General features: G+C 41.3%; 4 protein-coding genes across 10 annotated transcripts; 2 read left to right on the top strand and 2 right to left on the bottom strand.

The window, feature by feature from the left end:
• The first annotated feature begins 560 nt into the window (after nt 1-560).
• Nucleotides 561-22,090, top strand: LOC145439753 (gonadotropin-releasing hormone receptor-like). Of its 2 annotated transcripts, XM_080317375.1 has the most exons (10): nt 561-1,514; nt 2,430-2,627; nt 8,111-8,267; nt 9,881-10,005; nt 12,168-12,287; nt 15,278-15,421; nt 15,482-15,611; nt 18,287-18,415; nt 18,500-18,589; nt 21,609-22,090. In XM_080317375.1, the coding sequence occupies exons 1-10, from the start codon at nt 1,236-1,238 to the stop codon at nt 21,641-21,643; spliced, it is 1,407 nt and encodes a 468-aa protein (XP_080173501.1). In that variant the 5' UTR covers nt 561-1,235; the 3' UTR covers nt 21,644-22,090. The 2 variants fall into 2 exon arrangements, with proteins under 2 accessions (XP_080173501.1, XP_080173500.1); XM_080317374.1 differs by having other exon boundaries at nt 568-1,514; nt 18,287-18,589.
• A 1,259-nt stretch (nt 22,091-23,349) lies between these two features.
• On the top strand, nt 23,350-28,828 carry LOC145439734 (EF-hand calcium-binding domain-containing protein 6-like). Its single transcript, XM_080317339.1, has 2 exons — nt 23,350-26,004; nt 27,802-28,828. Exons 1-2 carry the CDS (start codon nt 23,593-23,595, stop codon nt 28,117-28,119), a joined length of 2,730 nt encoding a protein of 909 aa, XP_080173465.1. The 5' UTR covers nt 23,350-23,592; the 3' UTR covers nt 28,120-28,828.
• Nucleotides 28,829-32,446: 3,618 nt separating this feature from the next.
• LOC145439723 (electroneutral sodium bicarbonate exchanger 1-like) lies at nt 32,447-64,688 on the bottom strand. Of its 4 annotated transcripts, XM_080317303.1 has the most exons (27): nt 64,368-64,680; nt 63,146-63,217; nt 56,180-56,252; nt 55,504-55,810; nt 54,305-54,465; nt 54,073-54,249; nt 52,455-52,573; nt 50,686-50,809; nt 50,118-50,236; nt 49,893-50,042; nt 46,801-46,898; nt 45,768-45,942; nt 45,571-45,704; nt 45,434-45,507; nt 44,380-44,480; nt 44,064-44,134; nt 42,341-42,459; nt 42,167-42,273; nt 40,703-40,855; nt 38,827-38,940; nt 38,599-38,760; nt 38,066-38,378; nt 37,818-38,002; nt 37,266-37,412; nt 36,228-36,313; nt 36,058-36,165; nt 32,447-33,606 (listed from the first exon to the last, which is right to left on the bottom strand). In XM_080317303.1, the coding sequence occupies exons 1-27, from the start codon at nt 64,533-64,535 to the stop codon at nt 33,450-33,452; spliced, it is 3,774 nt and encodes a 1,257-aa protein (XP_080173429.1). In that variant the 5' UTR covers nt 64,536-64,680; the 3' UTR covers nt 32,447-33,449. The 4 variants fall into 4 exon arrangements, with proteins under 4 accessions (XP_080173429.1, XP_080173427.1, XP_080173428.1 ...); XM_080317301.1 differs by having other exon boundaries at nt 37,818-38,378; nt 64,368-64,688; XM_080317302.1 differs by lacking the exons at nt 63,146-63,217; nt 64,368-64,680 and adding an exon at nt 59,318-60,432 and having other exon boundaries at nt 37,818-38,378.
• Nucleotides 64,689-72,790: 8,102 nt separating this feature from the next.
• Nucleotides 72,791-101,864, bottom strand: LOC145439752 (voltage-dependent L-type calcium channel subunit beta-2-like). Of its 3 annotated transcripts, XM_080317371.1 has the most exons (14): nt 101,507-101,657; nt 99,046-99,116; nt 97,796-97,915; nt 90,479-90,598; nt 87,976-88,098; nt 87,774-87,872; nt 87,025-87,130; nt 85,210-85,270; nt 85,000-85,153; nt 80,866-81,034; nt 79,811-79,962; nt 79,557-79,652; nt 78,303-78,470; nt 72,791-73,367 (listed from the first exon to the last, which is right to left on the bottom strand). In XM_080317371.1, exons 3-14 carry the CDS (start codon nt 97,904-97,906, stop codon nt 73,275-73,277), a joined length of 1,452 nt encoding a protein of 483 aa, XP_080173497.1. In that variant the 5' UTR covers nt 97,907-97,915; nt 99,046-99,116; nt 101,507-101,657; the 3' UTR covers nt 72,791-73,274. The 3 variants fall into 3 exon arrangements, with proteins under 3 accessions (XP_080173497.1, XP_080173496.1, XP_080173498.1); XM_080317370.1 differs by lacking the exon at nt 99,046-99,116 and having other exon boundaries at nt 101,507-101,864; XM_080317372.1 differs by lacking the exons at nt 97,796-97,915; nt 99,046-99,116; nt 101,507-101,657 and adding an exon at nt 91,204-92,214.
• Nucleotides 101,865-102,239: the final 375 nt, after the last annotated feature.

Below are 102,239 nucleotides of genomic sequence, written 5' to 3'. Positions count from 1 at the left end.
TGACGCTACTATCTCCATATTTTTATTTTTTCCACAAACCCCTACAAAACGTCTCTAAAGAGCAATATGTTTGTATGAGCAGGTTATTGGAAAATTGGCAATGAAAATGAGTTTGAACACTACCATAGTCCATGTCAGACGATTAATACGATGATATGAGTCATGAGGTTTTAGCAGTTGTGGTGCGAAACTGCCTCATGCTTTCTCAAATTGAAAAATAAAATAAAAATCAGGTTATCAACCATTTTAAAAATTTAGAGGCCTCGCGGACCCCCTGAAATTGCTTCGCGGACCCCTAGGGGTCCGCGGACCCCCGGTTGAGAACCACTGATCTAGAGGTTGCAATGCAGGCCTCTGTTTCGAGGTGAAGTCCGTGGCAGCTAGCTTCAATATAGCGATTAAATTTATCTCATCAACGTATAGTATTGTCCAATATACATTGGCAATGACACGCAGACCGCACGGAATAGATAATATGGAGTGTGGCATATTAATATGCATACACTGTACGTACGACGTATACTTCGCACAGCTCCGGAGACAAAAATATAGGCACTGCACTGCACAAGATGAGCGTTTGAGTCGATGCATATCCGAGAAGGGTTTGCCTTTACGGCGGACTCGACAATTCTCGAACAGGCTGCGTGGTGATTTGCTTCGTCATTATGTTTACTGTTTTGAGAGTTAATTCGTGACGTTCTTATTCAAATGAATACAGTAGCCGCGTGTTACCACACGCACATCGAAGGACGGATCTGCATTGCGCAGTCTTTGTTTCTCCCTGTTTCGCCAGGTTGAGCGTAGCAAAATTAAAGGTCGCCTCTCCAACCAGTTTGCATGTTTCAGATTATGCCTGAAGTACCCTTTGCTGCGCGCCGCTACCCTATGTCGTAATAGTAATTTGTCAAAGGTTGAGAGAGCAACTTGCTGCAATCACCGTTTCTCTTTAGCTGCGCGAAGTATCGCAGAAACACAGGGACAGTGTCGATACGAATTTATTTGACGTCGAGGGGTGGTCATAATCCCATCGGCGGGCGTGTAATTACATTTTGCAAGTCTTCAAGACAGTGGATGGCGTATGTATAGTGAGCGAGGCGCAGAGTTTGATTATATGCGAAAGTAAAATTCATATATGCATAGAGCAATGATTGTTGAACCGATGATATTAGAACCGATCCTTTACCATTTCACAGTACTTATTTATATCTATTATAATCTACGCTGCAGCATGGGTGATGCAAAATAGCGCAGCGCAACCAATTTACGTGGATATGTCCACGACTCCATTATATTCCCCGTCGTTCTATGGAAATATTTCGGAAGAATACTTGGACGACAAGAAATGCCAATGGAACGCATTGAACACCTGCATAGCAACATTATTACTGTTCACTTTCATGCTGAATGTACTTGCGGCTTTTGTATTATTTCGAGTCCCACTGACAACGGTACGGGGGAAAAGCAATCCAGTATATTTTTGCATAAGAGTATTGAACATATGCGATATTCTTCAGGTACGTAAATATCACAAAGCTTTCCTCTTCCAGTTGAACAATTTGATTCCTTACGTCACGGAACGGGGTGCCGCATTGACCACCTTGACGCCTGATAATAATTTTATCACGGGACAATATAATGTCCCACAATGTCATGGGAAAATCGCGGGGTTTGGCACATGTATGAACTACAGGTCCTAATTTCTTCGCAGTAAATTCAAGGGAAATCAGCATCATTATCCGTGTGAATGTTCATTGCATTGAGCATTTAAATTGCAGCAGCGACTAATCAACGACCTTAATCGATAAACAATGTCGAGTTATTCCAGAAGGTCGTAATGCGTGCAGCAAGACCGCGTCTCCCTATTGACCCAGAAATGTAAGATGCCTGTCATGTAGGCTACTCTCTGTTATTCGCCCTATTATGTGATCGTATGAAAATATGTCACGTATGAACCACATGTAAAACTAAAGGCAAGTTTAATAAGCATTGTGTTGGTGAATACACGGTCGCAATCAAAGTATACAATACATGGCTTTTTGGACATCCTTTTCTAAGGTTTGAGCTGACAATGAGCGGTATAATCTATAAATGGATCGGTTTTAGATTTGATTGCGTGGCGCTTCTTATGATATGAAGTGGTTTGCTGCATCAGCAGTAGCAGCACCGTTTTGTGCGCGCTTGCGCCTGCCGATTATTATCTGTCTCGGTAGGGGTTACGTTGATTGATGATAACCGTACTGATGGACACATTTGATTCAGAGGTGCCATTATGACATTATGGAAATTTATCATTGAGTGTAGGTCTGGCAAGGGGCATGTTCAATTGCTTATTCATTGGACAGACATAACACAGATAGCAATCTATAGTACTACAGATATTTGTAATAAGCTTCATCCATACTTTAACGTTCAACTTGTTATCTTGACAGGCTGCGCTCCTATCAATCATGCCCGCATTCGCGACAGACGATTGTCAATGGATAGGCGGTCAAGCATCCTGCAACATAATGGGATTTATCGCCCTATTTTTCCTACTTGTTTCACCTCTTATTACCATATTGATGGCTTTTGATCGCGTGATCGCTCTGTATTTCCCGTTCAAGTATCGCAGTCAACTTGGACTTAAGGTAATGGTTGCATAATGTATATGAGCTTTGCAACGTAACTTGTATTGTAAAACAAATCGCTGGTGACCAGCAGTTGCCAATACGTAGTTTTCGGTGTGACTGATCATAGTGATCAAGCTCTCGTGATTCTTCGGTTACATCGACCGCGCTATCCCGTGTTTTGTAACTGTAGTCAAGATTCTAGAAGCAGCCGATCTGTAACGATTTATATCTGCTTCATCTCGTATAGCTGGTTATTGCTATTGTACGCGATAATCTGGTGAAGCGCCGGTCCGAGTCATATATTATGCATATATGATAGCGTACTAATGAATCGGGTGATTCTGTTGGATAACCAGGCATTATGGGTTCGTTGCTGCGAAATTGACTTAAGATATGACGTGTTGCCTTGTTAATTCTGCCCTAGTGCAAGCTCTGTCGAAGCTCTGTCGCCTGTAAAAGATCAAGAATGTCGAAAATGTCGCTAAAAACGCTAGTAGAGAGATTTCAAAAATTATCGCAAATATCACTCGTGGATGCAATGATTGTTGTAAGACGCCGTCATATCAATTTTAAGCTTGTGCCATGCGTTGACAGGAATTACGCGGAACGCGTGCAATGGTCAATATGGCCGTCACGAATTCATGTACTGCGTGTTTTGAGTGGTTAGCTGGGTAACAAAAAACAATGAATCGTAACGGAAAATGTGAATCACTGTTTGCTGCAGTACGCAGCGTATTCTTGGTGATGGGTTTGCGAAACCGGGCGGGTGTATAATGCTTGTACGATGTACGTACATTTTCTCGGATCTGGGACCCGAATTGCTTGACTTACGACAGCCAATCGTTATTTAGCGCGCACGTAATTCCATGTTAGAGAACCGGAATCCCGATTGCACCTTGCATGTTGTCCTTCACGGAATATGCGAATGTAACTTCGCCGTATTGATATGCCTCTGTTTCAGTGCCAAGTTTTTTTCTGTCTGTGATATCCTAAGGTGTCCTGGAGTAAGTTAACATAGTAAAAATAGTAAGACATAGCTGTAGGGGTGCCTGCGTATAATGAGTTAAATATATCTAAAGCTCATTATAATACACAATAGAAACCCGTAAAAAGATCGCTCTATACAGGTTGGGTGAATCGTATTCATTTTGGTAATAGGCCTACTCTAAAGCAGAATTGGGGCCGATACTAACTGATATTGTTAAGTGTTTTAAAGGCAGCATTTGTGTAAATTTGAAGCATAAGGCTTACCCATAAAACCCGACCAGAGACCACCAGTAATAAAATCAGGTTCTTCCCCATCATTCTTGTGTCTACCTACAATGACGTGTTTGAAATATTATCGACACGGTTATTTCGAAAAATAAGGGCGTGTTTTCGGCGAGGAATAATGATGGAATTTCGATGAATTTCGCCTTCGCCGTCTACACAAAGGAAATTTGTAATAGATTTTGCGATGTAGTGGGTAGAACCGTCAATGTCGATTCAGGCTAATGGGAAATTGTTACTTTTATAAGATAAGGGAGCCAATTAAACGATAAAAATCGAATAGCTTGAAAACCCTGATTGTAAATTGGAATTGTTGAGATAACAAAGCGATTACCCGCTTTACATGACATGTTCGACAATTTGCCAGAGCAGAGCAGCGATATTATGAACCCAACGTCTGAGGTCGAGCAAATTGCCTCGCCTATGCACTCAGAGCCAGCGAACCTCCATTAACCACTAGGAATATACCGATCGATGAATTGCTGAAATTCGAGACCCGTTGATTGCGCGTGTATCCGTTTTGCCAGAAGTGGCGCAGCCGCTCTCCATCTCAAGCTGTGAAGAAAGCAATACCTCGTCTACTGACGGTATTTCAATGATACTGTCAGTAAACAACCTTTTAGGCGGGGTGTAAATCACGATACGGAGTGTCCAACCAATCTGTGCATTCTTAAATTACCTCACCAACTTTCTCACCTTCATGGATGTTATAAACGTGCGCATTTCTCTTGTTAAATTAATATAAACCATATACTACTTTTAATCTTCCGAAAGAAGAAGTTCAGTATGATTATAGGAATTTTGATAATGTGAATTCCAACATTGCGTGTCGGTAGTCAAACAATAGCTATCGCATTCTCGCATTATTTATTTTTCATAACAGCCCGAGCGCGTGACAATGCTTGAGTCGGATTGAGTTCAATATTCGACTTTCATAAAATTGATTTAAGATTCTGACACGAGAAGGACTTGCTTACTGCCCACGATCCCATCATGTATCATACTCTACGCCGGTGACTCTCGTAATCTAATTTCGTGTAATTATTACCCAAACTTCCGTCATAAACTTCGTGGGATGCAAAGATTAGTGGATCATGGTAATTTTCAGGAGCGGGCAAGGGTAGAAGTAAACATCCTCTGGGAAAAAACATTGAGCTAAGCTGACGTCGAGTTGTGACGTATCTGAAACGGTCACATCAAAAACTAAATCCGTATTCAGAGCTGGCTCCACTGTCATCATAAACGATTCTTGCCAAAAGATTTAGTTTAAATTCGAGCCAACCAGGAATTAAATCCAGTATCATATCATGCTTTGCGGATTATTAGCTCTGACATATCTCGAAGCATACAATATGACAAGGCTCATGTTAAAGTCTGCCAGCTGCAGAGGGGATTGCTGAATAATTTGCGCGTCAGTTCGCGAAGCGTGTCAGTAGCTTGGAACTTAGCTGTTTTGGTTTTACACCAGGATCCCATCCGAAAAAGTAAATAATATATGGCCCGTAAGACTTGGTTTTTGTCGTTGCTTGATGTCCATCGTGCTTCAAAATCTGCGGACATATTCTTTATGACTCGTGATCCGCCCACTTTTATAGCACGGCCTACTTCCACTCCCGTCCTAATTCGTAAAACAAGTCAATCAGTGCTCGCGATTACTATATGCCTCATCGTATATATCACCCATAAAAGATGAACGGGCACGTCGAAAAAGAAAGCCGAAAGCTGAAATTCAAAGAAGGTTTAGAGCACTAAATATTTGTATACTGGAGTTAGGAGTAAACCCGTCCTTTTAGATTTTGCCGAACATGTCGCCGAGATTAAGGATATTAATTATGGCAAAAACACGAAACACTAGGTCAAGGGAGGGAGAAACTTCAAGCTTCGCTTAACATCAAGTCTATTTGAGCTGCACACTGCTCGGAAGGCAACGACCGCGACAAATCTTTGTGCTATGCGATATACGTTTCAGTGCAGTGGTTCTCGAACTGGGGGGGGGGGCGTGAAATCATCTGAAGAGGGGCGAAGCCGAAGGTAAATGATTTTTTTTCGTGCTCCGCGCGATTTACCAAGAGATTATGGTAATATGGTTATGGCTCTGTGTATTGTCCAACTTTGATATTTCAGAATTCTCTCATCATCAGCCATAACCTTACATGTCATCAAATATTTTGTGATATCATGATAGGGGGTGTCGAAATTTTTCACTATCATAAAGAGAAGCGTGCCTAAAAAAGTTTGAGAACCACTGTTTTAGTGACTTAATAGAAGAACGTGGATAGGGGTTTAAATAGAGTTTAAAATGTATCATGTTTTACATTGTTTCGAGTCATGACGATTGATAATTTTTTAATTAACCGCCACTTTCTTATTTCCTAACATCAACAGATTCACTGAGCAGCATTAATAACAATGTAATTTAGAAATAATGTTTAAATACGCTGGAAAACATAGCAAAAATTTTTCACTCGGCCCGCCAACTTATTTTCTACTTGTCATTAGGCCCGCGGAGGAAAATAATTGCCCACCCCTGATCAAGAACCTTAAAATCCATCCCTCATGCAGGAATTCTACAGTTGACTTCGGTCGGACTCGAGCCAGTAACCCAGTAATCCACTAAACGCCACACGATCGCCTAAATATGCTGTAAAACCTTGTTCAAGGGGCTGTCCGCCTTTAACGAAGGGGCGATAACTGTTGGATGGCATTTGTCTTTTACAACAGCAGTTATCGGTGGAATAATCTCTGTGGTGCGATTACTATTCCCTTGTATCTGCGGTCGAATCATGCAACATTTGGGGCAATTTGACTAATTGCATCAGAGAACGTGTTCCCAGCTGAATTGGGATCAAGTCACTACCTTCGAGTCACAAGTCATTTCGAGTCATTGCACATTTTGACTCGAGTCAAGTCAAGTCAATCGATTTTTGAAGGTGACTCGAGTCAAGTCGAGTCAAGTCAAGTCAAGTCACGAGTCAAGTCACAATTCAAGTCAAGTTGCCTTTTCGAAGTATGAGGCATGATTGAGTGGTCAACTGGTCATTGATTTTGAACCGATGAACAAATATAGAGTTAAATATACACGCAAGAAAGCCCTGTATCGCTCACATATACGTAGAACTGTTAAACTACGTAAGTAATTGCATAGCATCATAGTTTATAGCTCCCAGCCAAAATAGAGAATTGATAAAAGAGAAACGAATTGATAAGATGCAGTACATTAGCCACTTACATATTTATATGATACAATTCAAGCCTGCGCCAATAGTTGAGGAGTATATAAACTATATTCGAATTCCATTTAAATAAAACAGAAGGTTTGGTGAAGGTAAGAACAGAGAACAAAAATACATATTTTACTACTAAATTACTTTACTGCTGGTTTACGACAATGACAACAACGTAAGCTGTAAGCTTCAATCACTTCGATTGTGGTCAATTTATTTGTAACAGAACAATGGAGGCTCAGTAAAACGCACGATCATTGAGCGATTTTTATCGACACCGATTACTTGATGTCTTGAAATTGACTCGTGAATTTTGCTCCGAGTCACGAGTCAATTCACATTTCTGAAGCACCGAGTCAAGTCGAGTCAAGTCAAGTCAAGTCATTTCTGCAAAGTGACTCGAATCAAGTCAAATCACGCAAAAAAGGTGACTCGAGTCATCCCAACGCTGGTTCCCAGATATATAATTTTTAAAATGGTATAGTCACACTAGATTCGTTCGCTGACTTGAGCAACTTACCACATGAATTCATGTGGCACCCATTATCATATATTCTTTATTGTGACTATTGAAGTCAAGATATATTCGCAATTCGTTGCTGTGCAGTAGGGTTGTTCAAAAATAACTTTTTTCCCGTATTCCAGCCATTCACTAATTAAATTGTCACGTTACCCTAAAAAAAAAACGCCGCGCACCAAATTTGGTTCAATTCTAACAAGTATAAGCCGCCGCAGAGCCAATTAAAATTTTTAATTTATTAAGTTGGAATTGAAAAAAAAAATTTCACATTTTTCTGTCAACCCCATGAAATTGTTGAGTTGTATTAAAAAACGATGCAAAACAAATCTGACTCAATTCCAATTAGTAGAAGTGGAGTTATTTGAGTTTTTCGTTGATAATTCTCGGATTATCCTTGATTGTGTGACCGGCTTACTCAATTATGAGCGTGCTGTGATTTTAAAATTGTCAATACACCGCGTTTCAATCCAACCCCGTTCGCGTTTCAGATGCTCAAAATCGTTCTTCCGTCCTCTTGTGTCTTCGTCATGTTCATCACACTGCTTCCGATGGTGGATATCGGGGAATATCATGTCGTGAAAGGCCGCAGGTTTTGCTTGCTCGACACGGTGCACCAAAGATACAGCGACGCGAACCTGACCGGAGGTAAACGTTATAATCTATTGGCAATCATGGGATATGGCCGTCATGGGAATGTCCGCAACTTTCGGAGGTCCGAATGATTTGCGTTGTCTTCTCTGGTGCATTACGTGAAACCTATATTTTTGCAAAATCGACAGATTGCACGTTATTGTGACGGAGCCGCTATCTTGCCTCGCAGTGTCTTGCGTTGACTCACTAATCGGTTGTCTAAATCTTCATGAAAATTTTAGTGCAGCCATTCTGTTGGCATAGAGATGAGAAATATACCTTTATATTTCAAATCGAATTCAATTGTAACTTACAAATCGATTTAGATTGGATTTCTTTATTATTCCTGCGGTGTACCGTGCCACGTCATAGAGATATTGTCAATTGTCGTCATCCATTATTGAAACTTAATTTGCAAAAGCTGTCAATTTTGAAGCAAGGAAATTCCTGAAAGACGAACAGTGATAGCTGATGACAACTAGCATGCTAGTACTTTTGCTAGCAATTTTGATGATAAACTCGGTAACTTCTCCTCGATGTATTTCCGCCTTGTCCTAATGTCATATCACAAGTGCAATGTCATGCACAGGCAATTAACCAAATGCTCATGTATACGCAAGCTTAACATAACCGGAATTTAACGAATCGCCGAATGCGCTCTTTTAGCGATCAGTTCTGCGACATCACATTCAGCGTGTTCGTTCGTTACTCTTATATGTACTGTGATGTAAAATAAGTTCACAAATGCCATTCTACCGACATGGATCATGATAAACTGCTGAAAAGCGGCCTTCGAGTCGCATAATTCGCGCGTTTGCTAAACCAATTGACTTGCTTGCGTTGGGTTGGACCTATCATGTTTAAAATGGGACAAGAGCCTAGGGTAATGACTTTTCATGGCATTACTCTGAATATCTCTCTCTGGATTTGACCTATAAACTCGGTATCGCCACGACAACTACTCAGTTGCACATACCACTAACACTAACGAGCTGATGTTGGTGACGTCATTGCTAAAGAACAAACTAAAAACAATAACAACATGTTTTTAACAAGAGCCATGTTTTAAACATGTTTCTTTTAAATTGATTTTTGGTTTCAATGCAACCCCAGACGAAACCATAAGTTTGACTTTATGATTTGTAATGTTGGCCCGCCCTCTAGTTGTGAGAAAGAATACTTTAATATCGCGATCAAAATCACTCGTGTTGTAATCGTTAAACAAACATAATCAACAGCAACAATTGCACATACTCTCACAAGGACTCCTCACTCTTTATGCGGCGTAGTTGGTAAATACATCACCATCGACAAAAGAGACCAGGGATCAAGTCTCGGAAGTAGCAGGTTTCGAAGTGTCGAAGATTCGTTACATTACTGGATTATGTAGGCCATGAACCCCGATGATTGTCGTAGTGCAGTTCAATAACTATATCTTCCTTCTTAAATGACCCACTGTCCTCAGTAACCGGCCGTGGTCAAGTGGTCATGAACTATATCCATTATGACTGAGGATTTCACTCCCCGTTTGTTAGCCATACCAAACCTCAAATATCGAACCGCGGTCGCTAAGACATCTGAAATCGGTATTTGATAGAAGAGGTAGCGTCTGCAATTTCTATTTTTAGGTGATCCCAAAGACCGGGCCTACGCCATCGCCGTGCACGTAATATTTTTAATCGCACTTATTTTCATGCTGTCTTGCACTGCCGCCATACAATGGAAACTACATTTCATGCCGTTCTCCAAAAAGGTGAGTGACGTCATGTTGTCGCTTTGCAAAGGGTTCATTGTTACTACGTTAGCCAGACCTTGGGCGTTAACGTATGGTAAACAGCGTGTTTTGAGGATGTCAATGGTTTCGCATCCGGTGCGTACTTTCCGCTGTAGCAACAGACAGGGTTAGTGAACCGTAACGTGTAACTACATTGTCTTTTTACGTAGACTTGCAAAGACGAAACTTGGCAGCAAGTCATTCAGCAATTTCCTAGGAACTTTAGACCGTATATTGGCGACATTCGATTGACCACCATCGCATGTTTTGCGGCCAGATATGTGTCTGTTTGATAAATTAATATATACTAAATACCTATTGGATTTTTTCTTCTTAAATCTGGTGTGCGGGTTTGTGTGTTTAGATAGATGAATACCGTCTTGTGTCTAAGAACGATGCTTGTGCAATCGAGATTTCCGTTCGCAAAGCGCTACATCATTCCGCGGAGGCGTGTAGGAGATCGTACATCACCGCCTGCCTATGGTGTGTGCTGTGTAGTCGGATGCACAATGCGCATTAATGTAAAACACATGGCTCCACACAGGCTTGAGCCGTTAATCCGAGATCCACGACATTGATCTTTGACCGAACGCCCGCGCGCATTATATTTCTTGAGTAGTTGTGGTTTCGATGACTTACAGCAGATGCCGACAACCTTTGTAGCTCGGGTGCCCCGGATGAAAAAAAACTTGAGGGAAGGCGGGCCGCGTGTATACGCTGACCAAGTGACCATGTGTGAATGCAGATCGATCCGGGAGCGATAGAGGTTATGGGTACTCCGTACTGAGATGCATTCGCATTTCTGCATCCAATGGTGTACTACCCAATATTCTCGCCCATTCAATCTGCTCGGCTCACAGTGCTGGGATTTTAGTCACATCCGAAAGGTGTCAAATGCTCCGCGCGCGAATCGATTCCAGACGGAGAATAATGCTGCAGGGGAAATCGGCAAGCGCCGGGATAATGCGTTTCTGTTAACGTAACTTGGCGTTTTTGGCGGTCTGTCGAATGTTCATATCCGCTAGGGAAATTGCGTAATAATATTCAAAAGTCGAGTCAAACGATTATAGTGGCAAGTTCGTCGAGTCGATGCAAAACTCTTCGTAACGTGTTTGTGTAACAAGCGACAGTCATTGTTTATCGAGTGGGATGATGTCGGCGTTTTCCGCCGGCCTATATTCAAATTTTGATAGTTCATTCCTGAGAAAACTATAGGTGTTCCTGGCTTCATATTATTACTGACGCAACATTTCTATTTGTTACTTTGTTCCTAACTTGTCACTTTTACCACGGCGTTATTGTGAATTCATAATCGTCCGTTATTGTCACGGCTTAGTGAATGTACCGTAGAACTTTTAGCATTATTCTGGCTTCTGTATTGCACACATGCATACAGGAAGATAATTGATGAAAGGTTTATCTTGTTCAACGTAAATTTAGATAACGTTACATGGAGTATACTCAGTATAGTATTATTATAGCCTCGTCGGGTTACGAATTACGAAGTTACGGCCGTAGCTTCGGTATAGTGTGTGTGTGTGTGTTTTCGATTTCGAGTGTTAGTTAAACTGACTATGCATTAGCTCATTAGGGCGTATGTTTTCGTGATTTTTATGATTGCATAACATGTTACGTTTGGTTGTTGTTTCGAGTAAGAATGAAAACTATCGCCATTGCGCTGTCCGCTGTGCAGTTATTGACTAATATAATTACGAAACGTTTTCATGAAGTAAGCGACCGATTCACAACTTTATTTCTTCGCTGCAGAAAGATTGTCTTAATTGTTTAAGTAACATACTAAACTCCCCTGTTCAGGAGTCGAATAAGTTCAAGTACAGCTCCGTTACGAAATCAAGTCCAAGTGCGATATGAATATAATCCTCTAGAGGGCGCTCTTGAATCCACTGCATTTCGATTTTCGAGTCGATCAGTTTGAATTCTACATTTACTGCTTGCAATGACATCACGCCGTTGTTTATTTCGAACAATACGTCAATATTGAACTGCAGGATACAGGAAATCAATTCACGCATGTTTCAACAGCAATACTCGCCCTACGATGGCCGCAATTATCACATTAATGACCATTGTACAATGGTTAAATATAGTTACTTTATTTCACTCGGCCTATTTTGATTCAGCCGAGCGAAATCACCATGTCGCAAGCAAGGCAAAAGTTTACTTCACGGAGAACACGCAACGCAACGTCTACTGCAGTTATCGTATGCGGGATATTTATCTGCTGCTACATGCCCTATGTGGTAAGACCTGTTTTGCCTTGGCAAGTGTCATCACGCTGCGTCGCTTTCGAAAATAGTAGACATTTGCTTGGGACGCTTGACGGAGTGAAGCTCATCAATGCAACGTACTTTACTTGTTTTGGTGACGTAATAGTGGGAACATATTAAAAGTGCGTAAACCCGAATGTTATTACACAATGTTCTATGCCTGTGACACGCTGTGCGCCGGTTACGCATAGTAGTAGTATTTTGGATCAGGTCCACTTGACCATGAATTCGAGGAACTTTTGGGGAAGGATCATCTGGCAATAGCAAGGTTCAAATATTTCTAACTTTTCGCAAGCTCTTGCGACACGATACAAGATGAAATATTACGAGTTTCTAGCAACTCCGGCAAGCATCAAGAAATGGCGTATCAGCGCAATTATAATTCATGCTATATTGTCACAAGCCTAGCGGGCATCCGACCTTACTCACAATGTAGACGTGAACTGGCCTATTGCCAAATATTGAGTTTTACTAGACCAGCAACGATATTTTGAAATCCATAGTCAGTAACGAAATACTTCAACATTTTTTCGGAGTACTCCAATATGCTAAGCATACTTCACGATGTAGTAAGTAGGGATGGTGTGAACGTGAGGTTCACGTTCGCGTTCTGTGTGTGAACCTAGGAAATTTAGAGGTTCACCTTCACAAACGAACCTTGCTAGGTTCTGCGCTGTGAACCTTTTTCATATATTACAATTTTCACTTCATTATAACATATTTGGTTGAAATTTATTGCATTTCCACTGCGGGCCACTCTATGCATCGCGCTGGCAGCATAAAAAATCAACACTAAACAAGCATGCACCTTGACAATCTCAAAAATTTTACTTGCTTTGTTACAAAAGTTTGCTCGAAATATCCAGCTTTCCGTTTGTGAATATTTAGGGACTCTCTGCTATGAGCTTGACCCGCAATCACATAAGATCAAGAGCGAAATAACCTACATGTAGGTAATATTGGTTATTCAACCAACCAATGAAATTGATATCGTTGTCTGATGTACGGGGTCGATCTTGATTTCATATGTTTATTCTATCATAAAAACCAAATCCGTGCGATTGGGATGTTGGCTACTGCTGTATAACTTGTTGAAGGGGTAATATCGGTAGCAAGTACAGAAACCCGTTTCACACTCTGCTTAAAATCCACGTAGCAACACTCAGACACCGAATACATTGCCCGGTCTGGCCTGGACCGTTACGGCGTAAGCTTATATTCCCTTCCAAGTCCTCGTCGAAATTGTTGGCAAATTTACGGAAGATAAGGATTTTATGGGATTACGATATCAGTTTATTGTCCAAGTTTATAGATTTGGCGATGTTTAAAATGTTAATATGTACTTCAGTATTGTAGCATTATGTCATGGTCCGATTCGTCGATAGGTATCGTGCACCTTAATATAGGCTATCACTTCACTGAAATGCAGGGTTAGAATTAGCAATATGAGGTCATGAGGTTCACGTTCGCGTTCATACAGAACCTTTCAAAAAGGTTCGCGTTCACACGAACCTGAACCTTTCAGAGGTTCACGCCATCCTAAGTAGCCTACATACTCACGTAGATAGGCTACTTTAACACTTAGATTTAGTTGAACAGAATTTTTTTGGGTAGTATTGCATCACTTATACGAGTTACATTGTCATGACAACTGAGCGAAATAGCTCTGGGATCATCTGTATTCAATATGTTTCGAAAAGTATTGTCATTGGTCAATAGCCAGTTTTGTGTTGGCCGCGATGACTCATCTTTCAATTTTGAAAGTAGCAACCTATTGGCTACTCTTATTATGCAATGCCTCGACCGAGTCTACCTTTAGAAATCTCTACTTGAGTACTTTTGAGACCTCTCACTTTTTACTTCACTAGAGCAAAAACTACTCACTTTTAAAAACACTCAACTAGAACTAGGACTGGAACTGACGACATTTAAAAATCCACAAACACGACTAGACTCAATTCAGAAGCAACTCATTGATTTTCATTGTATCGGCTTTTCAAAATTTCAAATTTCTTGTTTGAAATGGCAGGGGTTCCGACCCCTAAACGCACCCCTGGCTACGACACTGTAAGTACTGACGACTCTGAGCTAGCAATGGCTGCAAGAGCAATACACACAACAGAAAACAGGTATCAAAATTCTCGCCAAACGGCGACACGTGTCTTATTGTTATTAGGCAACTAAATAGGAATAAGAGGTACTAAATAGGAATAAGAGGTTTGTATTCTTGTCCTTGACGTTTTTCGGGATATACTCCAATTCAAGCAGCCCAACCTAGATATATTTCAAATGCGCAACGAGAACTAACTAAACATACTGTGTTAGTTGTATTAAACGTGTTAGTTGACCGTCAATTCAATCCACTTCGATTTATTGCTAAAAACTTCATCATTTCAATACACCACAAGACTGCGATACAATGAAAGATAGGAAGGTGTCGAAACGACTTCGAGTAGTATTCGAAATCAGACACCCACCTGGCCTCGGAGATGTAAAGAAGGAGGCATGCACACTGAATAAAAAGTAAAAGAAGATGACATACAAGGTGGCATGTGTCGGAAGGCGAGATCGCCATGTCAGGTCGTGTGCCCGGTAAACTATAGAGGGCTAGTATTCATTCAGTAGAAATGCTCGATGACTGTCGGACAGCCGGTAAGATACTGTTCCACAAATCAGGTCCGGCATATTTGATAGAGCGATGATCGTTTTTGTCTATCATATGGTAGTTGAACGACGTGGACGCGCGTGTGTCGTACTTATGTACTTTTGATGCCGAGGTAAAGAAGTTATTGGAGTTTTCAGGCATCAGTGGCCGCAGTGGAACTGGTACATAAACTTGGCAATTTATAATTTCTGCATATCTTTTATGTTCAGGACACCTAATCCTTTAAGCAGTGATTTGTTGGACACACATCCCGGTCCCTTTTTGTACAAGTCTGGCTCCCAACAATTCCTTGTTTCAGATAAGGGTCATCTACGAAGCGAGCACGTCACAAAAATCCTCGTCCGTCATCACCTGGATCACTTTCGGACTGTCGTTCGTTCAGTCCATGTTGAACCCCGTCGTCTGTATCGTCACCAACACGAGATACCGGAAAGAACTGCAGGTGACTCACCACCGGGCTTTGGTCAAGCCTACGCAACATGAAGCATCTATCTTTCGACAGGCTCTCATTAAGAACATCAAAGTCGCGGAGACCGAGTACTCCTCTGAGAGCGGGATGTTTTCGAGCATACACAAGCGGACGCTGTCTTTCACGGGTTTCCGCCGGAATTTGTCCAGTAGGACGAGTAAAAGTGAGTGAAAGTGATGAGGGATTAGTATCGGCTCGGATAGGCTTTCCTGAGCTTGAACATGAACTCGAACTTCAGTTTAAACAACTTTGCGAGCTTGTTGAAACGGGAGATCGGGACCCTTCTTGTAACGATTCATCATGGCTATCTCTTGAACATTAGTTTAAACTAGGGCGGCGATGCTATATTTATATCGGCCCCAGGCCCAGGTGATTTAACTTGAAATTAGGTCCAAGGGTTCTCCAAACGGAGGAGTTGTTCAAAGGGTTGTTCAAATGGATGAACCCCGAGAGCTCCTGACAACTATTCGTCGTGGATAACACAGCATCGGTTTAAACTCGAGTTCAAGTGGCAGTGGCTCGATGCTGTATTTCAACCAGTTCTCATCCGGTTGGGTATTTGAAAATCGGTTCACATCTGTCTCTACATGTGTTCGAACTTGAACTTGAGTTTAAACAACCTTCCCAACTTGCTTAAGCGGCAGATCATCGTGATTCTGACACTGGTAAGTACAGGCCGTGGACTAGACATTGAGGGCGAATCTTGTCCAGTCCATACGGCGATATTCGTAGGTCTCGGCGGCCCAAACATTGGCTGACAAGCAGTGGATAGTTTGTTAGTCTATCTATCATTAAGGTACCGACGTGAGATGATGTTCCGTGAACCTTTTTTTTTCATCGTGCCTGTGTTGTAATTTCGGCGAAAAGTGTGAAGGATATCATCAGTACATTTTTCTTCCTTCATTTCGGTAATGGTCAGGGTTGCTGGTCGCGCGGTGTTTAAACTTGCGATTGCATCTATTTATTGCGTGCATAAATAGTGTATCAAATGTAATTTTTAATACATCTAGGAACGGTAGGTAATTTTGTACCAGGCGTAACTGTGTATATGCATATAGTTGCATACTATTCACTCCAGCAATTGCAAAGGGGGATTATGTAATCCAATTATCGCCAGATCTAGTCACCCGGTACTTAAATCGTTAATGCGTTAATAGCCTACGCGTGCGATAGATCAGCACGGCGCACCTGAATCCGAATTATACAACTTCCTCTTCACGAGACATTAGTATTGCAGCAGAGAAGGCGCTGCAATGATTTGCTGGATTCATTCAAAGGAACTTGCATATTACTCTCAATACCGAATCTTTCTTGGATTTTAGACATTGTTAAGTCCGGATCCGGAGTAGAAGTTGTGTAAAGTTTATCGGTTACCGGTGTCAAACGTCACTCTATTATGTCAGCGACCGTGAATTTTGGCGTGGAACTTTAACCAATATGGAACCAATAGGGATAATTACATTATGTGTCAATGTCTCTCAAACAGTTTAGGTACTGAGCCATCGCATGTCCTAGTGTAAAATTATCTCTCCGATTCGTCGACTGCAAAACGGTTGCTTGTTGATAGTTATGATTATGAATCACATTTAACTGCTTTAAAAGACGTGGACACAGCAGCTATGATTTAATCGGGAATCGAGCGAAGCTTACGCATCTTCCTTTCTTGCTGCCTCTTCGCTGTTAACACATAACCCACTTAACGTTGCTTCAAAGTGGTTCAATATTCCTATGTCTCTTGTAAACACAACTTAGCGGCGGCGCTATTGTTTTTGTGTGTCATTTGTCATTCCTCGATATATATAACTGTAGCAGTTTTCGCCATTGTGCGTCGCTCGCTAAGCGCAACCCCAGGATCACTCGATAAAAACGATACACGGCCCGGCCGTGTTCTTAATAATAGAGATAGCTTTCAGTAAATAACGTCGTGTTTATATAGCACACAACTCTCGAACATCCACTCCATCTTGAAGCTATTCAGAGAGGCCGATGTTTCGTCGCGCTGCAGGTCGTGTTGTGTTGAAATGGCCATTGTTGGAAATATATTTGTTACGGAGGTCAACGGACAGCCATGCGAATGTTGACAGACATATTGCACAATCTCATTTTCAAGGGTAATGTCTCGAATGCGTTCGGGTGTTAGGCTTCATTATGGTCGGAACTCTATAGCACTATCTTTATTTTCAACGAAATACTATTAAATACTCTTCTAAACGAACTGATTCTTTGTAAACATATATGCATAGGTATAGTCAGTAACGAAGTACTCAGTAGGTTTTACAACTCGCACGATTTACTCAAATATTTTTCGACTAATTCCACTTCTTCTTGAACAGTTTGTACCATTATACGCAAAACTACTTACCCCTTTTTCATTTATTAAAGAAAAAACAGTTTTGGCGTGTGCTTTCACAACGTTTTTGTGCGGAATTGACTTACTACCGGGGCGGAATTGCCCCTGCATCATGGTAACAGAATTATTTTAAAGCATTGCGCCCATTTGTAGCGTCGTTAGTCATTTTGGGTTAGTCGCTAAGATGCACTTTGCAGTTTCGGAATTAGAAACCTCCTAGTAACTTCTAAAAGCATGCGACCCATCGACCAAATATACTTTAAGTAGTTTTGACGTGTATTGTAAATCGTTATTTATACTTTTCAGTGAGAGGAAATATACGAAATTACTTCTAGTTCTACTTGAGTAGCAACGTTGACTGATTTGGCCGCATATGGCAATCTGTACTGTTAGATACATAGTCGGGGTGTAGTAAATATTGAGGTGGTGATAAGCCCGTATGTCATCGCTACCTGGAACACCATTGTTAAATTGACTTCTCGATTCAGGCAGTCGCAATTCGAGCAAACGAGGCAAGCAACCCGAACCCCAGACCGCCACGCCCCAATCGCCGGTATCGCCACGGTCACCGATATCACCTCACCCGTACATAAACCCCAACGGTTCGGAGGAGCAGTGTAAGTTCCTGCTGGAGGCTCCAAAGTACGCCACGCTGGGCGTAACGCGCACGAAAAACTGTGACATCAAGTCGCTTTACACAGCCACTTCGAGCACGTGTCCGCGGGAAGGGTTCCGCCAGTTTCGGCTGTTTTCGATGTCGGACAGCGGGTCGCCGAAACTCTCAAACGGAGGTAAGCGTGTGATTATTGTGTGTGCTTTCAGGATTGTAACCCAGTCACAAGGTTCCGAGTCGCAACTCACAAGTCGATCTCACTTTTCTAGTTTTGACTCGAGTCATATTCAATTCACCACCGAGTCAAGTCCGAGTCCAAGTCAGTGAGTACAGGGTCGAGTCCGAGTCATAGTGTTTTGGCTCGAGTCCGAGTCAAGTCATTATGTTCACTGTTCAGTTTTGAGTTCAATCCGGTTCAACCCACTTTTTTCAACTCGGCCCGAGTGATATAGAATGACTCGCTTTCATGATATCGTAGTTTTCCTCAGTCCTAACAGTTTCTGGCCCTATTTCCAAATATTAGGACTGATAGAGGATACACCAAAAATGCGGTGACTTTGCTATTCTTCGAAATTAAGATGAAATGTCTATCTTGGCCGTCCTAGTCTCGAGTCATATGACCTGGTTCGAGTCACGCAAACTGACTCGAGTACAAGTCGAGTGAACACACAAATTGACTCGAATCGAGTCGAGTCATTTTACGCATTTGAAAAAAATGACTCGAGTCCAGTCGCGTCACCAAAAAAATCGTGACTAGAGTCAGTTTTTAGGCATACTTACTTTCAGCACTTCGTACTTTTAAAAGTAGAAAGCAGTTTCGGGATAAACTTGCATCGCTTTTGTGTGTGGAATAGTCACAAGAGCCGAGTGAAATAGCCCTCCCAGTAACTTCTGAATATATATATTTTCGAAGATTGTACCTGTTTGTAGCATCGTTAGTCATTTTGCGTTGGTCGCACCTGGCAATTCCTAAAGTGACCGCCACCGGTCACTGCCAAAAGTGTGGGAACCTACGAACAAATCAACTTTTCAAAACTACTTGATTGATTACCTTGCAGACCTTCCATTTCTGTTTCCACTTGAAGTAGTTAAGACACTTCTGGTAATCACTTCCGTACTTCTGCTTTTAAAATTGAGTAGAAATTTACTACTACTTGGGTACTAACCAGGCCGTGTTATTTTTGGCATATGCCAAAACTGCCAAAAATACCTTATTTTTGGCATTTTTCGATTTTTAATTTTGGCAGTTTTGGCATCGTCCTCTAAATAGATAGTTTCAGCCTCGAATTAGTCACAAAAACGCTTTATTTGGGCTAGTTTGTCAAAAGACACCACAAAATGTGCAGCATCCACGTATAATCAGTGCCGACAAACAATAAGAAGAATAAAATACCTAACGATTTCATAGGTTAATAATATCAAACGAAACCACAAAATATGCAGTATCCATCGGAATCGGTGCCAATAATAAGCAAAAAAAGAAAGAAAAGCCTAACAAACACGCTCAACAGCTGATTGTTACAGATGTTGAATAGACTTAAATCGTTTGCACTGTAACAGTGCTTCCAAACTCAGGTCAGCTAAGTTTCTCCTAAATTCATTTCTCGCCCAGCGAATCTGGGAAATATCGGCTTCAACAGTATATAGCCATTGAGGGAAAGAATGTTGCCAGTCATCCACAAAAGGTTTTCTGAGCTTCGAAATCTTTGGAGGGCCGAACCGGCTTCCATGCATCATGAAAAGAGATCACTTTGCCAGTGCCATCGATCTAATCGCGGAAAGAATTTTCTTCCCGATACTTTCCCAGTTTTCTGTGTTGTCTCTCAACAAATTCTATTTAGTAGCCCGACTATCATTTCTCCTTCAGTCTACCGATAGATTTTCGGAGGACTTTTGTCACTTCAGGTGGCTTTAATATTACCAACTCGCATGGAAGAGTCCTAGGAAGGTTAGCTTGTTTGAGAACATTGGCGCAACAAGACTGTCTGGCAAAACGAGACTATGAGGCTCAGAAATAGCCAGACAGTTTGTTGCGTCACAATGTTCAACTCGATCACAATGCAAAAATCGTGGTTGATTTTGGGGGTTCCAGTTCCATGAGCAGAATATAATTTATATTTTAATAATCAGTACTGCGGCAGCTTCTCATTGATACCCGTTTTATCGAATTTAGCGCTCGACAAGCCGGTCAAAAATGGTCGAAAAATTGCCTTTGGACAAATGGAAAGTATGACGTAAACCAAATGCAGTCAACCATTCAATCTCGCTGTACCCACACCATTTAGGACGCCATGCTTTCACCCCTAATGGATGGGCTGGGCCCATATTAAGAAACCTGCCTTTCACAAACGCTCTTCTCGCTTGTAACGCGGTCCTGTTAACACAACACCATGAATGAAATACACTATTTGGCAGACCGTGTTATTTTTGGCATATGCCAAAAATTGCTTATTTTTGGCATTTTCAAATTTTTATTTTTGGCAGTTTTGGCATCTGGCTGCTGAAATGCCAAAAATAACACGGCCTGGGTACTAACGCTGACTAGTTTTATTCCTTGTGCCTACTTGGATTACATTTCTTATATTTTCTCATATTGTTTTATTATGTTTTGATACACTTATGGGTGAATTGATATTACTCAGCGTGCCTGAACCGCGCCCACCGCCCATGCACGTATACGTAGTATACTCTAGTATACTCTAGTCCAGCGACAGCAAATACTTTCGATGTATAATTCATTCATTCATCATTGGTTTATTACCAAATTTATCAGTTCAATACATCACAAAAATGCGATACAATGAAAAGATAGGAAGGTGTCGAAGCGACTTGGAGTAGTCTATCGAATCCGATACCCACCTTAGCCTAGGCGATGTAAAGAGGAGGCATGCACAATTGCACAGTTGTACACTGAATGAAAAGTAAAGAAGATAGGCAATCAGCCCCATACTTCCAACAATGAGGTTACTTTGTTCTTTTTGTCAAGTCGAATTCATAGAATTCGAATTATGATGACATTTATCTGTAGCGTTGCGTGATAATTCACCGCTATCGTGAGGGTGTCTTACTGCAGGATGTGCAGGCTATTGTTATGCCCAGTCCTGCTCTCAACCGAATGTACGAGGCACAATTTCATCGTTAATAACTATCCTTCAGTCGCGTATATATTCTAACAACGCCCGCATATCAAATTTCAGACGACAGCGACCAAATTGGGAAGACGAAAATGTAACTTGGATGGCGAATATCAGTTATATACACAGTACTCATGGAAAGAGGTTGTGTTCAAGCAGATATGTAATTGGATCCTATGTGAAGCAAACGAACCAGTATCGCGACAGAACGCACACGTCCCAAGATGCCGAAACATGTGTTCGCTTCGATGAACTACTTCAGCAGCATGGACGATCGCGGCGAAAGCAACCTTGCGAATTTGTCACTGTGGCATTCATATATGTATGGTATACATTGTATATGTATTCGTACTTTAACATGTTAATTACCGAGTTATTGCTATGCTTTCTTTTGTCCAAGTGCGGCGTGCAGAATGATGCTTGCTTGCATGAACGGCATTTTACCGAAAGTTCAAAAGTGTGATCTATACGGAAAGAGTGAGTTATTTTGATCGCGCTCACGTTGTATGAAGGAATGCCCATTAAATTAAACGTACTGCATTTGAGCGCTGTTAGTCCGTTGATGGGCAAGGGAAAATCTATAGTCAGATAGTTTCTAGAGGCGATTCTCGACGTTATGGCAGAGATGGATAGTTATATAGAGAAGACCCACAGTCAGTCTCGTATGGATTAGCTGCTACGTCATGCCTCAAACGATGCATCAAAAATATTCCAAATCCCTTGGCGGTTTTCCATCTCGCCATGACTCCGATTACTGCAGTGCGCGCTTGATTTAGAGGACGGACAGACGATAGGGTGATTGATACCCCTGTCCTTGCGTAGAGTTACTGAGTTTACCACGACAGACATCCACATGAAACTTTGATACGAATCATTCCAGGGTCGATTGTGCAATTACCATCGTGAAGTACATCCTAGAGTCCTAGACAGAATTTAGAGAGCACCTGCACAGCTTCTGACTAGAAACTCCCGTCCACGCAACTTAGAGATGGAGAGTGTGACCTTTGGTAATAGGCAATGGGCATGTTTCGTTCAATTCAACGAGACAATAGTTTATGATGTGATGTTTGGTTCGTCAATAAGGATTTGCAGATGATAAAGAATTACACTGGGCAGGCCATGGACAGGGGATATATCTTAATTTCTATCACACCCCGGTTTATCAAGCGATTGTATATGGGTTTCCGCAAACACGCCGGAATTTCGCTGTTCAAGTGCCTCTTAAAATTGTGTCACTTTTATTGATACGCTCGTTATGCCTCGCCAGTAGAGTGCTACTCTGACGCAAAGTACTGTAAAATTTCCAATTCACAAACTTTTGAGTATAATTCCTGATCAATTGTTTCAGGTATAAGCGACATATTATCCGATCGTGATGTTTACTGGGGGTAAACCGTAAAAGAAATACACCTACAGTTAGTATAAAATCATTATTTTTTTAGATTTAGATTTTTGGATGTTGATTGCAAATGAAAAATTTTCAGGAATATTTAATGCGTAGCGAACCGGGCACGCGCGAATCTGAGTAGTGTAGTAGAACTGTAGGTCAGGGCTATACTTTTGTTCCTAAATATCGACTGCCACGTGTTAAATAAATCGTAGGGATGCGCGGTTGACGTGATAATTTAGCACCGCATTCGCACAATCGTATGAATTAACCAACGAATTCCATACTACGGTATCAATAGGTTTGTGATTGATATCGATTCACAACATATTGAATGTAGGCTGAGTTGAGTACTACAATTGAAGTGTGTCGAGAGCTAACAAAGCGCGTCAACCAGTACCGAAGATGCGAGATATCCGCCAAACGTGAGAGCAAGATTTGTTTCAATGGGATAATACAAATAAAGGTTGCGCTCGACCATAGAGACAAGACGCTCGTCGCTATGGGCGACTAGAGCACGTATAGGCTCAAGAAAGAGTATCAACTATTGCGCTATTTCTACGTGCGATCTACACAGTTGCCGAAAGCCAGTAATCAGCGGAGGTATCGCGGTGTCCATTCGTAGTTTTACGATAACTGTACCTGCTGAGCACTGCCGTTATGTCTCAGGTCGCATCTAGCCGGAATGGCCACGTTGGTCAATTGCCCAAGATTGAACACCCACTGTCAAGATTAGGAAACCCAGAAAATATTGCTGTGCGTGGAGTGAGTAGGGACGGAATTAGATCAGCAAATGCAGTGGAACAAGAAGTCTTGCCGCATCGTAGCTCAAGCCATAAGAACGCGCGCGGCAGCGCCGTACGTTCGTCGCAGAAGCAAGTTACTGCGTCTGTACCTTTGGACACAATACCGGAAGGCGTGAAAGTTCAAGAAGCTTCTGACCAAACCAAGCCAAGATTGCCAGTGTTCGGTTCCAATAGAAACTTCAGTCGTGCTGATTCAAGGGCAAGCAATGCCAGTCGGTACAGTACATTATCCAGGCCATCAACACAAACCCGTCTTGAAATCGATGAATTGGAGAATATTCTCAAAGAAAAATTTCAATCGGGTGGATTTTTCCAGGTTAGACAAATGTTCAAGAACAATGATCCTGAAGGTAGAGGAAACGTGACCACCGAGGCGTTACTGCATATACTCACTTCGATCCTTGGTAGAATGGTTACACCCAAACAATATCACCTGTTACTTATGCGTTTACATCTCGAAGAAAGAACCATAATTAGGTTTGATGAATTCTACAGCCATTTCCGAGAGAGCGTGTCGTCGGAATACCCTCGTTGGCTGGACCCCATTGCTAGAAAACAAGTAGACCGAGCTCAAATGTCCGCTGCGCAAGTTCACGCCCAACTGAGAGAACATGCGAAGCAGAGATTCCTAGATCTCGCTGACTTGGTACCTCAGCTAAATCCGGGCGGCTCTGCGAATATCGTGAAACCGGAGTTTCAGAACACGTTGAACAAACTCGGATTTTTCATGGATGAGCACGAATTTGAAAAGCTGTGGAAGAAATATGACGTCGATAACTTAGGAGTGATCAAGGCACCGCGCCTGCTGACGAAGTTAGGAATAGAATTTCGAGAAAGGTCCACGCCGCCAGAAAAGGGTATGGTTGATGTTGATAAGGTCGAAAATAGGCACGTTGGATACGGCGTGTCTCCAGCTCCCAGCGGTCGATCGATACCGAGAAGCGAGCTGGACAGAAAGATCTCCATCAGCATCGAGAAGTGGTTGAAAGATAAGTTCCGCGAAGGCTTCAAGCTGATGAGAGCGGAGTTCAGAAAATGCGATCCCGGCAAATCCGGCAAAGTCACGCGTGACGAGTTCAGGCGCGTGCTCGCCCAGTTTGACTTGTACCTGCGGGAAGATTCGGCTTTGAACATGCTTCTGGCGAGATGTGGGTTGCCGGAGAGGGGGGATATAAATTACGATGTGTTCTTGACGAAATTTCAAGACCGCAGCGACGAAGGTATCCCACACGCTATCTTATCGAATCCGAAACACCGTTTCAACAAAGATCCCCGCGCTTCCTCACCGAAATCCACAGTCACGGCGGTCGAATCCAAGCTGATGACGCTATTCCAATCAAATTTCCTGGCGCTGTTAGGAATGTTTCACAAAATCGACAAGCACCATCAAGACATCGTGTCGCAACAAGAATTCCGCGCCGCTATCGAGAGCAGGTTTCAAATCGACATGAGCGATACGGAATTCGAGACCTTCATGGAGAACGTGCCTTTAGACAAGGAAGGCAATGTCCGATATCCGGATTTTATGGCTCAATTCGACGCGCGCCGCGGGGCGCCTAGTCTGTGGGGCGACAGATCGGTAGCGCCAAGGAACGTGGCAGATAAAGACCAAATGAGAACGACTGAGGAACTACACGAAATCATACGAGACTTCGTCAAAAACGACATGAATCGTCTGGAAACTGAATTCAGACGTCTGGACGAGTACAACTCCGGCAAACTGACGCAGGAAATGATGTATCTCCTGATGAATAACATGAACGTTCCCAGCCGTCTCACAAGAGGCGAAATAAGACGACTCTGGGACACCTACATCATCAACAAGAACCGCACTTTCACGTTCTCCGAGCTGGTACGCTTCTACGGGTATTCACTCAAATCTGCGGCTTTCCCGAACGCGAAAATATCACCGCCCAGACGCGGCGACAATGATTTAATGATGCGCTCTCGGAAGCTAAACTGCGACGCCGATATGCTGGAAGATAACTTACGGGCTAAAGTGGACTACATGTGGGAAGACCTGCGGCGCGAGTTCATCGACATGGATCCGTATCACACTGGCTTCGTGTCGCGCGAAGAATTTCGCGATTTGCTGATAGAGTTGTGCGTTCACCTGACCAATCACGAAGCGCAGCTGCTGTGCGATCGATTTGACACGAACAGGGACGGAAGGGTGTCGTACGTGGACTTTTTGAAGCCGTTCGCCATGAGGAGGCAGATTTGGAAGGAGGGGAATAACATGCTGTCGGTTATGACGCATCCTCAGGTGAGATTTATGCGTGGATTACTTGACTTTCTAACCCAAAAATTGACCCTCACCCAAACTCAAACCCCAACCCAATAGCTCCAACCTTATCCCACAAGCTCAAATGTTGCCTGCTCAAGTGTCTTATGCTCAACATGTCCGCTGACCCTATTGTGAAAATATACCTGGATGGGCAAAATCGAGTACCTGATTATTTCGATTCTGAATCACGATTTCGCTTCGAGTCGAGTATTCGAGTATCACTCCTTATGACGTCACGCACGAATGTACTATGTCAAAGTTCAAATATGTACCTTTTATGCCACCACAAAGAAAATAATGCCTGTTATCCGTCACATCAAAAATACTTTATATTATTTTTTCGACCACACCGATTTCATTGCACTTCTTGACAATGTTGTGCGATGATCATGACTTCGGAAATGTGTTATTTCCAGTAACGTTCGCAGCTTTGTACTATGTCGCGTATGCTGCGACACGGTCAATCAAGGTTTCAAGGCTTTCCCTGTGGAAAACAGTATCAAAAATATAATCTCGTTAGTAAACCAACTGTCAGTTGCGAGGAGCGTATAATTTCAGTACTCGAAAAAAATCGCCTTTTACTATTCGACTAGAATCATTACATTTGATACTCGATTCAGATTCGAGTACTCGAATCATTGTGCCCGGCCCTATTCGCAACCGATACGATTTTCTTCGCGCTGAGCTTGCAATACTCAATACGTATTACACGATTTGAATGCATAAGTGCACATTGCTTTCCATTAAGTCTTCTACAAACCGACTAATCTTACAAGGTAACGTAATGGCCGGAATTCATTAAGGCCTCTTGATGAAGTATTATTAAGTCTTTGCGTGGCTATTGACCGTACCGGGCCTGTTTGATTAACAATATCCCCTTGAGTGTGATTGCCGCGACTCGAAAGTAAATACGCTGCCTTTATAGCCTTCGTTTAGCCCACAGCACGTTTCGTCTGGGCGGGAAACCCTTTGTTAAACGTTATTCTCCATAATGATTTATGTGGTAGGTGTTGAATGTTGATGTCTGTGAGAAGAGCATCACGTGACATACTGACAACCAAAGTAAACGCTAAACTCGGACAATAGCGTCTCAGATGATTTTCGACATTTCTTGACGTTGTTTGAATTGAATATACTTTGCGTGCAGAATGTTGTATTGGAAAGTTGTAGTTCTTAAATTACTGTAACTACTTTCGTTACGGCGCGGCCTTGTGAATTGTAACACAATGTGATGCAACGGTGAGATTTACTTATGGATTACTTGCGTGATGTCACAATAATCATCTGCAAAAGCTAAACTACCACCATTGTTGAGACAAAGAAGCTCGCGCCATAAGATAACTTTTTATGTTGACAGTATATCTTAAACCAACGTAATATTACACTGCCGATCGATTACGTACTGAGATTTTACCGATGCCTCTATTGAATATAAATATAATTACACAATAGGGCTTGATATCAATCTGTTACACTCTGCTAGAACGGATGAACAGTTGAACACACTTGAACCCCATATCGATCTATTTTCGACTAAGAGCTCGAGAACCCACTATGCAGTTCGCTTTTACATCTCAGGTATCTACGATGACGCTGACATAGAGATAAGATATGAGTGATAAGCGTTGCTGTTTTTCGACAATAAACGAACATGTGACAGATCCATAGCAATCACGGATTAAAAACCCTATGCACAATTGATAAGAAAGTGAACGTACATTTAGATATGCCTCTGTTGATACATAAAAGACTCAATTATCTCGCTATTATTTTCAGGCCGAGCTACCGAACGCCGCCATCTCCGGAAAACCGGTAGGCGGACTAGTCGACGTCACCACAAAGCTGCGAAGCCAACTGGCCGGCGACTGGCGGACGCTGCGTCGCGCCTTCAAAAAGATGGACGTCTCGTCCGACGGCATGCTGACGCTGCCGGAATTCCGCAGCGTGCTCAAGCTATGCAATGTGATTCTGGATGAGGATGAGGTGTACCACGTTCTATCGCAATACGACAAAGACTTGCAGGGGAAGGTCGACTACAAGAAATTCATGACCGACGCCACCGGGCGGGCCGAGTCGAGGAAGTCAAACGCTTGAGTCCTTTTTTACCAACGAAAACTGTCTGTACAAACGTAGAGGCATTATACTCTGGTAGCAGAGGTACAGACGCGATTTGCGAATGCGACAATCTGGGACGAATCAAGCATACTATTTGCCTTGTTAACAGAGGTGGTCAGTAACGAAGTACTTTTACGATGTGGGTTTTGGCTACTCGAGCTACTTATAGACTACTTCACTTTTACTTGAACAGTTTGTTCGCAAAACTTTACTTGCTTTTCACGACTTGGATTTTGAAAAATATAAAATAGTTTTGGGATAAGTTTTCTTATGAGTGAAATTGTCATAAGGTCCGCGTGAAATAGCCCCTGTGTCACGTTACCTTAATATACTTTCCTTGATTCTAGCTAGTAGCAGCACTGACTGCTTTGACCACCTTTTTTTGATTGTGACAGCAGTAATGCATGTTGTGATTTTGTACCCTTACCTAATTTGTATCTCGTATATTTTGAATTTTCGAAACTCGTTTGTATGCCTGCGATAAAGTTTACCTAAAGCTCGTTTTCACGCCGTGTCTATTGATGTTAAGGAGGTTCTATTTATAAAACCGTCGGTCGTTTTACCTATTCGTGGATTATTTTACTTGACAGTATTTCACTATGCTTTTGTTCCGATCGAAATAGCTGAACTATTATGTAATTGTCTGTAGCGGATATTTGATGACTGAAATATACGGAATCTGAGATGATCTGACTGGATTTTACCGTTTAGGATTTTTGAGACTTGGCGACTGTAGATGAGGTTTCGGATTCGAGAGCGCTAGCGCGCTAGTGCGGGCCGGATCGACAAATTCTCTGGCCGGATTCTCAAAATGACCGAGAGATTATTAGAAAAACTTCGATACTAATCATCTACGAGTACCTTTATCTAGTAAACTACAAAAACAATAGATCATACGGAGTGGGTTTAGGTTATATATTGAGTATCGCAACAAGAGAAACATGACAATAAAAACTCACAGGTTTGTAATGTGCACAAGTTTGTATTGGCGGAAACTGGCACGTATATGGTTGGTTGCTCACTAATAGCTTCTTTAGCGATACTGACCATATAAAATAGTACGAATCCTGCTCCGATCCTACTCCGGCCGTATCAGAAAATTGAATCCGGCCACGGACAAAACTGAAAAAAAATCCGGCCGGATATCCAGTCCGGCTCCGGTCCATGCTCAACTGTATCGCGTGCTATGTCACAGATAATTGTTAAATGCTAGCCTACAAATTGAAAGTAAACACTGTGAATGGCACAATATAGACTTTACACACAATATATCATATTTTGATAGAGCCGAACATTTATATGACACGGAAGACAGTATTGTAAAATGTTTTTGTCGTCAGCCTTCTCGTGCGTGGAAAATACTGCAGAAGAGCTTGGATCAGCTGCTCGGCCGAACCGATACAAGATGAAATCCAATCAGTGATTTTCGATCGTATAATAACAAGATTCGTTCCTTTATTTTATCAAAATTAACATTTCATAACACTACAATATTGGGATACAAATGATATACGGTGAAGTCATAAACACACACCTTGGCCAAGCTGTGGCGCGTGCTTGTAATACAAGGCGTCAAGGCGTCCAATAGCCATATATTCGGTACGAATTACAAGAAAATGCATCGTTCTTTCAAGTATGACGGGATGGGCCACGACGGCGGAACAGTATTTCGCCAACAATCTGACAATCTGACAATCGTCGTGCGTGCACGTGTACAGTGTAGAGATTCAAGTCAAAATTCACAATCAGATTCTACTGAGAAAAATACTCGTCAACGTTCAGTACTACCGGTCCACGATCTGGCCTATCGACAAGGCCAGTGGTTCTCAACTCTTTCGATCTCGCGGCACCCTATCAAAGGAGAAGATAGTTCGCGGCACCAAATAGCACTTCGAGTACCCCGAGTCGCGTGTAGCGTTGTCGTACATTGTACCGCTGCAACACAATGAGTCGCGGGTTCGAGGTCGACTCCAGAATCAATCCAAAGTGTTTAAGATTATCTAGGCTCCTCCTCGCCATTCAATCTGCATAAGAGGCGTCTTACAAAAAGTTTGGAGCGAAAGTGGGCCGTGTTACAAGTTGGCAACTCAAGAATCATAGCGAGCAATATCGTTCTGGTGTAAAATGTCCAATTGTCCATATAGATGTCGAAGATTTGGCAAGATCTTGACTAAGAGACACAGAAGAAGGTCATCATCCTGCGTAATATCTTACCTTACGCGTAAGATCGTCGAAGCGAGAAGACTTGCATTTTCGGCATTTACCATGTACTCAACCCAAATGAATTGATATCTTGGTAAATTTGGGGTATCGGGCTCATCAAACGCCTTGAAATCCTAATTAACGATTGCACCGTGTGTTAATTGATTAGAGAGAAGCAGACATGGCGGCACCTGTATGGCAATGCTGTTCTCAAATCCACATTATCTTCGTCATTATCGACCATAAATGGCTTTGAAGGGACATTGCTGTCGTTAAATACATTCATTAAAAACGATCTATTCCTTGTATATGTCGAATTGTGGATAAATGGGCGAATAATGTATCGGTTCAGCAATCCGGCCCGCCAAGTACCTAATTTTCCTATATTCGGTCCGCCGACTGGAGAAGTTGCCCGCCCCTGGTATAGCGCGTTCCGTAGCGACGGAGGTTTAGCTGCGATTCTCCGCCCCTACGTCGCTGTGCTCACAGCGTCTTTACAAAAAAGTCCAGAGAAAGACCAGATCAAGGACCAATCCAAGGAAGAGAAAGAAAAGAGCGAGGAAGCCTAAAATAAGAAAGATCTAACACTAGCATTAGGCCGAGATGGATGCCAGATTGAGAGACCGTACTTGGTCGTCTCGACATCTGTTCATTGCATCGCATTGTCGCTTACATGTGTGTCTTGACTTGAGCGGGTAAAAATAATAAAACCACCGATTATGCCACACTCGGAGATATAGAAGCCCCAATTTTTCGTATACCTGGACCTTGCTTATCACATTTTCTCGCGGCATCCCTGAACACTGAACAACAAAATATGCCGCTTCACCAGAGATGCCCCTGGGATATTTCGGAAAAACCCAGAATTGGAGGCGAAATAAACCCAGATCCTATATTTCACTCAAAAGACACGAGATAGCTGTGAAAATGGAGCCTGATAGTCGTCGAATACACTCATACAGTCATTGAAGCCTTTGATATTGAATTTTCAACAGTTCATAATACACATTTTGCTTGGTTAACACTGCGAATCGTACAAAAAACATGTTGTTTTCCTCTCGACACATCGCAATGAAACAATTGGGGCGCAGCGTGAATACTTAATAGTGTACCGGTACTAATCATATCATCGCGCTGCGAAAGTTCAATACAATGCCATCCATTCCCTATTTCTAAGGAAGATTTCATGTATTTTCAGAGACCTGAACAGATTGAAAGTAGCTTCCGATTGATTAATCCTACGACAATCACTTTTATTTGGAGTAATCACAGACATACCAATGTATAGTGGAAATGAATAACTGCCAAATCATGAAATTCGGGGTTAGGGTTAGGGACTTAGGGTTAGGGTTCGAATGTGCTGATAAGCAATGCCTCCTATTAACTTGCTAGAGGTGTCCATTGTCCAACTACTATTAACTTGCTAGGGGTGTCCAACTAACTCTCTCTCTCTCTCTCTCTCTCTCTCTGAGTCTCCCTGTTGGAACTATAAATATACTCAGATAAAAATAGGGTTACATTAGTCGGATGATCACCTGGTCTGTTCATGTGCTTGTGCATACCATACAGTTACATGACATTTCTCGATACATGCCTAATTGTTCACCAAGTGCCGGGTTCGCTACTGGCAATCGTCCTATACGAACATGACTTTCTGCGACCTGGAAGTTACGATTCAATGAAGCTCCCTCGCATCAAGCCGAAGCCTCTCATTTTAGTAGTGAAATAGATTTTCAACACTCTGTCGTTACAATAACAGCAAAATCCATCGACAATGGCGAACTCAAACGTGCATTTTACGATATTGCGACCATACTAATCCTAATCTAATAATTAATTTTCGAGCGTAAAACTGACCTGGCGAACTGGATGTTGAAAAAAAAACAGATTTCAAGGATAAAAACCCAGAAACCCAGATGATGCTCAAAAAACCCAGATCTGGGTGGAAAAACCCAGGAGTGGCATCTCTGCGCTTCACACCTGTTGAGAACTACTGGACTAGGCCTTGCATATATGTTAGCGAAGCTTTACCCCCACCTAACGACAATACCGATGTCAGTCATTTTCCCCTGGAAACACGCGAACGTCGTTAGGACAACAGCCATTACTGCCAGACTTTTATAGTGTATTAGTAGCTCATCAATAAAAGCAGCGATTGAAAAAATTATTCATCATCATCATCACCGATCTACTCTTCCACCAATTCATCCATTCCATATTTTGAAAAATCGCAATTGCGACATATCCAGAACACTCACTATGAGCATGAAAAGTGCGCACACGTAAAAAGCTCAGAAACATCACTGTAAGGCTGATGATAACGAGGCTATAACGGAATAAAAGTGAAAGATAGACAGCATAAGTTCAAAAGTACCGCGGGTTTAGTCATAATTGATTACTTTGGCAATAAAGAATCGTCGTCAGAAGTGCAGCACAACGCAGAAGTCACGAGATTGATAAATACAGCGATACAGAGCATTTGTATTGAGATTCGAGGCTAGCTTTGTAACAACATGAACTTTAAAATAGTAAAGAGGCAAAATCGTATTCGCGGAATTGACGGAATGCATAGCACTATGCATAGTATGTCAACAGTCAATGCCTACATTTACATGCAATATCAACGCACAGCCTGGTCACGGAAGATAGTGACTTTCCGAACATAGTTGCCACGAAAGTTGACACAGCCAGGGGATTTGGTTTTGACGAAGTGCAATCAACGGATTGAAAGCTCACGGTGCTCTCTAAATGCATCTTAACACGTTCTATTTGTCGACACTGAAAGATCTTAACTATACATTTGGGATTTACATACTGCGCACGACTTAAATATACCAGCGGACTCTTGTACTGTGTCAGTGTTAGAAGACAAAACGTGTGGTACGAATCATGTGCTGATCTCAACAGTGGTCCGTGGACAATTGGACATATTAGCATGCGACACAATAGCAAGCGATACTTGAGCATGCGACACTTGAGCATAGCGACTTTTGGTCATGGCGACTCGTGGGCATGTAGACATATCAGCACAGGGACATATTAACATGTGGACATATTAGCATGGGGACACATGACTATAGGGACACACTAGCATCGATACACGTTTTTCATTGTGTCGCATCCTCATATGTCGGGCAACCGATCTCAACAGTGGTGTGTTTGTTCTTTTCACCGTTGGCGAGGCTTGTTCCGTTCGGACGTTCTTGGGCGTTGTTGTTCTTGTTGTTGGCACCGTTAGTAGCACCGGAATTCGTTCGGACGGACCTGTGTAAAGTGATTAATTCATTGCTGTTGGCGATGGGTTCGTACTGGAGTTGTTGTTGTTGTTGTTGTTGTTTACTAAACACAAAGATGTGGCGCTTATCGCCTGACGGCCTTTTGCACCACGGTCAGAGACATAATGTAAACGACACAAGGTCGTATGAAATAATAACGGATATCAGAATAGAGCATAAACGATCAAATAACAGAATAGCCTTAAGACTCTGAAGTTACAAAAAGCGGTTACACGATAAAACAAATTCAACAACATATGGAATTATACGAGAATCAATCAGTAAATCAGTAATACAAAAATTATCTTTCAATTGCGCACGTTTATCGATAAGAAATTTCCGATGAAAATCATATCTTGGACAACTAATTATAAAATGATCCACGGATTCTCAATAACGACAGTAACTACAAAAAGGGGAATCAATCATTCCAGTATTAAACAAATGGTTATTCAGACGACAGTAGCCGGACTGTGGACGAAAAACAATACTTTCTACTAGGTGAACCACCCTCATATGGTGTAAACTCCACCACTTAGAGACAAAGCGTTCCTGTCGGCCTATTGTTTCGTGACTGCCACTGGACGCGTACACATTAGGCAACTTTTGCTCTCAAAATCGGAACAGGCATTAGAACCCGAGGTGGAATGGGGCAGTGTGCAACTGCACATGTGATACCATCTGAAGGTTGACGTTGCAGCCTGTTTTAAAACCCACAACTGGTACAAACAGATACTAATTACTCGAGAGTCATTCGGCCCGAAAGCTTTTTCCAAAGTCGAGCCAGCTCGAACCCATTATTCAAACGCGGGAGTGCGAAGTCGTACCATATATAATAGACGTATTCCGAAACTGTATCGTCAAATTACAGAGACATGAATTCGCATTTGAAATCTGGATTTCTTCTAGAATTGACTACAAACGTTTCGGAGCATAGTCATCATGGATTCTTTTATCCGAATATATACTAATCGACGTGTGAACAGTGCCAAAGCCATTCGTATACGGATTACCAGCAGTATTTGTGATTAGCCGTGGATTTGCAAGGCGCTAACGCGGGTTCTAATGCATAACCCCGCCGGCAGCCACGCTCTGATTCCAAAGCGGAATCGAATATTTGCAGGATCATCTCCCGCCCTAGGCGTCGCGCGATGCGGTTTGCCGTCGACAGATATTTAAATATAAGATACAATCGCATTTTACTTGTGAACCTGCTGCATAAGCCGAACCGTGGAATTGAGTTCAAAGATACTGATCGTGCGACACCGCATGTCCGTTAAGAATTCTCGAGCAGATGTTGTTCTACATACGTTAATGAAGCACGTACGCGCATATCTCAGACCGCACGTGACTGATTGGTAGTGCCTTACGCCCAATCGTACGTGACGCCCGCATCGCAGGAAACTCTTTCATTATGACTGATAAAAGATGTCTCGAATGACTTAAAATCGCGATTTGCAGCGCTGTGGAGATTATGTGGCCTCTATTCCGGTATATCCGCTATCGACTTTTAGAATGTAGGGATATCTGAGACTGAATGGCTAAGAAAAAGCGGTCGCTACTTAACGAAAAGTAATCAACTATCTGTCGACCAGTAGCACGGCCCACTTCAAGGCTTTTTTAAGAACCCGCTTACGCGGATCGAATGAGAGGAGCCGAGAAAAACCCCAACACTTTATAAGGCAGGGGTTCCCAAACGGTGGGGAATTCAATGGTTTCTGGTGGGGAAAAGACGCATTTGGTGAACATTATATATATAGTATAGTCTACATATTTACGGAGACATACGTGCAATTACCGTTACCAGTTAACTGCTCTGGAATGTATGTATCGAAAATTATATTGCGTGTTGTGTACAAAAACTCATTTCAACTCCGGATAACCAATGATGGCGTCACAAACGCATCCAGCACGACCAGTATGACGTAAAATAACGCTTTCGCTAAATTTTGAGGGCTACCGGTAGCGGTTCACAATACAGTATACGTTTTATGTTGCAGTTTTAGGCGATTGTCTTGCGTAATGGTAATGACAAAAGTTTTGGGTGGTGGGGAATGAAGGCTCGGAATAAATCTGAAGTGGGGAATGAAGACAAAAAGGTTGGGAACCAATGTTATAAGGGATCATGGAGACGACCTCGGTCGGATTCGAAACCGCAACCTATTGGTGTTTAATATCAGCATTATAACATCGCGACATATCTTGCCACACAATCGAGAAGGTACAAGATATATCTAGGGTCATTTGTTGAAGGAACATTGCTTGATTTTGGGTGCTAGACTGGTGAGTTTAAATAATAATTATACATAGTTATATCCATCCAAGGTGGCTATGCTTTAAAATTGAGGCATTCACGATGATGAACGCTTCCTGCGATTGAATAATCTTTACAGATCGCTTGCTGATGCCTAGAGAATTGCAATGTTACCATTGTACCGACCTTTGTCTCAAGTCCGCCCCGGAACCAAGCTCATTTTGGACGATCGTTTTCCATATCGCAGTCTGAGCCATCTCGTTTGATATGTTGATACTTGTCGGTTCATCAGGACTAGGTTCGAAAAATGTCGTTATAGTAAACAATATATACAACTGGTGGTAAGTTCTACACACCTGTATTGAATCTCGGAGACTGGAATTTTCAAAACCTTACCATCCTGCAAAGGCACGTTGACGGTACCTTGTCCTGATATAGGAACCTGAAAAGTGGGTGGTGGTTAACACGTGGTTAAAGTTACTCAAGTAGAAGTAATGCCGTTTGTTCTCAATTACAAGTAGAAAAGAGATTTCCAAGACACGTCAATACTAATTGAGGCAGAAGTAGATTATGAAAGGCCCGAAAAGCACTCAAAGACAGTTGTTCTGAAAAGTAGATGTGGTCGAGGTGTCGCATATACCCTTAGTAGTGCATTGGAGGTGGGCTATAAGTGTCGAAATTGCAAGACGCATCTTTGACACAACTCAGGATGACTAATGGTATTACAAATAGAGTCATTTTGGAAAACATATACTGTTACCATGATGTAGGGGCTCTTCCGCTCATTTAATCTGACGACTTCACTCACAAAAGAGATATAAATCAACCCCAAAACTACTTCCTACGCCAAAAAAAATCCAAGGTCTATAGAGAAAGTAGTATTGCGTCATTGACTGTTGACTATGGGTTACAATGTTCTCTTCTATGAGGATTTGTCCTCTTCTTGTCGATTCTTTAGTCAACACCGCAAAAGTAACGTAAAAAGCGGGTAATTCGGGATTCGAATTGGTATATTCAAAATCACTAGTTTTCTTTTCCGGTGCTAGAGCTTTCAGAATTTTTGAAAATCGTCATCTTTTTCATGTCTCAAAATATGGTAACCCTAGTGTTAACAAGAAGTGGCAATGATCCGAAAACAGAGCCACTTTATCAACTCGCGCAAGCCTATGAAACCTCTCTCATTGGGAAAACATACTATACGTCGACTCGGAAAACTGTAAATAACGAGAAGTTATTAAGTAAATTACCAGATATGACGAATTACAAGTAGAAGAGGCGGAAAATTAGATTTACTTTAGTAAAAGCTGTAAGTAGATGAGCACTATTTAAGTATCATTTGAAAAAATGGTAATAGTTTGCTATATTTGGCCCCAAATCCCATCGGGATTTCGTACCAGTTCGTTGTCACGGCGTTTCTTTTTGTTTTTGTCCTCTTTCTTCTTCTTGGCGGATTCCGGCATGATGTCGTCCAGCCAGAAGAGATCCTCTTGCGTGAAGATTCCGAAGTCAAAGAGCTTTCGAACGCCCACAAGCGCTGCCACCTGGAAAATGTTTCGTCACAACGATTTCGTCAACGCATCACAAAAACACAAGCTTTCAGTCAATGGCATGCTTGAATGAACTTAAGGTTGATTCTCTTCGAACACCTTTATTGGTGGATAACTCAGTCCCACCATTGAAGATCTACTCTACACCTATGGGTTGAATTGCGAGTGGATATCTTACGAAAATCACAAAATCCACCCACATTTCCGAACTACTTTTCAAAATCCAAAAACTGTTCAGATAACAGTGGGAGTAAAATATGACCCCATGAGTAAGTGGTGCAATTAGTCAAAACCGACTTGAAACCTACAAAAAAGTAGATGGTACTTCTTTACTGACCGCTTTTGGGTGAAGACCAGTCAAAATTTAAAGGAAGAGGTTTAATAAAAATCATATCTCACCATCATAGGAAAAACGATAGAGACTGGTTTAGTCGACTTGATAACCCACAGTATCGCCAGTCCGAGCGCTTGAAAGAACGTAAAAAGGTAAACCTTTGGCAGCGGTACGTGCCGGAGATATACGAAATCCGGTTGATGTTTCGGAGGCATCAAAAACAATAGACACCTGTCGATGAACTGCACGCCTGCAGTACAAAATAAGCGATGATATTGCGTGCACAAAGTTAATGCAAATGTCATCTGTATACCTCTCAAAGAGGAAACGCCCATATACAGAAACACGCCGTACAAGACTGGCATGGGAATGTACGCTAATATCGGGGTCATGAAGATGGACACTCCGATGAGAAGGAAGATCATAATTCCGGTAACTCTCTGTTCGCGGACCCCTAAATACTGCGGGACCTCGCCGGGGGCTGACGTTTCCGATTCCATTTTCAGGGAGTTGACGTGGGTGATGCTGAGTACAGTAGCGGCGACGAACCAGGGTAAGCCGAGCACGGAACAGATTATCATCATCACCGCGACTATCAGGAGATCCAAATGATAGCCGGCTCCTTTCTGCGAAGAGAAAGTTGTATTTTCACAATTTAGGTTAGTTATCGCGTATCAGTCAACGCAGAAAAATCATAAGCGGAAATAACAAAAATCATAAGCGGAAAAAGATGAAGAGTATGAACTACGGGATTCAAGGGTGTTTCGACACTGCCCTATCCCAAAGTGCTATGAGTGTGATCCCACCATAGCATGGATTCGAAACACCGTTATTCACGGACTGTACCTTCAACTTATTCTCCTTCCTATTGACAATAACCGCCGTGATTTGCTGATCCATGAATATCAATATCGTGCAGAGAAGCGCGGGCAATATTGCCAGAGGTATCGTCCACCATTCGTTATTACCAAGGGGCGAAATCACCCAACCTCTGTCATCGCGAGTAGGCTGTAATGAAAAATTAGGTTTGAAAAGATATACGGCCGCTAAAACTCCGTTTGTTTTGATACGTACTCGGAAAGTACCAGGTACAGTCAGCTTTGGCGTGTCCAATCTCATTAGAATGTCGAACAGGACCATCAAGAAGATGGCGATCGTTACTGCAAAATCGCTTATGATCGACCGAACCTATAAAAAAATATCAATTGATATAACATTATATGTATTCAAATCAATTTTCTATAAATAGTCATTAGAAATGATCAGTAACGAAATACTTTTACTTTTTCGGGTATACCTGCTTGTATTTCTCATCGTGGTAATGTTTCTGGACTAGTTCCACTCCTACCTACAGATTCCAGTGTTTTTAGGCAAACCAGGCCTAGAAGTAGAAGCAGAAGTAGAATTTCCAAGTAAGTCAAAGGTATTTATTCTAGCTCTAGTTTTGCCAAAAATCTCAAAACTGTACTAGTAGAAGTAGAAGAAGAAGTAGAAAACCTCTAAAATCATAATCATGAGAGTAAGTGTTGCCAGTAGGCAAAACCAACTTGAGTCTAGTGCAAAACAGTAGACTTAATTCATTACTGACCACCTCTGTGGACAACACAATATCAGAATATATTATGGTCAATCATACTGTCATAAACTTGTAATGGTTCAGCAAGAAGACGCGGTGAGTTACATACGAGTTTGCGTATGGTCGGAAACATTCATCCCCAGATTCAATTATACGCCATAATGGAGTTGGCGCAGCCATTCAAGTTATGATGTCACCTCTTTGACCTCGCGTAAAACTTCAAAACAAAAGTAGCGGACCGGTGAGCCTTCAATAACCAAAATTAACCCTAAATGTATAATTACGACATATGCATGCAACTCAAATGTATAATTGGAAACCACATTTAATGCTGCCTTTTTGATAGTAGATATTAATACATGGTTCGATTATAGGATTGCATTTAATACAAACATGTTTAAAACATTGCCCTTGTTTAAAACATATTTTTATTGTTTTTGTTTTGATCATGTTTTAGCCATGACGTCACGAATGTGTAATTGTAAAGTTACCGTGGATTGACGTTGACAATTGAAAATATAGGGAAATTATACCTTTGAATACGAAAAGGGGTTCCGACCACTGTCATAAACAGACAAAAAATATCTTTAACCACGACTACATCGTTATGCAGCATTTTTACGGTCGGCGGTCATCATCATCAGAACACCCATTCCGTACCGGTGTCCTATATCTACCGGCTATAAATGTAGAACCGACGAATATTTCGAGAGTTTCCAGTCACCTCACATCGTTTTACGTCGGGTTGCAAATATTGGGTGCAAATCGTCCGTAGGATTATACTACATGTTTTTAGAAAGTATTTAAATAAATATGGGATGATTTTACAACATTTAAAAATAAATATTTTTTTTATAAAAGGCATTTCTTTAAAACGCCATTTGTTATGGACCACCATTGGTTGTGATTGTTTAGTATCCATGGAAAAATTGCGACTTTGCTGTTCGCTATAGCCTCTATTATTATGTCACGTGTCGGGAACTCGGGATCTAACGAAGTTTGTTTAAAAGTCTTCTTAGCCTTCTCATATAACTTGTCCTAAACGAATTGTAGTCCACTTTTAAATATTGTTTCGTAGAACGCTTGCACTCCTATTACGTACGCCCAAAACAGACCATGAACTTTCTACTACGGAACCATACAGAAAAATAGGCCCAAACTTCAAAATCAATTAAAAATGCAATGTTGCATTTCTCTAATAAATGGACAAGCGTCCAACTTCTTGCATTTTGAACATGAGATGTAAAAATCCAATACATTCATCGGACCGGCAGAAAATCTGCCACGGACCGGCGGTTGAGAACCACGGACCTATACTATACTCGTCTATATTATAGAAATGCAACGCAAACTTTATCAACACAATAAACCCACCTTTGACGGAAAGAAATTGGAGGTCTTGATAGCTTTCAATGCCCACGATATCACGAAAGTCCCGAAGAACAGAATTACGGACATGAGCATCACGTCAGGCGTATAATCACAAGAATCGCCGTCCATTTGTCCACAATGCATCGTCAAGCATTCCTGTAATAGTGTCAGCTCCGATCAGGTGTCTCGCGAGACTTTTAATGATAGATATCCAATTGAACAAGGGTTGCATTTGAAACAAAAATCAAAATAAAACATGTCTTTTATTGTTTTCTGTTTTGTTCGTTTTTCAATTTTGACGTCATAGTGGATTGAGATTGACAATTGAAAATGTAAATATAGCATCTTTGACGAAATGTCTACGTACTATAGCTGTTGAACGGACTATTTTGAGGGTTCCAACCATCCCATATCGTATACGTCGCCTGTATCGGGTAATAATCGTCTGTAGGCACATATAACGTGTTTTTCGGAAAGTATTTACACAATTATGGCATAATTATGCAACATGTTTTAAACAAAGTGTTTTAAACAACCACTTGTTTTAAATGCAACACTAATTTGAACCAGCCCGCACGGTGCTCGAAGCGGAATGATATTATGTCGGTATGATCGTGTCCCTTTATTTATACACGAATTCCATTCGCTTGAGCATACACAGTTACACAGTTACACACTGTAAGAGCGTGTATTTCGCCAATTTTCACCAAAGCGGATGGTGGAAATCCGATAAACTAGACTTTCTGGCACAACACTTTGCTTTCAAACCCATTTCACTGGATGATTACGAGTCATATACACCAATTCTTATACAGACATATCCCAGGGGTGGAGTGAGTTCCGTTTTCGTGTATCACGCTAAGAAGGCGCAAAAAGGGACACAATTACACATAATCCGCTTCAACCAGGGGATGTAATTACAGTTTACGGTTTAAGACTGCCGAAACTGTGCGTTATTGTTCAATTGTATTCATATCCCGCGCCGTTTCCTGCCAAATTTTCTTCGACGTCCATGTATCAACGCACCCGTGAACATGAACACCCTACGCGGTTTATCAACGACATTCGAAACAATAAATTACTACGAAACCGCATTAACTCTCTCTCTCTCTCATGTCTTCTTGGTGGTCGTGGGTTCAATCCCAGGCCGGGTCTGACCAAAGACCTGATTAGTAAAATATGGTATCCGTGGCTTCCTGGCTTGCCGCTCAGCATTTCTGGGATAGCATGGAGTGGAGGTAAGGTGCAAGACATAGAAAGCCGTACAGGCCTTTTCCATTCGATATGTACATCATGTACTCATGGTATGCATGGTATGCATCAGGGATATATAGTTCTATATATCCCTGGTATGCATATGCAGATCGTGTGTATGTCTATCATGAATCGGTGTATATACCGCAAAAACATAAAGGACAAAATAGACTACGTCCTATTCTTATTCCTATACAAGCGTCAGTAACTAACCGTTTTGTTCAGCATCGTCCAATTAACGGAATCCACACCCGATACGTTATACACCGCCCCGTCGTAAGCGCACGCATACGATTCATTACCGGTGCGATACAGCTTCCCTGATTACACACCCAGAATTCAAAGTCTGGACGACAGCGGTGTGACCGCGAACAAGCAAGCGTTTACCTCCGTCGTCTTTGTGGTGTGACTCGAGTGCGAGCTCTTTCGATTCTTGCCGTATGCTACCGTAGTCAAGGCCGTCGCTGATGTTCAACGCCGACAAGTTTGGCGGCAAGCAACCGCAACTGGAAATGAACACACACGGTTTTATGACCGACGTGTATAAAATGGGTTTTGGCGGGAAGAGACATATTACGTCTCTACGATGAAATGGCATTATAGCAGATGTGGTCACTGACCTCTAGTCCGATTATCCACCCGACAATGAAAAACTAGGAAAGGGTTGAATGTGCATGTGTTTGTGTATGTATGGTACGTACAGATCTGGATGGATTTTGCACCATGTCTGTTCATTGATGAAACTATGTCCCTATTGTATAACGCGACACAATCTAAGTAAGAGTTTAAGAACAATGAACATGCAGACAGTTTTCAATTGCAAGTTAATGGAATTTGTAATATTGCATATCGAGCTAAATGCAGCCTGGGTCGCGCGTGGCGGCTACATGATGTAGCAACGAAGTACTTCTACTTTTTCAGAGCACTCAAGTAAATTTGTCTACTCGCCCTAATTACTCAAGATACTTGATTTTGCATTGGACAGTTTTACGGCAATCCTACCTTTCAACTTCGTGAAGTAGAATATAGTTTTTGGGTATGTTTGCATCACCTTTATGAGTGAAATTGTCACAGCAATTGTGAGACGTTGCCCTTTTATCACGGTAACTCAGGGATTCCCGAACTAGGTGTCGCGACCCCAACGGGGTCGTTTGTCTATTCTCTGGGGCCGCGGGAACGAAAATTAAATACCAATTACTATTAGAAGGATGTCAATTAAGCGGGTGCTATCGGCGGCTCATTTTTCAACATATAAGGAAAAAATAATGCGGAAAACAAGGTATTAGATCAGTCGAAGTGTCATTTAAAGCGCCACCTACCATAACGCAAGGTTGGTGCCTGGTCATTATAGTATGAAGATTAAAGTGTCGGGAGCATAGAAGCAACGTCGACGGTTATATTTCCTTCCAGGTAATTTACAAGTGACCGGCAGTGCTATAATACACAGGACATACGTAATCATCACGTAAATAAACACGTAATGATCAGCATGTCAAATTGAGAGGTGTGGTAGCAAAAGATTTTCAAATCGAAATTTGGGGTCGCAGCAATAAAAAGGTTGAACCCCTGCGGGGTAAATGAATATATTTTCGAACATTGCACGTATTTGTAGCGTCATTAGTGGTTATGCGAACAATGGACTCTCTTTAGGGCGAAAACAATTTTCGCACCATTAAGTTTACTTTATCTCCGACACTTACGACGTTCTTTTCGTCGTTTAATGCCGCTATCCTGGAATCGTCAACCATTTTTACATCGTTGTCCAAAATACGACTTTCATCGTAGATTTCTCATCGATAAACGTGCCCAATTACAAGTGAATTTTTGTAAGTCTAACTTCCTCGGTGACCTTTCCTTGCTCCTTACGTTGTGGAATTTATATGATCGCGTAATCGCCACTTTTGGCGTGAGTGTGTATATTCAAGTCTGAACTTTGATCATTATTTCATGTCTTGTCTTCGTCTTATGCAGTGTGCAGTGTGCAATCTTATTGACTGTGATGCGAAAGGCCAAAAGGCGACAGGCGCCAAATGCTTTTATTGAATAGAACAACAACAACAATAATCTCTAACATAATTTGTTGAAAGTACAAAATTTTCCATGCACTCACTCGTAGAAGGTAATACGGTCCGGTTCCCAGCCATGCCAGATCTTGTACCCATCGGCGACGTGCATTAATTTCTGCGCAGAAGTATATACAAATATCAGTATCAGACAAGCGTTTAAACCCGCGTTGCAGGACTTGCAGCACAACCGAAATTGACGTTGCAGGGTAGCACCTAGACTTCTCACGGCCACTCAAGCCTATAACCATGCTGTATTGCAGGAATTAGCCTAATTGAACGACTGTGGTAGGGCCTTGCGTGAATATTATGAATAACATGCAAATACTAGCTGCGAAATACAATACGCAACGATATCCGTACCTTAAATGCTTCAAAGATGAATATCAGAGATATCAGGGCGGAAAACGATTCTTCCGTGTACCGCGTGATGTATTGAACCAAGCTGCTTGCGTCTGTCGCGACTGCGGATTGGAAGAAAGACAAAAGGTCAAATCTTCGTCAAAAGTTTATTGGTCTTTGTCGACCTCGAATTGGAGAGCTGCATATGGTTCAAACGAATAGTAATTCCGTCCGCGTTCGGCCCAAACCTTTAAAACCACTCTGGCTCTGGATCCATGCTCCAAACTAACAATGGGCATGCAATTTGCAGGCGATGATGAAATTGGGTCGAGGTATAACATAGGACCCGGATGGTCATAACTAGGGCTGGGCACAATGATTCGAGTACTCGAATTTGAATCGAGCATTCATTTTAATGATTCGAGTCGAATAGTAAAGTCGATTTTTTCGAGTAATGACATTATACGCTCCTCGCAACTAAAGTTAATTAACTAACGAGAATTATAGTTTTGATATTATTTTCCACTGAGGAAGCCTTGAAACCTTGATTGGCCGTGTCGCAGCGTACGAGACATAGTACAAAACTACGAACGTTACTGGAAATGACGTATTTAAGAAGTCGTGATCATCCCGCAACATTGTCAAGAAGTGCAATGAAATCGGTAGGTTCGAAAAAATACCAAAGTATGTTTAATGTGACGGATAACAGGCATTATGTTATTTGTGGTGGCATAAAGGAACATATTTGAACTTTGATACAGTATATTTTGTTGTGACGTCATAATGTGTGATAGTCGACTTGAAGCGTAATGCGTGATTCACAATCGAATCACTCAGGTACTCGATTTTGCCCAGCCCTATAGACTCATAACAACCCGCACTGGATGACTAAAGGTAATCGCAATTTGATTTTGGCCACTGTGATATCACAATGAGAGTGAAGTCACAATGAACCTTTTAGATATGCACGATATTGAAAGAATATATGATTTCATGTGATGTCGATTTCTTGAAAGTTCCATTCGAATTCTACATTATGATATCTGAGACTACAGAAACAAATTGGTATATTTACCCAACGCAATGCAGAACAGTCCGGTCCATACACCAACCCACCATCTAATAGGCAAATATTCGATACCAGAGGAGCTAAAATTGAATTGTTGACATGAGTATCTGCCAAGCGCGCAAAACAACATCAAACACACTAACCGACATATGTCAAACATGATTGTTTCGAACACGAGAATAGGCCCTGTACTACCGATGATAGTCAGCGGCTGCCCGGAGAACATGTGATACACAGAACCGGCCAGCGCGCCGCCGAAAATAGATTCGATTGCGCTCTGCGAATAAACAGCCACCCATATTATCATGAACTTTATTTTGCAAGTATGCATTTCTCTCACGATAGAATTCTCCGTCGCATCTCCGAGCAACCCGCCAAACGTAACAATAGGTGTCAGGATGGCAAAGTAAAGGAAGATGGTGGACGCCAGGCATTGCACGCTCAGACAGTCTCGGAAGTCAGAGGCGAAGAAGGGTACTTTGCGTTTGATATCTGCGATGAGCCCGCCAAATAGTCTGTGCGAATACAAGGATAAATGAGATATAATATATTGATATTCCAAATGCAGATCATAAACGTAGCATATCGTACCATCTTTGCATAAATTATACGACAACAGTCAACTCAAATTATAAAATAAATCATCTCACACTTTAGACTGGACATCATGTTATTATTTCTATCAGTCAGCGGGAAGCCTGGCATTGCATGCTATCAACTAGTGCGCTGTACTCTGGTATGTAACTTGACACTTCAACTCTGGGTGGGTGTCACATATGCATTAGTGAGGCGTGTTCTGTTTGTTTTTGATGAAGTTCATGTCCGAAAAGGCTGATTCACAACGATAAGTTAAACCAAACACGCTTGCAACCATCATAGCTGCTGCGCAGTGCGCATACACCACTGTACTTTTCCGTGTCAGCAAGGCACCAAAAGTGCGGTGCAGCCTGGTGGGCTTTGAGGTGGAGGTCATTTTGCAGTGTTACAATTTCAATCTCCAACTGTTCAGCATCCAGACATAACAGATTTAATTATGCCGGACAGCAGCAATGATTACAGAAAGTTAGAAACATGGTACTAAACTGTGTTGAGTGTAAGAGAAACAAGCTGTGTCAAAAGATGCAATACGTAATGGGCATGTAGATACAGATACTGAAAATCTCCTAGTACTTCACGGCTATCTGCTACCGAATAGTGTAATGTTGTTTACTACTTTGGCATTGTCCTCTACGTCGAGCTACCATAATGCTAATATCGGAATCGGTGCATAATTTTATGACGGAATATGCGTATCATCGATTGTCCTGTAGCAATCATGTCAGAGATTCGGATTTCAGACCGTTTCGTTATACATTGTCGGTAAATATTTCTACCTTCCCGTTCGCTGTAATTCAGGACCGAGACCGTGACCCGCTTCCAACTTTTGATATCCGCTCGGTTTGTCGTCTTTCTGAGGCTGCAGACGAGGCATCTACGGAAATAGAGAGGCATAAATACAATCAATACCGGCCATGATGCTGTAAAAGCAATTGACTTGGTGCTTGTTTGCGTGACCTCGTCAGTCGTTGACAATTTGATCATAGTGTCCTATATGGTGTCGACACAAGCAAATCGCACGGTTCAATGAAATTGTATCACGTCACAGTTTCCATTTCCATTTTGCTACAGGCAATTTGACGGTGATTTTTGACCGGCTTGCCGAGCATTAAATTTGATGAATCGGGTATCAATCGAAAGCTGACTCCGCACTGATTACGAAAATATAAATTTTATTCCGCTCGCGGCCCTGGAACCCCCACAATCAGCCCCCAATTATTCGTTGTCGAGTAGATTGGCAGTGTGACGCAACAATGCTGTCTGGCGAAACGAGAGACTAGCTCAAGAGCAAGGATGCGGCCGAGCGGCGAGAGTGGGATCAGCTGACGTCGCGGCAATAGCGATGTGCAAACGCGCCACAGAGAAACGCTGCGCTGTTGATACTTTTTCTATGCGTTTCGGTACAAGCGAGCACACACCAGCCTTTCCTTGACTTGTAAGGGTAGAACAGAATGTATTAGGGCCCTACCAATTTTCGCGCAATATCCTTCAGCTGATAAAGATATGTAGGCTACGTCTAAGTAGTCTACATTGGATATGTCATATTATTATCATATCGATTGCCTTAGCCCGCTTGTTGCGTAGGGCTCCAGAGATGCGTGGCGCTGTTGATACTTTTTCTATGCGCTTCGCTAAAAGCGAGCACACACCAGCCTTTCCTTGACTTGTAATGGTAGAACTGGGTCCACGGAATGTATTTGGTCCCTACCAATTTTCGCGCAATCCTTCAGCTGTTAGAGATATTTCTAGTAAGAAAAATATACTTTCAAGTAATAAGATTCACTCAAGACAGCAAATTTAGATAATGTAAATATATCATATTGTAGTAATACAACTACAGTGTTGAGTTTTCACTCTAGTCCCCATAAGCACCACGTCGGTGACCTTGCCAAATTCCGAGAAGGCGAGAAAGTGCAAACTTTGTTGGGCCGAATGGACAATGGACATTCAGTTATTCACAGATTCGAAAAAAATACTGCAAATCCGTTTTACGTAAGTTACATTGAGAATATATATACAGGCTACAGAATGAATATATTTCAAATATCTGTGATACCACTGTATTACTTTTGACGCAAAAGGTCCCCGGCATTCAAAAAAACCATTTGATGATTGAAAAATGCTAAACCAAATTCCAACGTCAATGTTTATAGTGATATCAGATATATTCCAGTGAAAAACAAAGGTATGAATTTGGTGGTAACATTTTGGAATCATTTGGTAGGTATGGCCCGCAAGCTTTCTAGTAACGGATTGAATCCGGACAGCGATACCAGTTTAATTCGACACTCCTGCTGTTAAACTTTATTCAACAATCAACATTTTACCTGCTGCATTCGCGGACCAAGTCCTACCCATACGGATCAAATAAAAGCTTGTAATGTATGCTCATGCTCAATGCTCCTTGCTCACACTTAACCATAAAAGCGACTATAGAAAGTATCGACACCCGCCATCAACAGCGCGACGTGTCTCTGGAGCCCTACGCAACAAGCGGGCTAAGGCAATCGATATGATAATAATCTGACATATCCGATGTAGACTACTTAGACGTAGCCTACATATCTTTATCAGCTGAAGGATATTGCGCGAAAATTGGTAGGGCCCTAATATAATACATTCTGTGGACCCAGTTCTACCCTTACAAGTCAAGGAAAGGCTGGTGTGTGCTCGCTTGTACCGAAACGCATAGAAAAAGTATCAACAGCGCGTTTGCACATCGCTATTGCCGCGACGTCAGCTGATCCCACTCTCGCCGCTCGGCCGCATCCTTGCTCTTGAGCTAGTCTCTCGTTTCGCCAGACAGCATTGTTGCGTCACACTGCCAATCTACTCGACAATGAATAATTGGGGGCTGATTGTGGGGGTTCCAGGGCCGCGAGCGGAATAAAATTTATATTTTCGTAATCAGTGCGGAGTCAGCTTTCGATTGATACCCGATTCATCAAATTTAATGCTCGGCAAGCCGGTCAAAAATCACCGTCAAATTGCCTGTAGCCAAATGGAAACTGTGACGTGATACAATTTCATTGAACCGTGCGATTTGCTTGTGTCGACACCATATAGGACACTATGATTTGATTATCGCTCGCCTACGCACTACGCACGGATATGCCGTTGTGTGTTTTACCATCACCGGGCAAAGGTACGATAAGTAGTTGACACCAGCTCTACAAGAACTGATAGAATCCTAGGCTACACTTCTTGTAGTTGTTGTTTAGTATATTTGTGTTGTTTCGATATATGTTAGACCAGGCGGATGGTTTTATTACGATTCCTGAGCTTCCCACCTAAAGCGCGGCTCCCTTTCGTTCGACCTAGGCTTTTGTAAGTCACCGCTTAAGGGTACCTAATGTGTGAATAAACCTCCACTATTTAGTACTAACATCAGGGGTCGTCCAATAGGTCGGGAGCTACACCTAAAAGTAACTCTAATTTAGTTTAATCGGCATTCAGATAACATCCATATCAACACATACAGTCCGAGTTTTTGCAAAGGTCTGTGATTCCGAATTCCAATGTTTCATTCCAATTCTGTTCAATTGTTACACCGAACACACATTTTAGTTGCGGACATTGATTTATAACGCCCGATATTCATGATATTTAGTCTGGGTCTTGATATAGCTGTTGTCACCGATTCCGCAAGAACAATAGTTTCGGATCCATATTCAACACTTTGGACTTTGCAATGAATTTGAAGTTGTTTATTACTTGTATACGCGTGAGCTCCATAAACTATTTTTCGAAGAGGATTACCGCGGACCCACAGATTGCAAGTCCTCATCCTCACGCAAAAGACCATTGAGAATCCATGCAAAGTTAAAACTCACTACGCGATCAGCGCTACAATCCCAAAACACTATACCTGACTCTTTGGCAAGTCTTGCGGTGGCTCGATTCGAATCTTTGAATCCCATTCGCCGGGCGGAAGCACCGTCACCTGGTCTAAGAACTCGTCAATGCCCGCGAGGAGATCTTTCCTCGTTTTGGCTTTGTACGCGACATCGTGAAAGACCTTCAAACAAAAAAGTGCAGGATGTTCCCAAAGCTGATTCTTAGCAGTGAGTAGCGTGTCTGAACGTCAACCCACTTCGTCAGACATCAGTGTAGCGATAGACCTCCCGATCTCGTGGAATTTTTTGCGGTTTCCTTGCGGGCCCAATAACAGAAATAGGAAGCGTGTGGGAATAGGCACTTCGGTTATACCCTCTGCAAAGAAAAATCACGTTTATATGCAGAGTTGGTCTGTCAAGAAGTACGTCTGCTTTTTAGTAGTACTGAAGTAGATTGTGCCTATACAAACTACTTATACTCATGTGGCTATGATTTGGACGGAACTTCGTGAGCAGTGATCAACAAATACAAAGTTATGTCTGATAAAGTATTAACTGGTAATATTACATTCATAGTCGCACAAAAGACACACATATGAACTTTTCAATTGCTCCCAATGTCAAATTGAGTGCATCGAAACCTTGACTCAGTCATGTATATTTGGTTTTTCCAAGCCATATATTACAACTATATCACATCTTTTAATATATAATACATCTGGGAATGTAACCTGAACCGCACTTCTAAATAAGTTTGAGAGCCATGTTACATTCAACAATGACGTAACACAAACTGAATTGGAGTGCTAAAGGCAAAAGTCGCACCTAAATGTAGGCTATGGTGAAGTCTCACGAACGCGATCAGCGGCCTGTCGAGAAAACCCGCTTCCCCGACCAATACGTTTGAAGCTTCAGCTCCGGCCGGGATCTTTTTCATAAAATAAGGCATCTGAAAAACGTATGGCATAAGGTGAGAACTATGCGGTAACATTGTCCAAATGAAGAAACAAAACTGACTAGTGGATGTTGTTCATTAATAGAATCCATCACCTCGATATTCAATACAGACTAATTAAAGTTTTGTATCACGGTATGTTGCGTGTTTCGTTCAGTACCAAATTGTAATCAATTAAACAGGGACAAGTATGACACAACTATTGTCATTGACATCTGATTATGTGGTTGCATCGTAAAGCGTGAATGAGAAGTTCGTACGACAGCAGCTAGTAATTTCACTCAAATTAACGCCGAAATACAAATCGCGGACAGCGACGGAATCATACTATAACATCTACAAAGTGGAATTACCGTTATCCACTTATGACAATACGTTTGATAACAGTGATTAAAACTATGATACCAGGACAACATAAATGATATGTTTCTATTCTCAATTCAATGACGCTACAGGTAAACCGTGCGGGCGTGCGTAGGGCGATGATACGATGTATAAATTAAGTTTAAAAAAATGCTATCGCTTGCTGAATAACACCTATTCACCAGAGATTTTATACAGCAAAGTCTAAACAGCATGCACTGGTATTAGTTCAATAAAAACAGAGTAGCCTCCATTCAAAAACGCTTCACCCCGCTACGATTCAGTAAACTATTTTTTGAATTCACAGATATTATCGAAATAAAGACAGATTGTGGTACATTTTAGAACATAGTGGGCGTAAAAAGTTGCACCCAGACTTGTAAGATGTTGTTGCTATATGTTATCTACGTAATTTATAGTGTTCCGTTCTCCGTGATTAGGAGTGTCGACTAACTCTGAGTATCTGAGTAAAAATTTAAGAGGTTACATCTGCTTCTACCTGAGTACTAACGACAACTACACCGATCACCTCTGTCCACACGGTTGGGTAATTACTAGGGCAAGTTTTTGCAACTTTTGCAACTTTTTTTACAGCTTCCGGCAGCTTCCTAAATACTCGGAAGTTATGTAGAAAGGTATTTCATGCTGTTTGGAGGATTCTTATATTGCAACTTTTCTCCATTTTTTTCACGCAACTTTTTGTAACTTTTTCTATTTTTCATGAAACTTAGTTCGATTTTTCATCCAATTGTTTGCAACTTTTTTCGATTTTTCATGCAGCTAACCTTTTCCTGGAAATATTTGGCACTATATGTAAATAAATCGCTTGATTTATTTCACTGTCGTTTAAATTTGAGGTCCTTTCTGATTTGACGTACATTCAGGCTAGACCGCCGAAAATTATATTTTCACTGGGTCAATTTTTTCAGGGTATTGATTTTGTTGATGTCGCAAACACTGTGTTTTGCTACAGTGCCTTGGATACGGATCGATTCGAGTGTCTCATACCCTAATAATTTCAAGGAACTTGTCCGCAAATGCAACTTTTTAGTGCAACTTTGTGAAAAATAAATGCAGCTTTTGTGAAAAATAAATGCAACTTTCCACGGATTCGACCTCAACAAAACTTGCCCAAGTAATTATATAATATAGGCTCTCTGATATCAATCCCAGCTCAGCGGGTTCAGATGGCTCCGAGGGTTTGAGACAAACACGCCGTATTTAGGAATGAACATTGCGGCGACATCAATGGATGATAAATTACATGTTTGTATACCTTCTTATCCTTCTTATCTCCCTCCACAGTCGGACTGGACGGGCTGACCTCAATTGCAGATTGACCTCCGTTGAATGAGGTCGTCCTTCTTTGACGAAAAGACGAAGTACTGCTGAAACCTGCGAACGAATACGAAATGGAATATAATGATATAATAATCCGCATCGCGTACACCCATTGCATTTAGGAGTGCATCATCGACTGATGCAAAGGCGGTCGTTTGCGAAATTTCCCGCGCTTACACCGAGCATGCCAGTAGGTTGCCTTCATACTTGCGTAGCTTACTCAAATTCATATTTGAAACATTTATGAAGTCACGATAGTGTAATTTTTCCCGTATAGAAGTAATTCAGAGTATAGGTAGATTTGTATAGCTTTTCTGCGTGAAATTACTATATCGCATCTGCGTGCAATGATTCCACTTGCATCTGTAACGCGGTTGGCCGATTCATGCAAGTCGGAGAGTTGCTTTTTCGTAATTTGAAGTGGTGCAGCCGACTATAACTAACAAATTCAAATGTATCGGACGCATTCGAAGCCATCTCTCATGGTATAGTTGCGGAGATACTTTACAACCTTTCATTACCAAAGTATAGTATTCCAATGCACGGATAGATGTGGCCTGCTCAGTAACGATGCATATACTCCTACTTTTTGTCAGTACTCAAGTAGGCTTTGTCTCTTCGCAATTTTTACTCCAGCGGATATGATATTACACTAATTCCACTTCGGCATGACAGATTATTAAGTAAAACTACTTACCTTTTTACCTTTTATATATTATAAAGTTGAAAGCTTCAAGATAGGTTTGCATCTCTTTGACGGAGTGGAAAAGCCCCGTATCATGGGAATTGACTATATTTTCGAAACTTACACCCTATTTGCATTTTTGTTAGTTCTTTGGAGTTGGCCGCGATTATGCGTCTTTCAATTTCAATAGCCACCTTCGGCTACCAAAAGCATACGACTCCTCTACCAAGTCTACTTTCTGAAACTATACTTAAGTAATTTTGAGAACTCTCACTCTCTACTTCTATTTGAAGTATTTCTGGCATATCTTAGCAATTATTATGTTGTGGTATCATTAACAGCTGCAATGCCAATGGATGGCGGATTCGAGTTTGACAGAGGTCGACTCCATAATTCCTACCTAAGTGTTGGAGGTTTATCTAGACCCCTCCTCGCCATCTCATCCGTGCAAGCGGTGTCTTATAAAAAGCCTAGAAGTGGGCCGTGCTACAGCTCGGCAGCTACGGACTAAAAATGAAGAAAACTGACTTGGTGTAAATGACCATAGTAGTCGACAAACACCATGAATACCACAGAACAACAACAGCAACTACGATGGTCATTTACACCGGGACGATAGTTTATTCGGATCAGATGGCGACCAGCAGCCTAGATAAACCTTCAACACCTGGGAAGGGATTCTGTAGTCGACCTCGATTGGACTATGTCTGCTTGAAATTGCGTAGAAATGTATGGCATTAATTCTACATACTTGACTACCAATACTGACTACTTCGACCTACTCTGTGCACTGGTTTTCGAATACTTGGCCGTGAATATATTTTTACGAACATACTTCCAATTCCATCGGTCTTAGCACGCAGTATACCTGCTGACGACTCCTTTTTGTTGATCATATTGGCGACGGATTTCACCGGGTTCAAACTTCCGTTTCGTCTTTCGCTCTGATGCTCGTGACCGCTCAGAAGGGTGTACTTGATTTTGTCCCTCAATTCATCATCATAAGGGAGCTGCCCTTGAGATACCAGCATGTCGAGCACCATATCTGAAGAAACGACATTCACGCATGCGTGCGGCAATTCAAAATGATTACAAATTACCCGCTATCTGTTCCAAGCTATTTGCCTCCATGTCGAGCTGCACAATGCCATTCATTAGGCAGGAGCGGAGCTCGAACAGGCTGTGCAGGCTGAGGGTTGCGACGTGTGGTTTGCTCCAGCGGTCACCGCCTTCTTCCACGCATTCCTCGAACTTAATCCATCTGTAAAGAGAATTTGGCCTGGTGGTAAACGGGTGGTCTATGGTGGGAGTCTGGCATATATTGCAGTATGCAAAGGAATTAGCTATTGGCTCCTCATCGCGACCACTGGAAGTTCTCACAAAAAGCTTATAACCAACGCAGAAATAGACAGTGCTACAAGTTGGAAGAGCCGGCATATATTGTCTTGACCTATAAGCAGGGTTGGCATACTGTCCATATATATTTGTTCATTTTTGGAGGGTGATGTCTTATAAATACTACATTGTAAATATGTATAATATTCGTCCGTATTTTTATTTGTGTCCTTATTTGTTCTTATTGCCAGTGGTCAGAACAGGTCACGAACGAGGGTTTTTACCTACGTCATAAGGCGATGAGGGAGTGATTAGGACAGGGCGGAAGTGCTAACCTTTTTTCATTGTATGTATGCTTGTATACACAACTCTATCCCCAATAGGCCGTAATTACGTCTGCGCGACAGTGATGACCTAATATTTTTTAGTCATCAGTTTCCCAAATTTCGCGGTAAGGCTACTCAGAAGTTGGAGGTCCCTAATATTCAATACGTTGATGGCAACTCTGCCTATATGCATAGTCTGCACTACTACCATACATTATATGACAAAATCACAAAAATAGATCGATTGTGTAGACTACAACGTATGAGATATCAGCAGCTGTATATTAACGTATAATCTACCATGAATTGACATTGTCATAAGCTCCTAAAACGATTAAATGTAAGAAAAATTCCGTAAGTGCGACCACCCTGTAGGGTGGTGAAGAAAGAACGACTTTATCGGAATCGCGAGAGGTAGTTTTGATGCAACGGACATTTTTCGTCAGTCGGGACTACTACGTAATATTTATTCACTACGTCACAATGGATTCTTGACTCCCAACACTGTTTAAAAATTTTGACCCATTTTCCAATTTTAAAGTCCCCCTCTAATTTTCAACATGGCTACACTCTGGAAGCAATATGATATGATATGGTATGATGGATCATTATCATATGGAGAACTATGGACGACGTACCGGGCCGTTTCTTTCCAAAACGGTTCTCCATTTTCTCCCAGATGGAGCTCTTCCAGTTCCGTAAAAAGTTTGGGCAAAGTGCCGTCGCACTGGAGCGCGTCCGACGCGACCCCGTCGTTTTCCCCGCCCAAAAGAAATTGGACCTGTTGATGGGGAGGTAGAACCTCCTTCTCTGGTTCTTTAGGCTGCCGAATAGACCTCCTCTCGGAGGGCTTGTGATGCTTCCTGTGGTGTTTGCTTCTCTTGCTTGACCGTTCGTTGTACCACATCGGCAAGTGCATCCCAGGGGCGGTACTTCGATGTCGAGCTGCAGAAAAGCAAAATAGTCTTATCCCATTATACTCCGAAGGTTGCAGTCGATAATTAATGACAACGTGACTAATATGTTCAGTTCATAATTTATGGCACCGGAACCTATGTCGCGACAATCATGGTGATCCGCTTTGCGAAATGCGCTAATCCCTCCAGTTCGAGACAGGCCTATCACCTGTTGAATTCTTTCATCTTACCCGATTTGGATCTTCCAATCCAAACGCGAGTCTCATATGAACCAAGTCTATCCTATACTCTTATCGAACGAATAGATGGCCAAATTGAGCAATGATCGTAGGCTTACGCTTTACTTTTGAAGGCGGCGACTGAGGCATATGCTTAAATTATCCAATAAGTTACTTACATGCGGCATCGTTGATGTATGCTTGTGAGCTTTTTTTCTGATCGAGAATAGGCTGCGTTTCTTGGTCAATTTTCTGGATTCAAAGATTTGCGCATTACTTTGATACTAGCGAATGGAAGTTAAGGCTCCGCAAATGGAACTGTGGAGCATGCTACCGCAAATGACGTTGCTTTCGATTGCAATAAGCGAGACCTTTTGTTTACACTAAACCTAATTTCGTGACAAGTAGCTCGTCGAAGAATGTGCTGCCGAACGCGACATCAACTAGGTCTATATTTAATTCATGCTTCGACGAAAAATCGTCTGTCCATTCATCCTCAGCTCAATCATCATGCCTTATTGCAATCGCTTCACGTAAAATACGTGTGGGACATTGAAATTCCAATACGCACGGTACGTATAATACAAAAGCAGACGGTGCAAGACACGACGATGATGATACAAATTTTCGGGGATTTCTGGAGCGTGATTTGTGATGTCGCAGCGCTTTCAGACTATAGCAGTCTGCTGCATTGCGTTGCTAACATTACGGGTCAAGAGGGCTAGCATTGAAATACAGAATACGGAATGCCTCCGAACCACGATCTCATTCGCATTTGATACATAACAGCTCACACAAAAGGAACGGTCGGATAAATTTTTGCATAGCCGGTACTATCCCATTCTTTTGCGCACCACTGACATGTGATTGGCAATCTCAAGAGTGCCCAGCACGTAATAACATCATACCGAGTATCACGGCAATAAAATCCTTTGAAAGAGAAGAAAAACAACTGCCCTGGTAGTAGTCGGTCACAGTACTGGTCATTCTTAATTTTGTGTTTACAAATGTTCATTTCGCCGCGATAAATATAAGACATATCCATTGTTATATAATAAGCAGTCGTGTTTAAATAATTACGAATGAGTAATATGATGAAATCAGCGATCTGACATCAACTCTCATCGGGTATCGAACCACACCAAGTCAAAAGAGTTCGAATAACACAAAGATGCTCATTAGCCATAGGCTACTGTAAAACGAGATTCCATGTAGGTGCCCATTCGAATTTGGATTCATGATATGTCATGTCGTACGTGAGAATACAAACGGTTTCAAGAAAAATAACGTATAGGTAAACCATTTTGACATTCAGTCCCGAGGTTAGTAAACAAGCATATGCGGTAACGATAACCCATAACACCTCTCTGCGACTATCCCGGATCGCAGACATTATTGCAGGCTAACTGCGTTGGTATGCTATACGATTATAATCGGATTTGGAATAAAATTAGCTATCAACAAAAGAGGAACCACGTGTAATTCCGTCGATTGACGAATGTAACATTTATATATTCAGCATTTATTCATCGTTTTGTGACTTCATGCGATCTTAATATGATTCAATGGAAACAAGTGTTCACATTCTGGCCAGTAGAACTAGGTCAGCGCTACAAATAAATATCGAGAGCTGAAAAGTACGACGGGACGTATCTACAGGAACACAATTAAAACGGCTACTTCAATATCCCTTGTGACAGTGTGTGGTGTGGGCTCATGCTATAGTTTGGCGTAGTAGCATTTTATTTTTCTATATTCAAATCAGACATCATACAGAGCTTGTTATTGCTGGAAGCGTTGGCTAGCAGCCGTGTAAATAGCACATCTGCGATTTCAATGTTTCAGACATGGTAAACACGTTCATCAATTGGTTAGCACTTTCCGAGAGACATTAAAGCTTGAATTTCATCAGAAATCACTCTTCACAAACAGCTCTTACCGCAAGAACTCTCACCAATAATTACCGGCGCAAAAATCAACAGCGTTGAAGCGCCGAAATACTGGCAAGTTGTTCGCTGACAATTCGCACGGAAAACAGTTTATAGATATGACAAAAATGCGCGCTTCGGGGCACAGCCACAAAAGACAAATGTTATTCCTGGTTGCCTGGGAATTGAAACTTTCTAACAATCGTACCACGCATGATGCCAATACCCTCAAAAAGCAGACTTCGAAAAGTTTCCAAATTAAGCAATGTATGCACTGGTATAATACCGAAAGTTTTAATTTACCGTGTACATCGTCGATAGCAGGTGGTCCGAAAAATGTTCGGGATCCATTCTGACGCCTCTGCCGTGCAATACAACCTGACTATAACTAACCTGCGATTTCCTATCTGTACAGATCAATACATAGAATATGCAATGCAGTGTGACTGCTGCTAATCACCGAAGACCTCAATCAAATATGCATTATCGATGACGTGGTTTACGACAGGATGACGCCGTAAATACCTCCTGGATTTTGTAGAAAGTCAATTGTCCTCAATTGCAGTAACAAGCATCTGAAGTCGCATAAATAATGTAGTGCGTAAATACATAAGACGCGTAACTACCTATAACACCTTGGAATATTGGAAGGCGTTTACTGAATCAAATAACTACGCCGACACCTCCAGGCTGCATTTTTTCGTTATACCCAAGTCGGACATGATCTTGCGGCTTCTTAATCTGTCGCAGATTGACGGAGTCGGTTGTGCGACGTTAATTCTCAACTTATGAATAGCTCGCTCTCGGTGCGAGTAACAACTGACTTGGTGTTGGCAGGATGCATTGATGTGTTCCTGTTTTATATTTCTTCCCTAATTAACGATGCTAAAGGTAGCATCTGTCGGAAATAATATTATTGTGGATCAATGAAAGTAATCACGGTGATAAAGTTGTGCCGTAGCCAGAACTGCTAAATAACTCTACCGGAAGCAAATAACTTGAATACATGAAACGCATTATCAACTGTAGCAGACAATAATGTCATTGAATCGTCTGCTAAAATAGAACCTTTGTCTGCATAGAACCCTCATGTCACTGCAATTTCGTGAGCTCTTCAAATTGATTCATTATCGAGTCGAGGCGATAATGAGACCGCCAATATATACATCATATACGTCAGAAGAAACATGCCATTGTTTGTGAGTTACAAATTTATGGTTTAAATGCACAATTCCTGACGAAGTAACAGTCTGGTATGGTACATATGTGTGCAGATGAGTGTAATTTTCAGCGTCTAAATGACGTCAGAATGATTTTACATCGCGGTCGTCCGAAATTGACGGGAGAGCGTACCTTTGCCTGGTACCCGTGACTTTACGCTTTACCAACCTGTGCTTTTGCGCGTGGCGACCATGGAGGGTCCAACAATGTCGAATTCGGTGAAATGAAAGGTGTTTCCTCATCCGCTACTGGGTGAAAATCCTCAAAATCGAAATTGGGCTTTTCTTGTCCATAACTGGACCCGCCGTTTGCTACGATAGTACCATTTCCGTTCTCAAGATTCGGTACGAGCCGGTCCAAGTCGTCCATCTCAAAGCTGGCTGGCAAAATCCTTTCCGATCGTCAGAGCAACGACTTCCGAAAAGCGGACGGAATCTAGTTTTGTCCTCGTTATAAATATGTAAGGTCAAGGTGACCTTCGACTACAAAACGTCAGACGCATTAACAATCGCCAATTATCTTTTATTATAGTCAGAAACGGGTTATGGCGTGACCTTTGCGATTCAGGCTAAACTAACAAAAACGTGTCATTTCTGACCGTTTTCAAGGTGATATATCAGCTAAATCCAGATTGATTTCCCACATCTCCGATAACCCAAAGCTTTTGAGAAAAAGACCGGCCTGCACATCCTGACAATCATTCATTGCTTGCATACAAATGACGGATCGCAGCGATATAACACGCTCCAGTTGCACGCGTCTGCGACCGCCTTTGGATATAGGTTATGTAACACCGTTCGAGTGGAACTTCCGTATAAAAACGTCGGTGAGACTCCATGAGAAAAACTGCACCCGTGCTGTAGTATGTTTTTGCTAATGCACGCCATGACTACCCTAGCCTAAAGCAATGCGATCGATTTTATCAACAATATGAACGCTCAAGAATGCCTTCAAGTTCATTCATTTACACAAATATGAGTAATATCTCGAGACCTCCATAACAGGATTGGCCAACGCCACGTAGATTGTTATGAACGAAAGGTCTCGTCTTTTCGAACAGCGTCGAAGGTTGGCGTATAGGTCACGAAACATTTCGTTTGTGTAAAATAATGTTTTACACATTGCACTGGGAGTCTAGATTGACTTAAATCAGCAGCCTGGTATCCTGGGAATGTAAATACTGTAGATATAAAATAATATCGACTCATCCATGATGGGTAGGAATACAACGATATACCGGCCATATTATCACAACGCATGAAATTCGGGCTAAGCATCATTATGGCATGTAGATTACGTGTTGAGATATAAAGCGTCACAGTTTCCGTTTTATGGAATTAGAAACCTGATACCAGCCAGAATATGTTTCTTCACTTCTGTTTGAAATCCGAATCCAAAGTACGGCTGACCACCATTCGAGGATCAATGAAGGATGTGTTATTGAAAATTAGCCAAAAGTTTCTTGACGTAGTATAGTATTCGACGTTTTTATTGCAATGGAGTGCTCTTAAGGGTTGCAAAAGGCAATGAGTCAAATCGAATTGGAAATTGGCTGTATTAGAAAAATATCGGATTTTATGTTCGGTATGAATCCGGAGTTTTCGCACACCGCCTGTTATAGGCAATACCCTCCATACATCATCTCATGTTACGTAACACCTAGCCGTTCATGCGTCTGCTGTAACTTGATCACTGAGCAGCTGATTCTTCACGGTACGGGTCATTTCACTTGAACCCTATGTCGAATCGCTAGCTTATTCAAGGGTAAAATATCGAAAATCCCACCACCGCCAGGCGCTAGGGCGCAACCTCGCATTCATTCTTAGGATGTATTGATACAAATAGTAAAACACATGTCGTCGTGTGGTTACGAAACAATTTTTGAATCTACATTAGTGCATAACCCAATGCAGTGAGCGAATTCGTTCGTTGGCGTTAAATCCAATCCAGCGAACCTTGTTCTTATTTGTGACATGCAATTGTAATCACTACCACTGCGATAGCATTCACGTAGGCTTAACGATGCAATGATGTACGTCGGGGCTTACAAAACTGGCGATTACAGAGAAACATGAGTCTGCCAAGTAAAGACAACACCTTCACAGCACCTACGAGCTGTTGGTATATTAGCCGTTGGGATGGGGGGGGGGGCAGAAAACGGCTCCGGACGACAAATACCTTTAGAAAGCTCTGATATGCTTCATGACTCAAGACCACTGTATATTGATATTCTTATCATATATCAGGCAGACATATATTATAATAACTGCCGACTGCAAACCGGCAGATGCTATATAGCTAACTCGTGTCTGGATTAGAAATCTACGGATTATGCCAGTGTCAAATTTTCATTATTAATCTTGATACGAACTCAAATTTGGACATCATATTCACTGAATATCGAATTTCAGGGACGTAGCCTACTCTCTTTACCCACATGCGATAAATTCAATAAACCTCCTTCACATCGTGCCGCAGCGGTCACGTCTTCACGACCATCTTCATCCAAGTGTTGGAATTCAGTGTTTTTGAAGTGACATGTAAGGAGATTATGGCTTTAGATTGATACTGATCATGAATCAATGCGATTTCTTGCAATTCATCACTGTACTTATTACCTAGGGCGGTGCTTGTTTCTCTAGAGATAAATGATGTTTTTCACTAACCGATACGGACAAAGAAGTTCCAAGAGGACGATATCGTGAATTGTGATTAATAAATATCTACAATGATACGAGAAATGAAAGCCAGGAAAGAATGTGTTTTTGGGATGATACAACTGCGAAAATGCGGTCAAATAGGTACCGTGCTAAATTTCAGATCCGTGTGACCCGACACCAACATGACCTCGGGCGTGGACAAGAGACTTATTGAAGATCATCTATCCAAACACAATGATTCACGTCAGCTTATCAGCCTGATCTTTTCATTAGGAGAATACAGTGGGAACCGATATGTCAAATAATACTATATTATATCGACCTTGTGTGTAATTCATGTGATATATGATGCTAATATTGTCAATGGAGTAGAGAGTACGACACGCACACAATCAACGCTGTCGCGGACAACTGCGACTCTGTCGTTATCTGAACCAGTCGTAAATAACGAACGAATCCACAACCTATGACATGTGAACGGAAAGCATGCACCATTGCACCTATATTTATGGAATCGTAAACTGCGATATATTGGCGATGGATACTCCGCAGGATATGATAGAGGTTTAGTTCCCGGCCACGTACGTCGTACGTACTTGTGCAGAATGTGCAGTATATACAGTAGTTTATACACTTCAATGAAAGTTGATACCAGGCTATAATGGGAGAACCGTAATGTCGGTGATGGCAAATCCAACTAATGGCATTTTAAGACCAAATTTCTGCATTTCGTTTAATGGAATATGCCTAAACCCATTGATTTCGACTGCGTGCGTTGGGTGAGTCGCGTATGTGAGTAGGAACGTTTCTGTTACTGCTTCAGACACATCGTTGTCTGCTGCATATAGGAATTTAGCAATGGGCAATTGGGCATATATACACTGCAGAGGCAAAAGTATTGCATTCTCGAGAGAGTAGTCGTCCTTATAGTCTTTTGAACTGTGTTAGCCGTTTACTACGAGCATCAAAGCGTAGATTAGTCCAAAAGGTCGGAGACAGGCGATTTATCTAGATATATATCCTGCAGATTTATCGTTGGGTTAATCAGGTTATTTCTCGTAGACTACTCTTCACAATAAATTTCATCCTTTGCATGGAACGATATCATTCTTTGTTATAGCAGTCTAACATAAGACCTCAGGCATTCGATCATAAAACACACAGAACGCCATCGTCCGCCAACTTGTTTATGCAACCTACATTGTGATGACGTAACAGCCCTGATTGCAATGATAAACGGAAAACTTGTACAAGTTAACACGGTAATGTTATGCAGTACAAGTGATTTCAAAATGTTTGAAGAGTGCTTGCGACAAAACTGAATTGGGACACTTACCCAAGGTGAAGATGGAGATTGTTCGTCCTCGTCGGTCGATCCCGTGTACCGAGACTCTTCCAATACTCGCGCCTGACAAGAGTTTATGAAAATTGATGAAGACAAATACTATAAATGGAAAGTGCTACAGTGTGATTCGTTCAATTATAATTTCATCATTTCAAAACACCCGCAAGGTTGCGATACAGTGATAAGATAGTACTACCTGTCTGTTATTCGTGCGTTAGTGAACAGTAACTATTTACGTTTGGTTTGAAGAATGTGATATTGTCGTGTGAGAACTTTTAAAATGCGGCCGCAATGTGTCTTTACGGCGTGTTAGTATCATGGATGAGAAATTTCGTCTTGAAATTGTTAGAGCAGGCCTACCATTTGTTTAAAAAAACATGTATATTAATACGAATATAATGGGAATGCGTAAATGTCGTAGGCCTACAATCCAATAAGAAGTGCCAATTTTGAAATGCTGCACAATAATGTTATTTCAAGGTACATGAATCTGCAAGTGCAGCCATCTTTATCCGCCGTAGGGTACGTAGCAGTAGATTACGCCCCATGGGCTGCGAGCGAGAGCAAAATAACACCTAAATGTGCATACTGCATATGTTAGTGTGTACTGTACTGTACTTGGCAAAGAATAAGAGCTATTTGAAAAAAGAACTAATATCATGAAACTCGTTCTTGGGGGTAAAAACCTCAGTTTAAATATTACCAAAGACGATGTGGTATTACTTAATATATATATATAATATATAATATATCATAATGTATACTTAAAACTTAACACAGCGTTGTGAACCAACCACGGCATGCTTTCACTGTGTAAAGCTTCGATGAGATACACAATCGCCAAGCGTACTTCAGTATAAAGTCTGTATTTGGAATAACAGTGCACACAACAAAATAGCAGGACAGTGATAATCCATAAATCCGACAACCGGATAACCAGCACGTAGCGAAATATATCGGACTTTGTGTGACGCATAAAGATTGTTACGCAAAAAATGCTGGTGCTTGGATGGAAGACGGTAAGGTTGAGAGAACAAACAAGCAACCGACCGGAACGACAATAGCTAAGGATACGAAAGCCTTGTCCAGGCCACCAAAACAAAAAGTAGCATGCGTAAAATATCCTACAATAGCGATGGTATTTACGAATGTGCAGTTCCACTTATTGTCATAGATTTACATATTTAGTTGTAGTTAGGATTGCTACTCTTACTTTTCGCGGATCCATATCATCAGCGATGTAGCCTTTATTTACCGCCCCCTTCTTAGACCGCCGTTTGCCAATACTTGGTTTGTTTTCACGATTCCTGGCGTACTGGGAAACCTGAGGTACCTCCGCCTCATCATCATCAATATACCACTTGTTAGATCCCATAAACATGACTACAGAGCGTATTTCAGTCCACGATGAACTTTATAGGCAGTTTTACCATGAGATACTATAGCGAGATACTAGCCGCCAGGTATGTGACAGAGAGCGCCCATCGCATGCGATGTCAGCGCGAACGACACCTCGCGTTTAGGATGTCTAGTATATAAATAATAATGAATGGGTTGGGATTGGAGATAATTTCATTGAGAGGTAACTTGAGCTCTGAGTAAGGGCCGTTACGAGCAATTGAAATCGCGGGCTTTGTACACAAATTGTTTTGGCTAATCACAACAGATTAATATGAATTGCGGGGGTTTGACCTGGCACCACTACAGCTCCGTTAAATCGAGGGATTCGGATATAGCTACTTGTGTATGTCAACACTCATCATTATGGTCAGGATTCCCAGCTTGAATCATATTTCGGCGTATGGAATTGATATGATAACATTGTCCACTAAGGAACTTGACCGTATATATCAAATTACTTTCCTGCTTTATGTAGGCTACACGACGACAGAATTGCCTAACTTTAAAAATATAATCATGTTCACCGTTTTATGTGAACAATTATTATGAATATGACGTTTCCATTTCGCACGAAATCATGCCATAAATATATCTCCATAAAATACCAACGACCGCGACTATAGCAGTTTCAAAGACAGACGTTGACTAGTCGAATGCCTTGTACAACTATACTACATTTTCACCGTGCGCAACTAGAAATAGAACTACGCACTTTTCAAGACTTGCAACTAGAACTAGAGCTAGAGCTAACATCCTTAAAAAATTATCTATCAACTGAAACACAACTGACTAGATTCAATCCTGAAGCGACTTATTAGTTTTTCTTTTATCGGATTCTGATCGGCTTTCCACATTAACATATCAGTACTAGTTTGAAATGGGAGAGGTTTCGACCCCAAAACCCACCGCGTTGCTACCGCAACTGTTAGTCGTGATGACTCTGATCTAGCAATGGCTGTAAGAATACCAATAAGCAACAGAACACCGTTATCACGATTCATGCCAAACGGCGACGGGTTATTTTCTAGTTGTTCGGTAAGTAAATTTTGTTATAATGCGTAACTAGAACTAGAACTACTCAGTTTTCAAAATCTATAACTATAGAACCAGAACTACTCATTGAACACTGAACAGTTATTAGTTGACCTTCAACCTAACTAGATCGGTAATTTGTACAGGTCTGAGTCGAAGGGTCCGTTGCAATTGCACGAATTAACAGCGCGTTTGCAAGGTCATGTTTATGTATATAGTCAAAGCAGCGAGTTCTATGGTCGGTAATACTGTAAATGCACATTCATAATTATCATAATTGCGGGTGCTTTTCAAATTCTAATTACTTGTTAATTACTATTTAGAAGTCCATTCTCATTGGAGCTGCTTCCGGCTAGCTGTTCATTTATTTCAGTCGTATGTAATCGGCCAAATGTATGGTATAATACAGCGAGACGTTAGCTTGTGCGATATAAAAATCGGACACCGTTCTATATATAAGTGCCACATGTTGAAATGCAAGAAAAGGATTTTCAGTAAACGACTATAGGGCAATTTTCATTGTTTTTATGGATGATAAAATATTTAAGATATTTCCTGGACGAAGACAAGCAAATTTTACATCCTTATATTAGGCTTGAAGTCGCGTAGTTCTTTTCGGGTCCGGCCTCGACTGGGAAAATATTTTGGGCACTCGACTAACGTTGTTCTTTTGCACGCCGACCGCCATTTAATCATCCGTATCTCATCCCCTCCCAGAATAGTCCATGCGTTCATATGTCAATATATAGCTAAACGTTTGGTGGTGCAATCCCGCGACGGACAGACTACTCAGTTTGGAAGCATATATTCGTGTACGAACTCTATTGGGCATATCTATGTATAATTTATGTGATATTTTGGGTGCCTAAATTCACGGTAGTACGGATGACTGTAGAGTTAGAGTCGAAGATTTAGTAAATGTGCTTCTCGGAATTGGAGTTGCAGTCTACAAAACAAAATTTGGCTTGCATTTACTCCTGATTCCGACTCCCACTACTACAAAATCAAGCCAAATGCTCTCAAATGTCACAAAATAGTAATAGTTGTAAAGAAAATTATATAGTAGGCCTACGAGGTAGGCTAATTATAGTAAATTCGAGATTAGTTTGCCCCACATAAACACTAACCATATAGTTTTCAGTGTTACTTACTATAGTGTCATTATGAAAAATTTAACATAGGCTAGAAACTTGACATCCTGAGTTGGTCAGTAACGAAGTACTTATGCTTTTTCGAAGTACTCAAGTAGTTTTCCTCTACTTCTGGTACTTACTCAAGTTGATAGAATTTTCGCTACTTCTACTTCTACTTTGTGGTATTTTGTGATCTACTTACTTACTTTCGCTATTTTCAGTTTGTCAGGTGGAAGTAGTGTAGCCCTTCAATTAGAAAGAGAAGCTGGGGAATTCCCGGGCTGTTTTCATAGTGTTCTAACTTTCAGTTTCACGAAATTTTAAGTCGAACACAAAATTTCCGTCGCACTTCGCACAAAGTAGATATGGAGTTACAAATATGTTTTCACGAAAGTGAATATTATTTAGGTAACAGGTTGTGTGGCCCCTTTCGCACCGCATTGTCGCCCATACGACATATTTCATCACAGTAAATATGGCCAATCATAACGTTTGAAACTACCGTTTCGCATTCTAGCATTTACCCATCATATCTTATTCTAGCAGCCCATGCCGTGTCATAATCTGGAAAAGTGGGCTCTGACTGTCTTGACTCAAGACTCTTGAGCGTTAGACCTGTTTTAGCAGACCACTGTTAAAATTGACTCGACAATGGACACGAAATACATTTTCCGCTTTTCTTAACTAGTATTGGTAATTCTCGTTCAATTCGCAGGATCATTCTTGTCTGGAGAACATATAGGGGATATGTGGTACCGCTGAGACACTGGGACCGAAAATACTTGAAAAATTCTCTGTGATAATCCCATGATTACAGTACGCGACTTTATCTACAATGACATGCTGGTAAAATCTTTATACACATGCAAAAAAACTTCGACCTGCGTGAGTTATGGGGTCTGTGACAAATGATTTACGTTTTAGGGGGTGCAAAGTAAAATTGGATCGACATATACATTTTTCTATATCACCTTCCAGACCAACAAACCCGCAATAATTTTTGATGTGAATTATAGGGCTTGTATCAGGGTATATAATGGCACATATTTTACGAATCAATACCATCCTCGAGTGGACTATTTTCAATTCAATCACAATATTTATAGGGTGGGGGACCTATGGTAGGGGAGACCGGGGACAAATGTAACTAGGGGCAAATGTAACAATCGACCTCCCCGCTAGTAGGGTGGACAAATCGCCTTGATATTTTGTGTGCGCATGCGGTAGTTATCTCTCCTAACATATCTGAAGTTACGTTGAGATACGACGCGAAACCCCGAAATAATTTGAAAAAAACGAAGACACTCGAGTAAATATTTTCTGATCTGGTATAATTTGTTCAGACGAATAATACCTCAAGTGGTCACGACGTAATATATGTAGCTGGAACAACGTTACCACAGTCTAACCTGATGATAGAAAAACTAGGACTTTCATCGCCGGAAAGGTACCATACTGAGACACTAATCATGGTCGAGCGTGTCAGGGGCAATTGTAACACTCTGTTACTTTTGCCACGTTACAATATCTTTTCAATGCTGAATATCTTTGTCCATATGTTGGTATAACCATTTATATACTGCAGATTAATCTTGCAACAGCCAGAAGTTCAATACCAGAACAGATAATACCTGGCCATACCAATTCTAACATGATCATCTGTCGTAACGGCCATACAGCAGTGGTGCGAGATAGTGTAATGGTTATGCGTCCGGCTTCTCGAGCGGTAGGTCGTGGGTTCGATCCCCGGCCGGGTCATACCAAAGACTCGAAAAATGGCATCCGCAGCTATCCTGCTAGGCGCTCAGCAATAGCATGGAGGAGAAAAAAAAAATACGGGGGCGCAGACTAGATGACCTCATGGGGCCGTATCGCAACTCCGTCGCCAAAGCATCTCGATGGTGCAGGCGAGAAATAATATCATATCTCTCTCTGATGTGAATCTTAGGGTTCGGTCATTTCCGTCATTCTACCACCCTTTCTCGTGTTGATCGACTTTTGGTGTGTCTACCCAAGAACTTGCGCATGACTGAATCCTTATCCCCTGACTTTGAGCAAGTCCCATTTACATTTTGTCATTTGTTGTGAACAATTTAGTCAGGTCTGTTTCGCGCCTTCGCAGATGACCCAATGCCCAACCCATTGTGCACGCTGAATAACAGCACCTTGGTAGAAGATGCCTAATATGTGTAGGGAGATTATGGAATGAATGTGGTTCTTGTACACTTTGAGCTCATGAAGAATGCACGAAGGGTGATATTGTATTCAAATGCCAAAATGCTATGGGGCGTAGCCTGGAAGCGTTCAAACTTCTATTTCTTTAGTTGAATGCAATAATACAAGTTGTGTTCTCGTTTTCGCTGTTCATTTTGTTTCTGTTATAATTGCCCCGCGTGGGTGGTACAATTGCCCATGGGTACGGGGCGATTGTAACATTTGAGCGGCAATTTTCGCGACCCAAAATTTCCATGATTGAGTGTTGATTGAGTTCCATTTTAGTTTTTATATAAACTATCGAGTTGTTGGCTTCTTTATATAAAACTTTGGAAATGAAATTTCTATGAGAACAACACGTAATGTTTGAAAATCCAAAAAGTGTTACAATTGTCCCCGGTCTCCCCTACCATATCCTGTCGTGTGCCTTTGGACCAACCGGGTGGGGACCGATGATACGTTCGAGCAACAAATTTTAAACGTTAATAAATATTTTTTGAAAAGGCGGATATTCATGTAAATGTCCGCGATAGGAGGAGCTTGTATCGAAGTGTTGAGACAGCAAAAGATCTGCAATTTTCCGCTGAAGATTTGAGGGCCAGAGGTCATTTTGCAATTTTTGATCCATCGGTACCACATCTCCACAGAAATATATCTTTATGTTGAAAAACTCTCTGCAGATACGATTTATTTCATAATGCGAGAGCGACGTGCTTATTATGGTCATCAGCAACATCATTTCAGGGTTTGGGTTCGTGATTTACACACAAGTAGGCTACTACACAACAGTAATCGCGAGAGTAGTCAACGTCGATACCAAAATATAAGTGGAAGTAACGCCATAAATTTCTATCGACGTAGAAGTAGAATTAGCGATTCACAAGTATACCTAAGTAAAAAGTACGTATTCTAGGCCAAGTTTTGCCCAAAAAAATGAAAACGGTCAAGTAGAAGTAGAAATAATGTAGAAGAATAACCACTTGACGAACTAGTGTGAGTAGGCCTATGCAAAATCTACGTGAAGTAGTTCGAAAAGTACAAGTACATCGTTACTGACCTCCTCGATACACAAGTGTTTTAAAACCTAGAAATCTGACAGCTCTCTCCCAGAACGACAGTGAGGTCGAATCGTCGGTTTCCTCGTCTTAGATGAGAAGTCCCAACGCGGCCTTCCCCAAGACCACTTCTAGCAAGTTTAGCTTGGTCAGCACTACGATCGGGGTTGTCACTATTTGCCGGTTGGCGCCATGATGTCATATCTGATATCGAATACCGTGGTAGCGTTATTTTTCTGTATTGTCATTAAGGCTGTGTGTTTGTCATGGATGTCGGTTGGATGAAAGTACAAGCCTCTCTCTACTTCAGTCAATTCAAGCCAATGATTAAGAAAGAGGCCTTGACAGAATATTGACATCAGTATCAGTTCTGGATGTAACTATTTGCGAGTGTGATGCGTGCGATAAAGTTGTATAATGTAGATCTAGCAGTTCTGACCTCCTCACTAACCTATAGTGAGGCGGTCAGCACTGCTAGATCTACATTCTACATTCTACAACTTTATCGCACGCATCACACTCGCAAGTCATAAACTAACCTCCGTAGGTTAGTTATCTATAGCCTCACGCGACACGCAGTCAGCCAGTCACCCCCCTAAAAGTTGGCTTATGCCCCCTAGCGGGTGTGCCATTGCCACTGATGAAGTCGATTCCTATTTCGTACGTTTTGATAAGAAGCCGAGGGCATCTGTACTCTGTAGGTAGATGCAATTGACCTTATGTGGCTGAATTAAACATTTATAACTTATCAAAGATTTCGTGTATTATCAATCGATAAGTTTGTAATGTATATATTATTTTTAGTGGACCGAGATTGATTTTTTCTCTGTGATTAACTAGCTCAGTGCAGTTCCATCGGTTGGCGCTCTCCAGCAAACTCACCGAACTGCAAGCAAAAAGAAAAATAGTACAACTGAACTCGAGAGTCATATGTACGCTGCTGGTTTCTGCGCTGTATTTTGATATGTATCCTGACTTGCCCGTGTGTTAATTATTGTTATTATTATTCTTTATTAATATTTGTGGTATTCTGACATCTCTGAAATCACAATGTGTATTCATATTCATATTGCTTATATATTTCAGGTTGATAAGTCGGTATTGATGGAGCGCATGTTCCAGTGGGAATTATCAAGTTGGCAGTTGGATTTATAGAATACTGCTTCGATCGTTGGATTCTACCAGCGACCATCTGTAGACATTGGAATTTTAGAATGTATTACCAAGAGGTCTATGAAGAACCAATCGTCCCGATTTTTATCGAGCATGAGAAAGAAGTTCAAGCTTACTACAGCCGCATTGATGAGTTGGCGACGAATCCTCAAGCGTACATAAACAACCAGTCAGGTACCCCATACCAGGTGCCAAATCAATATCCACCTTCCAATTATCCACAGAACTACGGTAATACTCCAGGCATGATGCCGCAACCATATCCGCCTGCCACAAATTCTTATAACCCCAACCCCAACACATATCCAAATTCACAGTATGGATACGCTTCACCGTACCCTAATCCTGTACCGTGTGCACAATATGGTTATCCCTACCCAGGGGGACAGTACAACACTGGCTATCAACCATATCCAACCGCACAGCCTCAAATGCCGTCAGCACCTAGCAGCGCTCCTTGGCCAAATCAATCGTACGGCACGGCTAATTTTGGGTATCCAAACTATGGACATACAATGCCAAATAATACACCTCCATACAACGACAATTCATCGTATCACGGTTGGAGTGATGTCCTATCCCTGAATGACTGGTCATATGAAAATCGAGGTGGTTCTCACTCCCAACCAGAGATGCCAAATAAAAATTACGCCTACGAAGACACAATCGCTGCCTCGCAAGCTCCTAAACATTTTCAAGAGAACTTGGAGAACTACCGTACTATTGGCATCGGTTGGAATATATAACTGTTGTCTATAATATATTACCACTGCACAACCTCTGCGACACTGAGTATCTTTTTAATGATTGCACTTATCTATGAATCGAAGCAACCTGGCACGTGTGCACATTCTTTTGCAGTCTTTAACAACCGGTGTATAGTCTGTTTGACAATCGGTTAATTTTAGTCGTGATTGAACGAACCGTTGGAGGTGGTGCTTTTGCAAAATATATGTTATTTATATAATATATGTTTAATCGTACTGCACCGTTCACTACAATATCACTAGTCTATTGTGTACTAATTCCAACACGGTGTGATGTTTTTACTATTTTTTCATTTTGACGGCACTATGTGAGACTTATACTGGTGTATGCATGCATTGCTAGTATAAATTTTATCCATGTCCTCAAATTGGGTATTGGCAAATCAAAGAAATCCTCAATAAAATGCTTGATCACATGGGAGGATAGTAGTCAGTTGGACAGCTAGAGAATTTCCAGCGTTTCCCACTTTATTTAGATTAAGAGCTAGAGCTGAACTTGTATCATCTCGGAGATTGGATTAAATCCCCATTGGAAAGACAACAGAAATTCTCACAAGCAGTAAAAAATGCAGATGTTATGTACTCCAAGCTTGGCTTGTTTTGAACTATACCAATCTACTGTAACATTCAAGAAAACTATGAAATTGGGTTCCGATTGAAATTAGAGGTTATAAATACGATATAAGTGTACCTTAACGGTTGATGTGATCAGATACTTTTTTACCACCCCTACCTTGTAATAGCTGCTGCTTTCCTTTAACAAGATTGCAGCACTCGACCAATAATCTACCATCCCACTATTCAAACCATAATCCGCCACTGAGGGTCTGCCACAGTCTTCCAATGAATCACACAACTCCATAATATGAATTCTTTCCATGTTGCGAGATGTGTGGGTAAACAATAAAATTTGAAGCTTTCAATCGAGAGATAACATGATTAATTCCAGTACCAGCAGACGGAAAGAAAGTACTGCAATACAGACGACTCGAAAGCCGTCCAGAAGTAGGAGAAAAACACCGAATACAGATAGGCTACCACGTAGGTAAAGACTATCCACAAGTAATAACAATCATGCAATATACAGTACTGATAATTTTCATCTATGAAATAATATATATTTCTCGGAAAAATAAAACTGGATGCTACGATCTAACACCGCATCCGGCACAGTACAAGCAAGTGTTTGTGGGCGATGAGATGCCGTTCCAAACGTCAGAGCGGCAGCGGAATACAGTACGTCCCATCCAGGCTGATTGGCAGAATCTGGATAAGCGGGCGCTTGAAATATTTGCACATCGAAAGTAGCAGCTCCATAAAACTTCTGTCAGCGGCTGAGGTATTGTCATTTAGCATCGGCTTCACTGTTGTGCTGCCCAGATCCACGACGCCCAGTACGAAAGCTCAGATTACGTTTCAATGACGTCAAAACATGAACCTGAATACAAGAAAAGAGGCGTTCGGTGAAAGAATTAGGCAGGGTTGTAATGACTCGAGTCATGACTCGACTCGAGTCACGATTTTCGGATGACTCGAGTCGAGTCATTTCCGTATTTTGAGAAAATGACTCGAGTCGAGTCATCCGAAAATCGTGACTCGAGTCTGACTGAGTATTTACAGTGGGCACTAGGGTTGTCCAAAATTTGAAAAATTTCGAAAATGCTGCGTTGTAATGTCTTATTCTATAGATTATTGATTAAAAACATCAACAAGCCTGAAAGAAGCTCTCAGGAACGTCGTTAAGATTTCTTACAAAGCGTTTGAAAGTAGCCGTCTGCATGTGGGCGGGGAATCGATGAAGTGGGCGGGCAATCACGAACCTAGAATTTTGATTGGTTGGAACCTGTAATAATAAGCTACTGATTGGCTGAAATACTGATTTTGTGATCATTGCTGGTCACGATTTCGTTCTACTCTGTTGTGTTGGTTTGCAGCCATTTCTGTTCGTGGCATTGGCGATATGGTAAATTGACGTTGTTAATGCTGCCATCGACAACAGCATAACGATCCAGTAATATATTTTCTACCTGAACACTGTGTATAACAGTTTTGTTACTTCTTGCACAGGAGCTTGGCCAATTAAGATAAGAATGAACTAGATGCATGCATCGTGCTACCTTCGAGCCTTCTAAAACATACCAGTTGACAACGACTGTAACTCATAAATTGCAAACCAGTAGTCAATTTCTCCTTATGGCTTGTTATGGTAAGTCGACGTCTCTCTCTAAAACGAACGCATATTACACTTTTTATTCAAGATTTAACAAAGGCAAAAATGCTATTTACAAAAGGCATCATTAAAAAGTATATCGCAGGGTCAGTGTTGCAGATCACTGGCCTTTGATAAGAGTAGACTTCCTGCTGTCTCCAAAAATCTTCCTATGCTGTTCCACAGCTTGAAGCAAACTGTCTCTTTGCTGTTCATTGTCAGTCAAGATTGCAGCATAGTCTGTGCTTAGCTTGACACCTCTTTCTGCGGCATCATTAACGACTTTGACAGAACTAACGTAGCAATTCATTTTATTGAATGAATCTGAAAAGTGCCAATCATCAACCGGTTGACGCAGCCAATCCCCAGAGCATTCAAAAACTTCAAATATGTACCACGACTGGGGCCCAATAAGGTCAGACAACGTACTGTCCTTGTTGATCTGTATAGTTGCATTCAATGAGGGTGGGCCCCTTCTGAAACTGGAAGTTCGCTCTACTTGCAGGAGCGCCTTTGCCATATTTTCCCGGGTTTCCTTGCTTTCCGTCGGTGAAAACAAGGCGTATACAGCGGTTTCCTCAACAATATACCAGTCGTGCTTCAAAAGCTTTCGTGAAGCAGCTGTGGAAACTTGCTCATCATATTCCTTATAACTCAACATGTGCTGAACGAATCTCAAGTCATTACCAGCTGCATCACGACCAATGCTTGAATCCACCCACGCAGGGATATAAAAGAGAACCAAAAATAAATTGAAGCGGCGCAGCAGTTCAACTTCTTCAGATTTGTAATCTAATTGGTCGGCCCACATGAACATCTTTTGAGCATACAGAATTGTACCCATCCATCTCGCATGGTGTGCTGCACCAGGTTTGTGATGACGTATATCTTCATCTGCACCGAGAAGAGCAAGAGCATTAGTCACACATTGCTTGTAGTCATCCCGTGTGAAAAAATCTTTTCTGTTCAACAGTAGCTTGAACTTATCAACTATCATTGCAGCTCGTTCAGCAAAACATAGAGGAATAGTCAGAGTCTTGAATTGCTGTTCCCTGTCAAGACTGCTCCAGTTCCTTTTAAGGTGGGCAAACCATGCATTCTCTGGTCCAGTTGTGGCCTTTCCAAATAAAGATTTCCAAACGTCTTTCACTACCAGCTCATACACATGGTGCCGACATGCATGGTAGAACACCTTCCTTCCTAGAAGGTCTTCAAGAATCTTTGCCGCACCCTTCTTCCAGCCGCTGTTGCTTGCTGTAGTGTCAAAAACCAAAGCTGTTACAGCATCTTTTATATTCCAACTTTCAATTATGTTGAAAGTGGTTTCTGCTTGCGTCTGACCTGCAGCATTTTGCATCTTTTGAATGCCAAGTAGTTTTCCTTCTGAGTATTGAGGATGACAAGATAGGACAATTGACAGAGCCTCATACCGATTTCCTAATCTATCCTCTGTGAGCTTTCCATCCCAATGAATAGCAACATGTTGAGGTTTATTTTCTGCAAATTTTTCTGAAATATCCTTGGAAATTTCAAGACGATTTGTTTCCCTGGCTCTCTTTGTCGAAGATCTTGACAGAGAGAACATTGCTATGTCACCGCCACAAGCCGTAATAAATGCTCCGATCAGCATTGTTGCCTTGTTGTCTGTTATTTGCAATCGATCCAGAGCTTGGGACACATGGGTATTATTCATAATATTTTTAGGTGCCATCAGCTTAATGGCTGTCGAGGTGCCAAGACCAACATCAGCATCATAATCAGAACTTGAACTCAAACTATCACCCTCTTTTGAAGATGAAGAAGATGCTAAAACAACATAGTCATCACTTGAGTCATGTTGAATGTTTTTAACAGTTCTATCCGCCATGGTTGCTGTTTTCTTTTCGATGTCTTTAGCGAGAATCTTGTCTCTTCCCAACATTATGCATTTGCGAGATTGCTGTTGATCTTCATAGAATGCAATGTCTTCGAGCTTTCTATCATGTGATAGATAAATGTCATTTTGTATTATTGCTATCGCATCTGTACTTCCAATATCCCACAACTTGTCCAAATCTTCCGTGAATTTTTTCCTCTTACCCTTGGGATCACTTTCCCGTTTCATGGTCGCCTTCAGAAAAATATATTTTTTGTTCAGTTTTTCAAGTAATTTCACCGCATTTCCTTTAAGTATTGTGGCAATTCTCGCCATTTGCCACACTGTCATGACATCATGAACCACCACATTACATAGCTCACGAGTAGGGGTTGACTGAGGGCAATGGTCTTTCAGATGCAGAAAGTAACTCATTACTTCTCGCAAGGTTGGTAATCTCGAGCCACAGATGTAATCGCAAGCATATCCGACCAAGTAATGCTCAGATCGAGATCTTGTTCTTCTCTGTGGCAAGTGCACAGTCTTGCGCCGTTTTGCCTCTGCCATGACAGTAATATTTTTGCCTTCTATCATAAATTACAGCTACGCCTAAAACATTTAAGTAACAAGTGTTACATTACGACTATTAACTCACCAACCCACAATGCCCTTGTACATAACCACAACCACTACTAACAAAATCGACCTCATCAGAACAGAAAATGCTGCTGCAACTAAAACATTGAGTAAGGAACAAGTGTTGCATTACAACTATTGATGCATCAACCCACAATGCGCTTTACAAATTCCCGTCTCTACTAACAGACTCGACCTCCGCAAAACAGAAACTACTGCTACAACTGATACATTCGAAGAACCACTGTTACATTACTACTATTGACTCATCAAACCACAACACGCTTTTACAGTATTACAGCCGTCACCAACAGACTCAGCAGCAGCAAAACCTACTCCTTCTGTCAAACACGGTGAAGCACCCAAATCAGAGCTGACAGCCGCCGTCATCATTGAAGCATAACCGATTACCCAATCAAGAATCGTGGTTTCGTCATTGCCCGCCTAGTTGCAATTTCGCCGTCGGTGGCCCGCCCACTCTTTGGCAGCTACTTTCAAACGCTTTGTAAGAAATCTTAACGACGTTCCTGAGAGCTTCTTTCAGGCTTGTTGATGTTTTTAATCAATAATCTATAGAATAAGACATTACAACGCAGCATTTTCGAAATTTTTCAAATTTTGGACAACCCTAGTGGGCACCACTACAATAAATAATTAAAGAATTGATCACCGTAAATACTATTTTATTCATAATCCAAATTTTTCAACCGCAATAACTCCGCTTCCACTGGTTGGAATTGAACCAAATTTGGTGAACATCCTTTCTATGGACAACCTATCACTTTCATGGGGTGAACAGAACATTTTCAAATTTTTTGTCATTCAATTTCATATAATAAATAGAAACTTTCTTCTCCTGTAGCAATGTGGCTACTGGTTGGAATTGAACCAAATTTGGTGTGTAGGCTTAAATTAGGTAACCTAACTATTTCAACAAGTAGCCAGTACGATTTGAGAAAAAAAGTCATTTTTGAAAACCCTGATGAACACTACTTCTAACCACCAAGCAGGCTGACTGATGTAAACCGGTGTATTTACCAGAGGTCACTAATGATACCATGTAGGACAGGGATACTCAATTCTTTTTAACAGAGTTTGAGAAAAGTTTGAAATTTGCACACGTCCGCTATAACTCTCAATGAAATATTGTACAGCCATACAAGTGTACTGTATACTGTAAACGAAATACGGCAGAGCGGTATTAGCAAAAGCAGTGAGCGCAATGTCTTTATTGTCCAGTTAGTCATATAAACGATATGGATGGAGTGTTGTTGAAAGATCAAGTAAATACTGAGGCATGAAGGTCCGCATCCAACACTGCAGTGTCCAGCACCATGGTCTGACAGTTCAGTAGCCACCTAGAAGCACCAATTCCATATAATGGAGCCAATATGAAAAGCTTCCAAATATCAACATTGAGAATTAGATTGGAATAACCAGGAATAGAATACTTACCTGTCTACTTATTCAAGAATTGCTACTTCTACTCATACTTGAGTAGACATTTACAACACTATTTCCAGATCTACTCGAGTACCAGTGGTGACTTATTTGACCACATATGCTCAAGACTCGATAAAATCACCAGGATACTCAATTTTGCACAGCCCAAGCATTGCACCGGTCAACAACAGTACACCGTAAGGAAGCCACACCACTCAAACACTCATCACCTGCAGATGAGTTGAAGGATGAGACGAGGTATTAGCGCTCCTCGCTAACGCTGCGTTGTTGTACATATCGGAGGGGTGCGTCGCCCGCCAGTAAGCTTCCAGGTATTCGGCCAAGTGTTCGCATGCGTCATCCAGCTTGTTTTCATCGAGCATGACGTCGAAAAGGTCCTGAAAACAAACGTCACCCGTTAGCCACAGTTCAAGATCTCGTATACCAACAGCCGGAGGTGGTCAGCAACGAAGTACTTCTACGTTTAAATTTTGCTTAGTTGTCTTTCTTACTTAAGTGGTTATTGACTAGTATATTCAATTATTCATATTGAATGAAATGAACCTGGATATTTTCGGCTGACACTCGTCAGCGGTAATCGTCAGCAACTAGTAGAGAATGGAAAAGAACATTGTGTATCAACAGTCGTATCACAAAATATGACATCACCAGCACGAAATTTCAAATACGAGATGCGTTTAAAGAGTTCGTGTACCATCTAAAATAGTAGGCCTACATTGAACGCTTTCGTATTCAACATTTCGTGCTGGTGACGTCATATTTTGTGACACGATTTTTGATATATGATGTTCTTTTCCATCTTCAACTAGTTGCCGACAATTACCCCTGAAGAGTGTCAGCCGAAAACACTCGGGTTCATTTCAATATGAATATACTATTCAATTGTTTAGTGAAATTGTGCACCTCCAAGAAGCTCTTCAAGTAGTTATGTTGTTAGACTACTCCGTCTTCTTCTTGAACATTTGTCGGGTAAAACTACTAAATTTTTGTTTTGGGATAAGTTTCCATCACAAGAACATTAACTGATCAATATATTTTCGAAAATTGTGCATATTTATAGTGTTGCCGGTCCAATTTTGATTTGGAAAACTAGGAAGTACCTTTGGGATAAGTTTGCGCTACTTTTACGAGCGAAATTGTCAAAATAGATAATACCTTTATGTAGTGCTATTTATCATTTGGCCATAGCCGAGAAGATGCAGTAGCCACCTTCGATCAACCGCTAACACCATGCGAACCCTCGGCCGCATCTGCGTTTGTAAACAGCTTCAGTACTTTCAGAGCTCTTATTTTCTACTTGCGCTATAAGCAGCTTTGAGACGTCTTTGAAACCGCAACTTTTACTAGTAATGGTAAAAAACTTGTGTCATTGCCGCCGACCAGCCTGCCTCGACTATCGGACACCATGCTAACTAAGGCAGCGTGAAAAATATGCCTACGACGGAAGTAAGTGGAAACCAAACCTGGCTTGTTTGCGCCAGTTTTTCGGCGGTCACGACCTGGAGGTTGAGCTGCTTCATTTGAGACTTCCCTCTCGATTTGATGAGTCGTTGCAGGACCTGCAGTAGACGTGACGTCACACAATACAGTTCTCTTATAGTATTTTCAGGAAAATTTGACTTTGAAATCAGAGCATAGAAACATTGCACATAGGATTACCAGCATTGGCTGTAATTAGTCTAACTGCCCAAGTCTGCAGCGATGCGAGATTCGTTACCTTCGGCGAACCGATCTTGATGTACACCATTATCGGGGCTAGCGACGTTTTCAACAACTGGGTCGGGTTATTGATCGTGTCCGCGTCCAGAACGACGAGCTGCAGCGATCTCGCCAGATCGAATATTCTCTCGACTTCGCTTTGCACCTCGGCTAAACGAATAGTAGCCCGGTATAATTGCGGAATGAGAGGCGGTCCCAATTATGAAAACAGACTATTTCTTCGTGGTTTACGTGGTAAAATCAAGGTGACGAGGCAAACGGCTCGTAAGTTCACAAAGTGAGCAGTTTTTATGTAAACGAACACTTAATGTGATAAACAATAGAGGTGTTCAGTAACCAAGTACTACTTTTGATAGTAGGTTTTGCCCACTTGCACTGCCCAAGTGGTATATTAGTCTACTTTCACTTACCAGGTTTTAATGCAAAACCCCTTGTTACACTTTGGATTTTGTAAACTAGAAAGTATTTTTGGGATATGCTTGCATCACTTGAGGGAAATTGTCATGCCAACTGAGTTGAAGAGCCTGTATCACGGTAAATGAATATATTTTTGAAAATTACACCCGTTTGTGATGTCATCGGGCATTTTGCAAGATTACGAAAGTTACACCCTTCAATTTCGAAAGTGGGGTGGCGTGGCCACCTCCATTAACTGCTGAAAGTATGTGGCTCATCGACCAAATAAACATTTCAGTTCTTCAATTTATTTGAAATTGCTACTTGTACTTGGTAATCATCTAGAAACTTCTATTCGAGTAGTAACTCTGACTAATTTGACCACCTTTGTGTAACGGTAGGATATTTGGATAATGACCCGTTCAGAGAAGTCAAATTGACTCAAAATACTGAGTTTTCCGCGGTAGCAATAAGGGTGACATGGTGAGCTGACTAGATACGTCATATTCAAATCAGACTCACTTAAAATCATAAAAAGTATATCATCAACAGTTCAATTATGCAGTTTAGCGCCGACGGTAATCCGGCATCAATACATTTTACAAAACTGAAACCATGCTCGTCAACGGCCGAATTACGTTCGACATCCTCTCTCACCGAGGCTACTTCTCGTGTTGGACTTCTCAATCGCGGCTCTCTTCATCGGATTGTTGAGCACGGACCGCTTGGCCAGCGCAATGTCCGCAGAGACTCTTGTGATCACCATTCGGCCTTCGAATCTCCGTTTCAGGAAGTCGAGTATTGCTTTTTGCATCATGTCCGTCACCTGACATGAAAAAAAGTAGCACTTGACGGCCCCCAATCTTAATCTTAACATACCCCTATTCTAACCCAAACACATCGCTACATGCATAGCAAGTGTCGAGTGCCACCAAGGGTCGTATATCACAATTTATGCTCATATTCCTCGAAACATTCAGTTTCAAATTGATCAATACAATATGCACCGTTTATGTCAGGGGTCGCCAACTCAAAACGGGTCGCGCGCCAGTTTTCAAATTTCGTAGCGACCGCGGGCCGCATGAATTCAATATCGATATAAAGTGGGCAACCACATTTCACAGCTCTACGTCAGTACAACGCTGTGCTACCTAACATATGTGATGGGTATAATGACTACAAAAAAGTAATATTTTATTACAAGAATAAAACAAAGGATCACTGTCATCAATTTCATTTTATTTTGAACTCCGAGCTGTGCACGATACCTGGATACCACGATACTTGAAGCTTAATTTTGTGGGGAAGCCCTAATCCAGTAGTTCTCAAACCTTTTTAGACACGCACCCCTGATACTGAAAACTTTCGGGCCCCCCTTATCGTCATATCACAAAATGCTTCCATAATGCTAGCTATCACAACGGATAGTTTGATGGCATGGAAGGTTACGAGTGTTGATAAGAGAATTCTATAATATGAATTCCGGATTATCCACAGAGCAATAACTATACCTATGAATTCGAGGTAAATCATGCCCCGCGCGAAAAAAATTTCAGTTGACCGCAGTTCCGCGCCCCCATAAGGGGGGCAACGCCCTCAGTTTTAGAACCACTGGCCTACGCCGTTTTCTAAGCGTCTCGGTATTGGCAGTGTTTGGGCCATTGCACGTCAATTTCAGCACTTCAAAATGTTTTCTTAGCTTTCTTCCGAAATCTCAAATCATGTCACGGGCCGCAAAATATGACCTCCCGGGCCGCGTGTTGGTGACCCCTGGTTAATTTGAAGTATGTTGCGAAGATTACAACAAAAAAATTCACAACAAGACAGCAGCAACCCAACAACCAATTCGACCTCTTTCTCCGAGGGTCACTCGCAATCTGCCGATATTAACGACTTATCAACCTAAACTATTCAAACTAATCCACAAGCAACTTTTTTTACAACTTCCGGCAGCTTCCTAAATACTTAGAAGTTATGTGGTGTGGCATTTTAAGCTGTTTGGAGGAATCTTACAATGCAATTTTTTGCAACTTTTCTTCATTTTTTCGTGCAACTTTTTGCAGCTTCTTCGGTTTTTCATGCAACTTTTTGCAGGTGATTTTGATTTTTTTGCAACCAAGTTTAAATGCAAGCACAGGCCCTGCTTGATATGATATGTAAACTATGCTGGATACTATGCACTATGCAGCATTGTCTGTGTTTACCTTTACAGCCCTTTTCTGCGCGATTATTAAGGAATTTGACATATCATATCCAGCATATTATGTGCTTACTTTTACGCCTCTTTTCTGCGTCATCATCAAGGACTCTGACAACACTTGCAAGTGAATACAGTTTGATGCAAGCATCTGACAAGTGCCAAGCATAACCCGCTGATTCAGCCGACCCTTAGAGCTTTCAAAACTTCAACTATGTACTACAACCTGAGGCCAATGAGATCACACAAACTATAGTGTCATTGTTAAGCTTTATCTTTGTATTCAATAATGATATATTATTTCTGAAACTAGGAATCCGTCGCCACTTGCATAAGCGCCTATGCTTTCCCTCGTTGAAAACAAGGCATATAGGCTACGGCGGTTTCTTTCACAATAAAGCAGTCATGCTTTAGACGTTTTTGTGAAGCAGCTGTTGTCTGTTCATCATGTATTTCGTACCTCAACATACCCTTAATCAATCCTAAATCATTATATGTCAACCTATATACAATACGCTTTCAGAATCGCCGCCAGTAGTAGACTCCTTGTTCACCTAATCAGCAAGCTGCTGCTGATGTGGTCATTGAAGCATAGCCGATTATCCAATCAAGAGCCGTGGATTCTTGATTACTAGTCTTCTCGCCGTTCTATGGTCGGTGGCACGCCCATTCTTCGGCAGCTACTTTCAAACGCTTTGCACGAAATGTTAACGGCCTTTCTGTGAGCTTCTTTCAGGCTCAGTGTCGTTTTTTATCAATAATCTATCGAATAAGACATTACAACCGAGGATCTGTGAGATTTTCCAAATTATGGACAACCCTATTGTCCGTGTACATATGAACTTAAAACCGAACTAGGCTTCCTGTAACAGCACTGCTCTACACAATCTTGCCAAACAGTGACACATAGCCAGACTAAAGGGAGGTTTAACCCCTGGTTCGATTTCTGGTTTTAGATCTTGCTAATCACAAGATGGGTTTTGGACAAACAACATGGACAAATCACAATGCATCTGTGCCCAATCGCATACCCGCATAAAGGCAAGTATTCATCACACAAGTTTTACAAAATAGGTTGGAATGCCGCTATGGCGTACACAGCATGAATCCTTTCTTGCTTTTAAAACTACCTAGGTGGCAGATCATTTGTAATTACAAATCAATCAGCCTTAAAATGAGTCACTCACAGGCGCAATCGAGCTATAAATGAATCAATAACATTGTCTGAAAGGCATCATCGTAAAACTTCACTTGAAACAAGACAAGAGCGGAGACATATCACCTATGGAGACATATCACCTATTCGCGTCAAAACCAGTCGACACCGGCACAAACGGCTTCGCTAAACGCCCAGATGAATTGGAAATGCTAAATTTGTACTTCTAATCAATACAGCATAGCAACCAACGCCATTCGCATAATGCACAGAACATGTGCCACAAAATATACAGAACACTGGTCGAATGTGCTATTCCTGCTATACATAATATATTAGTATCAGAGGCGGTCAAGCAGTCATCATTGGTATTCAAGTTGAAGAAAAAGCAATGGCCTTAAATTCTACTCAGGTACAAGAAGTACCAGTACCCGGCAGCAATTTCGAAGTCAGTAAGAGGTATATATAATTGTAGGCTGTTACGTTGAAATGGAAATAGTCTACGACAGTGGTTCTCAAACCGGAAACACTTCAAAACAAATGTTGCGGACCGGCGAACCTTCAAAAATCAAAATTGACCCTACATTTAATTACGACAAATGTAAGCAACTCATATATGATATTGGAAACTGCCTTTCTGATATTAGATATGTATATGTGGTTCTATTGAGGTTTCTGTAAGGCGAAGCTCATGTTTTATTTCTCTAATTATGGACAATCGTCCACCATCTTTCAATCTCGAATTGAGATGAAAAATTCTAATGTATTTGCTGGACCGGCAGGAAACTTGCCACGGACCGGCAGTTGAGAACCACTGGTCTAAAATTATAACCACTTAAGCGAGAAGTTGAAAGCTACCGGTACTTGTATCACTTGTAAAATTAGAGATACTTTGTTACTGACCACATCTGAGCAAATCCGTCTTGACCACTCCGAAAAAAGTAGCACTACACTACATTTTACATGACTTACGGACCCTCACCAAATCAACACAAAACAATACGATGGATTTTACAGTGTCAATGTAACAGGTGTAGCTGATTTTTTCAACATGCTTGGGTCGGTTGCGTTTTTGACAACGAAATCCTTATATCGTGAGTCACATTTAACCCCCGAAAACGCTGATCTCGGCCGTCATATGGTGATCAACCTAATATATTGGCGATGAAGAGCAGAATAGGCAGATACTTTTTACCGCTACGGGTAATATTATCTATACCCTTTATACATCTGATTCACGAACGGTGCTTGCGAAATAGCTACCAACTAGTGTTTTGAAAAATCAGGGTGCAGTTATTTTGTAGACGTTCTCGGAATGCTTGTTCCGATTTACCTGTGGAACGAATGCCAGCGAGAGAACAGCACAGATTTCAATGCAGACCCGGTGCGGTTTTTTGCCGAAATAAACGGTTGAAACGCCAAAAAAGCGTGAGCGTACCTCAAATCCTTTCAGCGATGGTCCGCACAGCACGACGGGCCTGGTCGAAGGCACCACCTCGTACGGCAGATACAAGTCGGGCTTTTTGAAAAAAGCCTTTTTCTTTCCGTCCTTGCCTAGCGCAGCAGACGGCGACGATGCCGAAGTCTTCGGGCTGCGACACAATCGAATTCAAACAAAAGTTGAGAGAACATAACAGCACACACTCACCTCTGCGACACGCCTTCCGAATCGCATTCGTCGACGCCGTTTGTATCCATGTCGCACGCGACTGCAATAAATCAATACACTACGGATTAACAAAGTTTCGACGAAATGCCAAATTCGATGAGACGAGGGACAGTGTTGGGCGTGCCTAGACGCCGCCTTTTCACAACCAATCAAACCTCCAAGCCATCAGCGCAGCTTCTGATAACGCACACGCTAAACTTATTACTATCCAGCAGCAGGGCTCGACACTATGATTCAAGTAGAACAGAATTCCTTTTTTCTCCAGCACCCCATTTTAGAAATTTCCATGATCTGGCATCCCCGATACTTCAAGGGTTGTGCTTAGGACGATGAAGTATTGGTCGAAGTCCGGTCCGGTCTTGCTGGGTTTGGACTTGACTATGGGAAATATTTCACGCTTGGGCCAGATAACCAATAAATTAATTAACTATCTAATCATTGTATGTATTATTTACGGGATCAAATCAAGCTTGTTATATCAAGCGTCATGTACCTCATACCTATTGAGTTTGAGCGCAATGTACACCCCCCGGACTCCAACTATTCCACTGGCGACGCGGTGAAGTAGCATTGGGTTTTGTTGTATTACTTTATGCGATTATAGTGAGCCAACTGAAAATATCGTATAGGCTTATACTGTATGATTGAATTTAGTTCGGTCATACTTTACCATGCGTATTGTAGCTATTCTAAACAAGGCAACCCATATTATTCACCATACATGCAAGGTTGAGGGTGACAACACTGATCAGAATGATTGTTTATAGTATGAGAGGGAAAATACTGACAATTTCATTTCATAGCTCTCCAATAAAAGAATATTTAGTTTATCAATTTCGCAAGAAGGCTTAAAACTGAAAAAGTGGTGTATGGCCACTTGCACAGATTTCGACATGCAGGGTGCTGCAAGATACAATAGGCCTACCTGTTGTTTGAACACCACTATCTAGCTGTACAAGACCGACATGTTATACAAATTATGAAAACCACTGCATTTTTCAAAACGGAATGCATACATTTTCGCTATATTACGAGCGAGGCGCAACAAAAAATTTGCAGATTTGAGAAATTTTGTTAAATGATAACGAGAACTAGAGGATGTATAGAGCTATAGTTCTACTATATATCCAAATGAGAACTACTATATCATCTATGCTGCTACGATGTTCTGGGTATTGAAATTTTAGGTCTCTGTTTACCAAGAACTTATGTAACAACAGTGAAAATTATCGTTGAGCTAATTTCTTCCTAAAGTGGAAGTAGGGAATAGTGAAACCATGATGGCACGTATTAGTGGTTTTCAACCAAGGTTTTTTCTTGCCATTTTTGTGTGTGTGTACACGTACAGGTACAGTAATCAGCTTCCCAGATAGGCCACAAGCAGGTTTAAGCAAAGGCCCTAACTATTTTTAGATGTCATCTTACAAAATTCAGAGGTTAGTCGCGACATTTCGAAAAAAGGTTGACAACCACTGTTTCAGAGCATATTAGCATAAAGCACGTTATTGAACACAGCAGTTCTGTGCAGACTCCCTGCATTTTCACAAAGCGCAATGTAATAAGTGTGATCAAAACACTAAATTATCTATTCAAATCATTCATATGACTACTGCTACAACATCATCATGAGAGGTAGCCTACTCGAATACTCGAAACCAAATACTCGAGTCAGAATTGACTCACTGGGGTACTGTACAAATTTTGCCCTACTACACTTCCGTTCATAATCCAATTCGAGTCGCGGAAATTACAACAAAAACATGTATTCTTTCTGGTTTGAATTCAAAAACATACCTGAAGACGGCGGCGTGGATCGTCGCGACTGGCTTGCGTTCTCTCCCAGGCTTGACGTCGACGTGCCGCCCGACTTCGACATATAAAATTTGTTGTATCTGGAATTCTGTAAGTGGGATGTTGGTAAGACTAGGTAGCCTGAACAACAAAGGCGGATAAAGCAGCCATATTCTGTGGCCCACCGTACTAAAATATATAAGCGACATTGTAAATTTCTACTAGAGTTGAAGTCAAAGTAACGTTTTCTGAATAGGATAAAAAGTTGAGTACCTTCTAGCTTAGCCCAAAAAACTGAAAACTGTCAATTACAAGTAGAAGTAGTATAAAACTATAAGCACTCTTGTACTTCGTTGTTAAACTCTGTTGAACGTTGAATATACATCGAAAGCTTTTTCAGCGTCTATGTATTGCTATATATATGTATTGCTGCTGCTTGAGACCAGGACTGTGTAACCACTGAGCTACTGTGGCTGTTATCACGTTACTGATGAATAAAAGACAAGATCGCAATACTTGCGTACGCAGAAGAATTTTTCTGTTTCTAATAATTGCGGAACGGATCTTTCCTGGCATCAAGCTCGCTATTCGGCGACAGCCTATAATTCGTGCATAGTCCTAGACTCCTAGTAACCAGCAGAGGTTAATCCCCTAATGCCTTGGCATTGAAAAAGAGCAAACACCAATAGACCTATTCATACAAAGCTCGAAAGCCTTAAACTACAAATCTAAAAGGTGTTGAAATATTTTACCTGATTACGAATTTGATCTAGCTTCGCGGGAGAAGGAATAAATCCAACTCCGCAGCCTTCTTTCACCGGCCGTCCTATCCACCATTCATTGTTGTATCGCTGGAATATGAAAGTTTGAAAATTGAATGTCCGCGGGAATTTATGACACGCGCCCATATAAACGAGATCTAAAGCTGCCGGAAGAACAAACTCGCAATGTTACCTCCTTTATGTGAAGGAAGTCCTTTGCTTCGAAAGACACGCCATGACCTTGTACGGGCGAGTCGTCATCGTCTGAGCAATTGTAAGAGACGTTTGTCCTGACAGCAAACGCGACTGACTTAGTCTTAAAAGAGACACAAATACTCAGAAATGACAAGAAATGAAAGATGAACAGTACTTGTAAATTTGGGGAGGGGTGTGTGACATGTTGAAATACTTACCTGGGCCAATGGTAGTCAACCGCCGGGCCGTGGACCGGTGCCAGTTCCAATCATCTTTACTGCCAGCCCACCAAATATCAATTGCAAAATGAAAGTAGGACAATTGTCCATTAGAGAAACCAATGTCAAATTTTATATCGATTCAAAAAATTAGAAAATATTTTTCTGCATTGTAATATTGAGCTAATGTGCATTGGACTTGCCGCGCAGTAAATCTGCAAGTGTTCTACCAAATTTAAGAAGCCTGCAGCTCATTGAAGACTAGTTATACATGAAAATTAGGAAGGCATTATGATAGAGGATAGCGAACAGCAAAGTCGCAACTCTTCCAAAAGAAATCTAATAACAAAATCAAATTTGTGATTTTCAACAGGAATTCGCCTTACGGAAACCTTGGTACCACCACGTATAGGCTAACACATGAAATATCATTTAAGAAAAGCTTACAATATTTGCTTCCAAGCTGTGTACCTTGTCGCAATTGCATTGCTTTAATTGAAATTTTAAAAAGTTTACCGGCGTGTAAATGATGTTTTGAAATTTTACAGTCCCGACTCCAAGCTGAAAAGGTAAAGAACCGTTTACCTAAACTACGACTACTAAAATACCGAAGTCAGGACAACTTTCTGCCGAAATTTAGAACTAAATCTGCAATCAATTTGCTAGCACTCACAAAAGTTTTTTGTCCAAGTGTCTGTTTGCAGTAGAGGAGAGAAGCACACCCTCGACACAGATTCACTACTAATGCTGAGCACTGAAGTAATAATTGTAGTCAGAAAAATCATCTCTGAAACAGTTAGCGTGAAGAAATATCAAAGGGGTCTTACACGAGGCCTTACAATCTTGGCGATGATTGATCAAAATGAAATTACTACGACACTGCCGCCGTCATGTCTTTGTTGCACTGACGCAAGCTGTTCTAAATAAAGCACGCACAGTCGTACACGAGCCACCCAAATTTAGAAAAACCTTCAAGCTTGTTAAATGAACAGGACAACTCAAAGGCGATTAACAAAACAGAAGGTACACACACATTTCAAGGTACCAATTCAGTGCTCGATACATCATGTGAAAAAATCAGTCTAAGCAGATATTTTTAACACAACGAGAGAGACAGATAATGTGATGATATTCCTATCGTCAAGTCGACCCTTCTATCATTAAATTACAAGCGGTATTTTCTTTGAAACTGTGGCTGCCCAGTCCAGGCAAAACTTCGTGCACAATTGCTCATTCGACACTATTGTATTCATAATACTAAATACTATCATATTTGAGAGTGCAACAAATTGTACGACAATTTATTATTGATAGGTCTACTAGAATTTTCTCCGAAAGCATCGATTTGTGAGTATATAGACCTAACCTGAAGTAGCAGTGAATCGGGAACAGATGAGTTCGTATACAAGGAAATCATTTGAAAAACTAATTAATTGGACCTGGAACTGGTCTACAAAACAAAACCACGTGAGCACGTACGTAAAGTCTTTTGGCGTTACATCGATATTGAATGTGCGTTATCAGATCCATGAATGCCCCACATCAGAATTTAGGGTTGCCAGTGAACTCGGCATTGGAAATGTAATAATACTATTGTTATCATGAAATCAATGCTTAAATATTGTATTAACAAATTCGGAAATGGATATTTCACTGAAAGAAAGTGTGAATTTAAGCATATGACACTTGATGAATTCAACATTTGGCACTTGGTGTGTAGGCCTATGTATTAATGTATTTGGGTTGGGGTTTAGGTCAATATTAGGGGTTAGGTTGGGTCCAGTGGTTATGTTAGGTTTACAGTTAGGCGTTATGGTAGGCAAGGTTAAGGTAAGGATTACCTAGGAGCGGCCAAGTGCCGAATTCATCAAGTAGGCCTACTAAATTAACTGGTAATCGAATTAAGACCAAATTGTTACAATGAGTAAGTGAGTGATCCATAGCTTGATATTGGACGCCACTCAACCGAATTACATACAACACAACAAAATCACTTCGGTTGTACTGCTATTCCGTTACATAGCCATGATAGCATGCCTTTACAAGGAACACTGCAGTCACAGGATTACAGATCAAACAATTTGGAGATTTATATCGGGTGGCATGTTCATTGTTCATGACCTCTAAAATGTGGGAAGCTATAGAAAACACGAAGTACTATAGCCTACATTACAGTTTCTATCTGTCTATCATGTCACCAATCATCAGCACCAACGTTAAGTAGTATGCACGAGCTACAGTACGCACGTTTTGAAATTTATATTTCGTATGGCATAAAAATACCTTTGCACTCTCCAAATGAGCAAGCGCGATGCGTTCACTCTCCTTTCTTAACGCCTCTTTATCTTCTTCGAGGGATATATCCGAATCCGAAGGGCGGCTATTGTAGGAGTCGGCGGATCCCTGTCAAATATTATCCGCCATTACTTGGAGCTGAGCCACAAGGCGTAGATCTACTTTTCGCAATGCCACAATTTTAAGTAAAGCTTGGAGAGAACATGGTAAAAAAGATTCGAATATGAAAAAGTAACATTGTACCCTAGTCCTACATTTAAAATAGAGATTCTCACTGTCAAAAAAGCAGGATAAATTATTTACTCAGCAACAAATGGTCAAGATTAAACAAGATACCACAATCAGCAAATCAATATCCTCATTTTCTATGTAGTCGATCCAAAAATAACCGATTGGATACACATCATTCACTGGCATTCAGAATAATATTGTGCAATGAATAAGTATGAACATAACCATCCAAGTTGATGGAATGAAGGATACCGTTGATTATCACCATCATTGATAACGATATCGTATATCATATTCTGAAACTGAGACTTATCTGGCATTCTAGGCTATTCTGCTAATATAGAGATGTAAGATCGAAAATGGTCTTTCGAATAAAATTTGTCACCATTTATATCCGCTAAGAACCGAGTGATCCTACAAGGCAGATCAAGTAATTTGTAAGCAAGCTCCTGAGAAACAGTGTCTCTTCTAGATCAACTTACAAATCTACGGCTGTGGCTTTTGAAACTGGTACGTGTTGGTAGAGTTTGCACTTTCCGTTCTATCATAGCTCCATCCACAAACACTCGTAGGCTCGACACATTAACGAAATGCCACCCCGACTTCTACATTTAAGCCAGCTGTTCATATTGGTCAATACTCATGGGAATCGCGGGTGTCATGAAGAAACGTGTGGTTAAAGCTATAGGACATGGCTAAGTTGACTCACCACAGCTAACAAAATAGGCTTAGGATAAATAGTGTAATAAAATATTTGCAAAATTTTCATAGCTGGTGCCGGAAGGCTTTATTTGCCGTATAAGTAAACTCTGAACAGGCTTTTTGTCGTTTAAGTAAACTGTGACCGAAACATGTCTTGATAACCAGGATGAAAGCAGAATTCCTAGTGCCGTTACCGCACCATACCAGTCATTAAAAAGATCTAGCAGGCCAAAATGTCGCCTGTCAGAGTGTCAGTGCCAGATTACAAGTTACTGTATGACAAATTATTGAAAGCGAAACATAAAAAACTAAAAAAATATGATATATGCGCACGATACCTGACAACACTTTCCAGCGACTAAAGAGTCGATATTGTGGTTAGCTAGAAAAGGTATTTGCTGGAAAACTATCTCCTGACAAAGCTTGATCTTGTGGATAAGGCCCAAGTCGGTTTCTACGCGCCTCGTCTTGGCGGTGGCTGGGCCATGGTAAGTCAAGGCAATATGACCAATTGACCATTGACCATTCATATCAGATAATTATTTCTCCATGGAATGCCATTATCATCACTGAAGCAGTATCAGCTGGTGAGGGATAGTGATGTTGGGAGCTCCTCAAATACATCGAATGGTTCAAACTAAGCTGTTAGGACTGTTAGCCATTCCTTGTCTCATGATATCTCAGATAACATTACACAAAACCACTGTCATAAAACTGTAAGTACATCTCTATAACTTGGACAATTGGACATATTGAAACGCTCCTCAAGGCTGCAATTGAGAAGATACACACTAGGGCTCTTCAAAAATGACTTTTTTTCTCCAATCGCACCTGCTACTTGATAAAATTGTTAGGTTACCTAATTTAAGCCTACACACCAAATTTGGTTCAATTCCAACCAGTAGCCTCTTTGCTACAAGAAAAGAAAGTTTCTATTTATTATATAAAAATAAGTAACAAAAAATTTGAAAATTTTCTGTTCACCCCATGAAAGTGTTAGGTTGTCTATAGAAACGATGTTCACCAAATTTGGTTCAATTCCAACCAGTGGAAGCAGAGTTATCGTCGTCGAAAAATTCGGATTATGAATAAAATAGTATTTACGCTGACCAATTCTTTAATTATCATTTATTATAGTGGACGTGGTGCCCACTGTAAATACTATTTTATTCAAACCCAAATTTTTCGACGGCAATAACTCCGCTTGTACTGGTTGGAATTCAACCAAATTTGGTGAACATCGTTTCTATAGACAACCTAACACTTTCATGGGGTGAACAGAAAATTTTCAAATTTTTTGTTATTTATTTTTATATAATAAATAGAAACTTTCTTCTTCTGTAGCAATGCGGCTACTGGTTGGAATTGAACCAAATTTGGTGTGTAGGCTTAAATTAGGTAACCTAACAATTTTATCAAGTAGCCAGTGCGATTTGAGAAAAAAAGTCATTTTTGAAGAGCCCTAATACACACCTCATCCCTTGGCTGCAGTCTTTATGTTACATCATCCATATAAAAGTGTATCAAATCCTGTTCAAGTTTATGAACAGTTCTTACTTAGTGGTGATGGTAAAATTCAGTTTCTTTCTCTGGGAATGTGAATTAATATTGGTTTACTAATGCTGGTTTCAATATCTGCTGCTACGTAATCTGTTATCGCGCTGTTACTTATATAATGTTATGTTAGTAACAACAAGGTAAGCGCTGAAAAAGCAAGTGCGCCAACTACAGCGAAAACCAATGATAAACCACAGCCGCGCAAATACGCCTGTATGAAAATGTCTCAAAATCGCTCGCCCCATCGTAATCCTATTACAAGGCCGATAGCGGCGATTACAATAATTGCTATCAGTTCATGAACTCGAACCTATCTCATTCGCGGTGCGTTGACGCGAAATGAATTCGCTAACAAGAAGCTAATGCACATACAATTGTATCAGTGCAGTAGAGTGAAGACCTCGCCTACGATCACGCTCAACGACTCAGATTACCAACCAACGGTTATGCGCCGAAAACCCTACGAACCCGCAGTCGATTAATTAATCGAATTATAATAACGGTACATTAGACTCATTTGGAATCAACTATATCCGCGGCAAAACACGAGGCAGCCTACTAAAATGCTTGTGATTATCAGCCCGTGAAAGCTACTAGACAACGAAACAATAATACCGTCATTAATGCTTTCATTCAGCGGTTTTAATACTTTTAATCCGCTGATCCCAGTTCGTTTGAGCATCGAAAAGCAAGGCCACGCGAGGCTATTGTATTTGTAACAGCCTATTCAAGGCTTTCCGATCAAAGGCTTGTTTTCAAATTGGACGTGGCAAACACACAAAAATCTTTCAAAAGAAAAGCAGTGTCTGTCAGGTTTCGGCGACGATGTTGAATCGAGTCATTCGCGGCACTGGAGTGGCATCGTGCATTTCACATACGATCGCGCACGCGATACGCAACAAGCTACGCTTTTCTATATTCATTTATTCGCGATGAGCGCAACAATAAACACCGCCAGCATCACCCGATGACAGGTATCATCGCTAAGAAGCAAAGTCCCGCATCGAATATACAAATCACACTTTCCGATGGCGAACGTTTCAAGCAAACAAGCTACCCTACGATAGCCTGGTTTATCGGGAGCCTAATTATAGTGAGTGGCTATGACTGACGGCAGCCATTTCGCCGACACGGACACAATCGCGGAATGTAATTTCGAAATCAGTGAAGTTAAATCGTCGCTATCGCCTTTAGTGGACCTCTACCTGCAATACAATCTACATTAATAATTTCGCGGTCAACCTGATTTCAAATGAACAATAGCCGCGTGACATGTAAGCGATTGCACATTTGCACAATCACATACCGGTATTACATTTGAATTAGATCGCGTAAATTGTGAGACACGAACGCCTTATAGACGCAAAATAACAATTTTAGTTTGCTATTCTGCTTATGATTGCAGTTTTGCAAGGACGTAGGCGACAAATGCGGGGAACGAAAGAACGCGTTTCTGGGACATCATTTCATGCGTACGCGTGCTCGGCCTGAGCTATGGCCGGTTGGTAAACTCATACAAGGCGTACGCAGCGGCGGGACAAGAGACGATATTGTTTCTTTACATGCCATGTTTTGGTACTGTGATGACATACGCACTGATCAGTGATCAGTGACACAATGAATTTGTTGTACGTTTTTTTGCCGCTTCAAATAGCCATTTCGGTATGAAAAATATTGCGCCACGATGCACCAGCGACGGAATTTCGCTACCGGAACCTCGTTGCTGCCTCAAATTGCCATTCTGGCGTGATAAATGTGACAAGTGCAGAGTAAGATCTATCACGCTTGGTTAGAGTCAGGCGACACGTAAAAAAGCCGCCAATTCCGCGCGCCACGCGTTAAATTAACCGCGAAAAGTCGGGCGTCGCGCGACTTGAACAGTCACCCCCTCAAGGTCGCCCGATTCTTATTCGCGGGCAATATCCACTATACGCAGGCGCCGCGCGCTTCCGTCGACTCTATTCATTATTGATGACGGAACATGGCCGGTGGCGTGCATGTTTGTATTCTTGCGTCGGATCATTCATTACTCGCTGTTTTCCGCAATTTCGTTGCCATAAATAATGCCGATTGCGCGCTGGAGACAATTGTAACGCGGACGGAACGCGCACGCGCGCGCGCCCGGAAAAATCTACAATGCGGTCGCCGTAAAGTAGGGCAAATCGTGAACCCGCCTCGGCGCGCCAGTGCCACTCCTGGGAGAGAGAAAGTCTCAAATTACTAGGGCTGGGCACAATGATTCGAGTACTCGAATCTGAATCGAGTATTAATTTTAATGATTCGAGTCGAGTAGTAAAAGACGATTTTTTCGAGTACTGAAATTGCACGCTCCTCGCAACTGAAAGTTAATGAACCAGCGAGAATTACATTTTGATAATATTTTCCACTGAGGAAGCCTTGAAACCTTGATTGGCTGTGTCGTAGCATGATAGACATAGTACAAAGCTACGCACGTTACTGGAAATAACACATTTCCGAAGTCATGATCGTTCCACGACATTGTCAAGAAGTGCAATGAAGTCGGTATGGTCGAAAACATACCGAAGTATCATTAATGTGACGGGTAACAGGCATTATGTTCTTCTCGGTGGCATAAAAGGTACATCTTTGAACTTTGACATAGTACATTCTGTTGTGACGTCATAATGGGTGATACTCGAATACTCGACTCGACTCGAAGCATTTTACGTGATTCAGAATCGAATCACTCAGGTACTCGATTTTGCCCATCCCTACAAATTACACCATTTGTTATGCCCGACCCGGAATTAGCACTTAGTAGCTTGGCCAGGGGCTCTTCAACATTTTCGGTGGCGGGGACCCTAAAATCTCAGAAACCGATCGCACGAAAGTGTCTTCACTTTGAGGTTCAATATTGATTTTAGGCAATTCGATACCCAACAAGCTACCAAACGACTAAAAAACGGTCATCACATCAAGTTTAACTACATTTAGGAAATTTCATGTCTAAGATAAGCTAACTAATGACTAACCCTTACATAGTGAGAGTCCCACTAGCGGCGTCATCGCCAAAGGCTAACTTGGTTTTTGTAGTTTCATGGTGATGTGCTTCAACATTGTCCTATCTTTCACGGACCCCTAAAACTAGTTTGTCGACACCTGTACCAGCTAGGCCTATATAGGGGTTTTGGCTGTGGCTTCACCTTGAAAACCTGGAAATGATAGCTTATGCTAGGCTAATCTTAAATGGCCTTTGCCTGTGGCTCATCCTAAAAACGATGATATTGCGAGGTATCATAAACCATGCTCTCTCGACATCGGAAGACAAGATATAACACTACACTGGCACAACTTTTTTACCTTGCCAGACATTATATTGAAATTCAAGCATTGCTATAAACCAGGCAATATACGGCCCCTGCTATATGTGGATAAATGGGCAATCCGGCCCGACAAGTACTTAATTTACCTATATCCAGCCTGACCACCGCCCGCCCCTGCTATAAACTATACTATATCAAACTCCTCTAGTAGCTCCGACACAAACCTAGAGGAGTCTAGCTGTAGTGTAAAATTCAATCTGACATCCAGATTGACAGGGATGTGTTCAAGGGGGTTTCAAAAGGTCGCCAATTTGGCCTTTCAAACAACAAATGTCTGCAGTCCCAATAACACTGCAATTGCTTTATTATCTAACCAGACAGGTACATTTTGGTTGTTGTTTTCAGTTCTGGTGATGTCATAATCATCCACATTAAACTACAGTTAATTTCCACTGGACGCACCCCATACTACAGACCAATTACGGTTAGCCAAATCTAAGTTAAAATCAATTCATCTCCAATCAGGCTTAGTGCCCTGAATTCATTCCATTGCGCATTGCTAGTTTATATCGATACCTTTCTCCATGATGTTACAATACATCAAACTCAAGGAAGTTAATTTTCTCTTTGTGAATTATTTATCGCACAATATTATTATCGACAAAATGTTTGGTGTCTTCGAGTGACCAGCTTGCACTGCAAGTGTTCGCAAGATTGTGTCAATGGAAAATTTTTCTTTCATTACTAGTGATAGTGATTAAATCTATACAGATAAACTCGTTCGCATGAGTATATATTATGTCAGTCTGATTATCTGTATAGGCCTATCTATATCTGTGAATCTGTAATCCAACATTTATTCATCAATTTCAAAATACGACCATCATGGTGACACAAAAACCTTTAAAGACCATTCATGTTCTGCTCAAGTGCTCTAGGTATGTCACACACCCTGTTATGTTCTAAATCAATATTATCAATTTCAAAATAGGACCCTTATGGCCATACAGGAACATTAAAATATCATCGGTCTTGTTCTCGTCGAAGCACGCAAACTGCACTGGCATGTTTCAAATCAATATTATCAATCATATTACCTGCTAGTATATATTAATCAGCCTGGCTTTCAAAATAGAGCTCAAACATTTAAAATTGCTTAGCAAATTACGAAGGATTTCTACACCGCTGACGGGCTCAATCAAGTGCTCATAACTACTATTTTATGACTTGGACTCACAGCTCAAATCAAGTCTGGTGATGGATACCTATCGATACATCTTAGAGAGCATCTGACTACCATTCACTTTACACCAATTAGCACAGGGTTAAAGTAACCTGGCTCTAGCATAAAAACAGTTGATTCTAAGAAGTAAAACCTCTTTTTGAGTCATTAAGTACAGTCATTTATATTTGACACAGGGGTAATCACGGTACAATGCTGAACAAATATGGAATGAGACAGACAAAATGCAACATCAATAGTTTATTGTAGAACAACAGTAATATTTAATCGAGTGTGCTGACTACTGACCTGTCTTAGAAGGCTTTGTCTTCTTGCAGAAGAGCCGGTGGCGAGCGGCGAAGTTGAAGCAGGAAAGTTGGAACTGTGCATCATATTCCGCCTCGAATTTCCTCCCTGCATATCATTGTTCTGGAATGAATCACAGTATTTATATTTAACCGCAAAGAAAAGAGAGCGCAATGTTCCGCACTTATGGAAGCCCGTATACCAAAATCGAGAACGTAAATGCCATGCAAAATCACCCTTTCGCAGATTTGAAACTGTAATAAAAGCCTTTGAATTCAGTGGATTACGATGCAAGCGGAAGAATCAAACAAGATCTACAAGTCCACGCAGTCCCAAGGGTCACAATAACCCTCATCCTAATCAATGCCACCGAGTGAGAATGCATTCAAACTATATTACGGGCCGACAGTGAGGAGAAGAGTTTCTGAAAATTTGCTGGACCATGAAATCACTCTCCGAATCTAGTAAGCCCACAAAATTTCCGAAATGCTGCAAAATCACCTAGGGAAAGATTTGAGATTACGTTACTATTAGGTCAGTTGATATCAGCAGGAGAATGGGAACTTCGGATTTCAGGTTTACTGAGCTTACCTAACATGGGAATTATAAAAGAGCAAATATATATTGAAAATCCTCATCATGAAAATATCAAGTGAATGATGAGACATTTGCAGGTGCAAAACTTTATATCGTCAACTTTTTTCGTATTCAACTGCACAATTTCAAGGACAATTCTCAACAAACAGAATGAGTCAACTTAATTTAAAATTCCAAAAACATCAAGTTACCTTCCTTCCTGGTTAGTGGTCAACTATTACTTAGTTAGCATAATTTGCTATATCATAATGGGTGGTCTGAATTAATGCTTTTGCCGAGTATTTGTCATAAACGGAAAGTGGTGAAAAGGAAAATTTTTGAGGTCAACTATAAGAGCATACGAGTTTGTAATAGAGATTTAATCGACAAATGAGATTAATCATGTTGTCACTTATTTTCGAAATGACAAGGCACTTGAAAAGCAGTGTTATTAATATTAACGGCAACTGCTGGAATTGCTTTTTAGACTTACGTAGCAATTAGGAAAAATCGCAAAAGCAGAAAATGAAGTCTATAAGCTAACAAACATGAAATGAAATCAAACTGATGAGATTATTCGAATTCCCAAGCAAGAACTGATGTCGATTGCAAATTATGTAATCGAATTGAATGTCGGCTAAATTGAGTCTCATGCAAAATGGCACTGAAGCACTAACTTGACAATTGAGATTCAAACAATCTCAACGTTGATAGGCCATCATCATCGCGGGATATACGGCACTGGTAGCTAAATAAAACAGCTTGATATCAAGATAAATTGATGCCATTGCCATGTAATGAGCATCGTAAGTCATAAGTAGGACGATTTTCTTTAACATGTCAAAATAAGTCAAAATTGTAGCTTAGGTCAGAAAATTGTCAAAATTGTTTAGCATACAAAGTCAAAATTTTGTTGCAACCTGCATTTCGTTTTATTGTAGATCTTTGCATTTGCACTGTCGATGAATATGTCATTTGAGATTTTACATCTTGTAGTCTACTTTATATAGGCTTACTGTTGTATAAGGCCCATTGTGAATCATAAATGGTTAAATTAAACAAATAGGTTGACATGGTGCTATGCTCAACGTACAGCAATATCCTAACTGAAGCAAGGCTGCGTGGCATAGGCGCCGAACCTGGGTATGCAGGTATGCCAGGCATACCTAGACATTTTTTTAGGTATGCGGCATACCTAGAATTCGGTTTAGCATGTATCGGCATGAACCTCGATTCTGTTATTAAGATCAAATCGCAATGTATTTCCGTTAACGACATTACCTGCTGATGCTTATGTGAGCGAGGTAACCCGTTGCGCGCGACCAATTAGCGAGAAGCGTGTTGCCAATTAGAGAGATTCGTCTGTGCAAAATGTAAGGCTACGCGCGATTTCCCGCTGAGATGATCGCGAAATTATGTCATTGATTGCCGTGCGCTCGGCAATCATCGCTTGCCTGATTTATCGCGTCTCCAACAAGCCTAGTTTCACTGGCTTGAAGAATCACATCTGCAATAGGCCCGGTGCGCACAATACCATTGCTAGCCTGCACTATCGCATCTGCATTGGCGCGCACGATATAATCGCTTGCCTTCACAATCGCATGTGCAACAGTCCTGGTACGAAAGATATCGTCGCTGGCCAATTATCGCGTTTCGGGCCTTGCATGCGTTGTCTCCTCTCTCTTGATGGCTTGGAGACGATGCCGTTAGGTGTAGGCTGATTAGCGATAGTGATTAAAGAGTGACATCGCCAAACTGAATGACATCGAATGTCCGCAGACATGTGCGATTCTGCGTTCATCGGTGCATGCGTAATTGGATTCGGCTAGTACTTAAACATAACCATCAGAAGATGTGTGTCAAGGCTTGAGTTGTAAAAGACCAGAAAGGTTTGAACAACCTGAAATCGATGTCAATATAGAACAGATTCCATAACAACTCGGACATTTTGCCTTTCGCAAATCGTCGCCAAGGTTACGTAATACGCGTTGATAAGCGGCGTATTTAATTGCTCGCGAGCGATCAGGAACTCGCCAATTGACAGCACTTCCGGACTCGTTGACAAGCTTACGCGCAAGTTCGTTAACACGAGGAGATTGTATAATCGGCATTTACGCATGCACTTTACCCTAATGAATCGATGCTATATTAACGCGAATTATCAATTCCGTCACATTATCACGTCATTCCTTTGTGACGCCATCGAACCCGCATACCTAAGGAAAATTAGCGTTAGGCGCCTATGCTGCGTGGCCATTGGTTCTTATATCAAGAAGCCCATGATGAAAAATTGTGATGTAGACAATATTGTCAGAATGAAGCAACACGGTGTTTCACCAGCAGTGTACGAATGACTTCGGTGTTGCCAGCCAACAACCGCTGCTGTTGAACGTTCTTTCTATATTCTTGGCAAGCTACTTAGTAAGGACAGACACTTTCTACCCGAGAATGTAGGAAAGTGTCTTTCGTTGTACTACAACAAATTTTAATTATTTCTATCATAATGCTTGATGCAACTACTGGCATTCTTCAAGGGTTCAGATTTCGTTAAAACAAAGTTTTTTCGTTTAAAAATTTGTCAGTTTTTAAATCAAAAAAGGGTTTCAGACCAAACTATTTCGTAACGGCAGCCAGTTCCAACCAGAAATGAAGATAGGTAGTAGGCTACAATTATACCATTATTTGAGAAAACACCTAATTTGCATACATGAGGTCAAAATTTAGTCCAAATGAAGTGTTTCAAGGTCAACAAATGTCAAAATTTTGACTTTTAGGTCAAAATTTTCCGTTTTTAGGTAAAAAAACTGCCCTAGTCATAAGACACGACTCTTGTGGACGATAATACGTACATCTTATCGATAGTGATAGTCCAAGTTATTTTTCCATCAGTAACGGGACAGAAACCATACATTGGTCCACAACTGAAAAACGAGATCTAATTATTGAATGCTGTGACTGTGAGCATCGATCCCAGGAGTCAATAAATTGTACCGCAATATTTAAAGATCGAGTTGACATTCTGCGAGAGTAACCGCGAAAGTCATCATGGTAAGTGACATTTAAGCAGGTCTCCATAAATGCAGGAATCTAGAGAAAGACGATGATTACTGAGAACACACTGGAAGATTGTCATCTTACCCTTTTATTCATGACATCTAGTTCAATTTCAGTGCGACCTTGCTGCATATAATTAGTCATCCCAGTAGAATCCCAATCTTGCAAGACCATGACACTGCGATAGCTACATTCTATGTAGTACCACTATCATATCAAGCCATCTGCATAAAATGGTGTGGTTGGTAATGTTAAGAACATGGGTTAGCGTGTTGCATAATGCATGTATGTAACAAATTTCCATGCACAAATTCAGACATTTTCGATTTCAATAATGAAATATTAAATTTTTATTATCAACAACGTGTTATTCTCCAATCTCTATGTTCTTACCTAGAGATCTTAAATCTCATATGATTAGCAATATTAGGTATATGCATTCTCAAATATTTACTCACATCTGATTCCCTAATTAATTATGGTACAGGCCCCGGGTGGGCAGACCTGCTTCATGCGCGAGCCGCATATCAAAACTCTTAGCTATAAAAGAGCCACAAACAAAAATACAAATTTATAACATCACAATGAAATGCAGGCTATCGAATTAAGTTTCTTATTGTGTGGTGATACGGTGCGTCTCCACCTGGGCTGCAAGGTGTTTGTAATCAGGCTGGTACGACTTTTAATCAGTGCGGAGCAGTTCCTTAAGTACTAACGAGAATTCAAGGAAAATTTCAGCTTGGCAATCTTGACATTTTCTTGGCCAAACTCTGCAGTTATTGCCAACCTTAAAAAACAAATGTAAGAGCCGTATTCA

Source organism: Botryllus schlosseri, chromosome 5 (genome assembly GCF_051294905.1).
Source record: "Botryllus schlosseri isolate E-star chromosome 5, Bs_hap1, whole genome shotgun sequence".
In the NCBI taxonomy this organism is placed as follows: domain Eukaryota; kingdom Metazoa; phylum Chordata; class Ascidiacea; order Stolidobranchia; family Styelidae; genus Botryllus; species Botryllus schlosseri.
The sequence above is the reverse complement of the archived record's forward strand: the minus strand, read 5'-3'. Positions and strand labels throughout refer to the sequence as shown.

Bases quoted from the DNA above. Each gene is read 5' to 3' on its own strand.
- LOC145439753 (XM_080317374.1), top strand. From the start codon at position 1,236: ATGCAAAATAGCGCAGCGCAACCAATTTACGTGGATATGTCCACGACT. The intron at 1,515-2,429 runs GTACGTAAATAT...TTATCTTGACAG, and splicing joins ACATATGCGATATTCTTCAG to GCTGCGCTCCTATCAATCAT. The intron at 15,612-18,286 runs GTGAGTGAAAGT...TTCTCGATTCAG, and splicing joins GTCCAGTAGGACGAGTAAAA to GCAGTCGCAATTCGAGCAAA.
- LOC145439734 (XM_080317339.1), top strand. From the start codon at position 23,593: ATGTCTCAGGTCGCATCTAGCCGGAATGGCCACGTTGGTCAATTGCCC. The intron at 26,005-27,801 runs GTGAGATTTATG...TATTATTTTCAG, and splicing joins CGGTTATGACGCATCCTCAG to GCCGAGCTACCGAACGCCGC.
- LOC145439723 (XM_080317301.1), bottom strand. From the start codon at position 64,535: ATGTTTATGGGATCTAACAAGTGGTATATTGATGATGATGAGGCGGAG. The intron at 54,466-55,503 runs GTACGTCGTCCA...TTCTCTTTACAG, and splicing joins TTTTGGAAAGAAACGGCCCG to ATGGATTAAGTTCGAGGAAT. The intron at 40,856-42,166 runs GTTAGTTACTGA...ACACTATTACAG, and splicing joins GGACGATGCTGAACAAAACG to GAATGCTTGACGATGCATTG.
- LOC145439752 (XM_080317370.1), bottom strand. From the start codon at position 101,596: ATGGTCTTGCAAGATTGGGATTCTACTGGGATGACTAATTATATGCAG. The intron at 97,916-101,506 runs GTAAGATGACAA...GATTCATTCCAG, and splicing joins TAGATGTCATGAATAAAAGG to AACAATGATATGCAGGGAGG. The intron at 81,035-84,999 runs GTACGCTCACGC...TTTTCATGTCAG, and splicing joins CATCGCTGAAAGGATTTGAG to GTGACGGACATGATGCAAAA.